Source organism: Equus przewalskii, chromosome 10, assembly GCF_037783145.1.
Source record: "Equus przewalskii isolate Varuska chromosome 10, EquPr2, whole genome shotgun sequence".
NCBI lineage: Eukaryota > Metazoa > Chordata > Mammalia > Perissodactyla > Equidae > Equus > Equus przewalskii.
The window spans coordinates 46,532,418-46,676,596 of record NC_091840.1 but is presented as its reverse complement, the minus strand read 5'-3'; the positions used below and the strand labels follow the sequence as shown (position 1 = coordinate 46,676,596).

The 144,179-nt window shown below is 39.2% G+C and overlaps 6 protein-coding genes across 12 annotated transcripts; 4 read left to right on the top strand and 2 right to left on the bottom strand.

Moving 5' to 3' along the window:
• Positions 1 to 42,103: 42,103 nt before the first annotated feature.
• Positions 42,104 to 43,107, bottom strand: LOC103566594 (olfactory receptor 3A2). The gene has a single exon (XM_008543041.2). It carries the CDS (start codon positions 43,094 to 43,096, stop codon positions 42,104 to 42,106), a length of 993 nt encoding a protein of 330 aa, XP_008541263.2. The 5' UTR covers positions 43,097 to 43,107.
• A 16,355-nt stretch (positions 43,108 to 59,462) lies between these two features.
• LOC103566593 (olfactory receptor 3A2) lies at positions 59,463 to 60,422 on the bottom strand. Its single transcript, XM_008543039.2, has one exon. It carries the CDS (start codon positions 60,408 to 60,410, stop codon positions 59,463 to 59,465), a length of 948 nt encoding a protein of 315 aa, XP_008541261.1. The 5' UTR covers positions 60,411 to 60,422.
• On the top strand, positions 59,927 to 129,943 carry LOC103566591 (olfactory receptor 1A1-like). 7 transcript variants are annotated; one of them, XM_070560871.1, is made up of 8 exons: positions 59,935 to 60,296; positions 60,398 to 60,510; positions 62,863 to 63,049; positions 107,837 to 108,028; positions 108,725 to 108,799; positions 122,211 to 122,503; positions 126,297 to 126,536; positions 127,954 to 128,895. In XM_070560871.1, exon 8 carries the CDS (start codon positions 127,966 to 127,968, stop codon positions 128,893 to 128,895), a length of 930 nt encoding a protein of 309 aa, XP_070416972.1. In that variant the 5' UTR covers positions 59,935 to 60,296; positions 60,398 to 60,510; positions 62,863 to 63,049; positions 107,837 to 108,028; positions 108,725 to 108,799; positions 122,211 to 122,503; positions 126,297 to 126,536; positions 127,954 to 127,965. The 7 variants fall into 7 exon arrangements, with proteins under 7 accessions (XP_070416974.1, XP_070416977.1, XP_070416972.1 ...); XM_070560876.1 differs by lacking the exon at positions 122,211 to 122,503 and having other exon boundaries at positions 59,932 to 60,009; XM_070560872.1 differs by lacking the exon at positions 126,297 to 126,536 and having other exon boundaries at positions 60,023 to 60,296; positions 127,954 to 129,943.
• LOC103566592 (olfactory receptor 1A1-like) lies at positions 85,352 to 86,287 on the top strand. The gene has a single exon (XM_008543038.2). It carries the CDS (start codon positions 85,352 to 85,354, stop codon positions 86,285 to 86,287), a length of 936 nt encoding a protein of 311 aa, XP_008541260.2.
• On the top strand, positions 107,853 to 108,797 carry LOC103566597 (olfactory receptor 1468-like). Its single transcript, XM_008543043.2, has one exon. The coding sequence runs from the start codon at positions 107,853 to 107,855 to the stop codon at positions 108,795 to 108,797; it is 945 nt and encodes a 314-aa protein (XP_008541265.2).
• A 12,126-nt stretch (positions 129,944 to 142,069) lies between the features above and the next one.
• Positions 142,070 to 142,999, top strand: LOC103566596 (olfactory receptor 1A1). Its single transcript, XM_008543042.2, has one exon. The coding sequence runs from the start codon at positions 142,070 to 142,072 to the stop codon at positions 142,997 to 142,999; it is 930 nt and encodes a 309-aa protein (XP_008541264.2).
• The last annotated feature ends 1,180 nt before the right edge of the window (positions 143,000 to 144,179 follow it).

The window sequence follows — 144,179 nt, the reverse complement described above, 5'->3', positions numbered from 1 at the left end:
CAAATTCACCCATCTCAGAGAGCAACATAAAATGACCATAAAGAAAGGTGCACAGTCCTTTGGTTAAAAGAGACTCACCTGGTAGGCTCTGGGTGCATCTTCATGAGAGGTGAAACCTCTCTGGAGACCGAGACATTGGTGGCAGCCATTGTTGTGACCTAGTATAGGCATGTTGACACAGATGCTGACAGACACCATTGGAGTTATTCTTCTGGCCTGTTAGCCCAAGGGTCTGCCACAACCACTAGAGTGCAGATTTAATCTAGTTCAGCCATGCCAGGGAGCTCACCCTGGGGACTGGCCCCACCAAACAGCAAGCCCTCAGGCAACTATTAAGCCTGCATAGACTGGGTGCTTGGATCCTCTAGGGGCAGGTGAGTGGGTCCACTTCTGTGGGGCAGGGCCTGTGTGAGGACCAGGTGAACTTTGAGGGGTGTTTGTGGAGAGGTGGGGGCCTCTGCAGTGGGGCAACTGGGTATGCTCCAGGGGATTGGGAAGTGTGCACAGGCCAGGACTATGTTGACTGGTGTCTGTGGACCTATGGTGGGTGGGGCTTATCAGTGGCAGAAGACCTGTGCTTTAAACAGTCACAAAGGGGATCAGCCCCAACTTCCAAAGCCTGAAACAACTGAGTGCTCCCATGCCTGGGGCCAGCCCCAATCAGCTGCAATCCTAAGAGAGCTGACAATAACCTTGCAGGCATGAGGCCTACAGCAACTGTAAGCCCCTGAGCCTAGTAACCAGCTACACTGGGTGCCTACTCATTTAACAGGAAAACTGCAATAGGATCATGCTATTAGACCTTGAAGCCAAGGGTTCTGGGGCTCTTCAAATCTGATGTACAAAGAAGTGGCCAGGGAGGGACAGCTAGACTCCCTGGGTACCTACAGTAAGAGCAACCCTGCTGCAGCAGAAGGACACAAGTAGCCCACACAGGGGTCACTCCTGGAACATTTGGACTGATGACAAGAGGGAAACACACTGTTGGGCTTCAAAAGGCATCTCTAACATAAGGCCAGTTCTCCAAGATCAGGAGACATAGCTGACTCACCTAATACATAGATACAAACACAGAGAAAAAAGGCACAATGAGGAGGCAAAGGAATATGTTCCAAGCAAGGGAACAGGACAAAATCCCCCCAAAAAGAACTAAATGAAACAGGAATAAGAAACCTACCTGAAAAAGAGTTCAAACAAAAACTCATAAGGATGCTCGCAGATATTGGGAGAAGACTGGATGAACACAGTGAGAATGTCAACAAAGAATCAGAAAATATAATAAAGAATCAATCAGAAATGAAGAATACAATAATGAAAATGAAAAATTCATTAGAGAGACTCAATAGCAGAGTAGATGATGCAGAGAAAAGACCAGAGAGCTGGATGAAAGACTGGGGGAAATCATCCAAACTGAACAGATAAAAGAAAAAAGAATTTAAAAGAATGAGAACAGTCTAAGGGAATGCTGGGACAATATCAAGTGCATCAACATTTGTATATAGGCGTCCCAGAAGGAGAAGAGAGAGACAAAGGGGCAGAGAATCTATTTGAAAAAATAGTAGCTGAAAACTTTCCTAACCTAAGGAAGGAAACAGACATCCAAGAACAGGAAGCACAGAGAGCATCAAACAAGAAAAACCCAAAGAGGTCCACACCAAGACACATTATAATTAAAATGTTCAAAATTAAAATAAAGAGAGAATCCTAAAAGCTGCAAGAGAAATACAAAGAAAAGTCCATAAGGCTATTGAGGGACTTCTCAGATGAATCCCTACAGGCTAGGAAAGAGTGGCATGACTTATTTAAAGTGCTGAAAGGAAAAAAGCTACAGACAAGAATACTCTATCCAGCAAGGTTATCATTCAGAATGGAAGCAGAGATAAAGAGTTTCCCAGACAAGCAAAAATTAAAGGAGTTTATCACCAGGAAACCACTTCTACAAGAAATGCTGAAGGGACATATTTAAGTGGGAAAGAGAAGACAACAAATAGGGATAATAAAATTATGGAAAAAAAAAAAACCCAGGCAATAAAATCACTAGTAAAGGCAAAAATACAGTAAAGGTGGCAGATAAACCACCTATGAAGATAATATGAAGGTTAAAAGAGGTTAAAAGTATTAAAATTAGCTATTTCAATGATAAGAGAATAATGGACAGACACATACAAAACAAGAGATTAGATGTGATTTCAAAAACATAAAATGTGTGAGGAGAGGAGTAAAAGAATAGAGCTTTTAGAAAATGTCAAACTAAAGAGACTATCAACTCAATATAGATTGCTATATACGTAGAATATTATATATGAAACTCATGGTAATCACAAACCAGAAACCTTTAATAAATAAACAAATAAGTAAGAGGAAAGAAATGAAACATATTGCTAAATAAAGCCAACAAACCCCAAGGGAAGAGAACAAGAGAAGAAGAAATGGACAGAGAAGAACTAGTAAAACACTCAGAAAAAAAGTGACAAAGTGGCAATAAGTAGCTACTTTAAATGTCAATGAACTAAATGCTCCAATCAAAAGGCATAGGGTGGCCAAAAGGATTTTTTAAAAGACCCATATATATGCTGCATACTAGAGACACATTTCAGACCTAAAGACACTCACAAACTGAAAGTGAAAGGATGGAAAAAGAAACTCCATGCAAATGTCAAAGAAAAGAAACCTGGGGCAGCAATACTTATATCAGACAAAATAGACTTTAAAACAAAAATTGTAACAAGAGACAAAGAAAGGAATTACATAATAATAAAGGGAACAATCCAACAAGAGGATATAATACTTGTAAATATCTATGCACCCAACATAGGAGCACCTAAATATATAAAGCAATTATTAACAGACATAAAAGGAGAAATAGACAGCAACACAATAATAGTAGGGGAATGTAACACTCCTTTTACACCAATAGATAGATCATCCAAGCAGAAGAACAATAAGGAAACATTGGCCTTAAACAACACATTAGTCCAGATGGACTTAGTAAATATATATAGAACATTCCATCCAAAAACCACAGAATACACACTCTTTTCAAATGCATATGGAACATTCTCCAGGATTGATCATATATTAGGCCACAAAACAAGTCTCAATAAATTTAAGGAGATCAAAATAATACCAAGCATCTTTTCTGACCACAAAGGATGAAACCAGAAATCAACTACAGCAAGAAAATCAGAAAAGCCACAAAAATGTGGAGATTAAACAAAGTTCCACTTGAACAACGAATGAGTCAATGAAGAAATCAAAGGAGAAATCAAAAAATACCTAGAGACAAATGAAAATGAAAATATGAATGCCAAAATCTATGAGATACAGCTAAAGCAGTTCTAAGAGGGAAGTTTATAGCAATTCAACCCTACTTCAACAAACAAGAAAAATCCCAAATAAAACTCTAACAGTGCACATAAAGGAATTGCAGAAAGAATAATAAACAAAGCCCAAAATCAGCAGAAAGAGGGAAATAATAAATGTCAGAGATAAAGGAAATAGAGACTAAAAAAAAAACAATAGAAAAAATCAATGAAACCAAGAGCTGGCTCATTGAAAAGATAAACAAAATTGACAAACTTTTAGCTAGACTCACCAAGAGAAAAAGAGAGAAGGCTCACATAAATAAAATCAGAATTGAAAAAGGAGAAATTACAACAGACATCTCAGAAATACAAAAGATTATAAGAGAATACTATGAAAAGCTACACTCCAACAAACTGGGTAATCTAGAAGAAATGCATAAATTCTTAGAAACATACAACCTTCCCAAACTGAATCAAGAAGAAGCAGAGAATTTGAATAGACCAATCACCAGATCAAATCAGTAATCAAAAACCTCACAAAAATACAAGTCCAGGACCAGATGGCTTCCCTGATGAATTCCACCAAACATTCAAAGAAGACTTAATACCTATCCTTCTCAAACTCTTCCAAAAAGTTTAAGAGGAGGGGAAGCTTCCTAACTCATTCTACAGAGCCAACCTTACCCTGATACTAAAACCAGACAAGGACAACACAAAAAAAGATTATTACAGGCAAATATCACTGATGAACATCAATATGAAAATCCTCAACAAAATACTAGCAAATCAAATACAACAATACATTAAAAAGAAAATACACCATGATCAAATGGGATTTATTCCAGGGATGCAGGGATGGTTCAATATCCACAAACCAATCAACGTGATACACCACATTAACCAAATGAAGGATAAAAATCACATGATCATCTCAATAGATGCAGAGAAAGCATTTGACAAGATACAGTATCCATTTATGATAAAGAACAAAACCCTCTAAATGAAATGGCTATAGAGGAAAATACCTCAATATGATAAAGGCCACATATGACAAACCCACAGCTAATATCATTCTCAATGGAGAAAAACTGAAAGCTATCCCTCTACGAACAGCAACCAGAGAAGGATGTCCACTTTCACCACTCTTATTTAACACAATATTGGAAGTCCTAGCCAGAGCAATCAGGCAAGAAAAAGAAATAAAAGGGATCCACATTGGAAAAGAGGTGAAACTGTCACTCTGCAGATGACATGATTTTATATCTAGAAAACCCTAAAGAATACACTAAAAAATTTTTAGAAATAAGTGAATACAGTCAAGTTGTAGGATACAAAATCAACATACAAAAATCAGTTGTGTTTCTACACACTAACAACAAAGTAGCAGAAAGAGAAAGTAAGAACGCAATCTTATTTACAATTGCAACAAAAATAATAAAATACCTAGGAATGAACTTAACCCAAAAGCTGAAAGATGTGTACACCGAAAACTATAAAACATTATTGAAAGGTATTGAAGAAGACACAAAGAACTGGAAAGATATTCTGTGCTCTTGGATTGGAAGAATTAACATAAATAAAATGTCCATACTTCCGAAAGCAATCTATAGATCCAACGCAATCCATATCAAAGTTCCAACAACATTTTTCACAGAAATAGAACAAAGAATCCTAAAATTTATATGGAACAACAAAAGACCCCGAATAGCCAAAGGATTCCTGAGAAAAAAGAACAAAGCTGGAGGTATCACACTCCCTGATTTGAAAATATACTACAAAGCCACAGTAACTAAAACAGCATGGTACTGGCACAAAAACAGACACACAGATCAATGGAACAGAATCAAGAGCCAAGAAATAAAACCACACATATAGGGACAGCTAATTTGTATCAAGAAAGCCAAGAACATACAATGAAGAAAGGAGAGTCTCTTCAATAAATGGTGTTGGGAAAACTGGACAGTCACATGCAAAAGAATGAAAGTAGACCACTATCTTACACCATGTACAAAAATCAACTCCAAATGGATTAAAGATTTGAATGCAAGACCTGAAACCATGAAACTTCTAGAAGAAAACATAGGCAGTACACTGTTTGACATTGGTCTTAGCAGCATTTTTTCAAATAACATGTCTGACCAGGCAAGGGAAACAGAAAAAAAAACAAACAAATGGGACTACATCAAACTAAAGCTTCTGCACAGCAATGGAAATCATCAACAAAACAACAAGGCAACCTAACAATTGGGAGAAGATATTTGCAAACCATATATCAGATAATGGGTTAATATCCAAAATATACAAAGAACTCATACATCTCAGCAACAAAAAAACCTACAAGCCAATTAAAAAATGGGCAAAAGATCTGAACAGAAATTTCTCCAAAGAAAATATACAGATGGCCAACAGGTACATGAAAACATGTTCAACATCATTAAATATCAGGCAAATGCAGATCAAAACTACAATGAGATATCGCCTCACTCCTGTCAGAATGGCTATAATTAACAAGACAGGAAACAATAAGTGTTGGAGAGGGTGTGGAGAGAAGGGACCCTTGTATTCTGCTGGTGGGAGTTCAAACTGGTGCAGCCACTATGGAAAAGAGTATAGAGTTTCCTCAGAAAATTAAGAATAGATCTACCATATGATCCAGCTAGTCCACTGCTGGGTATTTATCCAAAGAACTTGAAAACACAAATGCATAAAGATACATGCACCCCTATGTTCATTGCAGCATTATTCACAATAGCCAAGACATGGAAGCAACCTAGATGCCCATCAAGGGACGAATAGATAAAGAAGAATGGATATGTACACAATGGAATACTACTCAGCCATAAGAAATGATGAAATCTTGCCATTTGTGACAGCATGGATGGACCTTGAGGGTATTATGCTAAGTGAAATAAGTCAGAGGCAGAAAGTCAAATATTGTTTGATCTCACTCATAAGTAGAAGATAAAAACAATGACAAACAAACACATAGCAACAGAGACTGGATTAGTGGTTATGAGAGGGAAAAGGGGGAGAGAGGAGGGTGAAACAGGTAATTAAGCACATGTGTGTGGTGATGGACTGTAATTGGTCTTTGGATGGTGAACATGATGTAATCTACACAGAATTTGAAATATATTATGATATACACCTGAAAGTTATATAATGTTATAATCCAATGTTATTGCAATCAAATAAAAAGTGCCAACATCTAGAAAATAGGAGTCCTATAAAAGGACAGAGAAAGTAGAGGGAAGGAAATAGTTCAAGAAGTAACGGCCGTAGATTTTCCAGAAATATAGTTCATGAACAAGTTCAGAATCAAAGAGTCCATGAAGTTCCAAACTAAAGGAATAAGAAAAAAATCTCTAAATACATTATAGTGGAATTTAAGGACCCCACAGAAAAAGAGAAAATTTTAAAAGTTTCCAGAGAGAAAGAGAAGATCACATACAACCAAGCAATAATAAGACTAAAATCAGATTTCTCTACAACATACTAGATGTAAGAAGACAATTGAATAATATTTATAGGGTATTAAAGAATATAGCTTTAAATATAAAAATTAATGTCCAGCCAAATAGTCACTTAAATTTGAGGGCATAATGAAATTATTTTCAATTATGCAAGTTCTAAAAAGTTCTCCAGGTAAGATCTTCATTAAAAAGAATCTTGAAAAAAGTACTCAAATGAGAAGGAAAACATATTAAGGAAGATGATGCAAGAGTTACGAGAAACAGGGTGGGAAAATAATGAAGCAGAGCTTCTTCCTGATGAAAATAATACAAAAAAAGTCTGAAATGAAGTTCTAAAATGCTAGATAGTGTCAATGCTAAAAGTGGATGAGAGCAAGGGAATATAAAACACGAGAGCTTGTTAAAGAACTTGTCTTGCTTGGGGGAAAATATAGATATGCTTAAGAAATCCATGGGGATAAATTAGCCTGCAAAATAGCATGTGTAACTTTCAAATGGGCCTGAAGAAAAAAGACCTATTAAGTGGGAAGCAGTAAATGAGGAAAAAAATTTGAAGAAAATATAACAAATGCCAATTAGAGTTTATTATACCTATTATATCAGCACCTAAGCAAGAACACCCATCCTTTCAAGCAAAAATAAAACGTCAGCATGTACTATGCCACAAAGGAATTCTCACTAAATTCTAAAGAAGAATAATGTATTTGTTCTCCACTGATAAACTTTTTGAACGATAATGCATAGTACAAATATGTTCTCTAACAAAATGCATTGATTAGAAATTAATAGTAAAAGGATAGCTTTAAAATTGCCAAATATCTGGAAATTTAAGAAGGTATTACTAAATATGAAGTAAGGTGTACTAAATAAACCTCGGGCTCAAAAGGAAACGTGAGCAAAATTATAAGATACTTAGACCTAAAAAACAATACAGAAAAACTACAAATCAAAAGCAGTAATAAAAGAGAGTTTTAGTTTTAAATACACTTATCAGGAAAGAACTAGAGCTGAAAACAAAAATCTAAGTATCCAAATTAATAAATTGAAGACAGAGCAACAGAGTAATCTTAAAGAAACAAGTCAAGGGAATAAGGTAATGGCAGAAATCAGTCAAAGAATTGCAAAACAGCATTCAACAAACTGAAACACTGGTTCTCTGAAAAGACTGATAAAATAAACAGATATCTAGCCAGACTGATCAAGAATACTGTCACATAATTCCAACAAGTTAGATGAAATGGGCTAATTCCTTGAAAGAAAAAAACTACAAAACCTTACTCAAAAGAAAGATATAATCTGAATAGTTCTATTAAAGACATTGAATTTGCAATTAAACCATCCAATGAAGAACATCCTTGCCCAGACGGTTTTGTTGGAGAATTAAACAAAATATTTAAGTAATAAATAACACGGGTTCTATTCAATGTCTTCTGGAAATACAAGAGGAGAGAACATTTCACAGCTCAATTTATGAGGCTAGAATTACCTTGAAATCAAACCTGACAAAGATATTTGAAGAAAAGAATCCTGAAATCCAATATCCCTTATGGTCACGGACACAAAAATCCTCAGAAAAATACTATCAAATAGAATTTAGCAAATTTAGAATTTGTATAAAAACAATAATACATCATGACTAAGTAGAGGTTATCCTGAGGCTGTATGGAACATTCAACATTAAAAAGTCAATAACTTAATTCACCATATTATCAGATTCAAGAAGAAAAAACTCATATAATTCTCTCAACAGATGCAGAAAAAGCCTCCAACAAAATTCATCATTCATTCACAATAATAGTTCTGGGAATAGGAGGGAACTTCTTGAACTTGATGAAGGGCATCTTAAAAAGGGCATCTATAAAAACCTACAATTAATACCGTACTTCGTGGTAAAAGACCAAATGTTTTACCCCAAGGATAAGGAACAAGGCAAGGATGTCATCTCTCATCATTTCTGTCCAACATACTGGAAATCCTAGGCAGTGCAATAAGCCAAGAAAAAGAAATAAAAGGCATATAAATGGAAAGGAAAAATAAAACACTCTCTATTGGCAGGTAATGTGATTTTCTATGTAGAAAATTCCAAAGGAAACTATAAACAGTAGATCTTGAGACAATGATTAAAATGCTGACATTTTATTTAGTAGGTGCAAACCTTATTTAGGATGGTGAGGAAAAATGGAAGCAAGACAAGGCAGAATGTGAAGCAATGCAATGTGTGATACATTAATGTACTGGCTGTTGCTTCACAAAACAAGCTGCAAAGAGAAATAGTAAGTCATTCAACTTATTTGTGACCTTAGCACACAGGATTTGCTTCAGAAGATTTGCAAGGAGAAACTGCACCTCAGATTAATCCATAGAAGGGAGAAAGGAGACAGAATTTTTCTGTCCAGCTCCTTGTCTTCTATTTCCCATTGAAAGTTCACCCCACATGATGCTGTCTCCCTCAAACTTCAGATCATGTCATCTGGTCCCTTAGCAGCTGCTGAAAAAGTCAGATCCTGTGTCCCATGTGTGACATTTCATCCAGATCTTTAAGTTGAAGTCAACACAAAATAGTTTGGCTCAGTGCATATATATCTGCCTACAGCTGATGCCGATGTGGACTTCAACTGGGATTCCAGACACATTAAAGAATTTGACAAAGATGGTGGTGGAGAACATCCACACTTTCATTTCCTTGAGTCTAGTAGCCCTCCTCTGATGGGGGTGATGCAGTCAGTGGTAGTGACATGGTCCAGGATGCAAGTGATGTCTTCACGAAGGAGACATTCAAGAGAACCTGAAGACGTTTGTGTCTAATACAATCCATGCCTATGTCACTCAGGTCCATTCGTAGCTTCCTGTTTCATTCAGCTCCCATTCTTAATATGGGGCCTCCATTTGTTGCTGTTCTTAAAATGCATTCAGCCTCACTTATTCCCAAATAGGATAGGTATATATCCCATAATTTAGAATTTCCTTCAAAGTGGTGGCCAGTCATAAGCTGGAAAGTTTTATGCAAAAGGGTAGTGAAACAAGATACAGTCCCCATTACTGTAGGTTATCCCAAGCTTATAACTAAAGTTCATCATCTCTACTCTCCACTACTCATTCTAGATTGCCCTCACCTTGGCTATCACTTTGGCAGGCCTGTGTTGATGCCTGGTAGAGTGACTGAGACCGTCATGTCTGAAGGGTTTGAGTTCTTAGTTACTCTGCTTTTTTTGTGTTGTAGTGACTGAAATTGCTCATTAACATTTATTACTGTTCATGAAAGTACTAAGAGATAACCAAGTGAGTGCCCTAGGTTTAAGACATATAATTTCCTGTCCCCACTGTGTAGTAGAACCATAAGTCTTCAATCAATGTCAATTATCCTATTTAGAAAAGTGATGCCCATCTTTTCCTATTGGTCTACTGCATGAAGAACACAAAATGTCAGGAGGTAATCACTGCTTTTATTTTAGTGGATTCCTTAAAGGGAGTAAGGTTTCTATGCTTCACTTGAACTCTAAAGAACAAAGGACTAGTACCTAGAATGTGTAAAGATCTCTCAAAACTCAACAGCAAAAATAAAACAAAAAAATCAGGAAACAGGCAAAAGATATGAACAGAAATTTCACCAAAGGGGATATACAGATGACAAATGAGCACATGAAAAGATATTCAACGTCATAAGCCATTAAAAGGCTAAGTGAGCCACAGTGAGATATCACTATACATTTGTCAGAATAGCTAAAATAAAGAATAGTGACAACACTAAATGTTGGTGAGGATGTGGAGAAAGTGGATCACTCATACATTGCTGGTAGGAATATAAAATGTTACAGCCACTCTGAAAAGCAATTTGGCAGTTTCTTATAAAACTAAACATGCAATCACTACACAACCTAGCAGTTGTACTCCTGGGCATGTATCCCTGAGAAATGAAAACTTAGATTTACTCAAAAACCTGTGTACAAATGTCCATAGAAGCTTTGTCTTAAAACCAGCAAACTATATCTTAAAACCAACAGGGGATTAATATCTAGAATTTGTAAGAAATTTCTACCAAAGAAAGGTAGGAAGAAAATCCAGAAAGAAGATGGATAAAGTATATGAAAAGGGAATTTTGTAAAGGGAAACTCAAATTGTTAACAAGATATGAAGAGATATTAAACCTCACTTGTAATCAGAGAGGTAATGCGATGCTCTTTCTACCAATCAGAATGCCAAACTAGAGAGTCTGATGATACCGAGTGTTGGTGAGGATACGGGAAAAATGGAAACATCATCTGTTGTGATGGGAGTATAAACTAGTAGAGGCAACATACGGATGGATGGAGATATATATATATATATAACATAATTTTGCTAAGTACTGATAGATTACTCTCCTGACTGCCTATACTAGGAGATACACACACACACACACACACACACGCACACACACATACATCCATGCATCTATCTATCTATCTATATATCATCTATCTATCCATCATATTTATATCTCCTATTACCTAGCAATCCAATTCCTGGGGATATACTTGAAAGAACATGTCTTAAGGTCCATAGAGAGACATACTCAAGGCTGTTCATCACAGTGTTGTTTGTAGCAGTCTGGCATTAGGTGTCCATCACTAGGGGAAATGAATAAATAAAATCTGGTGGATACATACAATGGACTATAAGGTAAAAGAAGTATCACTCTAGGCATACATACAGCCACATGAATCTTGTGAATTTTTAAAAATGTGACTATTACAAAAACACAGACTAGTATATAGAATAAAAAATAATCACTTGTGTGTCTACCACTCAGTTTTAGTAAAATTTAAAATGCTACCATTGTATGTGTGTGTGTATTTACATAAAACACTAGAGTTACAGTTGAGAGATATTTTAACTCCTAATTCCATCCCAATTTCTCCTTCTCTAAAGGTAACAACTATCATCAACTTTGTGTTTGTCATTCTTATGTACATTTTTATAATTTTACTCAAAAATTGCCCACCCACAAAAATATTTAGCATTATTTTGCATATTTTAAAATTTTATTTCAATGGTATCATCTTTGTTTTTGTCATTATTATGTAAATTTTTATAATTTTACTTAAAAGTTGTGCATCTACAAAATATTTAGCATTGTTTTGCATATTTTAGAAGTTTATTTCAATGGTATCATCCAGTATGTATTCTGAGACTTGTTTTTTTCACTCAAAGTATGTTCTTGAGATTTGTCCATGTTCATACACATACTCAAGTTAATTGTTTTTACTGCTATAATAGATATGCCCTACAATTCATTTATCTATTCTCCTGATGAAAGACACTTACTTAGGTCATTTCTAGTTTTTCACCATTATAAATAATGCTGAAATTAACTTTCTTATATATTTCTCTTGGTCACATGAGGGAAGGTTCTCTAGAGAATATTGCTAAGAATGAATTGCTGGGAGGAAGGCCATGTACATCTCAAATTTTACTAGTAGATGCTATCAGTGCCTCTCACTGGCTGGTTCACTCATCCTCACCCGCTAGCTGCTGTGAATTTGGCTGCTAATGGCTTATAACTTCCCTTTATCTGGCTGGAGAGGTTGAGCTCTCCCCTTCCACTGCCCTAGGAGGTAGGAGGCCAGCCAATGGCCAAGGACTGATTGACACTGGGTAGACAAGGTTGGCTCCTTACCCTAGATGGGACTAATTCAATGGGTGCAATTCATATTCCAGAGCTCAAGACCAGGCTGAGGCTAATGTACTGGGTCCCTACTTACCTCCATCTTCTCCTGAGGGCACTCCTTCAATAAACCACATTGGCAATTCCCGCTAGTCACTCTGCTTCAGGGAACCTGACCCAAGATGAGTAATATTGCCAGTCTCTCCAAAATAGTTGTACCAATTTATGCAGTTAAGCCAAGACTTGAAGGCTGAGAAGGAGAAAGCCATTACAAGAGTTGAGGGAAGAGCTTCCACACAGGGGAAAAGCAAAGGCAAAAGCCATGAGATGAAAGAGTTCTATGAATTCAAAGCACTGGAAGAAAGCCAATATAGCTGAAGTTTGGGGAACAAATAAAGAGAATGATATTGGTTGAGGTTGTCAATACATGTAGGATGGAGGCCAGGTAGGACCCTGTAGGCTGTTTTTCATTTTTTTCTAGTTGTAATAGGAAGTTCTTGAAATGTCTTAAGCAAGGAAGTGATAGGGTTCAATTTAGGTTTAAAGAAAATTACTCTGGTGTGTGTAGAGAATGAATTGGTAAGAAATAAGAGAAGCGGGGAGTTGGGTATCCAGACAATGAGGAGAATAAAAATCGTAGTGTTAATGCAAAAAGTAAGAAACATAATGGGATCTATAGCACAATACCATTTATGTATATAAGACACGCAGACATACAAAGACAGGTATTCTTCAAGGATATATGCATACACTGAAGTAGCTGCCTATGTCTGGGGAGAGGAAAGGAATGGAGATTGAAACTAATAAAAGACAATAAAACCAGACTTGTAGGGAGTGGTGGTGATAATGTGTCATGAACTGAGGTATAGGATTTACTCAACTCTGTGCCCAAGAAAACAAAATCAAAACAACAGCAACCATCTACCACCCTATCCATTACTTTCAGTCTCCTCATGGAGACCGTTGTCTGCAATGGGGAAAAAAGCAGAGATGGGACCCCACTTTGCTTCAGAAAGTAACGATAACTGCTCTGAGGGCCTCCAGGACCAGGTTCCAAACTTTTACTCAGTAAGTGGGCTTAACTGGGTTGCAGAGACTTTCCCTAATGATTAATTCAGCATCTGAGTCAAGGAACCTGAGGCTGGAGGAAGTAGAATCTCCCTGGAGCCTCATTAGTGAGGAAACAGATGGGAGCACTGAGGCCATCTGATGACTGATTCTGGTGGGATACTCCTGACACAACACCTCAGCCTAATTCCCCATTTCCATTGGGGACTCCATGGAGCCAGGTCCTGTCTCTGGGCTCTGAGAATGAAGGCTGAGGATCCTGTTATTTCCCCTTTGAACAAGTTTATGTCCTGGTCCCAGTAGACCTGGAAACTGAGCTTCTACTATATCTGATATAGCTCTGTGCCCTTGGTGCCCAGGGCTGGTTAGACACCCATTAGTTTTCACTAAATATCTGCAGATTAGAATCAATTGCTTGAATGTTTGATTGAGGGCAAGAGCCTTGAGATTTTCCTTAATATTTTCCTTTAAGTGCTCTTGGAAGCGCATGGCATACCTCACAAATATATTGTCAACTAATGTAAAGAGTTTGTTAAGGTAGCTCCTTTGTTTCTGTGTGTAGCCTTGAGAGACTTAAAGTCATGGTGGCCAGAAAGTATGTTTCAGGAGTGTATATCAGCTTTATCCAATGACTTGCTGCTCTAAGGGGCTCCAGGGCCACCTTCTCAGAGACTGTTCAAGAAACTCTGAAGACCCAAATTTACTTACTGAGCAAGCTTCCTTGGATGGTAGTAGTTTTTTAGTGATTAACATCTGAGCCGAGGAGCATGGGGGAAGCAGAACCCTGCTGGAGCGTTAACCACATAATCTCCCAATAGGGAAACACTACTAATGTCATCTAAGCCCCAGGTCTTGGGCTGAGCCCTGAGGATACTGAGAGCAATGAGTGATTCTTACCCAGGAAAAGCCCCAGATCTCCATTCAGTGAGAAACAGACATAGGTAAAAATCAGCTCTAATCCCATCACCCAGAGACAATTGCATGCACGTATTGGTAGACTTACTTCTAATACTTTTCTGTGCATGTAGAAATAGTTTCCTTCTTGTTGCCATTATCTCATAAGAAATTTCCCGTGCCCATAAACGTACAGTGTAATATTTCACCTGTTATAGGTACCATCATATTCTTAAGCATTTCCTAATTGACGGACATTTAGGCTCTCCTAATTAAAAAAAAATTATAAATAATGCTGTGATGGATATATTTGTTTATAAAGCTGATTCCATTTTGAGTGATTTATTAGGACACACATCCCTAGGACTGGAATTATAGGGTCAAATTACATGAAGAGTAAGATTTTTTAATATTGTATTTTTTTAAATAACAAAATACCAGATTTTAATGGTTTGATACTATTGGAGAGGGGGAATTTTTCCTCTTTACTGCTCTTGAGTTCTTGTGACTGGAACAATAATAAAATTGACGCAAGGCAGATTAACAAGAGAAAAATCAGTATAATTTCGTGAACCTGAGAGATCACGAAAATGATGCTCAGAGAAATGACGAAAGCAGGCATATCTTTTTATGCAAAGAAACAATAAATGTGTGAGGATTTGACAGGATAAAGAAACTCAGATTTGGGTACTTAATTAGTAAAGAATTTAAAGAATTCTAAGCAGAATTTGGGCTTGGGGTAGTACATTAATAAAAAGTAACAAGGTTTGTTTACACAGGCTTCCCAGCGCTGAGCTCCCTGACTCTGGTGATAAGGATGTCTCTCTACCTCCTGGTACAGGGAGGTCACCTGTCACATGAGAGATTTATTTCCTGCTTTCAGAGGAAGAGAGAGGATTAAAGTGCCCTTTTTGCACCAGTTATTTCTCAGGCGATTTTTGTTCAAAATAATCAATATGCCATTATGACATATTTTGGGGTGGCCTGTCCTGGGCCCCAACAATAAATACACTTGCAAGTTTTTTCTTATAATATACAAACACACGTACAGGTACATCTCATTTTATTGTACTTCACAGACACTGCATTTTTCACAAGGCCCTCCACCAGCAAAAAGATTATGACTTGCTAAAGGTTCAGATGATGGTTAGTGCTGTTTAGCAATAAATTACTTTTTAATTAAGTGATGTACATTCTTATTTTAGACATAATGCTATTGCACACAACAGACTACCATACAGTGTAAACATAACTTTTATACGCACTAGGAAACCAAAAACTTCACGTGCTTGGTCTATTACAATATTTACTTCATTGAGGCGGTCTGCAACCAAACCTGCAAAATCTCCGAGGAACGCCTGCTTACGTACTTTAAAAAACAGGATCACACAAACTTGCGTTTTTATTTAAAATTTCATCATGGAAAAGTTGTTTATATCTGCCTTTAGATTACTTTGCTCTTTTTTAAAACTGAATGGTATTTCACTGTATGTATGTACCATAATTTATTTTACTCAATCGTCTATTGATAGATGTTTGGGTCATTCCAAATTTTTATGATTACAATGTTGTCATAAATTCACTAGTACTTATATCTTTTCATTCTTTTCTCTGTTGCTTGAATTCCTATAAAATAAGTTCAAAAAGTGGAATCATCCCAGAAAGAATGAACATTTTACTTTTTATAGATGCTCTAAATTGAACTTTCATAAACTTGTCCCAATAAAAATTTTACTAAAATTTTCGAGTGCCTATTTTTCACAGTCTTTCTAGTACTCAATCTTTTTCTATTGCTCATCTTTAAGTGAAATTATTTTTCCTGAACTTTTAGAAGGAAGATGCATTTCAGGATAGTTTCCCTAACTTGGCAGTTTAAGAGCCCATTACTCCGTTGTTTTGGTGAAGTGTTAAAAAATGTTGTCACATTTTCTGAGATCTCATGGCTCTGTTTCCCTTCCTCAATTTTACCCGGACAGTGTCTTTCCTTCGTCTCCTTTTTTCATGTGCTACTCGATTTTGATTCTGTTATCAGCAGTTTCCCTTCTTCCGTTTATACTGTCATCCAAGACCTCTTACATATCTAAATACTCTCTTGCCGTCTCCTCTGCTCACCTCTCAGGATCCCAGTTATGCACCCTCCCCTAGTTTCCCAAGTCAGAAATGGGAGATTATCCTTTCTTGTGTCTCTAGGATCCAGTCCACCACTGAAGCTGCATGATTTTACCTCCAAGTGTATCTAGTTAATCTCTTTCCTGGCTCTCCTGCTCTCATTCTAGTTCAGGCCACCCTCCCCACTTGCCTGGGCCACTGCTCTCTCTGGTTTTATTCCTGTCTGTCTCCAACCCCTTTGCTTCATGGCAACCAGAGTGATCCATACAAGCTAAATTGAAACATCCCTCTCCACCCGCTTAAAATACTTCAATGACTTCTCATTGTCATTAGAATAAAAAGCAGAATGACTCCTTGGCTTAATCTCCTCCTGCTTACCTCCAGACTCAACTTGTGTCACTCACAGCCTTGCTTGCAAAACACCAGCACTGACTTTCTTTCAGTCCTTGTGATGTGGATTAAGGCTGCCCCAGCTAGAGAAGCCCAAGGTGACCTGGCCTACATGCCAAACTATATGACCCAGTGGACTTTTTTAATGGTATGAATTAGGACTGCCCCAGGGAGTCCTCACCTGCATGCCGATCTATATGGCCAGATTCATATCTAAAGTTATATGACCACACAATAACCAGACCCCATCTGCTCTGAAATCATTTAATGACTTTTTACATCATCTTTTCTTTTTTCCAGTAAAAACAACTCACGTACCCATGCCTTATAAAATTAGCCCTAACCCTCAACTCAGGGCAGCAGAAGTTCTGACTGCCCATGGGTCCTGTCCCCATGCTATTCCACACTATTCTCTAAATAAAAGAGCACTACTGCCAGATCTTGAGAGTCTAAGAAATCTTTCTTTCGACTCCTCGGCTCACCGACCCCGCATCATTTCTGGTGGCCCGTACGGAGATCTCGCTTCATCGGCCTGTGAGCTCGAGTCCTGGTAAGTGCCCTTCTTTCCTTGTGCCTTTCTCTTTTTCAAGGATGGATCTAAATTCACTTCTCCATCGGGAACTTTCTTGGACGGTTGTATGATCCACGTTTGCTGCCCATGGCTACTCTATGGGGCAAACTGTGGCCTTCAGCTTGAAGAGAATCAGTACCTTAAGCCTCAGGGTGATGAAGAATGAATTAATCCATTCCTTCTTGACTCTATCTCTAATAGACGAATTTTACATGGGCACGGGTCGGCCACTTAAGTCATTAGGATGGTCGCCAATCTCCAAGACTCCCATGGAAGGTTTCTTTTCCTAAGGCTGGATTGGGATCCCTCCCTCTGGCACCTGAGCAAGCTCTGAACTGCGAGGAAAGTCCCAATCGGGACTCCAGTTCAAGGAAAGTACCAAACTCTAACCTTTGGTGGAGTATGGGAACCCCTTCTTGGGAGAATGGCTCCAGGATGCAATTGGGTAGAATGTCCCCCAGACTGGCGGAAAATTCCTCACTGTTTTTCTCTATCCTTTATCCTGGGGACCATTCACCAGGCACCTATTACTGCCAGGCATAATAGGGAAGATGTTCAAGGGATGCCCCCATCATCCCTTGCTACAGGAACCCCAATGGGGGGATTTTCAAGGTAATGGCTCCTTTTCTTTCTCCTTTTCTCTCGGGGACCATTCACCAGGCCTATGCTGCCAGGTAGAATAGGCACCAGGCACCTGTTACTGCCAGGCATAACAGGGAAGGTATACAAGGGATGCAATGCCGGGGGAAGTCCCCATCACCCCTTGCTATAGGAACCTGACAGTAGGAACGAAGGGTAGGATGCTGCCCTAGGTTCAGGGGGGATTTTTCAAGGTAATGGACCCATCTCTTTCATCTCTCTTCTTTTGTCTTTTTGCTTCTTAGGACCATGAGAGCCTCTAATTCCATACCTAAGGATTCACCTTTGGGTTGCCTTTTAAATAACTGGGCAAAATTTGACCTACAAGATCTAAAGAAAAAGAGACTTATCTTTTACTGTAATACTGTTTGGCCTCAATATAATCTGAATGAGGAAAAATGGCCCACGAACAGCACCCTAAGCTTTAATGCTATTCTTCAACCAGACTTATTTTGCCGCCGCCTGGGAAAATGGTCTGAAATCCCTTATATTCAAGCATTCATGGCCCTATATCAAGATCCTGAACTCAGAGCGGTTTGTCGCATGTGTCTAGCTTCCCCAACTAAAGTAGAGAAACCTACCCATGATATATTAGATGATGACTGCCTTGTTAGACCTATTCCTAAGGCTCCTGCAGCTCCTGCCGAATTAACCTCTCCTGAGGACTCAAAGACCAAAATGCCCCCTCCCTATGACAAGGAACCTAAAATTGAGTCCTCGATCCCCATAAGCCCTACAGGTCATATGAGGAGTGGGACCTCTTATAATACTGGACATTTCCCTCTCCGTGAGGTAGCAAATGGGGAAATGGGGACCATTCGAGTCCATGTGCCATTTTCAATGTCTGATATGGCTCAACTCAAGACACAACTGGGTAGATATTCAGAAAATCCTTCCCAGTTTATTGATGGCTTTCAACAGCTTGTCATGATGTTTGAGTTGACTTGGCAGGATATTTATATTATTCTTACTCATTTCTGTGCTACAGACGAAAGAAATCGTATTTGGGCTGGAGCACGTGAATTTGCAGATGAATTACATACTAGAGACAGACATAAATATCCAGTAGGAGGCACTGCGGTGCCAGATACAGACCCCAAATGGGATTATAGGGATGAAGAAGATCGAGGACAACGGAATCACATGATTACTTGTTTAATAGAGGGAATGAAGAAGGGATTTACAGAGCCAGTCAATTTTGACAAACTCTGGGAAATAACTCAGGGAACAGATGAAAACCCTGCCCTTTTTCAGGGTAGATTAGCCGAAGCTATTCGAAAATACACTAATCTAGACCCTACTTCTCCAGAAGGGATTACTATTCTAAACATGCACTTTATTAGTCAATCTGCCCCAGACATACGCTGAAAACTGACTAAACTGGCCTTAGGTCCTCAAACACCTGTACAGAGACTTTTGGAGGTTGCTACTCAGGTGTTTAATGATCGGGACTTGACTCTTAAACAGGATAACGACAGAAGGGCAAAGTTACAGGGTAAGGTACAGGCTCACATTTTAGCAGCCGCCATTGCGGATATGCCACAGAAACAGGCTAACCAGGGGCCCAAGTCTCAGACTACCATTGCCGGAGGCTCAAGTAAGTCCCCTTGTTACCGTTGCGGTCAGTTTGGACACTGGAGCAGACAGTGCCCAAGAAAGGATCTTCCTCCTGGGCCTTGTCCTCTCTGCAAGCGAGAGGGACATTGGAAGCGTGATTGTCCTTGCCTCCAGAGTGAGGAGGGGCCAAGAACACACTTCCCTGCCCGGAGATGTGATCCTGAGGACTCCGCCTGAAGGGGCCCAGAGGCCAGTCCGGCTCCCATCACCATCGAACAGACTGAGCCCCGGGTTACTCTGGATGTGGAAGGTAAGCAGATCAATTTTCTTATTGATACGGGAGCCACTTACTCTGTACTTGTTTGCCACTCTGGCCCAACTCGTAAGTCCCATCAAAAGATTGTTGGAATAGAGGGTGACTCTAAGTTTTGTTACCAAACTTTTCCTTTAAGTTGCCAATATCGGACTCAGGTGTTTTCCCATACTTTCCTAGTCCTACCTACTTGTCCTACTCCACTATTAGGGCGAGACTTAATGAAAAAATTAGGAAGCCAATTTATTCTAACACGTGAGGAGGATGGCTTGTTTGTCGCTCTGTCTCCAAGCTCTGTTGTTTCCCAGATACCCTCTAATATTCCACCCCATATATGGGAAGCAGTTGATCCCCAGGTTTGGGTCTGCTCTCTTCCAGGAAGAGCTATAACAGCACAGCCAGTCTCTATTACTCTGTGGGACTCTTCTCTTGTACCCCATAAGAGGCAATACCCTTTAAAGCCAGAGACAATTAAAGGATTACAACCCCTTATATTAAAATTCCTCAGTCATGGCCTCCTTAAACGATGTCAATCACCCTATAACACTCCTATCTTGCCTGTAAAGAAGCCAAATGGAGATTATCGTTTGGTCCAGGACCTCTGCATAATTAATGAGGCCACTGTTCTCAACCACCCCATCGTGCCTAACCCATATACTATACTTTCCCAGATCCCAGAAAACTCTAATTGGTTTACAGTCCTGGACTTAAAGGATGCTTTCTTTTGTATTCCTCTGGATGAAACTTCCCAACCTTTATTCGCCTTCGAATGGAAGTTTCCTAATGAAGCTCTTCCCATCCAGTTGACGTGGACAGTCCTCCCTCAAGGTTTTCGGGATAGCCCCCATTTGTTGGAAGTGCCCTAGGCAAGGATCTGCGGGATGTCCAACTCCCTGTTGGTGGTTTAATACAATATGTTGATGATATTCTTATTTGTAGTCCCACAAAGGAGAATTCTGACCACAATACTGTCCTTGTCCTTAATTTCTTAGCCCAAGGGGGATATCGAGTGTCCCCACAAAAGGCACAAATTTCACAACAGCAAGTGTCCTATCTGGGCTATGATTTAACCCCAGGACACCGGGCACTTTCTATAAATAGGAAAAAGGCTATCCTCGAACTTGGACCACCAAAGACAAAAAGACAACTTTGCACTTTCCTGGGTATGGCAGGATTCTGTCGTTTATGGCTTCCTCAGTTCAGGGTAATAGCAAAACCTTTATTTGAAGCAACCAGAGAACCTGATACAGAACCTCTGGAGTGGACACAAAAGGAAGACAAGGCCTTTCGGTCGATTCAACAGCAGCTGTCTTCCGCCCCAGCCCTGGCTCTGCCTAATGTCAACAAGTCTTTTACTCTTTATGTTACTGAAAAGCAGGGCCGGGCCCTCGGTACCCTCACCCAAAGACTAGGCCCAGAGACCCAAATTGTCGGATATTTCTCATAGACTCAGTGGCTTTGGGATGGCCAGCATGCTTAAGGGCTGTAGCAGCTACAGCTCTGTTAGTTGAGGAGGCCTCTAAATTAACTATGGGACAGCCTTTAACAGTCATGACTCCTCACCAGGTACAAGCCGTGTTACAAACTAAGGGACATCAATGGATGACTGGAGGACGTCTAACTAAATATCAGGCCATCCTCCTAGACACCCCTGATATCATCCTTAAGGTTTGTCAAACAATTAATCCAGCAGAACTTATGCCCGGTCCTGACTACCCGGTCCAGGATTCGGAGCATACATGCTCTGAAGTCATAGAACAAGTGTACTCTAGCAGGCCTGACCTGCTGGATTCCCCTATAGATAATGCAGAGGACACCCGGTTTATAGATGGCAGTAGCTTCATAGAGCAGGGCATACGCAAGGCAGACTATGCCATAGTAAATGCCTTGCATGTCATTGATGCACAAGCCCTTCCAGCCAATACGTCTGCCCAAAAGGCTGAACTCATCGCTCTTACCCGAGCCCTTCACCTGGCGAAGGATATGGTTATTAATATTTACACTGACTCAAAATATGCCTTCTTGGTCCTACATGCACATGGGATCATATGGAAGGGAAAGGGTTTACTCAATACAAAAGAACACAAAGAACTCCCCTATCAAACACGGAGCAGAGATTTTGGCTCTTTTAAACTCTGTGCTTCTTCCTAAGCAAGTGGCTGTGGTCCATTGCCGGGGACATCAGAAGGATTTATCCCTTGAGAGCAAGGGTAATAACTTTGCTGACCGGGAAGATAAACGGGCAGCTAAACAAAGTACCCTTTTAAGCTTACTTCCCACTCCCCCTGCTTTGGGCCTTATTAGTCCTACTTATACAACTCAAGAAATAACCCTGGCTCAAGAAAAGGGATATACCCAGGAAACAAAACAGTCTTGGCTAATTAATGACGAGGGAAAAATTTTCATACCTAAAAGCCTTCAATGGAAATTAGTTAATGGAATTCATCAGGCTACCCATTTTGGCAAACAATCATTGACTCAGCTACTTTTTAAATCCTTCGATGGCCTTACTTTCCATGCCACCATTAGACAGGTCTGCCGCTCTTGTGCCACTTGTGCTCAAGTCAATCCAGAGGGGGCGGCTAGACCACCTCCTCTGTTATGGCCTATACAACGACAGGGCACCTATCCCGGGTAAGATTGGCAACTAGATTTTACCCAAATGCCTCCATGCCATGGCTATAAATATCTTTTGGTATTTGTCGATACCTTTACAGGCTGGATTGAGGCCTTCCCTTGTCGAAGTGAACGGGCAGTCAAAGTAACAAAGGCCCTTTTAAGGGAGATTATCCCACGCTTTGGCTTGCCCAAGATAATGGTCCTTCTTTCATAGCTCAAATAACACAACAGGTCTCTTCAGCTTTGCAAATCAAATATTATTTGCATTCGGCTTGGCATCCACAATCCTCAGGGAAAGTGGAGAAGGCAAACCGTACTCTAAAACGACATCTCTCCAAGTTAAGTCTCGAGACTCAGGAAACTTGAATTACACTCTTACCTATTGGCCTCCTACGGATGAGAACGGCCCCTAAGAACAGTTCAGGGTTAAGCCCTTATGAAATCCTGTATGGAAGGCCCTTTCTATCCACCAATATAGTATTGGACTCTGATTACCACCAACTATGTCGATATTTCATTGAGGCTGGTCTGATGCGAAAGGAACTAAATGACTATGTTAATAATCATTTGCCTAAGCCGGAACCATTGTCTGCCCATATACCTTGCCAGTTAAATCCTGGAGATATGGTATATTTAAAAGATTGGAAAACACATTCCGATGGGTTAAGCCCAAAATGGAAAGGACCTTATCAACTCATTCTAAGTACCCCCACAGCTGTAAAATTAAAAGATCATACTTCTTGGACTCATATTTCCCGAGTAAAACTTATGACTTCTTTTCAGGACAAAGCTGATCCAGATCCTCCTGTTCAACCGGACTACTCTTGTGAACAAACCGGTGATTTAAAACTGCTTTTTAGAACAAAATGAACTCTATCTTGATTATTTTCATCTTATCACCTTTTGTAATGACAAACAATTTTTTTTTTTAAATGGGCTCAACATTATGCTGAGCTCCGTAACCAAACCACGTGTTGGGTTTGTGGACTCTTGCCTCTGTCTGGTACTTCTGGCCTCCCCTGGTGGGTCTCTTCCCTCCAGGGTACTGATTGGCATGCAATGCTTCTCTTCACTACACAATACATTTCTAGCTCTTCTCTTCTACAAGATTCATCTATTACTGATCATAATGTCTCCTTGTGGCCATCTGTCTCTGATACCTGGGAGCTCCCAGGCCACAATCAAACCTTTTCCTTCAATACTACTGCCCAAACACTAACTAGATTTGCCTTGTCACAAGTGGATCATGAACAACAAGTTCCAAAGGTAAAGTCCCCAACTTATCGATACACACAGGATTCACTATATCAAATTTGGGACGAATATATTTGGCTCACTCCTACTAGTGGTCAACTCAGTCAAAAGACCACTCTATGTTGGGAACAAACCAATCACACCTGTGATACATGGCCTAATAGCACCCGACCTATGGGACAAATTCCCCGTCATATGTGTTCCCATATCATAAGCTTAAAAAATACTGATTGGTTTGGGACTGACTGGGATAGACGGCCCAGCACACGTTGGTTAGCCCCTAATGGCACTCAGTAGCTATGTGGCTCCAACTTATGGCCTTGGCTGCCACCTGGATGGATTGGACGATGCACCCTAGGTTTCGTCTGGATGCAGAGTAGAACTACATTTAGTATATCTCCTCCTGCTAACCTACCCAACCTGCAACAGCGCTGGACTCGCTCTGTCTTCCACTGGTATGACCATCTTTCCTCAATTTTCCTTCCCCAATTAGGAATCAAAAGTGTCATCTTGCACATGGAAGTCCTAAACAAATTTACTATGAAGGCATTAAATGATACACAACATAGCCTTTAGCTGCTCGATTTAGAAGTGTCCCAAATGCGTAAGGCAGTCCTCCAAAACCGAATGGCACTGGATGTCTTGACAGCAGCGCAAGGGGGCACCTGTGCCATTATAAAAACTGAATATTGTGTCTATATTCCTGACTAGCATCAAAATATCTCCAGCTTCCTCTCTGATATGAGCCACCAAATTAAGTCCATGTCTGACCCTGCCCTATCTCTAAATGACTGGTTGAACTCCTGGTCAGGACCAGGTTTCTGGACTGCTATCAAAACCTTGTTCATTGGGTTAATCATGCTGCTTGTATTTCTTATTATAATTTGTTGTCTGTTTCATTGTTTGTCTTCCGCATGTCAACAAAGTTTCACCTCCTGGACCACCTCTCGTCAAATGATTCTCTCGTCCCCAGAGGCTCTGGATGCCTCGTCAGCCTTGGACTCCACGGGTGCAGTCTTCCAGTCCGCTGAACCTCCTACCTATACCTATGGCCCCATTAGGGACAGCTCTACAACCTTGTACAGCTGGAAGCAGTTACAGAAGACTGACCGTCGTCCATATCCCCAAAAGATTTTGGGGCCAAATGGGTTCAGGGGGGTTTATGATGTGGATTAAGGCTGCCCCAGCTAGAGAAGCCCAAGGTGACCTGGCCTACATGCCAAACTATATGACCCAGTGGACTTTTTTAATGGTATGAATTAGGACTGCCCCAGGGAGAGAAGCCCAGGGCATCCTCACCTGCATGCCGATCTATATGGCCAGATTCGTATCTAAAGTTATACAACCGCACAATAACCAGACCCCATCTGCTCTGAAATCATTTAATGACTTTTTACATCATCTTTTCTTTTTTCCAGTAAAAATAAGTCACATACCCATGCCTTATAAAATTAGCCCTAACCCTCAACTCAGGGCAGCAGAAAGAGCTCTGACTGCCCATGGGTCCTGTCCCCATGCTATTCCACACTATTCTCTAAATAAAAGAGCACTACTGCCAGATCTTGAGAGTCTAAGAAGTCTTTCTTTCGACTCCTCGGCTCACCGACCCCGCATCACTTGAATATACAACTTTGTGCCTTTGCAGATGCTGTTCCATCTCTCTGGAAAGCTCTTTTCCCAACCTTCTGAGTAGCTGACACCTCTCAGCCATCTGGTCTCAGCTTAAATATCTCTCAGAGACTTTTCCTGCCCAACCAATCCGAGAAATTGCCTGCTCCTCCCTCCAGTATCCTCTATTTCAGATTACTGTTTCCTGGGGGCACTCATCAGTTTGTGATTATTTTTTTCCTTGTCTGTTTGCTTTTAGATCTCTCCCTTACTGGTCTGCAAGCTCTGTGAGGGGAGGCCATCATGTCCATCTTGTTCATGGTGGTGTCCTCAGCACCTCGTGTGATAAGAAAACAGCCATTCTGAGGTGCTGCCTTCGTATTTTATGCTATGACAACTCTGATCACACCCTAAGTCTGGACATTTGGGTGAGGACCCAAGGTTAGAGTTCCCACCACATGTTCCCACCTTGCTTTTCCCAGGGCACATTTCAAGATGACTACTCAAGGTTAAGCCTCCCAAATTTAGTGCCTGCTAACCCAACCACCTACAAGTTATAGGTGCTTGCTGCACCACTCCCTCCTGCTGCTCGCTTCTGGCCTGGGATGGAGGACTGCCCTTCCCCTGCCTCATTTGCACTGCTTTGGGACTTGTAAGTAATAAACCTGTGACTTTACTTTCTTTGTGTGGGTGTATTGAAACTATCTTCAATCAAACAACCCTGGGATTTCCATTACCCCCAAAGTGGGAGCATGTCTGCTGGGGATGCCCCCTGGCGACCCTGTGTGGGTGGCTTTGTGCTACCTCATTCAGTAGGTCACAATCTGCATATTCTTATCATACTAGCTCTAGGCTTTCCAATACACTTAGCCCAATGCCTGCCATCAGTAAATAAGACAAGAAGGAAGAAAGGTAGGAAGGTGGACCCCCAGGCACCGATACAACTGAGGTTGTGTTTTGCTGAAAGGCATTGGGTGTCTGGGCTACTCCGAGAAGGGGGGTCAGGTTGTCAAGACTGAGTGCAGAAGGGATGCCAACTGTACAGATTGACTCGGTGGGATGGCTGGGTGGTGGCACCAAGACAACTGTGACCACTTCAAATTTGACCAGTGGAAGGTTTGTTATTGTTAGATTTGAAAAGCGAGGGAAACCGAGGCCTAGAACAATTCAATGAGTTAGTCATGGCCCATCTAGTATTGGAACCAAGAACAGCCTTGAAATCATACTTTCCTCCAGCAGTGTGCACGTGGCATTACTCTGCCCAAAGTGAGAACCTCCAAGCAGAGACATTGTTTTACAACTACAAACTACGAAACTGGAGGCACTTTCCTTGAAATCTGTTGAAAGGTAGTAAGTTCCCCAACAAAGAGGAGATATCAGGACATGTCATTTGGACAGGGATGCTAAAAATCCAGTTCCTCTATGAAGAGGATGTGGAGGGAGTAGATGGGCTTGTTCAAATCTGAAATCCTTTCAGCTCTGAGTCAGTGGTGCTAGGAGTTTGGTCAGAGAGAGGATGGGCTGAGGGATCAATGGTTTGGGAGATGCAAGCTCATTCTACCCATGTAAAATAGGGAGGGGGGAAGCTGGAGGAAGGAAGACAGGGAGGGACAAAGTGAGCAAAGAGAGAGAAGGAGAATCTGGCTTACTCCTTGTAAACAAGACTCGTTTCCCAAGATCCTTGCTCATTGGAGCAATTACCCATGTTCATCTGAAGAAGTTGCCTTGGGATTGCTTCCCTGGGACCTCCCCAAAACTGATAAATAGGACCAACACAGTCCTGACTTAGCCAATTCCTTCCTGAACCAGAGGCTCAGACATCAGCTTTCAGGTCCCCCAGCCTCATTGGAGCACCCCCAGCCTTATGTTCTGTCTCCTCTATTACGGCACCAAAGATCCAGGTAACGGTCCCTCTGCTTTTTACCTTTAACCTGTTCCAGCCCCAAGTCCCACAGCCTTACTTAGCATCCTTTATGTCTTCACTGTGAATTTTCATTGAATGGAGGAGAAAAGTTGGGGCAGAAGATCCAGAGACTTCTGAGAGCAGCACAGAGCAGTGGGTAAGGTCTGCACCTCTCAGCCTCATTCTCTCTCTTCCCCACCTTTCTTACCTTCTCTCTTCTCCATTTTCCCTCTATTACAAACATACAAACTTTGAAAGAGTGTTCATATACTGTAACATTATTTATGGATAATGTAACAATGCTTCCCATCTTTTTAGTGCTCTGCAGTTTTCAAAGTGCTGTCACACTCCCTGTTGTTGCACATGACTCTCAAACCTGCAAGAAAGGCTTCATGGTGAGATGAAGAGGCTCAGGGAGGTTTCCTGCTCTCCTCAAGGTACGGCAGCTAGGGAGCAACAGAGGAGGTATGAAAGGACAGTTTTCCAACACCAAATATGAAATACTTTTCCATACCTACCCCCCATCCCCGTCTCTCCACCCAACCCCGCTGCACAGGGGTTTGTGTCTCTAAGTGTTCCCAAGTATTCAGAACCCACTGACTCTTACAGGCTCAGAGCAGGGTTTCCCAAAGTGTATGATCAGAATCACTGGGTGATTGTTAAAAAGGACTTGGTTCTCAGAACAGAACCAGTATTTCAGGTAAGGGGGCCAGAAAATGGGCTTCTTGTTTGAAAGGTATCACGTGTGACTCTGACGTACACTAAAATGTGGGGGACGCTTGCCTTGTGGCCAAGAAAACAGATGGACGAATGCTCCTGAGTGTCCTCTGACTTTCCCCAGCCCTGTTACCTGCCTTCAACCCATGCTCCTGTCAGGGAGGAGTCCCAGAGGGCCCTGATCCAGGCACCAGGCTGTTAGGGATGCGGCACATCCAGTGCTGAGCACATTCCATGCATTTTCTTGTTCCTCCTCCTCACACTCACACACAAGGCAAGTGTCACTAGCATCAAGTATGGATAAACTGCAAGATTCATATTTTATTGTGTAAAAGCAAACTGGATTTTTAATATAACAATTATTTATAAACATCTTTCCATATGTAAATGAGAAAATGTTTAGCGTCATCATATAACTTCAGAGTGTTCCACTGACTTAATGGATTACATAGTTTTTTAAGCAGCTTTATTGAGATATAATTCAATACCATAAAAGTCACCCATTTAAAGTATACAATGCAATGGTTTTAATATATTCACAGAATTATGCAACTATCACCACAATCTAATTTTAGAACATTTTCAACAGTCCCAAAAGAAGTGCTGTATCCATTCGCTGTTACTCCCCATTTCTGCCTCCCCACAGCTCCTGACGACCGCTAGTCTGCTTCTCGTCTCATGGATTACTATTCTGTATTTTTTTTAAACAAAATCTCTAATGTTGAATGTTTGTTTTTCTACATTTTTCTATTATTAACAAGGCTGTGATAAACATGTAATATACACACTTTTTACATTTTGTCTGATTATATTCTTAAGATAAATTTCTGAACTAGAATTTGCCTTATCAAAAGCATGTTCTTTTTTTTTGGTTTCTTTCCAAAGTCACCAAACGACATTGTCAAGTATGCATTTTTCTCCTTTTTGGTGTGTGTGGAAAATTAGTGATATGGAGAAAATATTTTTTTAAGAATAACAGTGTATGTGTGTGTATGTGTGAAACCATACTGCTGTGATCTTCAAGAAATATAAAATTAAATTTACTAAAACCAGGAAGACCAGGTATGAGCAGTCTGGTATTTGCTTCAGTGTCCAGCATGATCATGATGATTTCCAGCATAAAAGCATGAAGTTCCAGGATCTCAAATATCTTCAGTAACTGCCAGTACAATTATGACTATTGTTCTTACTTCTTTGAGAGATACCTTTCTCAACATTTGTGATTTAGCTCCAAAAAGTCCATTTTGCTAGTTGTTTGAGGTACTGAGTTAATTTACTTTATTATTTTATTTTTTTGCTGACGAAGATTCACCCTTATCTAACATCCGTGCCAATCTTCCTCTATTTTTCAGTATATGGGCTGCCAGCAAACCATGGCTGCTAACAGAGTGGTATAGGTCCATGCCTGGGAACCGAACCTGGGCTGCCAAAGTGGAGCATGCCAAACTTAACTACTAGGCCACTGGGGCTTGCCTGGCGGTATTGAGTTAATTTAAAAACTTCTTTGTCTTTATCTTGATTTACCAGCAATGAAAGCTGTGGAAGTTAAAACATGTTTCATAGATCAGATTGTCAAGGATGAATGAGACTGATAGCTTCCATGACATTAATTTGGGGAGTGCAAGTTGAAACTATTTTCCTGAAGGACATTCTGGCAGTATGTGTATCCATTTGACTATAACTAGAAATATATGCAAAAATATATGTACAAAGATATTCACTGAGGTATTGTCTGTAATATGGAAAATACCAAAAAAAACTCAATATACATCATCAAAATATTGATTAAAAATATATGATACAATCATAAAATGCAGTAGTATGCAGTCATTAAAAATGAAAATATTGAGGGAGAAGGGGTGGAGCAAAATGGCCGGGTGAGCTGACCTGGGATTCTCTCCCCTCCAAAATATAATGCTTATATTATTTATGTAAACAAGAATTGGGCAGGACCTTCTAATTCTCCATTTCTCCATTTAATAATAAATGGATAGATTTGCTAATTTCCAGATAGAAAAATGAATTTTGCAAAGGTGCATATTCTCCTGAATTAATCTAAAATTTATTCAATCTATTTGAAGTCAAAATCATAATGGGAGTTTTGGGAAACAAAACTATTCAAAATTTCCTCTAAAAATAGATATGAAAATAAGCCAGGAAAATGTCGAAAAAGAGTTTAAGAACGGGCAGTTTCTTTGTCAAATATAAAGGACTCTAGAACAGTGTGGTACTGGCGCTGGAGTGAACAGATCAATAGAGCTGGACAGAACTTCAGAAACAGGGTCAAGTACAATGGGATTGAGTTATGGTCGTACTTTAAATTGACAGGTAAATGTGGCATTATTCAATAAATGACTTTGGGACAGCTGTCTAGGGAAAACATTCAATCAATATTTCATATCTTACTAAAAGCATTTTAAAATGCATTAAAGATTAAAATGGTTTACTGTGCCTTTTTTTCCTTTTGAAAATCAATGGAGGTAGGATGAAAAATTTAAAACTAAAAAATGAGAATACAAATGGAATAGATTTAATTCTACCATGTAGCTATAGATAACCACTTTCCACATTTTGATGTCTTTTTTGTTGAGATGTTCAGCACCCCAAAAAAGTCAGTGTTATGAAATCCTGAGCAAAAAGCCTTACAGACAGAGCGATGTATCTGCAAAAGCCCTGAAGTGAGAGAAGGCTTGCTGTTTTGAAGGAACTAAATACGGGCCAGCATGGCTGGAGTGAAGAGGACGTTGGTGAGATGTGAGCTTATGCAGGCAAGTGGGTCCAGATCATGCTGAGTCTTGTTAAGCTTTTAAAATTTTATTCTAAGTGCAATAAGGAGCCTTAAAGGATTTTAAGCCAAAGAGGGTGCGTATATGTAGCAACTATCTTTCTATCTGTATTTTACAATAGTATTTTAGTAATCAGATAAGGCTGCTGCACTTTTGATCAGAAGCTTTTTCAGTGCCTACCACTGCTAATAGCTTTCCTAATATTAAACGATACTTATGTTCTGGTATAAACTAATGAAATTGATTTGCTAATGTTTTATTTGGGCCTTTGTAGTTATAGTTATAAATAAGATTGGTCTAGCTTCTTTTTGTATGTGCCGATCTTATTTACTTTTTATTACAACATCTGCGTTAATTTCCATATAAAACCTGTATTCACTTATTGTCAATTTCTACCATTTAGAATTTGTTGAAATTTCTTCAATACCCCTAAATATAAAACTTTAAAGATATTTCATTTTTTTCAAATAAAAATAACTTTTTATTATATTTCAACCTATTTATTATAAACAAAAAAATTTGCTTATGGAAAATTCAAGCAACACAGAAAATTGTAAATAAAATTAAAACCACCCTAGATTCTGTTAACATTTTGGTGAACATTCTTGCAGTTTTGTTTTTTCATTAACTCATTTTTATTCACTCAACAATGTGTTGGAGAACATTCTTTAAGACAATATTTTCTTTTTTTTTTGCCATTTTAATTTTTTTTTATTGAGTTAATGATAGGTTACAATCTTGTGAAATTTCAGTTGTATATTAATGTTTGTCATTCGTGTTGTAGGTGCACCCCTTCACCCTTTGTGCCCACCTCCCACCCAACCTTTCCCCTGGTATCCACTAAACTGTTCTTAGTCCATATTTTTAAATTCCTCATATGAGTGGAGTCATACACAGATTATCCTTCTCTAGCTGGCTTATTTCACTTAACATAATTCCCTCAAGGTCCATCCATGTTATTGCAAATAGAATGATTTTGTTCTGTTTTGCAGCTGAGTAGTATTCCATTGTATATATGTACCACATCTTCTTTATCCATTCGTCTGTTGATGGACACTTAGGTTGCTTCCATGTCTTGGCTATTGTAAATAATGCTGCAATGAATATTGGGGTGCATAGGACTTTTGGGATTGCTGACTTCAAGCTCTTTGGATAAATACCCAGTAGTGGGATGGCTGGATCGTATGGTAGTTCTATTTTTAATTTTTTGAGGAATCTCCATACTGTTTTCCATACTGGTTGCACCAGTTTGCATTCCCACCAGCAGTGTATGAGGGTTCCTTTTTCTCCACAACCTCTCCAACATTTGTTACTATTAGTTTTAGATATTTTTGTCATTCTAATGGGTGTAAGGTAATATCTTAGTGTAGTTTTGATTTGCATTTCCCTGATGATCAGCGATGATGAGCATCTTTTCATGTGCCTATTGGCCATCCAGTATATCTTCTTTGGAGAAATGTCTGTTCATGTCTCCAGTCCATTTTTTGATTGGGTTGTTTGATTTTTTGTTGTTGAGTTGTGAGAGTTCTTTATATATTATGGATATTAAGCCTTTGTCAGATATATGACTTGCAAATATTTTTTCCCAGTTAGTGGGTTGTTTTTTTGTTTCAATCCTGTTTTCATTTGCCTTGAAGAAGCTCTTCAGTCTGATGAAGTCCCATTTGTTTTCTGGATTTGCCTATGGTTCACCATAGCATTCACATCCTGAATTGCAATTCTGTTGGAATTCCAGAAGAGACTCTTTTTGAGAGTAAAATAGCTGGCAAATCTGCTTTTTAAGTTGACACATAAGGTGTCAGAAAAGTGGGTTCTGAAGGAGGCAACCCCTGAGAGATGGCGACACCTGGAATTGAGCAAGGTACCTACACTGAGCTCCTTGTGCTCATCACTTCTGTGAGTTGCCACCTACTTTCGGTTTGGTAAGTCTCATCTCGGATTCCAAGCTCTGCTCTCCTTGCATTTGGAGTTCTCTGACTTTATTTGGGAGTGGCTTTGTCCTCTTGGGGGAGGAACTTGGTCTTTCCTGATTCAAGGTTCTGTCCTTGGATGCAAGGCATCATCCTTGGTGAGTACTCAGTTATTTTCTGAAGGTATCACAGTTCTTTTTGGGGCTACAGCTTGCCGAGAATCCAGGAGTTTTTCTTTGGTTTTCAGATTCCTTTTGGCATCAGGGCTGGGAATCTGGCAACTTTCTTTTGGTTTTAGATTCCTTCTGCAATCATGGCTAGGACTCTAGCAACTTTCTTGTGTTTTCTGGTGAAATTTCAGAAATGGGATCCCAGTCCTCTGAATGTTCTGAGGGAAGACCTCCTTCGGAGACCCCAACTGGGTTTATGTTTAAGAGCTTTGGGCCCTCTATGTGAGCATTTTTAACTAAGTGACTGAGACCAAAAGCAGTCCAGAATTACGATGGCTATTATGAGGAACTTTTGAGCTCTCAAACTCACTTTTCTTAAAAAGCAAATTGGCAGACCATGGCTCTAAAATTAAGAAAATTGAGTGGTATGTCTATTTTCACTGGTATCTGGTGACTTCTGGACATGCACGAAGCTCTAAAATCACCTCTCTACAACATACTGTGTGACAAATAGAAATGGCAAGCAATAGGATATATTGGAGTACATGAGGAAGCCATTTGGTGTAAACCTAATTCAGCCTGACCTTGTTTTTCCAAAAGGTCCTGACCGTGGCTGTTGAGCGTGCATTGTATACCTGCTTTAGACATTTCCTATGGCAAGAACAAAGGCCCTTGAGATAAAGGTGCAACTTCCCTCCCCCTCCCAATGCTGGCATTTCCTTAAGGATTAAGCATCTTTCCTTAGGCTAGGAACTGATTGCTGCGCTCACCTGTGACCACCCAGCACTAGACAACAGACTTGCTTCCTGCTGTACCCGCCGAGATAGCAGACCCACTACCTGCTGTGTCCATCAAGCGCTGTGCCGACGGGGCAATCTTGTGACTATTGTGGGAGGGGCATTTCAATCATGTGTAAAGCATCCTCTTTGGGGGTATAGAACCACTCTGTATACCTCACTTCTTTGGTGCCCTTTCTTCCTTCGGGAAGAAAGGCCCCAGGCCATGGTCCTCACATTTTAGCTCGGAATAAACTCTCTCAAATTTTCATTTATAGATTGGTTATAGATTATTTTTGTTGACATGTGTCTAAATTAATGGAAACAAGCAAAAAGCTGAGGGAAAATAAAATGGCTTCTGAAGCCCATGTTCCCCTCCCCCTTCTTCTTTGTCTCAGCTGCTATCTTGTTTGTCCTCGCAGACTCCTTTGTCTCAGACTCTGCCCCAGCAGCCATCTTGTGCTCAGGCTCTGCCCCCAACCCCATCTTCCTCTCTTCCCCTCTGCAAAAACCTCCCCCTTTAAAATCAGACTCTCTGAGGATTCAAATGCTAAACTCCTAATAACTATTTCTAAGTTAACTGGAGCAAAGAAATGACTAGAAGGAAAAATTTAAATAGCAATTACTCTAGACTTTTGATAATAGACAAATGACTCCAAAGACAGCTCTAAAAGGATTCTTACAGCATGCAAATAAAAATATTTAGTAAAAGACTTTAACCATCTGAATAAGTAACTTTAGCTTGGTCCATCTGCCAGAAGTACAATTTGGATCTAACTGTTCTTTTGAGTTTCATATTGTTGTACTTGAGACATAGCAAAAGTTTTAAAATGAAAGCTATGCGATCTCTGTTTATGTCTATGTGTCTATCTATGCATGTTATAGAAACATGATTTTTTTTTTTAACTTCTGGATGATGTGCTAAAACTAATTTGTAAAGAGGTCCATTTAATTGGCTTGAAATTAAGCATTATAAATTAAGTATTTTTAAATCTCAGAAATATGATAGAAGGTAACTCAAATGCTTTTCAAGTTTATGTGATCTAGGATTAATCTTTAATAAAAAGAAACACACCTAGCTTAAGGTTTTCTTTAATTGAAACGGGCATGTCTTTAGACGTGAATATAATAGAGACAACTTTCATTCTATCTGGGTTTATTAAGTTTATGTCATCTCTGCTACGAAAATTTGAAATGAAAAAAGGAACTTAAGATGATTGGCTATTTAATGTCTAATCTAAGCATGAGTGCTAAAAGCAAGTAACTAAAGTGTAAATAAGATCAGAGAAAATTCAAAGAAAAAACAAATGAGTGGGTTCCATTAACTCACCTCCCACCCCAACTGCAGTAGCACTGTATCAAACATCACACAGTCTGAGACTGACGTGGAGAAAGAAGGTGGAAATGAGGAAGGTCTTTTGGACTTCTTGTGTTCAACTATGGTTTTCTATAAGAAGATATTTAATACTTGCCTTTGGTTTTGAGTCCCACATTTTCAGCTTCAGGAGCCCCACTCTTATTTCTGTAACCAACTGAAGTCTATCTGGAGCAGGAACCATCTCCCCAAGTCCTAATTAGTTATAATACTATATGTTATCGTTTTCATACATTTTTCTTTATCCTGTGGGTACAAATTATATTCCATGATTGTTTTAATTTGAATTGCTCTGATGTATTAAGGTAGAACTTTTTCTTAGTATGTGTTAGTAATTTGCATTTTTGTTCATTATTCTTGTGCATTTTTTTGTTAATTGTATATTGTTCAATTTCTAAATTTCTGCCTGAGTGTTGGTCTTTTTCTCAGTGAAATATATATATATATTTACATCCTTGGTCCATTGTTACTCTTATACTTTTATCTAGTCATCATTTTCATTATTCTAGTTAAAAAATATGAAATATTTCATATACACAAGACTATATATAAAGTTTATAAGATAAAAAGAATGATGTAATCAACAACCATATGTTTACCAGGGAGTCTAATAAATGGAACATAACAAGTGCCACGGACCCCTTTATGTATTCTCTCCTTCAGGAAAAACCATAACCCTGAATTTTGTGTTTATCATTTTTTCCTTCCCTTCATAGTTTTATTACCTATATATATATCCTAAAACATGTATATTATTTATGTTTGCAAGTTTGCAGAATTTGATGTAAATGGGATCATATTGTACATATTCTCTTTTTAATCAATTTTATTGATATAATGTACATAAAATATAATTTACAGAACACAATTTGATGAGTTTTGGCAGATGTATATACTAGTGTACCTTCCACCACAATCAAAATGCAGAACATTTTCCTCACTGGTAAGTTTCCTGGTCCTTTGTTAATATCCTTCCTTCCACCTCAGGACCCAGGCAGCCACAGAGCTGTTTCTTTCACTGTAGGTTAGTTCACATTTTCTAGAATTTCAGACAGATGAAATCATTTGTGTCTGACTTCTTCCAAAGAGCACAATATTTTTTAAATTTATTCATGTTGTTGTGAATTTCAGTAGTTTGATCATTTCTACTTCTGATTCGTATTCCATTCATATCCATTCACCTGACGGGCTTGTAGATTGTGGGTGTGTCGGCTTCTAGAATGGATCTGGATGATTCCTACTCCTGGAGTTCATGTCCTTGTACAATCCCATCCCTTGAGTGTGAGCTCAATTTAGACACTTGCTCCTAAAAAAAATAGAATATTGTAAAAGTGGGGCTAAGTGGTGGGCAAAATGAGTGAAAGGGATCAAAAGGTGTAAACTTCCAGTTATTAAATAAATAAGTAATGGAGATGGAACATACAGCATGACGACTACAATTATTAATACTGTCTTGCACATTTGAAAGTTGCTAAGTGAGTAAATCTTAAAAATTCTCGTCACAAGAAAAAAAATTGTAACTACACATGGTAACAGATGTTAACCAGACTTATTGTGGTGATCAATTTGCAACATATACAAATATTAAATCATTGTGTTGTACATCTGAAACTAATATGATGTTATATGTTAATTATACCTCAAAAACAAAAAAGAATGCAATAGAGTGATGGGACATCACTTCTGAGATTAGGTATTATAAGAGTCTGATCTCTCTCTCCCTCTCTGTCTCTCATTCTTGCTTTTTTTTTCTTTTTGTCTCCAGAGCACTTTTTTCAAATATACAATACATTATTATTAATTATAGTCACCACACTTATTACTTATAACTGAAAGTTTGTACCCTTTGACCAACATCCCCCATTTTCCCCATCCCTCAGCCCTTGACAACCAACTTTCTACTCTCTGGTTCTGTGAGTTTGACTTTTTAGATTCCACATATAAATGAGATCATATATATAATACAAATAACTCTGCAGCCTGCAGCTGAGAGCGTCTAGACCTGAGTTATAGGGCCATTTCTGGATCTACAGTCATACTGAGGGCAGAGGGCCTGCCTCAGAGTCCAGACAGGTGTGTCTCTTGCTCAGTCCCTGGACAGGTAGGACTGGCAACTAAGAGTGGCTGGAGCCTGGCTATGGACTGCTTCAGGGTTCAGGGCAGAAACAAAGTCAGCAAACTTGTCACCTGGGGCACGGATTGATGTGACTCTTTCTAGGTCCCTTGTAAACATTGCTGGTCACAGGACCAACACCAGACAGGACTATAGCTGAGTCCACAGTGGGACAGGGCAGTTTCTGGGTCTGTAGCCAGGAACATGATCCATAAGTCTGCCACCTGGGTGCAGGCCTGCCTTCTCAAAACAGTCCCCCTTGATCTTGGGCTCCACCAGGGCTCCGCAGTCTCCTTATTACCTGGGTCCAAAAGCTCCACAAAGGAACTTTTGTCAGTGTCTGGTTGCCAAATTATTGCTGCTGAGCGGGGATGCAAGCAAGGGACCTCCTACTTTGCCATCTTTCTTTGTCCATCTTTCTCTCTGGTTCTTTTCCTGCTCTGAGGAAGGAGACCACCATGTTTTCAGAGGTCCTAGTATCAAGGAACTGAAGGCAGCCTCCAGCTACCAGCCCGTGAGGTCCTGAGGCCCTCAGTCCAACAACCTGCAAGGACTGAATCCTGCCCATGAGCATGTGAATGAGCGCGGAAGCTTATCCTTCCCAGTCAAGCCTCGAGACAGCTTGCTGACACCTTGATTGGAGCCTTGTGAGAAGACCCAGACAAGTGTTTTTGATGAAAATTTAGCATCCGTATTGAGCTGTGCTGTAAGTTTAAAATACACACCAGATTTTGAAGACAGTACGAAAAACAAGAATGCAAGATATCTCATTTATAATTTCTTAAGTTGATTACATATTGAAATGATATTTTAGATAAATAAAATTAAATAAAATATTAAACTTAATTTCATTTGTTTATTTTTACTTTTCTAAATATGGCTACTAGAAAATTTTAAATTATATATGTGGCTTATAACCTATAAGGTATCTGTTCTATGTAATGAATTAACTTCTGATCTGTGCGTCTAGAATGTTTCCAACTATGTAGTCTTGGGAGAATTGAGAAAACAGTCATTCAAATCATTCTGTGCATGGCTTATTTCTGCCATGGAAACTCAGTTGGGAAATGCTAGTATAAAGAATTTCAATAAACTACCTTAGGTCACATGCCCATGTAGGACCATCATTGTAGCCAGGCCAATTGGATATGCGGATACCTCCACTCTGGAGTCATGGGTGAAAACACCTGGATGCCAATGGAAATTGGCAGCTGTCAGAAAGACCATAAATGTACACCACAAGCAATTATCAAATAAAGTAAAATGTAAACTTTCCAGTTTCTACTCTCACACATAAAGAACTTGGAAATCCTTACTTTCTTTCTCACAATTAGAGAAAAGATGAGCAATCTAAAAGACAACAACTCTTCTTAGATCCATCAGATGAGTTCACATGAATGTGAAATTAACCTTCACTGTTGTAAACCACTGAGATTTTAGGGGCTGTTTGTTAGCACAACATGATCTGGCCTATCTTGCCTGATACAGATGGAAAAGTCTTTTCCACTCAAAGTGAGACACAAAATCAAAAAGCATTAGAAGAAAAGGCAAACAGATCTGACCACATAAAAATGGCACACATCTATTTGGCAAAACACATCAAATTGAAAGACAAAGGGCAAGTTAGAGAAAATATTTGCAGCCCGTATGACAAAAAGCTGACATCCAAAACAATTAAGAGTTCCTAACAAACCAACCATCTAATGGGAAAGAGGGCAAAAGCTGTCAAAGTGCAATTCCAAAAGAAGAAATACAATTGGCTAATAAATATGCAAAAAGATATCTAATTGCAGTGTTAACTAGAATTAAAAATTCAAATAAAAGCACTATCCTGTCTAATAGTAAAAATTAAAGGTTCTTTATAATAATCTTTGATGGCAGGATGTGGATAAACAGACACTATCATAACCTAGTGGACGTACAAGTTGGTGCAAAGGTTTTAGAAGGTAAGAGGACAATGTATATATGTGCATGTGTATCTCAAAATTTACATTTGCACTTCCATTAACTTGATAAAGTTATAGGGATTGATCTTAAGTAAATAACTAGAGAAATTTGGAAAGACATCTCTGTCAAGATATTCATCACAGCATTGTATGTTATTGCAAAACAATTGGAAACAATCCAAATTATATCAATAGGAGAGTGATTAAATAACTTATGGTTTATGTGTACAATAATATATCTGTGAAACCGTTAAAACAGATAAAACTCAACTTTAGTCATTGTCATGTAAAAGTTATATTGCATAATGTGTAGGAAAAGTAAAAATCAGATTTCAGAACAGTAATGCTTCTACTGATGTGAAATGTGCATATCACATACGTGTAAAAACTCTGGAGGAATAAATATATAGTTTTTAAGAGGAATTAACTCTGAATAATGCTATTTTGGTGAAGTAAAGGGACACTCGGATTTTTCCTTTCTACGTGACAAAATAATATTTTCTGAATGTTTCCACTATCAGATATGACATTTCTAAATAAGTTTCAAATAAAGATATTTACGTTTGGGGACAGAAAGAGAGAAATCCCAAAGAAAATGCAGCTTCCTCACATGTTATAAAAGCCCTTTGGTCTTGGAGGATTGAGAAGATACTTGGAACACATCCTTAAGAGTTTGGGATGAGTGTTAGGGAGGTAGCAATGCCAAGACCTGGAGATCATCTGGGGTAATAGATAAGATTAGCTGGATGGTGTCAAATGCTCTTGGGGTAGATGGAGTGGTAGAAATGGCAGTGGTAATGCTCTCAAAGTATTTTCTGTGTTCGGCTCTGAGAAAAAGTTCATACAGGTTATTGTGGTCAAGGTCATTAAATGTGAAGAACTGTGGAGAGATGATCTTGTCCCAGTTTCTTATGGTATAGGTGGAAAAAAGTCCAACCATAGAAAGGAACTTTCTAAGGTCACAGAGCAGCAATTAGAGTCCACATTCCTGATTTTCATTCACAAGAATTTTGCCTCTTGAGGGAAACTCATTCTCTTTAACCCTGAAGTGCCTGGAGACCCAAGAGTATCACTAAAGAGACACACTTCATCTCTGTTTTCTAGACTGTATTGGCAAGCTCTGTTCCCAAAAGCAGGGAGGCTGATAACTTTGATGTCCTAGTGAGATTGTGGAAGACGAACCCTCAGCATGCACATCCTCCCTCCCTCTCTCCCATCTGTTGGTCCTGTTTTCTGTCCCTCTAAGATCATCTCCTAGCCAAGGGGAGCAGAAGAGGAGTTCCCAGAATACTTTGCATCATTATACCTTCAACAAAACAAACTTTTTTTCCTAGTAGGAAAGGTGAGGCCCAACCATAACATCAAAGATACTAGTTATTACATGGCCACATGCAGATAAAAAGTGATTCTATAGTATGAATTTTATTCTCATCTCCCATCTCTATTCATTCTTCATTTTCTTCACATCCATCTTTGACATCATCAATATTCCTGAGGCATCTTGTTTGATACTCCTAATTTTCAATCCTTTCTTATCTCCCATTCCTTGTTTCTTTTCCCTAATTTCTATCCTTCTTTCTAATCCCTCTTGCTCACCATCCTATCCCATCCCTCCTTATATCCACATATTATATCTTCATTCTTCCACTCCTAATCCTGTCCTACCTCCCATTCTCATGTCTTTTCTTCCCGTCCTCATCTCAGCCCATCCTTCAAGTTCCTTGGCTTCAAGAAGAGGACACAGAGAAGCCAGGCTGTAGGTGTAGCCATGGGACAGTTTTAGAGGTGTTACAGGAAAGGGAGAGTAGAATTACCAGAACAGTGTAAGTACTCTTCCAAGGGAGGGTGGAGAAAAGATACAAATCAGAAATGGATGAGGTGAAAGCTGGATAAACATCAATATGAGGAAATTCTCTGGGTTGGAGCTGTACTGATGCACTAATAAAATGAAGTTGGGAAGAGGCGTCTTTCATTTATGGATACTTTCTGAGCTAGGAGGTTTGGAAGAGAAAAGTAATACTTTGGAGGAGAAGGTTATATTGGACATTCTACATTGAAAACTCTTAGGACCCAGTTGGAGTATAACTGCTTATTCTTTCAAAGGCTTGATTGTATATTTGAGGAAGGTGACTTATCCAATAAGAGAGAAAGACATGCAGGGGCTGGAGATGGAGCATTCCTTTTTTGACCTGAAGATAAATCACGCATACATTGATGTAGTTTTTATTTAGTGGGCTATTTCCCTCTATAGACCCTACCTGTCCCCTAAAAATCCTATGGGATTCTTTTGTGGTAGTAGAGAGAAGGAACTGATTTTCTTAGAGGTGAAAGGTGAACAGTAAGATAGAATAATCCTTGACACTGAGTCCATGATTTAAAACATCTTACTGCACTCTTACCTAGAGGGACTCTCATATCCCCTCCAGAAGAAAACTTCACAGTGATATTCTTGGTTACTTAGGCTGTGATTAATCAAATAGCCCTTCCCTCTAGGACATTGCTGCCCAGAACTATTGGGCTTCCAAGGCTTCAACTCTACCCAGAAGTTGAGGACAGTCAAAACAAGGTGGCAACCTGCCCGGTAGAACATAACTTCGTATCTCCCATCTTATTTGTTTTCCTCTGTAGCACTTACCACTATGTGATATTCCACGGAGGATGCTCATTTAATTCATTTATTTTGTCCCATTATTAGAATGTGAGTTGATATGTGGAAAGATTTTGTCTCTTTGTTTACCAATGTCCTGGAAGAGTGTCTGGATCATGAAACAATTCAATAAATACTTGTTGTATGAATAAATAAATGAATCATGAAGGGTTTCCTTATAGGACAAGTGTGTCACACAACTCTTCATACATCAAGAGACAGGAAAAATGGTCCATTACAATTTTTCCAGATTACTGCCTTCTTGGGAAATATTCCTCAATCCAGAAAGGGCAGGAAAGGAGGGATATATCACCCCTCAGGTCAGTGACTCCCTCCCCACAAGTACCCGCCACAAGGCACCCTGAACATCAGGGTTTCTAAGGCTATAGATTAATGGGTTCAGCATGGGATTGATAACTGTATTGAAAACACCAACCCCTTTATCCTTGTCTGAAGCTTCTACTGAACCCAAACGCATGTAGTTGAAGATACCTGTCCCGTAAAAGAGGCAAACCACAGTGAGGTGGGAGCCACACGTGGAGAAGGCCTTCTTCCTACCCTCCACTGAATGGATCTGAAGAACTACAGCTGCCACGTGGATGTAGGAGGTGATGATGAGAACCATAGCTACACCCGCCATTATGAAACATGCGGCAAAGAGCAGCAGCTCATTGAGTTGAGTGCTGGAGCAGGAGAGCTGGAAGAGCTGTGGGAGGTCACAATAGAAGTGATTGACCTCATTAGGACCACAGAATTTGAGAGTAGTTAGGGCAATAGTGTGGGTCAGTGCATTGATGAAGGCACAGGCCCAGGACACAGCCACCAATATCCACTGGACTGCCTGGTTCATGCGGGTGCTATAGGTGAGGGGCCGGCAGATGGCCAGGAATCGGTCATAGGCCATGGCTGTCAACAGGAAGCAGTCCATTCCAGCCAGGAGGTGGAAGAAGAAGAGCTGTGTGAGGCAGGCTCCATAGGAAACTGTACGCTTGTGGGACAAGAGACGACCCAACATTGAGGGAACAGTGACGGTGATGCACCCAACATCCAGCACTGATAGATTCCCCAGGAAGAAGTACATGGGGGTGTGGAGTTTGGGTTCCACCAAGGTGGCTGTCAGAATACTGAGGTTGCCCCCATCTGTGACCAGGTAGACAAAAAGGAAGAGCACAAAGACCACAGACTGCAGCTTTTCACTTTGTACCAAGCCCAATAGAATGAACTCAGCAACAGCTGTCTTGTTGTTCCCAGATTCTGGATCCATGAGTCCCTGTAAGGAAATGTCCCAGGAGGGGAGGTGTAAGTCCATTAAATTTATTTATTCCACATAAATGTTGTAAATCACCTATGTTAAAAGCGCCAGGGAAGTTCCCAACTGTCTCGGTGATGATTTTCCCATTCCCCAGGCCACACCTCACTCACTGACCTCGTCCATCACCTCAATGCCTTTACCTTGCTCTAGCTGAGCTGCCCTATGCCATCACCACCTTGAACATCCCATCCTCTCCTAGCTTAAAGGGCCAGAATGCTTGAGAAAATAAATTAAGATAAAAGCACCTGATAGCTCTCTGAATGTAGTGAGATTGAGATGGAATTTCCCCACTTTTCTCGAAGGAATCAGCCTAAACCAAGAAGCAGATTTCAAAATAGAACAATTAATGATACTTCCAGAGAAAGTAGAAAGCATTTGAGAACATAATGTAGGTTTTAAGCCTTCTAGAAATATTGAAGATCAAGCAAAGTTATAGCAAGAATCAGAGAAGATTCCCATGATTGTGGATATCAGATAGTCCAGCCAAGTACATTTCTCTAAGGTGGCAGACATACTCTGAAGTATAAATTCAAAATCCCTTGGTCATTAAATACTTGGTGTTCTTGTTAATTAAGCCCTTAAACTGGACTTTGAGTAACAGCTTAATTTAATATTATTTATTCCTTTTGTAGTATTTGCTATCTTCCCCTGAAATCAAAATTTCAAGCATACCGGTGGGGTGGTTTCTGCTAGGTGCCATTAGTTTTCTGCATCACACAGCCACTCCTTTCCCTTGTTTTTAACTCAGGGGTGGTAGGGTGAGCAATAGCTCTAAGGAGAGGTCCTCAAATGAAGCAGGCACATTTGAGCCAGATTGAGCTAAGTCTTTTAGATCTTATAATAAGGTCCTGATAAAACAATATCAATCTCTCTTTATTGCCCATTGAATAAGCTGAGCTACACCTTCGCTAAGAGTACTGTTATTCCCTTGCAAAGAATACACTGGAATCAGAGGTTGGGTGGAAAGCAGTTGGAGTCTGGGAACTCTAAGGGAGAGGAAAGAATGATGAGGGCCTGAGCTCACAAGGATGAAAAGTTGGATGTAGTGATCACTAAGATAGCCCTAAAATGCTAAGATCACATGATTGATGAGGTGGGAGGGATTATCCTCAGGCTGATCATCTCTGATGAAATTGCTAATTGATAAATATTTGCAAATTGATAAATCAATGAAGGGATAATGCTATGTTAAGCATTAAGTCACACTACTCTATAAAGTAGAGTTATATTAAAGAGCAATTAACTAATCTCCTTGTTCCCTTTTGGGTCCATTTTAACCCAAGCATTAGATTGTGACCCTGGGACTTTCTACCTCTTTGCTCATACTGTTTTCTCTACCTACAAGGGCTTCCCTCTAATGCCACATGTCTAATTATTTCAAGCTTTGGCTCAAATCCTGGCTGCTGGAGGAATCCTTTATGGAAACTTGCCCATCTCAAAAGGATCTCTATCTCTCTCCTAAACTCCCACTACACATAATTTCATGAAACTTATTACTGTTCACCTTCTAGTTAAGTCTTTTCTCTATAGAGTCTATCTCCCTTACTTGTCTGTAAGTGACTTGAGGACAGCATACATGTTTGATTCAGTTTTCCATAGCAATACTTACCATAATACTTCACACATAGTAGGTACTCAATGTTTCTTAAACAAATAAATGAATGGACAAATGTCCATAGGATTTGGGAGAAAGAGAGCTTCAAGATGAGCTAGAGTTGTCATGGAAGACTCTCTGGATGTATTGGAGTTTGGGCCAGACCTTTATAGAGTAGTGTGACTTAAGGGAGGAGTAGAGGCGTGTGCAGCGTGCAAGGTTGCTGCAAGGACTGCTCCTTTCCTTGGTTTTGATGTGAGAAGCAGGTAATATAGGAATCCACACACTGGCCTATTTATGTTCATGTAAACCACTCAAAAGAAGAAGACCCTTAGGAGGGGTATATCTTATTGATAAGTGAGTTAGAGCCAGGGAGAGAAGAACAACAAGACTGCTGCTGCCAACCCTCAGATGGCCAGAGACGCAGCTTGCTGAAAATCAGCAGGATTCTGGGATGACCTCTGATCGTCCAGAGACATCCAGAGTGTCTGATGCACGTCATGCCCATCATGAGATGCCCTCCTGCATTACTACTCTCAGGGCTTTGTAATGAGCCCCAGGTTCTCCTTACTGAGCTATGACAGCTCTCTATTCTGGAACTTGACCAATCCCTACCTGTTCCCAGGGATGAAAAGCCTCAACAAGGCCTCTGACTGGAGAGAAGGTTCTAGGCTGCCTGATGAAGTGGGTCCTTGGCAGTGAACTGGACTTGGTGAATCCCTTCATACTCTCTCCTAAGAGTAACAGAGAACATACTTCCTCCAGTAAAGGGAGGCGTGGGCAAGGGGCCCAGAAAAGGAGCCAAGACTTCTGGGTTATCACCTTGGATCTTCCCGTAAAACGTCTTCCCTCTTCAGGGACATCAGCTGCACCAGGTGTAAAGTCAGATTTCAGCTGATGGCAACACAGCCCTGTCTCTGTTTTATAAGAGCAGAGGAAGGACCCCTGAGCGTACTCACCTTGGCATGCGCATAGAAGCCAGTGAGGTTTCTTCAGGAAAGGAGACGAAGAGTTATACTGATGCAGTTTTCAACCCAGAAAGCAAGTAAGGGGATATATGTAAGAAAATGAGGAAAAACAAGCTGATATCTTCTCTGTCATAGGGCTATCTTCACTACTGTGTTATCCCTTGGGGGACTCAGAAATAAGTTCTCCCAGGAAAGGGAGATAGATGGGGAGAGAGACAAATTGTTTTGTAAACAATGCAAGCCCTTCACAAATGTGGCAGCAATGTCTTACATCATCTGGTATTTAGACTTTTTTTAAAAAGGCTTTATCTCTAGCCTTGACTTTATGGAAGGTAGTTAGAACAGGTGATAAAATTCCACTGAAGGGTGGGGTCGCTGAGGATGACAGGACTTGTCCATATCCTCAAAGTCACCCAGGAAGCCAGGGGTGTAATTGGGACTAGATGTAGTTTTCTTAAATGAGGTGTTTTCTTCCCCAGATGTCAGCCCCAAGCATGCCCTTGTGGCAGAAACAAGCTAATTTCTAGACTGTCTTTGGACCTGGGGATGAGGAGGAGGCACCAGAAGAGAGGCAAGAGGGAGAGGCTTTCTTCACACTCAGTTTCCTAACAATTCCTCAGAGATGTGGTGCTTTCCCCCTCAGGGTCTTGTTAGTGGGACCACTGGGACTGTGTCTTGGGGTTCCTGTAATGATTCTGAAAGTGGTGGTAGAAGAGCTTCATTGAGCTAGAAGGTCTCCTGGGAAGCTGCCTACCAGTACGATTGTCAAAGCCAGGCAGTTAGAAGATGAAAGCCCTGGTGAAGGTCACAGGTTCATAAACAGAAGATGTGGGAAGGTTTAGGAGTGTGTTCCTCTGACTCTCACACACACCAATGATTAAACACCCAACACTCCCTCCCCAGGAGAGACTGTTCTCTCTCCTCCCACCAGATAAGACTAGTGCAGTTGGAAAAGCACTGTAGACAGACCTGATCTTCTGTCTTCTATTAGTGGTTTGACTTTGGACAAACTGCTGTACCATTTTGGGCCTCAGTTTCCTCATCTGTGAAATGAACATCCCTTATCACAGAGCATTGCTGTGAAGATTATTGAGGAAGTAAGATGCATTAAGCTTCTAGTAGAAGTTTAACATTATATCAACATACAACTGATAACATTTAGGAGTGATTGTTACGTACATGGTAATGTGCTAAGAACTTTACAAGCTGGAATCCCTATTGGTCCTTGCAACAATCCTGTGTAGTAGATTGTAGCAGATGTGGCAGGTGTTCTAACTCATGTCTTGCTCAGCCTTTCTTCTGATTTCAGTCGTGGCTGGGTTGGACACTTCCCTGCAGGCTTCTGCTCATTTCAAGCTGGCAGTGTACCCACTTCCATGGAATCCTCTGATGTTGGAACAAAGTGGGGCTCAGTAGGTCTAAGCACATGTGGAGACAGTGTGTGGAGGGCAACTTGACAACAGGAGATAGGAGCCAATGGGTAAATGCACCACCACCTCTTCTTCCAACAATTCTTGGAGGCATTCTACACACCCTCACATAATCAAGTCTCTGCTGTCCATAGTGGGGACTTTGATAATGACCCCTCCTTAGGGATACTTCTTCCTTCTTTGTCTCACTCTCTTCGTAACCTCAGTCTTGCTCCCTGGGAGCACCTCCCAAATAAAGAATCTCTTGTTTCCTGAGATGACTTCTCAATTAAACCACACACACACACACACACACACACACACACACACACACACACACCCTGTCTCAGGCTCGGCTTTGGCAGGAACCCAAATGAAACATGTGGTACTGGAGGAAGGACATCCTCCAGATGAAATTCTGGAGGTGAACCATTCACCACTGATGGGGTACGTGGGGTTGGTGATAACCCCCAGCATAAATACTAAGACTCGTCTGTGGTGCATTGGGAGGAGGAACAGGTAGAAGGAGAAACACTTGGTTATGTGTTAGCATCAGGACATCGATATCATGAGAACCATGGTAATTATATGCATTGTGGAGTTTTAAGAATAAAGGATGGCTTTTGTTAACTTTCTTGAAAGCCTTGAAGAAACAGAATAATAAACCCAGGTCAGTCAGCTATCAACTCAGAGTATGTTGCGAAAATGAGAAAATTTCCACGGCAACATTTTATCAGACATTAATCTTCTGTAGCCACAAGGCAGACAGTGCTGAAAATCAGGCCTAGGATCTAATTGTAAGGGTGGCAGAGCTATAAGGAGGGCCACGTGTGTAGCTTAGTTGGTTCCCCTTTGCTAAATCCAGGGCCCTCATAGAGAAGGAGTGAGACCTTGAGTCCTAGAATGGGGGTGTTTGAGAGGCTGAACAAGAGAATTTTAAACCCCAGACTCTCTTGCACCCACTTGGATGGCAAAAGCAACCCTTCCCCTTTGTGGGAGGAGATCAACCTCCCTTTGCCTGAAGACCATGCAAAGACCTCCTAGAAAGTACATGCCTTATAAGATGATTCTTGTTCTCCTCAAGAACTTCTCCCTCTTATCCTCAGTACCTCCAGAATAACTTGGGTTAGGTCTCAGTACATTCTGAGAAAGGATATCCTATCTATAATTCAGGAGGAAATAATTTTCTCACTGAAAAGAATTCTCGTATGTGACTGTGGTAGGCTGAATGATGACCCCCAAAGATATCCAGGTCCTAATCTCTGAAATCAACTTTATCTGGTAAAAAGAACTTTGTGGATGTGGTTGTTCAGGGTCTTCAGTTTGGGAGACTATCTTGGATCATTCAAGCAGACCCTAAATGTAATCACAAGAATTTTCATAAGAGAGAGGTAGAGGGAGTTTTAATTACAGAAGAGAAGAAGGCAACGTGATGATGGAAGCAGAGATTGGATAAATGTAGCCACAACCCAAGGAATGCCAGCAGCCACTAGAAGCTGGAGGAGACAAGGAGTGAATTCCCCCCTGGAGCTTCCACAAGCAGCTTTCCCTGCTGACATCTTGAAGTTAGCCCTGGAGGACTCATTTTGGACTTTTGGCCTCCAGATCCATAAGAGAACAAATTTCTGTTGTTTCAAGTTACGATGTTTGTGGTAATTTGTTATAGCAGCAATAGGAAACTAATACACTGGCCAATATATGCTGGCAGGAACTGGAAGTTCCTCCAGTTTATAGGGGAACAACGTGGGAGTGGATCATGAGGAACAAAGGAGCAGGGTAGAATGGAAGATTGAATAGGGAGAATTAACTGACATGAGAGCACTTTTCATGGTTCAGGATTTAACATTCTTGCAAAGATGCCTGGAGCTGGTCCCAATAAACTGCTGAGATGTCTCTTTGAAGCCAAATATTGGTTGTATGGCCTCTCCAACATCTATAGTTAAACTAAGTTTGGCAGGTCTACCCCTGGGAGCGTCTTCCTTCAGGTCCCTGGATGGGCAGAGTAAAGGGGGTGAGACTGCACAGGCTCAGTCAGCAACGCCAGGGGAGAATTTGTGGACTATCTATATGGAAATGAGAAAGAGAGGCCAAGACCATCTCTCTTCTGAGACTTCTCCATCATTGTGCTATCCTCTTGGGACTTGAAATTAGCCCCAGAAAGGAGAGGAGGTGGAGAGACCTAAGGACAGGTCAAGAGTACAAGTCCTAATAAATACTGCAGTGGTGCCTCATCCCTCTGTGGTGACTTAAAATTTTTCCAGACATTTTATCTCCATCCCCCATACTATGGGTCTAAATTGGGCAGTTATCATAATAACTCCATTTAACAGATGGGGACACAAGGGAACTGTTTGCTTTCCCAAAGTCACCCAGGGCACCAGAGGTGGAGCCAGGACTGAATCTGGGTCCCCAGACTGAGGATTTTGCTCTCTCAGATGTCTGGCCGAAACAGGACCTGGGGCAGAGACAAGCTGACTCCTAAACCTGGGGATAAGGAGGAAATCAGCCTTGCACCCGGGCTGAGGAAGAAACCCAAGAAGGGAGGCAAAAGCTGGGGAAATCCTTTCCAAATTCAAATTCTTAATGAATCCTCAGGAACAAAGTACATTCCCACCCAGGGCCTTGTTAGTGAGGGCCACAGAGACTGTGTCCTCGGAGTCCCATAACGATCCTGAGAGAGGAGCAGAAGCCCTGTGCTGTGCTAGGAGGTACAAGGGGGCCCTGGGAAGTTGCCCCCTGACATGATTTTCTGGGCCAGGTCCTTAGAAGATGAGAGTCTAGTGACAGAGATGATGAGAGAGAGGAATTTGGAGAGGCTGTTACTCAACCTTCAGACTCATATCCTCCTCAGTTAATTACTCACCCCAGCCCATGATAGCATACTCTCTTTGGGAAGCTTGCTGGACTTAGTAGATGGACAGACCTGCTCTTCTGGTTGCTAGAAACTACTGAACCCCTGTGGACCCCAGGTTCCTCATCTGTGGAATGAGAGTAATATCCCCTCTTATGATTGCTGGGAGGATTAAATGAAGTAACACACATAAAGTTCCTAGTAGGAGACCACCAGTGTTGTTATTAACATTATAATAATTGATAACATTTATCATGTGCTTGTTATGTATATGACACTATACTGTGAGCTTCATATGCACTAAATCCCAATGGAGCCTTACAAAAATTCTGTGAGGTAGACACCTTTATTCTTCCAACTTTACACGTAAATAAATTGAGGTTCATAGTGATTCAGTAATTTGTCTCAGGCCACATAGTTAGGACTTTGAGGAGTTGGGGTTCAAACTTGCATTTGTCTGATTTCAAGGGACGTGATCTCAACAATTATGCTATGTGATTTATCTTCCATCCCCTTCCAATTAACCCATCTCCCCCAAACAGTATACTTTTAGATTCTGTTGTTTGTGATAAATATTTCTTCAAACGCACATTGGACTATGTTCCAGGGATGATCCTAAGGCATCCAACTCTCATAATAGCAGCCTCTGCTCCACCCCAACAGCCCCATCCCCAGCTCTGAGATCAACTTCCAGCTGCTACCTCCAGTGTAATTCTCTCACTATCCCATTACATTGCTACTTACTCTCACTGAAAAGAATTAAAACCTTGACTTGGTGGTCTTATGGGAGCTGACTCTCCAGTGTTAGGCTTTCATCGCTGGCTTAAGGATGTACTATGTGAATGTTAGGGCTTTTCATGATTCAGTAACATTTTTCTAAACATAAAACTATAGAAATACTATTCATAAAAATTTACAAATGATAACAGAAGCTTAAAAATCAGTAACATCCACAAGGAAATTAAATATACTTTCCTAAATAATTCTTGGATAAAAGATGAAAAGGACTACCCCAGTATTACACTAATGTAAAAATAGAGAGATCAATACAAACCAGACTTCATATGGATTTTCAGCCCAGGTTCACCCTACCTTGGTTGTCAGAGATCTTTAAGCCTTGAAGCCAGTTTGGAGAGGTTGTGTCACTGTTATGGACTGAATGTTTGTGTCCTCCCAAAATTCGTATGTTGAAATCCTAACCCCCAAAGAGATGGCATTAAGAGGTGGGGCCTTTACTAGGTGACAAGGTCATGAGGGTGGAGCCTTCACGAATGGGATTAGTGCCCTTAAAAGGGAGACACCAGAGAGCTCCCTCACTCCTTCTGCCATGTGAGGACACAGTGAGAAGATGGCCGTCCACGAAATGAACCAAGAAACAAGCCCTCACCAGACACTCCATCCACCAGGGTCTTTATCTTGGACTTCCTAGCCTCCAGAAGTGTGAGAAATAAATTTCTTTTGCTTGTAATCCACCCAGTCTATATCCTAGCAGTGAAAACAGACTAAGACAGCCATTACATCTGCAATGACCCTATTTACAAATAAGGTCACATTCTGAAGTACTGGGGGTTAGGATGTCAACATATCTTTTTGGGAGGACACAGTCTAACCCATATCAGCAGGCACACAAGGAAAGAAAGTATCATGATTCAGAACTAGTAGAAAAGAGAGACAACAAAACAGATCCATAAGGACTTTAGATATTGAAATACACAATCATAAACAGCTACACTCACTCTTTTAGTTTTTTACTTTTATTTATTTATTTATTTTTTGAGGAAGACTAGCCCTGAGCTAACACCTACCAATCCTCCTATTTTTGCTGAGGAAGACTGGCCCTGAGCTAACATCCGTGCCCATCTTCCTCTACTTTATATGTGGGACGCCTACCACAGCATGGCTTGCCAAGCAGTGCCATGTCTGCACCTGAGATTTGAACCGGTGACCCCCGGGCCACCAAAGCAGAACATGCACACTTAACCACTGCACCACTGGGACAGCCCCCTATGCTCACTCTTTTTAAAGCAATAAAAAAAACTTGCAAATATCTATAGAACAAAAACTATGAAAAGTGACTTGGAATAAGATTCTAAAAAAATTCATTTGAACTTCCATAAATAGAATAACTTTAAAAACTCAATGAACAGTTTTGGCAGCAGACTAGACAGAGCAGAAGAGAAAATTACTGGACAAGAATGTAGACTAGAAGAAGTGATCCAGAATGTCGCATGGAGATATTTGAAAAGATGGAAAATGAAGACTATAAGAAACATGAGGATGAGTCGATAAAGACAGAGGTAGGCTATATTTAATTGGACCTCTAGAAGTTCTTCTAAGATCATGGGGAAAGAATAATACTTAAAGAGTATTGCCCATGAGTTTATTAAAAAGAGTATGTTTGAAACATAAAAATATTGAACTTCCAATTGTTGAAAGACATCAAAGGCAGAGATGAAAGAAAATGGAACATTGGAGAACTGTGGAACTATTTGTAAAAGATGTGACCAAAGGATCATATCCACAATATATAATGAGTTTCTACCAATTAGTAAGATAATAATTTAGTAGAAAAAGAAGCAAAGGACATTAAAAAACAATTCCCAGAAAGTCATGAAATCAGCAAGATGGCAGGATTGGAAGTCCCAATACTCATCTCTTCCAAAAAAACAATAAATAACTAAAAACTGATGGAAAGAGCTCTGGGAAATCTCTGGACTATGAAGGAGAAGCAGCAGAAATCCTGTGGAACTCAAAAATTGAGGATGGCTGCATAGAAAAGTGTAGGGAGCATTTTGACCGCATGGTCCCGTTCCTCATCCAGTGTAGCTCGGTGCCAAGAGGGATCTCCTTGAGGGATTTTACCCCATGGGAAAAGGAGAGCAGGAGAACCCCAGCAAGCCTCATCACCACTGTGCACATTTTCAGACTTTGTTACCAAGCACCGCCACGGTCATCACCAATGGTGAATCCAGCTGATGGAGCCGCTAGGATTCCCTGACACTGCATCTCTTCTCCCTGGGGCTTGAGCTGTTGCTGCAGTGAGACCCGCCTCCAGGGGCCCCAGTCACTACTCTGCCTGCTGCCTGAGCATGCCACAGCACCTTCCCATTTACAGGAAGCGATCTGCTGCTGTTTTGCACCCTGCTCCCTAGGGCTCTGTCACAGCTTTTACCCACCATCGCCAAGCCAAGCAGCACTGCTCTGTGACTGCTTCCTGGGTCCTAAATAGAAGCATTAACCTGCCATCACCAGGGAGTGCTGCCAGTGTCCTGTACCCCAGCCCCTGATTCTGAGTCAGGGTTTTGATATTCCATCATAGGGGCCATGCTGCTGCTGCTGCTGCTGCTGCTCTGTGCCCCAGATCCTGAATCCTAAGACTTGCCATGGGCCCACCATCACCAGGCTGCACTGCTGCAGCTTATCTTCCCTGCAACCTGGGACTTGATTCAGGGCTTTCGTCCACCATCACCAGGGCCAAGCTCCTGCTGTTCTTCTCCCTGCCACCTTGGGCCAGAATTGGGACTTTGACCTGCCATCTCCAGGGTGTGCTGTTATTGCACCCTGATACCTGGGCCCAAGCCACTGCTGCATTTCCCTTTCTCCTCAGAGACTGAGTCACTGCAGTGAGCCCAAGAAAAGCAGACCCAAGGTCCACGGGAGATCTGCACAGGCCCACATCTCAGACACCAGCACCACCGGCACAGCAAGTGCACCTGATCCCAGGACCCCAGTTCTGCTGTCACTCTGAATGCAGTGCACCAGACCTGGTGCCAAGAGGGATCCCCTTGGATAGAGCTTTGCCCCAAGGGCAAAATAGAAGGACAGGAGAATGCCAGCGGCTTTCACATCAAGGACCCCAATAGCTCTAGCTGTCACTTCCACCTTCAGGGCCTCCACAGTTTTGGCCACCAAAGTCTTCTGAAGTCTTTGCTAATGTCGACCTCACCAAAGGAGCTACATCAAACTAAAAATTGTCTACAGAGCAAAGGAAGCAATCAATAAATTGAAAAAGCAACCCATGGAATAAAATAAAATATTTGTAAAGCTTATATCTGATGGGGGGTAATCTCCAAAATATATAAAGAATTCATACAACACAATACAAAATAGCAAATAATCCACTTTAAGAAATGGACAAAAAATCTGAATAAACATTTTTCCTAATAAGACATCTAAATGGCCAGCAGGGACATGAAAAGGTGATAATCATTTAATAATATATACAAATATTGAATCATTATGTTGTACACCTTGAAACTAATATAACATTATATGTTGACTGTACATCAAAAAAAGAATATAGTAAAAGTTATGGGACATCACTTCTGAGATTAGGTATTAAAAGACTATGATCTCTTTCTCTCTCACTCCCTCCTCCTCTGTCTCTCTCTCTATTGCTATTTTCTTTTGTCTCCAGAACATTTCTTTTCAAGTACACAATATATTATTATTAACTATAGTCACCATGCTATACATTAGATCCCCAGAACTCACTCCTTTTTTTTAAACTAGAGCAAGAGTCTTTATTTTTTATTTATTTATTTTTTGTTGAGGTGACATTGGTTTAGAACATTATATAAATTTCAGGTGTAATCATCATATTTCAATTTCTGTGTATGTTACACCATGTTCACCACCTAAAGACTAATTACTATCAATCACCATACACATGTGCCTAACTACCCCTTTTGCCCTCCTCCCTCCCCACTTCTCCTCTGGTAATCACCAATACAATTTCTATCTTACGTGTTTTTTGTTTTTTCTTCTATTTATTAGTGTGATCATACAGTATTTGACTTTCTCCCTCTGATTTATTTCGCTTAGCATGATCCCTTAAAGGTCCATCCGTGATCTTGCAAATGGGACGATTTCATCTGTTTTAATGGCTGAGTAGTATTCTGTTGTGTATATATGCCATATCTTCTTTATCTTCTTTATCCATTTATCCCTTGATGGGCACCTAGGTTGCTTCCAAGTCTTGGCTATTGTGAATAATGCTGTGATGAACATAAGGGTGCATATATCTTTACACATTCCTGTTTTCATATTCTTTGGATAAATACCCAGCAGTGGAATAGCTGGATTATACGGTAGTTCTGTTCTTAATGTTTTGAGGAATCTGCATACTGTTTTCCATAGTGGAAAGTTCTGTATATATCTACAAGTCCATCTGGTCTAATGTGTCTTTTAATGCCATTGTTTCCTTATTGATCTTTTGTTTCGATGATCTATCCATTGGTGTAAATAGAGTGTTAAAATCCCCTATTATTATTGTGTTGCTGTCTATTTCTCCTTTTATGTCTGCTAATAATTGCTTTATATATTTAGGTGTTCCTATGTTGGGTGCATAGATATTTACATGTGTTACATTCTCTTGTTGGATTGTTCCCTTTATTATTATGCAATGCCCTTCTTTATCTCTTGTTGCAATTTTTGTTTTAAAGTCTATTTTGTCTGATATAAGTATTGCTACTCCAGGTTTCTTTTCATTGCCATTTGCATGGGGTATCTTTTTCTTTCCCTCCACTTTCAGTTTGTAAGTGTCTTTAGGTCTGAAGTTTGTCTCTTCTATGCAGCATATATATGGGTCTTCTTTTTTTTTTTAATACAATCAGCCACCCTATGTCTTTTGATTGGAGCATTTAGTCCACTGACATTTAAAGTAGCTATTGATAAGTATGTACTTATTGCCATTTTCTTACTTTTTTTCTGGATGTTTCAGTAGTTCTTCTTTGGTACTTTCTTCTTCTCTTGTTTTCTTCCCTTGTGGTTTGATGGCTTTCATTAGTATTATGTTTGAGTTCCTTTCTCTTAATTTTGTGTGTGTTTATTATAGGTTTCTGGTTTGTAATTACCATGAGGTTCATATATAATGACCTATATATACAGCAATGTATATTAAGCTGCTGGTTTCTTAAGTTTAACCTTTTGCTGAAAGCCCTACTCTTTTACTTCCCTCCTCTTTATGTTTTTGATATATTTAACCTCTTTTTTGTGCATGTGTATCCATTACCCTCTTATCATGGAAACAGGTAATTTTAGTACTTCTGTCTTTTGACCTTCATATTAGCTTCATAGGTGGTTGACCTACTCTTACTGTATATTTGCCTTTACCAGTGATTCTATAGTTTTTTATTATAATTTTCTTACTCTTATTTGTGGTCTTTTCTTTTCCACCTAAATAAGTCCCTTTAGCATTTCTTGTAAGACTGGTTTGTTGGTGATATACTCCTTTAGTTTTTGCTTGTCTAGAAAACTCTTTATTTCTCCTTCCATTCTGAATGATAACCTTGCCAGGTAGAGTATTCTTGACTATAGGTTTTTTCCTTTCAGCACTTTAAATATATTGTGTTACTCCCTTCTAGCCTGTAAGGTTTTTGCTGAGAAGTCAGCTGATAGCCATATGGGGTTTCCTTTGTGTTACTTGTTGCCCTTCTCTTGTGGCTTTTAGGATTCTCTCTTTATCAGTAATTCTTGACATTTTAATTATAATTTGTCATGGTGTGGGCCTTTTTGGATTTATGTTGTTTGGTGCTCTCTGTGCTTCCTGTACTTGGATGTCTGTTTCCTTCCTTAGGTTAGGAAAATTTTCAACTCTTATTTTTTTAAATAGATTCTCTGCCCCTTTGTCTCTCTCTTCTCCTTCTGGGGCACCTATAATACAAAGTTTCTATAATACAAATGTTAGTGTGCTTGATATTGTTCCAGAGGTCCCTTAGACTGTTCTAAGTCTTTTTAATTCATTTTTCTTTTATTGTTCACCTTGTGTGATTTCCTCCAGCCTTTGTCCAGCTCGCTGATCCTTTCTTCTATATCATCTACTCTACTGTTGAGTCCTTCTAGTGAATTTTTCATTTCCATTATTGTAGTCTTCATTTCTGGTTGGTCCTTTTTTATATTTTCCAATTCTGTGTTGAAGTTCTCACTGAATTCATCCATTCTTCTTCAAAGATCAGTGAGCATCCTTATGATTATTAGTTTGTACTCTTTATCAGGTAGACTGTTTATCTATTTTTCATTTAGTTCTTTTTCTAAGGATTTGTCTTGTTCCCTTATTTGGAACATATTCCTTTGTCTCCTCAGTTTACCTCTTTCTCTGTGTTTATGTCTACGCGTATATCTATGATCTAGGTAGAACAGCTACATCTCCTGATCTTGGAGAGGTGGCCTTAAGTAAGAGATGTCTTATGAGGCTCAGTGGTGTGCTTCCCTCTTGTCAACAGTTCCAAATGTTCCAGGAGTGTCCCCTGTGTGGGTTATGTGTGTCCTCTGTTGTGGCAGGGCTGCTCTTGCTGTAGGTGCAGAGGAGGACTCTCATTCTTCTTATAACTGAAAGTTTCTACACGTTGAGAAAGATCCCCTATTTCCCCCACCCCTGAGCCCCCAGAAAACACCTTTCTACTCTCTTGTTCTATGAATTCAACTTTTTAGATTCCACATACAAATGAGATCGTATACATATTATACAAATATAATTTGTATATGCAGCTGAGAGGTCTGGAGCTGACTTACAGGGCCATTTCTAGATCTGCAGTTGGACTGAGGTTACAGGGCCTGTCTCAGGGTTGAGACAGATGTGTCTACTGCTCGGCCCTTGGACAGGCAGGACTGGTTATGAAGAGAGCCTAGAGCCTGGCTCGAGGGTCCACAACCAGGACCAAAGTCAGCAGGCCTGTATCTGAGTCACAGAGGGGTGTGACTCCTGCTATGTTCCTTGGTAAACAGTGCTGCTGGCAGGACCAACACCAAGCTGGACTATAGCCAAGTCCACAGAGGGGCAGGTCTGTAACAAGGACCATGATCCACTAGTCTGGCACCTGGATGCGGGCCTGCTTTCTCAGAACACTCCCCCTCTATCTTGGGCTCCACCAGCTTCCCCTAGTCTCCTTCCTCCCTGGATCCTAAAGCCCCACAAAGGCACTTTTATCTGTGTCTGGTTGCCAGATTATTGCTGCTGAGCAGGATGCAAGCAGAGGACCTCCTACTTTCCCATATTTTTTGTCCATCTTTCTCTCTGGCTTTTTTCCTGCTCTAAGGAAGGAGACCACCATGTTTTCAGAGGGCCTAGTATCAAGGAACTGAAGGCAGCCTCCAGCTACCAGCCAGTGAGGTCCTGAGGCCGTCAGTCCAACAACCTGCAAGGACTGAATCCTGCCCACGAGCATGTGAATGAGCATGGAAGCTTATCCTTCCCAGTCAAGACTTGAGAGAGCTATGCCACTGGTGACGCCTTGATTGCAGCCTCGTGAGAAGACCCGATAAGTGTTTTTGATGAAAATTTATCATCCATATTGAGCTGTGCTGTAAGTTGAAAATACACACCAGACTTTGAAAACAGTGTGAAAAACAAGAATGCAAGATATTTCATTTATAATTTCTTAATGATAATATTTTCGATATATTGAATAAAATAAAATAAATTATTAAAATTAATTGCACTTGGGTATTTTTAATTGTCTAATTGTGGCTATTAGAAAATTTTTAAATTACAGATGTGGTTTGGATTAAATTTCTGTTGGATAACATTGCTCCAGATGATAGCTTTATCCTCCCTAAATGATTTATTTTTGTTTCTGGCAGGCAGTAAGAATAGGAATACATTATTTTTATTCAATCTAGGAATCAGCTAATTCAAAGCTGAGTTTCCTCATAAGTGAGGGTAGGCTTAGTTCCTATTATGTGTTCCTTCTAGGAGGTAGCATGCTGGAAGTCCCAATTGAAAGCTTGGTGATCTCACTCTCCTTTCCCTTTGTCAGGAAGCTAGCTCCATTTTTGTCTCTCCAGCTCCATAAGCCTGCTAAAAACTCTGCTCACCTCCTAACCTCTCAGCTGTGCCTTCTGCTGTCAGACTCTCAGTCCTGACATTGGATTCAACAAATGCTGTGTGGGAAAAAGTAGTGCAATTGTCATTAGTGTGACTTTGGGATTCCTTTCTTTCCAGGTTTTGGCCCCTCAATTCCTCACTTCAGAGCTCTTTGATGCCACTCAGACTTCTTAGCACAAGGATGTTTCTTCACTTCTCTAGGAGCAAAAGTCTAGAGTGGTCCTTCTCAACCAGGGTTTCCTAAGGGAATTAAGTTCTTATAACCTAAGGTGTCCATTCTACGTAATGCATTAACTTCTGACCTGTGCATCTAGAATGTTTCCTTCTATGTAGCCTTAGGGGACTTGAGAAAACAGCCATTAAAATAATTTTGTGTATGGCTTAATTCTGTCATGGAAACCAAGTTGGGAAGTGCTATTAAAGTATTTTTATGCTAAAGCTAGTATTTACTTCTTCCCTTCATTATAATGTGAGTTACATGAGTGCAGGGACTTTTGTCTCTCTCATGCACCAGTGACCTACAAGAGTGTCTGGATCATGAAGCAATTCAATAAATATTTGTTGTATAGATAAGTGAATTATGTAGGGTTTCCTTATAGGATAACCATGTCTTCAGATATCAAGAGATAGGAAAAATGGTCCCTTTTCTGGCTACCGCCTTCATGGGAAATCTTCTCCAACTCAGAAAAGACAAGAAAGGAGGGGCTTTATCACCCCTCAGGTCAGTGACCACCTCCCCACAAGTACCCGCCACAGGGCGCCCTGAACATCAGGGTTTCTAAGGCTATAGATTAATGGGTTCAGCATGGGGTTGATAATTGCATTGAAAACACCAACCCCTTTATCCTTGTCTGAAACCGCTACTGAACCCAAACACATGTAGTTGAAGACACCAGTCCCATAAAAGAGGCAAACCACAGTGAGGTGGGAGCCACATGTGGAGAAGGCCTTCTTCTTACCCTCCACTGAACGGATTTGTAGAACTGCTGCTGCTACGTGGATGTAGGAGGTGATAATGAGAACCATAGGCACACCTGCCATTATGAAACACGCAGCAAAGAGCAACAGCTCATTGAGTTGGGTGCTGGAGCAGGAGAGCTGGAAGAGCTGTGGGAGGTCACAATAGAAGTGATTGACCTCATTGGGACCACAGAAGTTGAGGGTAGTTAAGGCAATAGTATGGGTCAGTGCATTGGTGAAGGCACAGGCCCAGGACACAGCCACCAATATCCACTGGACTGCCTGGTTCATGCGGGTGCTATAGGTGAGGGGCCGGCAGATGGCCAGGAATCGATCATAGGCCATGGCTGTCAACAGGAAGCAGTCCATTCCAGCCAGGAGGTGGAAGAAGAACAGCTGTGTGAGGCAGGCTTCATAAGAAATTGTATGCTTGTGGGACAAAATATGACCCAACATCGCAGGAACAGTGACAGTAATACATCCAACATCCAGAGCTGATAGGTTCCCCAGGAAGAAGTACATGGGGGTGTGGAGTTTGGGTTCCACCAAGGTGGCTGTCAGAATACTGAGGTTGCCCCCAACTGTGACCAGGTAGGCAAAGAGGAAGAGCACAAAGACCACAGATTGCAGCTTTTCACTTTGTACCAAGCCCAATAGAATGAACTCAGCAACAGCTGTCTTGTTGTTCCCAGATCCTGGATCCATGAGTCCCTGTGAGGAAATATCCCAGGAGGAGAACTATCAGGGCATTGAATTTAATTTACTCATCATAAATGTTGTAAACCACCTATGTTCAAAGCTCCAGGTAAGTTCCCAGCTGTCCAATGATGATTTTCCCACTCCCCAGGCCACACCTCACTCACTGACCTTCTCCATCACATCAATGCCTTTACCAGGCTCTAGCTGAGCTGCCCACCGCCTTGAACATCTCATCCTCTCCTAGCTTAAAGGGCCAGAATGCTTTAAGATAAAAGCAGACTTTCTCTTTGAATGCAATGGGATTAAGATGGAATTTCTTCATTTTACTCTGAGATATCAGCCTAAACCAAGAAGCAGATTTCAAAATAGAACAATTAATGATTCTTCCTGAGAAAGTAGAAAGCATTTAAAACATAACCTAGGTTTCATGCCTTCTAGAAATATTGAAGATCAAGCAAAGGTATGGCAAGAATCAGAGAGAAGATACCCATGATTGTGAATATCAGATAGTCCAGCCAAGGCCATTTCTGTAAGGTGATGGGCATACTCTGAAGTGTAAATTCAAAATCCTCTAGTCACTAAGTATTTGGTGTTCTTGTTAATTAAGCCCTTAAACTGGACTTTGAGTAACAGTTTAATTTAAAATTATTTATTCTTTTTATAATTTCTGCTACATGCCTCTGAAATCAACATTGTAAGCACACCTGTGGGTTGGTTTCTGCTGGGTGCTGGTAGTCTTCTGCATTGCACAGCCACTCTCCTTCCCCTTCATCTTAACTCAGGAGTGGTAGAGTGACCAATAGTTCTAAGGAGACATTCTCCAATGAAGCAGACAGTTAGATAGAGAACCTGATTGAGCTAAGTCTTTCGGATCTTATAATAAGTTTCTGATGAAAAAATATCAGTGTTTCTCTATTGCCCATGGAATAAGCTGACGTAGAGCTTCACTAAGAATACCGTTATTCCCTTGCAAAGAATGCACTGGAATCGGAGGTTGGATGAGAAACAGTCAGAGTCTGGTATCTTTAAGGGAAGGGAAAGAATGACGAGGGCCTGAGCTCACATGGATGAAAAGTTGGACGCAGTCATTGCTAAGATAGTCTTAAAAGGCTAATATCACATGATTCGTTAAGGGAAGGGGATCATCCTCAGGCCTGATCATCACTGATGAAATTGATAATTGATAAATTCTTTACAAATTGACAAATCAATGGGTGGATAATGCTCTTTGCATTTATTATATTAAAGAGCAATTAACTATTCTCTGTTTACACTTTGGGGTCCATTTTAACACGGGTATTAGACTGTGACCCTGGGATTTTCTACCTCTTTGCTCATGCTGTTTTCTCTACCTGCAACGTCTTCCCTCTAATGCAAAACATCCAAATATTTCAAGAGTTGAATCCAATGCTGGCTGCTGAAGTGAACCTTCCTGGAATCTTCCCGCTCTCAAAAAGATCTCTGTCTCTGTCTCTGCTAAACTCCCAGTACACATTATTCCATGGAACATATTGCTGTTTACCTTCTAGCTGAGTCATTTCTCTATACAGCATATCTCCCCTACTTCTCTGTAAGTGACTTGAGGACAGGATAAATGTTTGATTCAGTTTTCCATAGAAGTATTTAACATAATAGTTCACACATAGTAGGTACTCAATATTTCTTAAATAAATAAATGGATGGGGCAAAGGTCCATAGGATTTCAGATAAAGAGCTTCAGGGTGAGCTAGAGTTGTCATGGAAGACTCTGGACAATGTGTAATTTGAGCTAGGCATTTATGGAGTAGTATGACTTAGGGGAGGTAGAGGGGCAAGTGCAGGGTGGAAGGTTGCTGCAAGGTCAATTTCTTTCCTTAGTTTTGATTGGACAACTAGGTAACATAGCAATCCACATACTGACATGTGTATTTTCATGTAAACCACTCAAAACATAAGACCCTTAGGAGGGATACACCTTACAGTTAGAGCCAGGGACAGAATAACAACAAGACTGCTGCTGCCAACCCTCAGATGGCCAGACATGCAGCTTGCTGCAAGTCAGAAGGATTCTAGGATGACCTCCAATCATCCAGAGACATCCAGAGTGTCTGATGCACGTCATGCCCATCATGAGATGCCCTCCTGCATTACTACTCTCAGGGCTTTGTAATGAGCCCCAGGTTCTCCTTACTGAGCTATGACAGCTCTCTGCTCTGGAACTTGACCAATCCCTACCTGCTCCCAGGGATGAAAAGCCTCAACAAGGCCTCTGACCGGAGAGAAGGTTCTAGGCTGCCTGATGAAGTGGGTCCTTGGCAGTGAACTGGACTTGGTGAATCTCTTCATACTCTCTCCTAAGAGTAAGAGAGAACACACTTCCTCCAAGAAAAGGGGGCTTTGGAAAAGGGAGCCCAGAAAAGGAGCCAGGACCTCTGGATTATTGCCCAAGATCTTCCCCTAAAAGGTCTTCCCTTTTCAGGAGCAACAGCTGCACCATGTGTAAAGTCAGTTCGAGCTGATGGCACCTGAGCCCTGTCTCTGTTTTATAAGAGCAGAGGAAGGACCGCTGAGCATACTTACCTTGGCATGGGCATAGAAGTCAGTGAAATTTCTTCAGGAAAGGAGATGAGGATCTATGCAGACCCGGTTATCCACCTGGAAATCATGTAAGTGGCTATTATATAAGAAAACGAAGAAAAACAAACTATAGTCTCTGTTGTAGATCTATATTTACTAGCATGCTGTCCCCAGTGGGGTTCAGAAACTAGTCCTCCCAAGAAAGAAGTGACAGATGGGGAGAGAGACAAGTTGTTTTGTAAAAAACTCAAGCCCTTCAAAAATACGGCAGCAATGTCTTACATCATCTGGTATTTTCCCTTTCTGTTAAAAGGCTTTATCTCTAGCCCTGACTTTATGCCACATGGTTAGAACAGGTGATATAAATTCCACTGAATAGTGGGGTCACTGAAGCCTACAGTACTTGTCCACATCCTCAAACTCACCCACATCACAAAAGTTTCCACACGGAGGGATATTCTTTCCCAAGATGTCAGCCCCAAGCACAGCTTTTGAGCTGAGACAAGCTAGTTTCCAGACTTACCTTGGACTTGGGGATGAGGAGGAGGCACCAGAAGAGAGGCAAGAGGGAGAAGCTTTCTCCAAACCCAGTTTCTTAATGAGTCCTCAGGAATGCAGTGCTTTCTCCCTCAGGGCCTTGTTAGTGGGGCCACTGGGACTGTGTCTTGGGGTTCCTATAATGATTCTGGAAGTGGTGGTAGAAGACTTTATTGTTCTAGAAGAACTCCTGGGAAGCTGCCTACCAATATGATTGTCAAGGCCAGGACATTAGAAGATGAAAGCCCTGGTGAAGGTCACAGGTTCATTAACAGAAGATGCGGGAAGGTTGAGGAGTGTGTTTCTCTGACTCCTATAACCACCAATGATTAAACACCCAACACCCACATCCCAGCAGAGACTGTTCTCCCTTCTCTCACCAGGGAAGTCTGGTGTAGGAGGAAAAGCACTGTAGACAGACCTGATCTTCTGGTCATTCGGGTTTTTTTCTTTATTTTTTAATTTGTTTTCTTATTTACATTTAAAACTTGGTGACTTTTATTGTGTGAAAATTACATCTCAATAAAACTGTTAAAACAGCTGCTAAATATTGAAACTGCCATTTGACTGACATTTTACATATATCTCTAATCTTACAGCAACATTTCAGGGTAATTTTTTATTTTTTTTAACTGCTTTATTGAGGCCTTATTGGCTTTTAACATTGTGTACATTATTATATTTCAGTTTCTGCATAGAGTCCATTGTGTTCACCACCAATAGTCTAGTTTTTATCCATCACCATACACATGTGCCCTTTTACTCCTTTCACCCTCTTCCCACCCCCCTTTCCTCTGGTAACCACTAATCTGTTCACCTTGTCTATGTGTTTGTTTGTTTATCTTCCACATATGAGTGAAATCATATGGTATTTGTCTTTCTCTGTTTGACTTATTTTGCTTAGCATAATACCCTCAAGGTCCATCCATGTTGTCATGAATGGCATGATTTCATCTTTTTTATAGCTGAGTAGTATTCCATTGTGTATATATACCACATCTTCTTTATCCATTCATTCATTGATGTGCACTTGAGTTGCTTCCACATCTTGGCTATTGTGAATAATGCTGTGATGAACATAGGGGTGCATAAACTTTTTTGAATTGTTGATTTCACATTCTTTGGATAAATACCCAGAAATGAAGTAGCTGGATCATATGGTATTTCCATTTTTAGTTTTTTGAGAAGTTTCCATACTGTTTTTCCATAGTGTCTGCATCAGTTTGCATTCCCTTCAGCAGTGTATGAAGATTCCCTTTTCTCCACATCTTCTCCAACACTCGTAGTTTCTTGTCTTGCTAATTATATCCATTCTGACAGGTGTGAGGTGATATCTTATTGTAGTTTTGATTTGCATTTCCCTACTAATTAGTGGTGTTGCATATCTTTTCCTGTGCCTGTTGACCATCTGTATATCTTCTTTGGAAAAATGTCTGTTTGTATCTTCTGTCAATTTTTTGATTGAGCAATTAGGCAAGAAAAAGAAATAAAATGGATCCAAATTGGGAAGAAAAAAGTGAAACTCTCACTATTTGCCGATGACATGATCTTATACGTAGAAAACCCTGAAGAATCCACCAAAAAACCATTATAAATAATCAACAGATAAAGTACAGTTGCAGAATATGAAATCAACATACAAAAATCAGTTGCATTTCTATACACTAATAGCAAAGTAATGGAAAGAAAAGTCAAGAATACAATCCCATTTACAATTGCAACAAAAAGAATAAAATACCTAGGAATAAATTTAATCAAGGAGGTGAAAGACCCATATACTGAAAACTATTAGGCATTATTGAAAGAAATCAAAGAAGACATAAAGAAATGGAAAGATAGTCCATGCTTATGGATTGAGAGAATAAACGTAGTTAAAATGTCCATATTACCTAGAGCAATCTACAGATTCCATGCAATCCCAATCAGGATCCCAATGACCTTCTTCATGTAAATAGAATAAAGAATCCTAGGCCAGACCGAGTGGCCTAGTGGTTCAGTTTGGCATGTTCCACTTCAGCAGCCCAAGTTTGGCTTCCGGGCGAGACCTACACTATTCATCTGTCAGTGGCTGTGCTGTGGCAGCAGCTCACATACAAAAAGAGGGAGATTGGCAGCAGATGTTAGCTTAGGGTGAATCTTCCTCAGCTAAAACAAAAAAAAATCCTAAAATTTATATGGAATAAGCAAAGACTCCAATAGCGAAAACAATCCTGAGAAAAAGAGCAAAGATGAAAGTATCACACTCCCTGAATTCAAATTATACCTAAAAGCTATAGTAATGAAAACAGCATGGTACTGGCAGAAAAACAGATGCACGGATCAATGGAACAGAACCGAGAGCCCAGAAATAAAATTACACATCTATGGACAGCTGATCTTCAACCAAGGAGCTAAGAACATACAATAGAGAAAGGAAACTCTTTTCAACAAACGATATTGGGAAAACTAGACAGTCACATGCAAAAGAATGAAAGTAGACCATTATCTTACAGCATACACAAAAATTAACTCAAAATGAATTAAAAACTTGAAGGTAGGACCATAAAACTCCTAGAAGAAAATGTAGGCACTGTACATATTAACATCAGTCTTGACAGCATCTTTTCAAATGCCGTGTCTACTCAGGTAAGGGAAAATAAAAGACAAAATGAACATATGAGACTGCATCAATTAAAAAGCTTCTGCAAAGCAAAGGAAACCATCAACAAAACAAAAAGACAACCCACTAATGGGGAGAAAACATTTGCAAATTATATATCTGGCAAGAGGTTAATTTCCAAAATATATAAAGAACTCACACAACTCAACAACAAAAAAATGAGTGACCTGATAAAAAGGTAGTTATTAGTGGGACAGCTGGTGGCATAGTAGTTAAGTTCATGTGCTCCACTTCAGCGGCCCGGGGTTCACAGGTTCCGATCCCAGGCATGGACCAATACACCACTCATCAAAGACATGCTGTGGTTGCATCCTACATACAAAAAATAGAGGAAGATTGGCACAGATGTTAACTCAGGAGCAGTCTTCTTCACCAAAAAATAAAGTTATTAATGGTTTGACTTTGGACAAGCTGCTGTACCATTTTGGGCCTAAGTTTCCTCATCTGTGAAATGAGCATATCCTCTACCACAGAGCTTTGCTGTGAAGATGATGAATGAAGTGAGATTCAGTAAGCTGCTAGTAGAAGTTTGACACTATATCAACATACAACTGATAACATTTAGGAGGGCTTGTTACGTATATGGGAATATGCTAAGAACATTACAAGCCAGAATCCCTATCAGTCCTCGCAACAATCCTGTGAAGTAGATTGTAACAGACATAGCTGATGTTCTGACTCACATCTTGCTCAGCCTTTCTTCTGATTTCAGTTGTGGCTGGTCTTCTGCTCATTTCAGTGTACCCACTTCCTTGGAACCCTCTGAGGTTGTGAAAAATGGGGAGCTGACTAGGTCTAAGCACATGTGGAGCCAGAGTGTGGAGGGCAACTTGACAGCAGGAGATAGGAGCCAATGGGTAAATGTCCCACTGACTCTTCTTCAGAAAATTCTGGGAGGCATTCTATATGCCCTTGCATATAAGTCTCTGCTGTCCGTAGTGTGGACTTTGGTCATGCACCCCTCAGTCAGGGAACTTCTTCCTTCTTTGTCTCACTCTTTTCAGTCTTGTTACCTGGGAGCACCTCCAAAATAATTAACCTCTTGCTTCCTGAGATGACTTTCCAATTAAACCACATACACACAACCTGTCTCAAGCTCTGCTTTGACAGGAACCCAACTAAAACAGTTGGTCTTGGAATACTCCTGAGAAGCACATCCTCTAGATGGAATTCTGGAACTGAACATTCACTACTGATGGGGTTGCTGATAACCCCCAGTATAATTACTAAGACTTGTTAGTGGTAGATTGGGAGGACATACAGGTAGAAGGTGAAACACTGGGTTATGTGTTAGCTCTAACACATTAATATCATGAGAACCACAGTAACTATAAGAATTGTGGAGTTTTAATAATAAAGGAGAGCTTTTTTTAACCTTCTTGGAAGGGTTGAAGAAAGAGAAAGGTAAGCACAGGTCAACAAACTATCAATTCAGAGTATGTTGTGAAAGCCAGAAAACTTCCAAGGCAGAATTTCATGAGACATTAATTTTCTGCAGCCTCAAGGCAGGCAGTGCTGAAATCAGGCCTAGGATCTAATTGTAAGGGTGGCAGACTTACAAGGGAGGCTTAATGTATAGCTTAGTTGGTCCTCCTTTTCTAAATCCAGGGCACTGAGTGAAAGGAGTAAGACTTTGAGGCCTGGGATGGGGATGTTTAAGAGGTTGAGCATAAGAATGTTGAACCCCAGACTCTCCTGAATCCACTTGGTTGGCAAAAGCATCCTTTTTGCCTTGCTAGAGGAGATCAACCTCCTTTTGGCTGAAGACCATGCAATGTCCTCATAGGAAACAGACTCCTTACAAGATGATTCTTGTCCTCCTCAAGAACTTCTCCCTCCTCTCCTCGGTGCCTCCAGAATAACTAGGGTTGTGTCCCAGCACATTCTGAGAAAGGAAATCCCACCTCTGATCCAGGAGGAAATAGTTTTCTCACTGAAAAGAATTTCCATACTTGGCTGTGGTAGGCTGAATTATGGCCCCCAAAGATATCCAGGTCCTAATCCCTGAAGTCAACTTTACGTGGTAAAAAGGACTCTGTAGATGTGATTGTTAGGGGTCTTCAGTTTGGGATTCTATCCTAGATTATTCAAATGGGCCTTAAATGTAATCACAAGAGTATTTAGAAGAGAAGGGTAGAGGGATTTTTTTATTATAGAACAGAAGAAGGCACTATAATGATGGAAGGAGAGACTGAAGTGATGTGGCCATAAGCCAAGGAACGCCAGTAGCCACTAGATGCTGGAGGAGACAACAGATTCTCCCCTGGAGCCTCCAAAAAGAACTTTCTCTGCTGACGTTTGAAGTTAGCTTTTTAAGACTGATTTTGGACTTCTGGTCTCCAGAACCATGAGAATATAAATTTCTGTTTGTGGTATTTGTTACAGCAGCAATAGGAAACTAAGACACTGGACAATATATCCTGGCAGGAGCTGAAACTTCCTCCAGTTTACAGAGGAGCAAGGTGGGAGTGGATCATGAGGAACAAAGAAGAAGGGTAAAACGTAGATTGAATAGAAAGAATTAATTGACATGGGAGCACTTTTCACAGTTCAAGATTTGACATCCTGGCAAGGACACCCGGAGCCAGTCCCAATAAGCTCCTGAGATGTCTCTTTGAAGCTGGATATCAGTTATAAGGGCTTTTCAAGATCCACAGTCAGACTAAGGTTGGCAGGTCTACCTCTGGAGGCACAGAAGACTGTGTCTTCTGGTGGATTTCTGGACAAGCAGGTGTGTCCCTGACCCCTGACTGCAAGGTGCTGGAGCCAAGTTATAGGGCTGTTTGAGTGTGTGCAGTTGGACCAAGTTTGGAGGACCTGTCTCAGGAACATGGATGGGCATGTCTCCTGCCTTGTCCTAGGGCAGGCAGGACTGGTAGCTAAGAGGAGCTGAAGCTGGATCAATAGCCACTTCAGCATCTACAGCCAGGATCAATGTTGACAAGACTGCTAATTGGGGCACAGGTAGGCATGACCCCTGCTAGGTCCCTTGGAAGATGTTGCTTGTGACAGGACAAGGCAAAACAGGGCTTCAGCCATGTCCACAAGGGAAGAGAGCTGTGTCCAAGTCTATAACCGGGACCATTGTCAGCAAGTCTGACACCCGGGCACAAGCCTGCCTTCTCAAAGCAACCCTCCTTGGTCCTGGGTTCCATCAGCGTCTCACAATCTCTTAGCTAGATGCCAATATTCTCACAAAGGCATTTTATGTCCAAATTATTGTTACTGAGGGAGGAATATGGATGGGGGACATCATCTTCTGCCATCTTGCTGACTGTGATAATATTATACAGGTAATATCACATACACTATAAATGTATGATCAAGCTTATATTTTACAGTGTTAGGCCATATTTTGTCAACTAGGGAAAAAGTTACATGCACAAAAATAAATTCATTATATATTAACTATTTGACTTAAAGGAAATTTAAAAGTACTAGAAAAACATCACTGACAAATATTTATACAGCATTTAGATGAAAAACTCATTTTTTAAAGCAAGACACAAAATAAAGAAGGCAAACTTTATAAAAATGTCAAACTTAATTTGGCCAATAGGCACCCTAAACAAAGTTAAAGACAAATTAGAAATTAGAGAATATATTTGAAACATACATGGTAAATAGATATTATCCTGAAACATGAGGTTTCCATCAATCATTAAGATAAAGATAGAGATCTCATCAAGATGGTGGCATAGTCAGGCTCTGAACTAATCTCCTCCCATGAACACAACCAGGTTACAACTATTTTTGGATAAATTACCCTGGATAGAAAACTGAAAACTGTATAAAAAGAACCCCTGCAATAAGGGACAGTCCTGACTAAGGTGGAAGAGGCAGAAACTCCTTCTGGAGAGAAAAAAAAGCCACCTTCAGGAGGAGCAGAGTTTCTCAGCCTTCCAGGTGGGAGCCACCCTAAGGTATGCAGCCCTCCCTGGAGGAGTGAGGTCCTGAGCAGGGGCCTCATACTGCTTTAACCATCCTTCAGACTCAGCACAACTGAGACGAGGGTCTTACTATCTGGCTCAGCTGGCTATTAACTGCAGTGGGGAATACCCCTAGAAAAGCCATCAGATGAAAGACAGAAAGACTCAGGTCTTCAAGGGCCCACACACAAACTCACCCATCTCAGCAACCTAAAATCACCAGAAAGAAGGCTGACAGTCTTTTGGTGCAAAGAGACTCACCTGGTAGGCTCTGGGTGCATTTCGGTGAGAGGAGAGGCCTCTCTGGAGACTGAGACATTGGTCGTGGCCATTGTTGTCACCTAGTCCAGGTGTGCTGACACAGACCCTGGCTGATTCCATTGAAGTTCTTCCCCTGGCCTGTGAGCCCAGGGGTCTGCCACACCCATTAGATCACAGATCTAATCCAGTTCAGCCAGGGCAGGCAGCCTACCCTAGGGATTGGCCCCAGTGAACAGCAAGACCTCAGGATACTTGTTGGCCTGCATTGACTGGGTGCCTGGATCCTCTACACAAAAGTGAATGTGTCCACGTCTGTGGGGCAGGGCCTGTGTGAGGACCTGTGAACTGTGGGGGGCACTGGTGGAGAGGTGGGGGCCTCACAAGTGGGGGATTGGGGTATGCTCCAGGGGGTTGGGAAGTGTGCACGGACCAGGACTGTGTTGACAGTGTGTGTGGACCTGTGGGGGGTGAGGCTTATCAGCGGCAGAAGACCTGTGCTTCACAAATAGCTATAAAAAGGATCAGGCCCACCTTCCAAAGCCTGAAACAATTGAGTGCTCCTGTGCCTAGGGCCAGCCCCACTCAGCTGCACTCCTAAGAGAACTGACAACAGCCTTATAGGCCTGAGGCCATAGCAACTGTAAGGCCCTGAGCCTAGCAAACTTCTACACTGGGCACCTACCCAATTAACAGAAAAACTGCAGCAGGAGTGTGCTGTTAGATATTGTAGCCAATGTTGCTGAGGCTCCTCAAACCAGATTTACAAACAGCTGGCCAGGGAAGGAGAGACTAGACTCCCTGGGTACCTGCATTAAGAGCTATCCTGCCACAGCAGAAGGACACAAGAGGGCCACAAAGAGGTCACTCCTGGATCATTTGGACTAGTGATGAGAGGGAAGCACACTGCTGGACCTCAAAAGGCATCTATTACATAAGGCCACTTCTCCAAGATCAGGAGATGTAACCAACTCACCTAATACATAGACATAAGCACAGAGAAAGAGGCATAATGAGGAGACAAAGAAATTCATTCTAAGTAGGGGAACAGGACAAAACACCAGAAAAAGGACTAAATGAAATACAAATAAGCAACCTACCTAACAAAGAGTTTAAACAAAAACTCACAAGGATGCTCACAGATATTGGGAGAAGACTGGATGAACACAGTGAGCTCGTCAACAAAGTACTGAAAAATATTAAAAAGAACCAATCAGAAATGAAGAATACAATACTGGAAATGAAAAATTCACTATAGGGACTCAATAGCAGAATAGAGGACACAGAAGAATGAATCAGCAAGCTAGATGAAAGACTAGAGGAAATCACCCAAGCTGAACAAATAAAAGGAAAAGAAGAATTAAAAGGAACAAGGGTAATCTAAGGGAACTCTGGGACAACATCAAGTGCACTAACATTCATATTATAGGTGTTCCAGAAGAAGAAGAGAGAGACAAAGAAGCAGAGAATCTATTTGAAGAAATAATAGCTGAAATCTTTCCTAACCTAAGGAAGGAAACAGACATCCAGGTACAGGAAGCACTACACAAGATAAACCCAAAGAGGCTCACACCAAGACACATTATAATTAAAATGTCCAAAATTAAAGACAAAGAGAGAATCCTAAAAGCTGCAAGAGAAAGGCAACAAGTGACATACAAAGGAAACCCCAGGAGAAACAAAGGAGACTTCTCAGCAGAAATCTTACAGGCTAGAAGAGAGTAGCACAACATATTTAAAGTACTGAAAAGAAACAACCAACAGCCAAGAAAACTCTCCCTAGCAAGGTTAACATTCAGAATGGAAGGAGAGATAAAGAATTTCCCAGACAGCAAAAATTAAAGGAGTTTATCTCCAAGAAACCAGTTCTACAAGAAATGCTGAAGGTACTTATTTAAGTGGGAAAGCAATGACCACAAACAGGGATTTAAAAATTATCAGAAAAAAAAACAGGCAATAAAATCACTGGCAAAGGTAAAAATATTTCAAACGTAGCAGATCAACCACCTATGAAGATAATATGAAGGTTAAAAGACAAAAGTACTAAAATTACCTATTTTGATGAGAAGAGGATAATGAATAGACACACAAAATGAGAGATTAGATATGATTTTAAAAACATAGAATGTGGGAGGAGGGGAGTGAAAAAGTAGAGGTTTTAGAAAGAGGTCAAGCTAAAGAGTCTATCAACACAATATAGACAGCTATATATATGTATATGTGTGTGTGTATATATATACACACACATGCAAGGACCCTCATTGTAATCACAAACCGGAAACCTATAATAAGTAAGGAAATAAGTAAGAGAAAATAACATATTACTGAAGAAAACCATCAAACCACAAGGGAAGAGAGCAAGAGAAAAAGAGAGGAACAGAGAAGAACTACTAAAACACCCAGGAAAAAAGGAACAAAATGGCAATAAGTACACACTTATCAATAGCTACTTTAAATGTCAATGGACTAAATGCTCCAATCAAAATGTATAAGCTGGTCAACTGGATAAAGAAACAAGACTCATATATATGCTGCATACAAGAGACACTCTTCAGAGCTAAAGACAGTCACAAACTGAAAGTGAAAGGATGGAAAAAGATATTCCATGGAAATGGCAAAGAAAAGAAGGTGGGGTAGCAACAGTTATATCAGACAAAGTATACTTTAAAGCAAAACCTGTAACAAGAGACCAAGAAGGGCACTACATAATGATAAAGGGAACAATCCAAAAAGAAGATATAACACTTGTAAATTCTATGCACCCAGCATACGAGCACCTAAATATATAAATCAATTATGAACAGACATAAAATGAGAAATAGACAGTAACACAATAAAAGTAGGGGACTTTAACACTCCACTTACACCAATGGATAGATCATTGAAACAGAAGATCAATAAGGAAACACTGGCTTTAAATGACACATTTGACCAGATGGACTTAGTAGATATATACAGAACATTCCATCCAAAAACCGCAAAATACACATTCTTTTCAAATGCACATGGAATGTTCTCCAGGACTGATCACATATTAGGCCACAAAACAAGTCTCAATAAATTTAAGAAGATCAAAATAATACCATGCAGCTTTTCTGACCACAAAGGTATGAAATTGGAAATCAACTACAGGAAGAAAATCAGAAAAGCCACAAAAATGTGGAGATTCAACAAAATGCTACTGAACAACAATTGGGTCAATGAAGAAACCAAAGGAGAAATCAAAAAATTCCTGGAGACAAATGAAAATGAAAATACGACATGCCAAAATCTATGGGATATAGCAAAAAGAGGAAAGTTTACGGCAACTCAGGCCTAATTCAACAAAGAAGAAAAATTCCAAGTAAACAATCTAACAGCGCATCTAAAGGAACTGGAAGAAGATGAACAAACAAAGCCCCAAATCAGCAGAAGGAGGGAAATAATAAAAATCAGTGCATAAATAAATGAAATGGAGACGAAAAAAACAATAGAAAAAATTGATGAAACAAAGAGCTGGTTCTTCAAAAAAATAAACAAAATTGGCAAACCCTTAGCTAGACTAACCAAGAAAAAAAGAGAGAAGACTCAAATAAATGAAATTAGAAATGAAAGAGGAGAAATTACAACAGATACCTCTGAAATACAAAAGATAATAAGAAAATACTATGAAAAGCCATATGCCAACAAATTGGATAATCTAAAAGAAATGTATAGATTCTTAGAAACATACAACCTTCCAAAACTGGACCCAGAAGAAGTAGAAAATTTGAATAGACCAATCACCAGTAAGGAGATCGAAACAGCAATCAAAAACCTCCCAGAAAATAAAAGTCCAAGACCAGATGGCTTCCCTGGTGAATTCTACCAAACATTCAAACAAGACTTAATACGTATCCTTCTCAAACTCTTCCAAAAAATTGAAGAGGAGGGGAGGCTTCCTAACTCATTCTACGAAGCCAACATTATCCTGATACCAAAACCAGACAAGGACAACACAAAAAAAGAAAGTTACAGGCCAATTTCACTGATGAACATCGATGCAAAAATCCTCCACAAAATACTAGCAAATCGAATAGAACAATACATTAAACAGATCATACATCATGATCAAGTGGGTTTCATTCCAGGGATGCAGGGATGGTTCAACATCCACAAATCTATAAATGTGATACACCACATTAACAAAATGAAGAATAAAAATCACATGATCATCTCAATAGATGCAGAGAAAGCATTTGACAAGATATAACATCCATTTATGATAAAAACTCTCAACAAAATGGATATAGAAGGAAAGTGCCTCAACATAATAAAGACCATATATGACAAAACCACAGCCAACATCATACTCAACAGTGAAAACTGAAAGCCATCCCTCTGAGAAAAGGAGCAATACAAGGGTGTCCTCTCTTGCCACTCTTATTCAACAGAGTACTGGACGTTTTGGCCACAGCAATTAGGCAAGAAAAAGAAATAAAAAGTATCCAAATTGGCAAGGAAGAAGTGAAACTCTCACTGTTTGCAGACGACATGATTCTATATATAGAAAACCTAAAGAATCCATCAGAAAACTATTAGAAATAGTAAAAAACTACAGCAAAGTTTCTGGGTGCAAAATCAACTTAAAAAATCAGTTGCACTTCTATACCCTAATAATGAACTAATAGAAAGAGAACTCAGTAATACAATCCCATTTACAATCTCAACAAAAAGAATTAAATATCTTGGAATAAATTTAACCAAGGAGGTGAAAGACCTATGCAATGAAAACTATAAGACATTGTTGAAAGCAATCGATGATGACATAAAGAAATGAAAAGATATTCCATGCTCATGTATTAGAAGAATAAACCTAGTAAAATGTCCATACCACCTGAAGCAATCTACAGATTCAATGCAAGCCCCATCAAAATCTGAAAGATATTCTTCACAGAAATAGAACAAAGAATCCTAAAATTCACATAGAGCAACAAAAGACCCTGAAAACAACCTGAGAAAAAAGAACAAAGCTGGAGGCATCACAACTCCTGACTTCAAAATAGATCACAAAGCTAAGGTAATCAAAACCTCATGGTACTGGTACAAAAAAAGGACACACAGATCAATGGAAGACAATTGAAAGCCCAGAAATAAAACCACACATCTATGAACAGCTAATCTTCAACAAAAGAGCCAAGAACTAAATGGAGAAAGGAAGTCCTCTTCAATAAATTGTATGGGGAAAACTGGACAGCCTCACTCAAAAGAATGAAAGTAGACAATTATCTTGCACCATATACAAAAATTAACTCAAAATGGATTAAAGGCTTGAATGTAAGACCTGAAAACATAAAACTTCTGGAAGAAAATACTGCCAGTACACTATTTGACGTTTGTCTTAGCAGCATCTTTTCAAATACTATGTCTACTCAGGAAAGGGAAACAAAAGAAAAAAATGACAAACGGGACTACAACAGACTAAAAATCCTCTGCAAGGCAAAGGAAACCATGAACAAAACAAAAAGACAACCCACCAACTTGGAGGAAATATGTGTAAATCATATATCTGACAAGGGGTTAATTTCCAAAATATGTAAAGAACTCATACAACTCAACAGCTAAAAAACAACAAACCTGATCACAAAATGGGCAGAGTATATGAACAGACATTTTCCCAAAGAAGATATACAGATGGACAACAGGCAGATGAAAAGATGTTGAATATCACTAATTATTAGGGAAATTCAAATCAATACTACAGTGAGACATCACCTTACACTGGTCAGAATGGCTATAATTACCAAGACAAAAAAAACACAAATGTTGGAGAGGATGTGGAGAAAAGGGAACCTACGTGGAATGCTGGTGGGAATACAAACTGGTACAGTCATTATGGAAAACAGTATGGAGATTTCCCAAATTATTAAAAATAGAAATGCTGTATGATGCAGCTATCCTACCACTAGATATTTATCAAAAGAACTTGAAATCAATGATCCAAAGAGATTTATGCAACGCTATGTTCATTGCAACATTATTCACAATAGCCAAGAAGTGGAAGGTTTTTGATTACTGATTTAATTTCCTTGCTTGTTATTTGTCTATTCATATTTTCTATTACTTCGTGACTCAGTCTTGGTAAGTTGTATGTTTCTAGAAGTTTATCCATTTTTTCTAAGTCATCTAATTTGTTGGTGAATAATTGTTCATAGTACTCTCTTATGATCCTTTGTATTTCTGTGGTATCAGACATAATGTTTCCTGTTTGTTTATAATTTTGTTGGTTTTAGTTATCTCTCTTTTATGCTGCTAGCCTACTTAAAGACTTGTCAACTTTGTTAATCTTTTCAAAAAACCAACTCTTATTTCACTGACTTTTATTACTGGTTTTCTAGTCTCTATTTTTTTTCCTGGTTCATTAAGGTGCAGAGGTAGATTGTTTAAGAACTTTCTTTTTTTCTTAATATAGGCATTTATCATTATAAACTTTCCTCTTAGAACTGCTTTTGCTGCATCCTATTAGTTTTGGTATGTGTGTTTCCATTTTTGCTTGCTGAAGATATATTTTATTTCTCTTCTGATTGAATCTTTTGACCTGTTGGTTGTTCAGGAGTGTGTTGTTTAATCTCTACATATTTGTGAATTTTCCCACTTTCCTCCTGTTAATGATTTTTATTTTTATACCATCTTCTCAGAAAAGATTCTTCATATTATTTCAATCCTCTTAAATGCTAAAATTTGTATTGTGACCTACAGAATGTTCCAGGTTCACTTGAGAAGAATGTGTATGCTGCTGCTATTGGCTAGAACGTCCTGTGTATATAAATGTTAGGTCCATTTGGACAAAAATTAGTTCAAGTTTAATATGTCTTTATTGGTTTTCTGTCTGGATGATCTAACCATTTTAGATAATGAGGTACCAAAGGTCCCTACTGTTATTGTATTGCTGTCTATATCTCCCATTAGATCTGTTAATATTTACTTGATATATTTAGGTACTCCAATGTTGGGTGCATATATATTTACAATGGTTATATCTTCTTGATCAATTGACCCATTTATCATAATATAGTGACCTTCTTTGTCCTTTGTTATAGTTTTTTACTTAAAGTCTGTTTTGTCTGGTATAATTATAGCTCTCCTTGCTCTTTTGGTTTCCATTTGGATGCAATATCTTTTTCAATCCCTTCACTTTCAGTCTATATATGCCCTTAAATCTGAAGTGAGTCTCTTATAGGCAACATATAGTTGAGTCTTTTGTTAATTATTATCCATTCAGCCACTCTATGTCTTTTGGTAAGAAAATTTAATTCATTTATTTTTAAAGTAGTTATTGATAGGTAAGGGATGACTTTTGTCATTTTATTGTTTTCTGGCTGTTCTGTAGTTGCTTTGCTCCTTCTATTCTTACTGTCTTCCTTTGTGATTACGACTTTTTTGCAATGATATGCTTTGGCTCCTTTCTCTTTATTTTCTGTTTTGTGTTTTGCTATATAGTTCCATAAGGCTTACATAAAACATCTTATAGTTATAAGAGTCTATTTTAAACTAACAGTTTAACTTTGATTGCATACAGATATTCTACACTTTTTCCTTCACCCAACATTTTATATTTTTAATGTCACAACTTACATCTTTTTATGTTGCATATCCACTAAGAAATTAGTGCGGCTACAGTTATTTTTAATATGTTTGTATTTTAAACTTTACTAGAATTAAAATGATTTGCACACCACCATTACAGTATTAGAGTATTCTGAATTTGCCTATATACTTGCCTTTACCAGTGAGTTTTGTACTTTCATATATTTTCATGTTACTAATTAGTGTCCTTTCACTTCAACTTGAAGAACTTCCTACAGCATTTGTTATAAGGCAAGTATACTGCATTTTTCATTTCATTCTTTGTATACGTCAGCTCCAGAATTTCAATTTGGTTCTTTTTATGATTTCTGTCTCTTTGTTGAACTTCTTGTCAGTTCATGTATAGTGTTCCTGGTTTCATTGAGTTTTCTATCCGTGTTCTCTTGTAGCTTGCAAGGTTTCTAAAACAATTATTTTGAATTCTCTGTCAGAAAATTCATAGATCTCCGCTCCTTGTGGTCAGTCATTAGAAAATTTAACTTCCACCATAACCCTCCTCAAGACAAATCACAGACAAAAGGTGAAATATAATTCTTCCTTGCGCATTAAACATCAGAAAACCTTCATCACAGCCTAGAATAAACATCAGGAGCTCAATTGTAGCACAGTCCTTGTATCGCATGGAATAGTTCCAGTTTGTGCTGAGCAGCGGAAGACAGGGCCCCACATTACAACAAAGAGGCTAGAATAGGTCAGCCCAGGACTTGGGCCCTGGAGACATAGTCTCTTGGTAACCCTCTCGCCCATCCTACCTTCTGGAACTCTGGGAAAGATTACTCTTGAGAACCACTGTGTCCTCTCAGGGCACAACTGTAGGAGTGTGTAATGAGTCTCAACAATTACTCTGACTACAGCAAGATGAAGACCCGAGGGAGTCATGTTTCAAGAGACTTTATAATCTGGTGAATAATTCACAATTTTCTCTCTCCTGTGACTCATCCTGCTGCCTTCAGGAAGATACTAGGGTTTTGTCCTTCAGGTTCCATCCAAAACAACTCATTCCACCTCTTCTGCTTCACATTGTGAAACTCAGGGCTCCTCTTTCCAAATCATCCAAGTTCTGTCTCCTCTGCCTCAGGAACGGAGGACCAGAGACTCACTCTCCAGGACTATTCCTGGCACTTTCTTTGGCATGCCTGCCTCCAAAAAGGGAAGCTAGCAGGTGCTAGACAAGCTGGCTGGAAACTTCCCTTTTGTGGAAGAGGAGTGAGAGCCACAGGACCAAGACCCTTTCTGACAATGTCTGAGCTGATTCCCCAGGTAGGGGCTGTGGATGTTGGAGAAAAGAGTCTTTATGACAGTGACATCAAGGGATAGACAGCTAGAAACTACACTACCTGCATTATCTTCTTTGACCCTCACAACAACCCAAAGAGGTAAGTAGAATTATTTTGTCATTTTATCAGATGAAAAACTGATGAATTGAATTGCCTAAAGTCACACAGAGAGATAGTGGCAAAACTAGGACTCACGCCTTGGCCTGAATCCAGAACCTAAGGTCTCAAAATCAAGTAGAGAGAGACAGACAGACAGAAAGAGAGATAACCCTCCCCTTCTGACAAATGGCTATCATTGAGTTCTTGCCCATGAAAAGGGGATCAGGAAGGGCATGTTCTGATTTGGTTTTCTCTCCAACTTTTGAAGTTGAGTGTGTTGTGTTGTGTGTGTTTGCGTGCACTCCCACAAGCCCATTGTCAGAGAGGAGCTGAAAACCCACCTCTACTCGCACATTCAATGGGCATGCTAACAGGCCCCTTCAGAAAATTCTGCTATTTCATTGTCAGAGCACTGATGGCCTCAACTATCAGGGAGACTCAAAGCACTTAGAGGACAATGTTAGGCCTTGTCTGCTACCCCTGAAGCCAAGGGGAGGCATTTGGCCTCATGTGTCCCTGAAAACTTGTTCTCAGCATTGTCACACTCACATGTTAGAATTCTCAAGCACAAACACTTCCCAGGGAGAGTGTTTTAGCAGCCAGCATTGCCTGCACTGCTGGCGTCTTCCCAGTGAACTCAAGGCTCTCACTCTGCCTCCAGCCTTCATGATGATATGCCTCCTGCTCTTCTTCCTTGGAGTACAAGCTTCTTTCACCTCTTTCTCCAGAATTTCTGCAGAAATCCTCTCTCTCCATGATGACCCCTACATCTTGCAGTAGGGATCTCTATTCTCACGTCCCTGTGCTCAGAAACCTCCCTCCTCTGGTTCCCTGTTTCTTTAATTCCTGCAATGATTACACCAACCTCTTATCTTTCTAATGCTACTTTTCTTACATTCTTTGACTCTTTTATTTTATCGCCATATGGTTATGCATATACCAGATTGTCACTCTAAAATGTTGCCCTATTCATCAGTCATTTTATTTATATATCCAAATACGTCTATCTGCACTAAACAAAAGATTATATACGTCTATTACCAGAAGGAGTTAGTGTAACTCATGTCCACCATGCTGATTCTTATTTACTAACAAAGATAGAACAAAGTTCTTGCATTGCTTCCAAATCATCCATGATATTAACCAAAAATTTTTTTTTCCTGGTGCAGAAGATTGGCCCTGAGTTAACATCTGTTGCCAATCCTCCTCTTTTTGCTTGAGGAAGATTGTCGCTGAGCTAACATCTGTGCCAAGCTTCCTCTATTTTATGTGGGATGCCACCGCAGCATGGCTTGACAAATGGTGCTAGGTCCACGCCTGGTATCCGAACCTGTGAACCCCAGGCTGCTGAAGTGGAACATGCGAAGTTAACCACTACGCCACTAGGCTGGCCCCAACCCTAATTTTTTTTCAGACTGATTTCTTTCTGGTTTTATCCTTGGCTCCAAATAAAGATATATATATATAAGTATATATATCACTTTTGCCTGAAGTATTCATCAAATGTACAAATACTTTGTCTTTGAAATTTTCTCCATGGTAAGGAACTTGGACTTCATTTATTAGATGATGGTAGACTGAGTTATTTTGAAGAGTACACAAAATCAATTCTACTATAAATATAATTCTGGGTCCAGTAAACAGATGTAAAGAAGCCTGCCTGAGAAAGGAAGGACATAAATAAGAAATGATGTGGTAGGTTTAAGGCGTCCCAATATTGAGAAACATTCATTGATGACTAAAGATGCTAAAATACATTTACCAGTCAGTGGGAAAGTGTTGGTCTTGAGGTAGATCTTGGGGATAGACAATACTGCAGCTGGAAGAACAGTGGAGCAATACAGCTGAGGAAACAGAAAAGAACAAGGATGATGGAATATTGGATTCATGGACACTTTTCTTCTGAGTCTTTGGGGAAAAAGGATTGGATAGAATTATGTGTGTGGTATGATATACAGGAAAGAATATTGAGGAAATACTATCCATCTCACCCCAGAGATAACTGCTACTCTCGTATATACTCCCATGCATGATATATACTATTACTAAAAATGCATGCACTATTTTCTGTGTTAAAATATACATATATTGTGTGATACACCTTATATCTTACAGCAACTTGTGTTTTTTTCATCACATTAGGATTTTAAAAAATTATTCCATGTGAGTACATTCATTTTAACTATTTTGCAGAATTCATTCACAAGAATGTCACAAATAACCATTTCTAAGTTTTCTACATAACAGTATACCTCCTTTGAACGTCTTCTGGAACACGTGTTAGAGTTTCTCTAGGGTCCAAACAAGAAGTGGAACTGCTGAGTCAGCTAGAGGTGCAAGAATTTTCAGCTTCTTAGATATGGGTAATTGTTCTCCAAATGATCGTAGTAATTTTTCCATTTCTTCCCTACACTTGAAATTATCAGAATTTACGCTTGCTCCAAGACAGAGGATGTTAAATTGAATTTTGTTTTAATTAGGTTGCTCATCTTTTCTTTTGGTTATTGTCCACACCAGTTTCTTCTTCTGTGACTTGTCTATTCAAGCCTGCTGCCATTATTTCCTCCTGGGGTTTTGTCATTTTATTGTTAGCCTGTAGGACTGATTCTGTATTCTGAATACCAAACCTTTATTGATTATGTGCACAATACATACCTCATCCAGTCCATGGCTTATCTTTCTCCTTCCTTTATGGTGTCTGTTTCATATAAATGTTTTATTTTTCAAGTAGTCAAATACTACGACATTTTTTCTTGTGTGTTGTACATTTTGTACCTGGATTAAGAAATCACTTCCTACCCTAATATCATGAACATATTTTGTTCTAAAGTTTCTGAAGGTTTGCTGTTCACAATTAAGTCACTAGGAATTATTTTTCTGTATTGCTTTTTATGTATGGGTATCCAGTTGTCCAATACTCTTTACCAAAAGTCAGTCCAGCTGTTCACTGCCTCTTTCTAAACCAATCCAGGTCATATCCCAAGTTCTAATACATACTTATCTGTTTTTAGGCTCTGTAGTCTGTTACATAGATGTGTTTGTCAGTCTCCATACCAGCACTAAGCCATTCTATGTACAAAGTTCCAGAGTAAATCATTTTCATACTTGATGAGGCAATTCCTCCCTCCTTATCCTTTTCCACAAATTGTCTTAGCTCTTCTTGACTGTTTGGTCTCCCACTACATTTTTAGATAAGTTTACTAAGTTCCATGTGTAAAAGAAACCTGTGGTGTTTTGATCAGGATTACAATGAATTCATAGATAAATTGGAGAATAATTTACTTTTTTACAACATTGAGTCTTCATTACCATTGCTTCTCTCCACATTTTTTAGGTATTCTTTTTTGTTGTTCAGTAAAGTTTTGTAATTTTTTAAAACAGTCTTGGATCTTATTTATTAGAATTATTTCTAGATTTCTTAAATTTCTGTTGCTATTGGGAATAGAAATTGTTTCTAAAATTTTATTTTGCTATTTATTTTTACTTAAACGTAACAACAATATTGACTTTTTAAACAATGATTTATATCAAGCAAACCTGCTGAAACCTCTTACTTCATCTAGAGAGTCTGTTGGATTTCCTTTGGAAACAATCTTATTCTCTGCGAATTCTATGTACTTTGATTTTTCTTTTTAATTACTATATGGCAAAAAATTCTTCTAGAGTTCTTTTCACAGATAAGACTACATTTCAAGTACTTTATGCAGAAGGCTCAATATAAACTCCCTGCTTTATGTGGATCTGTGGCCACATCTCCCAGGGGCCACCATAGCATCAGCTTGGTCTTACAACACTTACTCTCAGTTTACTTTTTCTTTCTTGTACCTAGGTCCTTCTATTTCTTTCTTTTAGTTTTGGCTATCTGTTTTTTCTTTTTCTTTAATAATTTATAGGGAATTTATATGTGTTTTAATAGGAATGGGACCTGTCAACATGAGCTAAGTCTGCCATGTTGCCAAGAGCTCCACCTCTAAAATATACTTCTCTACCATATGAGCTAACTGTGGTCTGTGAGCCCTCCAGTTTTACTGACCGCTCTCACTCTGAGATATTGGAATTCAATGTATATATGATATGGGAAAGGGCATTTAAGAGAGAAAACCAAATTCATTTAGGTACAGAGATGAAAAATACGTCATATTTAGGGGAAAGATTATTTTACCTGCTTTCCCTGTCTTAGCATATAATTCCCAACTGCACTATAGGAGACACTGAGAATTGGTGGTTAAGTTAATTACAGATTAAATTAATTATTGAGTAGAGGTCTCTTTAGAATAATTAGTGAATTACTTAGGCTATCCTGGACTACAGTAATGAATACATGTAAAATATGTAATAGTTCAAACAGAATAAAGTTTATTTCTCTCTTATGTAACAGTTCTGGTGAGTGTCCTTGGTGATAGGTGGCCCTCATGGTTGTAAAGAACTAAGGACGCAGGCTTGTTTCACCATGTGAATCCATCACCCCTTTTAGCCTCCTGGCCATTTGCGTCTAGCTTGCCCAAGGGGAAAAAGAATTTGCAGGAAGCATAGAATTGGACCACATGGGTGAATTGGCTAGAAGTCAGTCAAATGACCAAACCTCAGTGCAAGGGAGCCTGGGAAATGTAGTCTACATGAGTTTCCAGGAAGAAGACAACAAAGTGGATTTGGGTGAGATGCTAGTAGTCTCTGCCACAATTAGTATGCCTCAGAATCAAGATGGATGAAAGGAGGGAATCGGTAGTGAAGCAGTTAAGGGAGCCTTGCAATATTTCAGGTAGAAAATGATGGTAGTCAAAGATAAAGCACTGAGACAATAAGTTCAAAATGTATGTATGAATTATTTAAAATGAAAAATCAACAAGATCAGATGTAGAGGTGATAGTGCCTGTTAGCATCTCACATGCAGGGAACCCATGTAATAAACATGGATGTATTCAAACTATTTAGTGCAAACTTATTGGTGCATAAAATGAACAATATTCCAAATAACCCAAGTAAGGGAGATAAAATCAGCAAGATACAAGTGTTTTTCTCAAAAGAGCTTGCTGTCTACTTAGGTTGGATGTGAAGAATATGAGGCCAGACATGTTGACAAGATGACCGAATGTGGAAATATGGGAAAGGAGATCAAGCCTATAGAAGTAGACCTGAGAGTCTACTAAGCAGCAGATGAAGGCATGATGGAGTTGGATGAGTCACCAAAGGAAATAATAAAGAGTGTTAAGATAAGGTGGAAGAGAAAAACATTACGATTACATATATTTAAGAGTTTTGAATAGGGATGAAACCTATCCAAGAAGGTGGTGAATATCTACTTTAAAATATAGGATACCTGGGAGTAGACACCAATCTTGTTTTGCTACAAACTAATCCCAGTAGTCTTGGTGATTTACAAACTTCTGATGCCAGTGTAGACACTTGTTAACTCCTGGGCTCTGGGCTTCTTCTGAGTTTGGTCAGTGGAACAATTTCTAACTATCCAGGGTGTTCCTTGTACTGACCATCCTTTGCATTGGAGTGTTTTTTCAAAGACCCCTAAATACTGTCCTTTCTTTTTCATGTGTAATAAAATTAGTGTGTGATTTAGACTTCTCCATTAAGTTGCAACGTGCTTGAGAGCAAAGACTATGACATATTTACATATGACATATGTAAATAAATGAATGAATAAACTGTATTTTTCCACATCACCTAACAAAGTTTCTACCATGTTGAATATGATCTTTAATTATTTGTTAAATGATTAAATTCTAAAAGTTAGGGTGATTGTGCTGGGATTGGAGAAGATGGACACCTGTGATTTAAGATTGCTCTCTTCTTAGACATGAGTGCCCAGGGCTGGTTGTCAACTAGTCCCACTGGCCAACAGGGATTTTTCCCCCAGTGTATCTCTGGATATTCAATGTATCTTGGGTATCTCTGGATTTAGTAAATCCAAGTATAGACACAGCCACCACAGGAGTCACAAGTGGTGGTTTAGGAAGATCATTACACACAGCACTTCACTAATAATTCTGGTTTCCTCTTTGCTTTTCAGCAGAAATGTCCATGAAAGAAGACAACCAGTCTTCTAACATGGATTTCATCCTCTTGGGAGTTAGTGGTCATCAAGAACAGGAAGATTTCTTCTTCATCCTCTTCCTGTTAATTTATCCCATCACATTGATTGGTAACTTGGTCATCATCTTGGCCATTCATTCTGACATTCGTCTTCACAATCCCATGTATTTTTTCCTTGCCAACCTCTCCTTTGTTGACATCTTCTTCTCCTCTGTAACACTCCCTAAGATGCTGGCCAACCATATTTTGGGCACCAAAGTCATCTCCTTTGGAGGATGCCTAACACAGATGTATTTTATGATTGCGTTGGGTAACACAGATAGCTATATCCTGGCAGCAATGGCATATGATCGTGCGGTGGCCATTAGCCGCCCGCTTCATTACACAACAATTATGAACCCATGGTGTTGTGCTCTACTAGTTGTTCGGTCTTGGGTGGTTGGAAATGCCAATGCCCTCCCCCAAACCCTGCTCACAGCTAAGCTATCCTTCTGTGGACACCAGGAAGTGGCCAACTTCTACTGTGACATGGCTTTTTTGCTCAAGCTATCCTGTACTGACATCTACTTCAATTTGAAGATGATGTATGTAGGGGTTGGTGTTTTCTCCATGCCATTACTATGCATCATCATCTCCTATGTTCGAGTCTTTTCCACAGTCTTACGGGTTCCATCCACCAAGGGTGTGCTGAAAGCCTTCTCTACCTGTGGTTCTCACCTCACAGTTGTTTCTTTGTATTACGGGACAGTCATGGGAATGTATTTCCGCCCTCTGACTAGTTACAGCCTAAAGGATGCACTGATAACTGTGATGTACATGGCAGTGACCCCAATGTTAAATCCTTTCATTTATAGTCTGAGAAATCGGGACATGAAGGCTGCCCTGGGAAAGCTCTTCCACAGGGGAATCTCCTCATAGCCTCATACTGTGTAGATTTCGGTCATCAATTAGAATGCATTTGAAAATCCAGCCCAAATGTCCTCCCTCTCCAATAAACAACCTTTGATCTCACAGGGTAAGACCACTCAGTTCTGCAGGCTTCCATTCATTCTTGTCAGATCCAAAAGCATAAGTGGTGTCAGCAATATATGGCTTCACCCTTTCAGGCATCTCGTATAATTGAGCAAAGAGGCAATATCATCTTTTGATGACATTTTGGAGAGGCCACAGCCACTTTCAAGGTGTTAATGTAATAGTGGATTTCCTTTACTTCATTTATTCATTCTGTTTCCCTCAGCCAATATTCCCCGTCTCCCTTAGACTCTAACTTTTCCACCTTTGGAAGGGACATTAGGTTAAGCCACTGTGCTAGTCGAGACTATAGGCAGCTATACTAGTCTAATATTCCCTTCCCTGATACCAACCCTGATATCAGTTTCCCTACATTAAACCCAGCATATATGGGGTTAAAACCAAAACACTCATTCCCTGCTTGCTCCCTGGCTTCCTGGCTCCAGAATCCACTATCATCCATGGAGACAGACACCGCCAAGGACAAGCACCTGGATCCATTATCTCCTCCCCGCAAAGAGATACCAGCTGGTGGGGAAGCTGCTGACCAGCAAGGTCACAGGCTCCCTCCTCTCTGCAAATAGTCTCAAGGCCAAAGATGGGCTGGTGGGAAAGCCCCTACCTAAAACCCCAAATAAAAACCATTCCTTTTAGCTTTTCAGGGAGTTTGAGATTTCAGCCTTAGCTGCCCTCTCTCCTTGCTCAGTGCTGTGCAATAATAAAATTCCTACTTTCTTTCACTACCCCCAGTGTCAGAGATTGGCTTGCTGTGCAATGGGTGAGCGAACTCACTTCAGGTTCAATATCACCCCCTCAGTCCACTTCTATTCAGGTAAGGTAAGGTTGCATAGGTACAGAACAAATGAGCTGTACTGACCACTAGGCAATTAACTTTGCCAGATGAGATCAAAGTACAATCCACCCTATCAGGCCTTAGGAATTCTGACTTAAGATTCAAAAGCATAGTTACAGTTTCTTGCATAGGAATTATCCCTGTCTCCAGGCCTTGTAGCTGCATCACTGGTCCTGTGACCACTGCATCAAGTAGGGGGAAAAATCAAGGCAATGTGGGAAAGAAAGAAAAGTAGAGTCATTATAACTGTACTCCTCCTTTGGCAAGAATTGCAGTCATAACAACATCCTTCCCCACCTCCTCTTCCCCAGAGCCACTGGAAAAACAGAAACCTATCCAGTGGGGACACTCCTTTAGCCTCATTCATCTTCATATTGGGTATGAGCACACACTCATGAGGGCCTGTACGCCATCTTTTTATGCCTTTATCTCCCTCCATTTTAGATGACCAATGTTTGAATTGCCCATTCCATTTCTCTCTCAAACTGGTACTCTGAGGAGGCGCTCTCTCTCTCCCCATTGTTGGACATTATGGGCTGCAAAGTCAGTTCCTTGTCTGAAGAAATAATTGTTAGCCATCCAAAATGGTGTAATAGCTTCTCTTCCAGTTCTTTTATAGCACTCAGCATTTGCGTCTACCACCAGATAAGCAAAGCCTAGTCTAGAGTCAGTGCCTATTCCTGTCAAGACCCATTTGTAGCCCCCAAGGGCTACCAGCATCAGTCCCACTTGCCAGGTATGATCAGGGTTTTCCCCCCAAGAGAATTTGCCACGTGGCCATATGTGGTCTCTGTCTCTTGCTTGCAGACAGAACAGTTCTTACTGGCATTTAGTGCTTTAGGAGGTGCAAGAGGAATAGGTCCAGATTCAGCCCATTTCTGCATTGCTGCAATACCACAAGTCCACTCATTTCATGGATCCAGGTGATTGTCTCAGGTGGGGACATGGGGATATCTGCTTGTAATTCCAATCACCTTTCAAACCTGGAAAGGAGTTCCAATGGACATCAACATGTCTTACTTTAATGTGCCCCTCAAATTCCTACAGTGATTTCCATAGTTCTGTGCCCCATATGGGCATTCATTTAGTAAGCCAGGTTTCCAACATCATACTGCCTGATCACATGGCTAGGCTAATGGCCACTGCCCATGAGTCATAAAAACCCAAATATAGGGGCTTTTGTCCTTGTTCAATCAGTGCCAGGATCTGAACCTATAGCTACTCCAAGTATGCCTTATGGTAACCACAAAGTAAAAGTTTCCATGTGTGGCTATAGAACTCTTGAAATGTGCTAGTCCAAGTTGAAATGTATTGTAAGTGTAAATTACACTCTGGATTTTAAATATTATAAAATATCTCAATACTCTCTTAAAATTCTGATTGCATGTTAAAATAATAGTAATTTGGAATATTGGGTTAAACTAACTATGCTATTAAAATAATTTTCATTTCTTTTTCCTTTTTGTCCCTAGCTTTATTGTTGATCTTTTCAAGAAGTGACTCTTACTTTCATTGTTCTTTTCTTTCTGTTTTTTTGTTTTAGTTTCTATTTACTTCTGCTCTGATCTTTGTTATTTCCTTCCTCTATTAACTTTGAGCTTAGTTTGTTGTCCTTTATCAGTTTCATGAGGAGTAAAGTTAGGTTATTATTTGATATCTTCATTTTTTTCTTAATGTAGGTGTTTATTGCTATAAATTTCTCACTTTGAACTGCTTTTGCAACATCCCTTAGGTTTTGATGTGTTACATTTTCATTTTTATTTGTTTCAAATATATTTTACACTTCTTTTTTATTTCTTATTGGATCCATCAGTTGTTCAGAAGTGTGTTATTTACTTTCCATGTATTTGTGAACTTTCCAGCTTTTCTCTTGGTATTCAATTCTAGTTTTATACCATTGTGGTCATAAAAGATACTTGGTATGATTTCAATCTTTTAAAATTTTCTAAGACTTGTTTTGTGACCAATCACATGATCTATCCTGGAGAATTTTCCATGTGCATTGAGAATAATGTGTATTCTGCTGCAGTTGGATGGAATGGTCTGTGTATTTCTATTATGTCTACTTGATTTAAAGTATGTTTCAAGTCCAAACCTTCTTTGGTGACTTTCTGGTTGATCCATCCATTGTTGAAAGTGGGGTATTGAAATTCCTTACTATTATTGCATTGTTGTCTATTCCTCCTTTCAGATCTATTGGTATTTGATTTATATATTTAGGTGCTCCAATGTTGAGTGTGTATTTATTTATGATTGTTATGTCTTCTTAATGAATTAACTTCCTTGTAATTATATAGTGACATTGGGTCTTGTTACCATTTTTGGTTTCAAGTCTATTCTTCTGTATAAGTATAGCTACCTCTACGCTCTTTTGCTTTCCACTCACATGGATTATCCTTTCTATCTCTTTACTTTGAACCTGTGCATGTCCTTAAACTAAAGTGAATCTCTGTAGGCAGCATATAGTTGGATCTTGTTTTTTTGCCCATTAAGCCACTGTATTTCTTTAGATTGGAGAATGCAACCCATTTACATTTAGAGTAATTTTGATAGGTAAGGACTTACTAATGCCGTCTTACTGATTGTTTCCTAGATGTTTTGTAGGTCTCTTGTTCCTTTCTTCCTCCTTGCTGCCTTCTTCTGTCAACTGATGATTTTCCATTCTGGTATGGTTTTATTCCCTTCTCTTTATCTTTTGTGAATCTACAGTAAACTTTTACTTTGTGGTTACCATAAAGCTTACACAAGACAGCTTATAAATGTAACTGTCTATTTTTTGTTGATAAAAAAAAACTTAAATCACATACAAAAATTTTACTCTTTTACTCCTCCCCTTTATGTTTTTGACGTCACAATTTACCTCTTTTTATATTATGTATCCACTAACCAATTGTTTTACCTATAGCTGTTCTTAATACTCTTGTTCTTTAACTATGTTAAGTGGTCACCATACCACCACATACAATTAGAGTTTTCTGAATCTAACAATATGCTTATCTTTACTAGTATGTTGTGTATTTTCATGTTTTTATGTTACTAATTAGTGACCTTTCATTTCAGCTTGAAGAACTTCTTTCAGCATTTCTTGCAAAGCAGGTCTAGTGGTGATAGACTCTCTCAGCTTCTGTTTGTTAGGGGAAGTCTTTATCTCACATTCCTTTCCAAAGGACAGCTTTACTGGGTAAGGTATTCTTGGTCGCCAGTTTCTTTCAGCACTTTGAATATATCATCCCCTTCTTTCCTGGCCTGCAAGTTCTTTGCTGAGATATCTGCTGATAGAATTTTTGGGCTTCTTTTCTATGAGATAATTTTTTTCCTCTTACTTTTCTTATGAATTTATTTTTCTGACGTCAATTCTATCTAAAATGTCAATTAAAATAGTTTCTGCTCTTTATGCATTTCTGTCTGGTATTTTAAAGTCAATTTCATTTTCATCTAAATTTGTTTTCATTTATACTGTCTCCTTTTTTTGATATCTTAGTAACACGAAAAAGTTAACATTTCTAAAAAATTTTTCTTAAATAGCTTTCAAGTATAAGTTTTTCTTCCAAGTACTTAAGGTGTTACTCCCTTTCTCTTACTCTGAAAATATATTTCGTAGACTTTTAAAAAATGTCTTTAACAGAGGTGGGATTTAACTAAGCCTAGAATTTGCCAAGAGACTATTAAACTTAGCCCCTTTCACCAACCAGAAGTTTTCCTCTTTGGGAGGGAGGAGAAGGTCAGAGACTCCTTTGATACATTAAGAAAGCTGTAGTCACTTTCCACAGAAAATATTTGCAAATGTTTGAATGTTAAGGCATCATTTTCTTCAAAGCTTTCTTATATATCATTGTAAAATTCCTTGTCTCTAATGGTATTCGGTAAATAAAACTTGGATATGATAAGAGATTGTGAGAACTACACCAAGAACAAAATGTGATTACTAAGCAAATATTATCAAGGGATGTCACCTTATCCGTGTCTGAGAGCCCATGTCCTGGACACTGGAGCATTATAAGATCACAGAGCAAGTAACAGAACAGATAGGATGTATAACCTGAAACGTGTATAAAGGATATTGTAATTAAACAAATGCTGTTTCAATATCTACCTTGTGTAGCCTCTGATAAGAGATTTGGGACAGTTGTCAAATGACTACATGAGTAGAATTTAATAAAATAACAATTAACATTTGCTAAGTGCTAATTGTGTTCTAGGCTCAGTTTTAAGGACTTTTTCCATATTAATTCATTCAATCCTCATAATAAGTTTATGAATGATGTTGTTATTATTATTATTACTCCTATTTTAGAGATAGGTAAGTCTGTTAAATAATTTTCTGAGGCAAGTTACAGCAGTAAGAGGTAGAGCCTGGATTGACACCCAGCCAGAGATCACAGTCTTCACCATGGTCCTCCACAGAAAGGAAGTGACCTCATTGCTACAGTCATAGGATAATGGCCATTAATCAGGGCTGTTACAAATGTGACACAAAGATGAAGTGGACTAGATAACATCAAGGCACTTTTCTTCTCTAAGAATCTGGAAAAGTACAAGACCTGCCATCAATGTGGTGGATAAAGAAAGTATAACTCCCATCATAAGTCAAATGCTGCCCAAGTCAAATGCTAGAGGAAAGACAAAATATAATTCTTTTCCTTTGTCACACTTAACACCAGAAAGGCTTTAGCATAGCCTGGAAGAATGAAGGAGCTGAGCTGTAGCACAGTCCTTGCAACCCAAGGAGTTGTTGCAAGTTTGTGCTGAACAGCAGAGTAGAGGGGTCCACATCCCAACAAAGAGACTAAAATGGACCATCCCAGGACTTGGGCCCCACAGACATACTCTCTCGGAAAACCTCTTGCCCATCCTTTCTTCCAAAAAAGAACTCTAGGGACTACTACTCTTGAGAATCACTCTGTCCCCTCAGGGCACAGCTATAGGAGTATGTCAACAGGTCTCAACAATAGCTCTGACTTTGACCTGAATTGGGTCAAGGGAGAGTCATGCTTCAGGACTTTAGAACCTGCTGAATAATTCACAGTTTTCTCTATAACAAGTTCTACTTCCTTGAGGAGGAAATTAGATTCCTCAACTTCATGCCCCACCCAGGACAGACACTTCTGCCTCTTCTGCTCCATGGTTGGGAAACTGAGGGCTTCTCTTTATAAACCATCCCAGTCCTGTCTCCTCTGCCTCAGAAACAGTGACAGGAGGGTCATTCTCCCGGACTTATTCCTGGAACTTTCTCCAGCATGCCTGCCCTGCAAAAGGAGCATTAACAGGTCTTGACCAGCTGGCTATAAACTTGACATTTGTGGAGGAGGAGTGAAGGCTACAGGACCAGGACCCTTTTTGAAAGCATCTTAGCTAACTCGCCAGGTAGGAATTGTGGATGCTGGAGAAAAGAGTCTTTATGACATTGACATCAAGGGATAAATAGCCAATAACTGTGCTACCTGCATTATTTCCTTTGACCTCCACAAAACTCCCAAGAGATAAGTAGAATTATTTCTCCATTTTGTTACCAAAAGTTTGGTCTCTGATTCCTACGCCAATCCAAATAATGAGAATGGAGTCTTGGGAGAAAAAGGAAAGGCTTTACTTTGCCAGGCAAAGGGAGCAAAGCAAAGGGCCAGTGCCCCAAAAGTTTCTTGCTCCCCATTAAGAAATTGGTAGGGGTTTTTATTCGGGGTTTCAGGTAGAGGAGAGGAACCATAGACTTCTTGGTCAGCATTTTCCCATCAGCCAATGTCTGGTTCTGTTTCCAGCAGAGGAGACAAAGGATTTCTCAGATAAGTGTCCTTGGCTGTTTATCTCCATGGTGGAAGGCAGACTCTGACGTCAGGAAGCCAAGGAGTTGGGCCTGGGAAGCTTCAGTTTCTTGATATTCTCTGGACAATAGGTTCTCAGTAAAAACATCAAGGTCCTGTGACTAGCCACAACTTTACTGGGAGCCCAGCATTAGGTCATCTGGACTTCAACAATCTGTAACTTCTATTTGGCTCTATAGCTCAGGGAGTCAGAGGTTAAAGAAACAAGCATTTACATATGAGTGTAACTAAAGAACCAGGGAGCTGGAAATGTGTGCTTTTAGTTTTAATCCATATACGCTGGGGTTACTGTAGGGGAACCAATATCAGGGCTGATATTAACTAAGAGCTGGTAACAATTTTATCAGATGAAAAAAATGGTTAATTGAATTGCCTAAAGTCACACAGAGAGATAGGGGCAAAACTAGAGCTCACACTTCAGCCTGAATCCAGAATCTGAGTTCTTAAAATCAAGTAGAGAGAGAGAGAGAAGGAACTCTCTCCTTCAGAAAAATGGTTATCCTTGGGTTCTTGTCCTTGAGAAGAGGATCAGGAAGGGGTAGTTCTGATTTGGTGTTTTCAAGCCAGAGTTCTCCCTAACTCTTGCAATTTAGTGTGTTATATGTTGTGTGTGTGTGTGTGTGTGTGTGTGTGTGTGCGCGTAGGCATTCACACAGCCCACTGCCTTAGAGAGGAGCTACAAATCCACTTTGTACTCTCACATTCAGTGGTTCATGCTAACAGGCCCTTTCAGAAAATGCTGTTATTTCATTGTCAGAGCACTGGTGGACTGAAGTATCAGGGAGACTCAAAGCACTTACAGGACATTTTTTTGGTATTGTCTGCTTTCCTTGATGCTAAGGGAAGGCATTTGGCCTCATTCATCCCTGAAAACTTGTCCTCCACACTGTCATTCTCATGTGCTGGAATTCTCAGAACACAAACACTTCCCAGGGAAAGTGTTTTAGTGGTCAGCATTGCCTGGACTCCTGGTGTCTTCCCAGTGAACTCAAGGCTCTCACTCTGCCTCTAGCATTCACCATGCTGCACCTCCTGCTCCTCTTACTGGGAGTGCAAGTTTCTTTCACCTCTTTCTCCAGGGTTTCTACAGAAATCCTCTCTCCCCATGATAACGCCACCCTCTCGTAGTATGGATCGCCATCCTCAAGTCCCTGTGCTCACAAACTGCCTTCCTGTGTTTCCTATTTCTTTAGTTCCTGTAGTGATTATACCAACCTCTTATCCTTTTCTGGTGCTACTTTTCTTACATTTTTTAACTCTTTTATTTTATTGCCATATGTTTGGGATGTACCAGATTGTTACTCCAAAATGTTGCCCTATTGATCAGTCACTTTATTTAAGTGTCCGTAAGGCCACAACCCCAGCTGGGCTAGGGCAGTGGGGTATCGTGCCGAGAGCCCAAAGAAACAACCTGGAGACTGAAAATGACACATATAGGTTTATTGGAGCTTACTTACAGGGAGAGCGTCCCATGGTAGCCAGCTGGACGTAGATTTTTATGCTGCTACTGCCCCCTGAGAGAAGTGTGCTTACGTAGGCAGAGGAACATAGACTGCATACTTGTCAAGGGGGGTCATCCCTGTATGACCTGCATTCCGAGGACCAGAGCCCCCCTCCCTCCTTGAGACCTTGAGGGCCTTGGTGCCAATTATCCTATGAGAAAGCAGCTGGGTCGGCCAAGCCCAGTACTGCTATCATGATGAGTGTTGGCGCATAGCCCAGATAAGAAGCTTCAAGGACACATGGCCATTAAAGGGGCATGCAAGCTAATGCCCCTAAAATGTCCAAATATTTATATTTACGTTAAACAAAAGATTACATATGTCTATTACTAGGATGAGTTAGTACAACCCACATCCACCATACTGATTCTTATTTACTAAGGAAGACAGAACAAAGTTCTTGCATTGCTTCACAATCCTCCACATATAAACCCAAACTTCTTTTCCAGACTGATCTTCCCTCTGTATCCTGTTCTCCTAAGACAGATATATAATACATTTATGCCTGACATTCTCCTCCATTTTTGAATTCTTTGTACTTGTGTTTTCTCCATGAAATGGATTTGGACTTCATCTGTTAGGTGATGGGTATACAGTGAGTGATTTAAAGAATACACACAAACACATTTCCATATTATAAATACACTTTGGGGTCCAGTAAGCAGACATATCTATAAAGAAGCCTGCCTGAGAAAGAAAGAACATTGATAAGAAATGGAGTGGTGGGTAAAAAGAATTACAGGATTGAGGATCATTCATTGAATGAGTAAAGAGACTACAGTATGTTTACCATTTAATGGGAAGGAGCTGGTGTTGAGGTAGGTATTGGAGAGAGAAAATACTGCAACTGAAAGAATGGTGGAGTTATATTGCTGAGGAAACAGAAGAGAATAAGGATGTGGACATATTGGATGCATGAGTGCTCTTTTTCCAAGTCTGGGTAAAAGAACAGGATGGAAGTAGATATATGGAAATGATACGCAGGGTCAAATATTGAGAGAATACTTCCTTATGGGTTTAAGGTTCTCAGTGAAGAGGGATGTGATAGGTTTCTGGGAGAGTGTTGATTAGGATGCATGGTGGGTTTGTGGAGAATGGCAAAGGTTCGGGTGGACTGCCGTGGATAATGGGGAAAGGGATGCTTGCTAAAACATACTGAGGGTCCAAATGGAATAGAGCATTATAAATTCTAGCCCCACATTTGTGTGACTTCTTCACTTCCTTGGCTACACAGGAAGAAGGAAATGAAAGCAGACATATTGTCTTAGGGTTGAGGTTTTATTGGAAGAATGCACAATCATGGGGTGCACCCTGGTGAGAGATGAAAGTGCTGGAAGTGGGCTAGCTATCTGAGATGCCATATAAAGCTTAAGAGGCTGGAGATCACCATTGGGTCAAAGAGCAGGTGTACACAAAATAAATGGGTTGGACAGGGTAGCAATGTACAATTAAATAACATTAGCAAAATAGTGCTAAAAACAAAACCTACTTGCGTCCACTCGGTATTGTGCTTCCACTACCCTGATTCTTTTTTCCATTGTACTTTTCTCTCTTAGCTTGATATACGGCCTAAGATTGCTCTTCCCAGTGTTAACTTCTGGTTTTTCCCACCTGTTCACAAACAATATTATCTCCTATCTTTAGTAAAAATGGACTTGTGGCTCATGGTCACACTCTGGAACCAGTGATCACCAAACCTGTGAAATCTTTATGTTAAATTTAACTTTTTATGATAATGTTGTTAAAAATTAGAAAGGCAAATATAATAACATAACAAAAAACTCTTCATCTAGATTTAACAAATGGAACATTAGGTCATAGTTGCTCCAAACTTCTTAAGGAAATAAATAAGACAGACACACTTGAAACTCTCTCTGATTCCATCCAAAATCTATTTTTCCCACTCTCATCTCAGAGAAAATTGCTGTTCTAGAATGGATAGTGTACTCCCATTCAGGATTCATACTTTTATACCCATGCATATATTATTTTGTATGTTAAAATTTTCATACATTTTGCAATACATCATATATCTTCCAGAAAATTGCTTTTCTCTGTTACACTATTATTTTTCAAAACCATTTCATGTGAATACATTCTTTTTAACTGTTTTGCATAATTAAACAATAAGAAAACATCACAAATCCCTTCTCCACTTTTAAGTTTTCTGTATGACAATGTACTTCCTTTGAGTGTTTTCTGGAACACATGTGTTAGAGTTTCTTTAGGGTTCAATCAAGAAGTGGAATTGCTGAGTCAGCTAAGGGTGTAAGAATTTTCACCTTTCCTAGATATGAGTAATTGTTCTCCAAATGATCATATTAATTTTTCCCTTTTTTCTCTACACTTGAAATTGTCAGACTTTACACTTGCTTGAAGACAAAGGATGTTAAACTGAATTTTGCTTTAATTTGATTGAGCGTCTTTTCTTTTGATTATTGGTCACACCAGTTTCTTCTCCTATGACTTGTCTATTCGAGCCTGATGCCTTTACTTTGTACTGAGTTTTTGGTCTTTTTATTATTAGAGTGCAGGACTTTTCTATATTCTGTATACTAAACCTTTATTGATTATGTGCACAGCACGTACATCTTCCAGTCCATGACTTGTCTTTCCCCTTTCCTTATGGTGTCTGTTTCATACAAATATTTTCTTTTTCAAGTAGTCAAATTTTATATTTTTTCTTTTGCATTGTGCATTTGTGCCTGGATTAAGAAATCACTTCCTACCCTAATATAGTAAACATATTTTGTTCTAAAGTTTTTGAAGTTTTGCTTTTCACAATTAAGTCATTAAGGATTGTTTTTCTGTGTTACTTTTTATGTATGGATATCCAATTGTCCCAGTACTTTATATCACCTTCCAAAGCTTGAAACACTTGTGTGTTGCCACGCCTGGGGCCAGCTCCACTCAGCTGCAATCCTGAGAGAGATACAATAGCCTTGCAGGCTAGAGGGCTATAGCAACTTTCAGCTCCTGAGCCTAGCAACCAACCAATGGGGGTCTACTCACTTAATGGAAAAACTGCAACAAGAATGTGCTATTATACCTTGAAGCCAACTGTGCTGGGGCTCCCCACACCTAATAAAATGACTGAAGGGACCATAGCAGCCACACACAGCTGAGCATTATAATCAGCAGGCCAGGGGGACAGCCTAGCCTCCCGAGACACCTGCAGCAAGAGCAGCCCTGCCACAACAGGAGGACACATGTAACCCACACAGGGGGCACTCCTGGAATATTTGGAACTGGGGGAAGAAGGAAAGCACTCTTCTAGGTCTAATAAGGCATCTCTTGCATAAAGCCACCTCTCCAAGATGGGGAGGTGTGGCTGACCCACTAGTACATATATATAAGCACAGATAAAGATGAAAAATGAGGAGACAAAGGAATACATTCCAACTCCCCCCAAAAAGAATGAAACAATCTACCTGAAAAAGAGTATAAACTACTAGTCATAAAGATGTTCACTGATATTTGAAGAAGAATGAATAAACTCACTGAGAACTTCAACAAATAATTGGAAAATACCAAAAAAGAACCAATCAGAAATGAAGAACACAAACTAGAAATGGAAAATTCACTAAAGGGACTCAATAGCAGAGAAGATGTTACAGAAGAACGGATCAACAAGCAGGATGAAAGACTAGAGGAAATCACCCAAGCTGAATGGATAAGAGAAAAAAGAATTGAAAAGAATGAGGACAGTTTAAGGGACCTCTGGGACAACATCAAGTGTACTAACACCCATACTACAGGTGTTCCAGAAGGAGAAGCAAGAGACAAATTGGCAGAGAATCTATTTGAAAAAATAATAGCTGAAAACTTTCCTAACCTAAGGAAAGAAACAAACTTCCAAGTACAGGAAGCACAGAGAGCACCAAACAAGATAAACCCAAAGAGGCCCAAACCAAGACACATTATAATTAAAATGTCCAAAGTTAAAGATAGAGAATCCTAAATGCCACAAGAGAAAGGCAACAAGTGACATGCAAAGGAAATCTCATAAGGCTATCAGCTGACTTCTCAGCAGAAACCTTACAGGCTAGAAGAGAGTGGAATGATATATTTAATGTGTTGAAAGGAAACAACCTGCAGCCAAGACTACTCTACCCAGCCAGGTTATCATTCACAATGGAAGGAGAGATAAAGAGTTTTCCAGACAGGTAAAAACTAGAGGAGTTTATCACCAAAAAACCAGCCCTCTCAGAAATGCTAAAGGGACTTCTTTAAGTGGAAAAGAAAGGACCAAAAATAGGAATAAGAAGACAAAAAAAAAAAAAACAAACAGAAAATCACTGGTAAAGACAAATATACAGTAAAGGTAGCAGACCAACCATCTATGAAGCTAATACGAAGACCAAAACAAAAGTACTAAAATTATCTATTTCCCTGATAAGAGGATAGTGGGTACACACGCACAGCAAAAGAGATTAGATATGATATCAAAAACATAAAATTTTGGAGGAGGGAAGTAAAAGATTAGAGCTTTTAGCAAGATGTCAAACTTAAGAGACCATCAACTTAAAATAGATTGCTATATACATAGGTTATTAAATATGAACCTCATGGTAATCACAAACAAGAAACCATAGGAAATACACAAAAAACGAAGAGAAAGGGACCAAAATATAATACTAAAGAAAGGTATCAAACCACAAGGGAAAAGAGCAAGAGAAGAAGAAAGGAACAGAGAAGAACTACCAAAACACCCGGAAAAAAAGTAACAAAATGGCAATAACTACATTCTAACTAATAGCTATTTTAAATGTCAAAGGGCTAAATGCTCCAATAAAAAGACATAGGATGGGGGCTGGCCTGGTGGTGTAGTGATTAGGTTCATGCACTCTGCTCCAGTGGCCCGGGGTTCACCAGTTTGGATTGTGGACACAGAACTACACATCACTCATAAAGCCATGCTGTGGCAGCATCCCACATACAAACATACAAAATAGAAGAAGATTGGCACAGATGTTAGCTTGGTGACAATCTTCCTCACCCCCCCTCCCCCAAAAAAAGGCAAGGCATAAGGTGGCTGATTGGACAAAAAAAAAAAAAAGACCCACATGTACAGCATACAAGAGATACACTTCAGACCCAAAGACACTCACAAACTGAAAGTGAAGGGATAGAAAAAGATACTTCTTGCAAATGGGAATGACAAGAAAGCTGGGGTAGCAATACTTATTTCAGACAAAATAGACTTTAAAACAAAATCTGTAGCAAGAGACTCAAAAGGGCACTACATAATGATAAAGGGAACAATCCAACAAGAGGATATAATACTTTTAATTATCTATGCACCCAACATAGGAGCACCTAAATATAAAAAGCAATTATTAACAGACACAAAAGGAGAAATAGGCAGCAACACAATAATAGTAGGGGAGTTTAATACTCTGCTTGCACCAATGGATAGATCATCCAAACAGACAATCAATAAGGAAACATTGGCCTTAAATGACACATTAGACCAGATGTTCTTAGTAGATGTATATAGAACATTACACACAAAAACACAGAATACACATTCTCTTTTAATTCACATGGAACATTCTCTAAGATAGATCACACACTGGGCCATGAAACCAGTCTCAATAAATTCAAGAAGATTGAAATAATAACAAGCATCTTTTCTGATCACAATGGCATAAAACTAGAAATCAATTACAGGAATAAAGCTAGAAAAGCCACAAATATGTGTACTTGAAGCAAAATGCTACTGAACAACTACTGGGCCAATGAAGAAATCAAAGAAGAAGTTAAAAAATACCTGAAGATGAAAGAAAATGAAAATATGACATGCCAAAACTTATGGGATACAGCAAAAGCAGTTCTAAGAGGGAAGTTTATAGCAATACAAGCCTACCTCAACCAACGAGAAAAATCTCAAATAAACAATCTAATAGTGCACCTAAAGAACCTGGGAAAAGAAGAACAAACAAAATCCAAAATCAGTAGAAGGAAAGAAATAAGAAAAATCAGAGCAGAAATAAATGAAATAGAGAAAAAATAGAAAAAAATCAATGAAACCAAGAGCTGGTTCTTTCCAAAGATAAAGAAAATTGACAAAACTTCAGCTAGACTCATAAGAAGATAAGAGAAAAGCCTCAATTAAATCAAATCAGAAATGAAAGAGGAGAAATTACAATGGAGACCTCAGAAATACAAAACATTATAAGAGAATACTGTGAAAAGCTGTACACCAACAAATTGGATAATCTAGAAGAAATGGATAAATTCTTAGATTCATCAAATGTTCCAAAGCTGAATCAAGAAGAAATAGAGAGGGGCCAACCCCATGGCTGAGTGGTTAAGTTCGCGTGCTCCCCTGCAGCAGCCCAGAGTTTCACCAGTTCAGATCCCAGGTGTAGACGTGGCACTGCTTATCAGGCCATGCTGAGGCAGCATCCCACATAGCACAATCAGAAGCACTCACAACTAGAATATACAACTATGTACTGGGGGGCTGTGGGGAGAAGAAAAAGAAGATTGGCAACAGTTGTTAGCTCAGGTGCCAACCCTTAAAAAAAAAAAAGAAGAAGAAATAGAGAATTTAATTAGAGCAAACATCAGTAAGGAGATCAAAATAGTCATCAAAAACCTCCCCAAAAAGAAAAGTCCACAATCAGATGGCTTTCCTAGTGAATTCTACCAAACTTTCAAAGAAGACTCAATACTTATCCTTCTCAAACTCTTCCAAGAAATTGAAGAGGAAGGGAAGCTCGCTCAGTCATTCTACGAGACCAACATCACTCTGATACCAAAGACATACAAGGACAAAACAAAAAAATAAAATTACAGGCCTATATCCCTGAAGAACATCAATGCAAAAATTCTCAACAAAATGTTGGCAAATCAAATACAAGAATTCAATAAAAAGATCATACACCATGACCAAGTGGAATTTTTTCTAGGGATGTGAGGATAGCTCAACATCCTCAAATAAATGTGACACATCACATTAACAAAATGAAGAATAAAAATCTCTTGATCATCTCAAGAGATGCAGAGAAAGCATTTGACAAGATACAGTATCCATTTATGATAAAAACTCTGAATAAAATGGGTATAGAAAGAAAGAACCTCAAAATAACAAACCCCATATGTGACAAACCCACAGCTAATATACTCAACAGAGAAAAATTGAAAGCTATTCCTCTAAGAATAGGAACCAGACAAGGATACCCACTTTCACCACTCTTACTTAACATAGTATTGGAATTCCTAGCCAAAGAAATCAGGCAAGAAAAAGAAAGAAAAGGGATCTAAGAAGTGGAACTGTCACTATTTGCAGATGACATGATTTTACATATAGAAAACCCTAAAGAATCCACCCAAAAACTTTTAGAAATAATAAATAAATACAGTGAAGTTACTGGATACAAAATCAAGAAATGAAAATCAGTTGTGTTTCTATACACTAACAATGTAGTAGCAGAAAGAGAAATTAAGAATAGAATCTCATTTACAATTACAAAAAGAAGAATGAAATACCTAGGAATCAAGTTAACCAAGAGGTGAAAGACCTGTACACTGAAAACTATAAAACATTTTTCAAAGTCATTAAAGAAGACCCAAAGAAATAGAAAGATATTCCATGCTCTTGGATTGGAAGAGTCAACATAGTAAAAATATCCGTACTTCCTAATGCAATCTCCAGATTCAATGCAATCCTTATCAAAGTTCCAATGACAATTTTCACAGAAATAGAACAAAGAGGGACAGACCCGGTGGTGCAGCAGTTAAGTTCTCACGTTCTGCTTCTCTGTGGCCCAGGGTTTGCCAGTTTGGATCCTGGGTGCGGATATGGCACCACTTGGCAAAAGCCATGCTGTGGTAGGCATCTCACGTGTAAAGTAGAAGAAGATGGGCATGGATGTTAGCTCAGGGCCAGTCTTCCTCGGCAAAAAAGGAGGATTGGCAGTGGTTAGCTCAGAGCTAATCTACCTCAAAAACAAAAAAAGAAATAGAACAAAGAATTCTAAAACATATATGGAACAACAAAAGACCCCAATTAGTGAAAACAATCCTGATAAAAAAGAACAAGGCTTGAGGTATCACACTCCCTGCTTTCAAAATATTCTACAAAACTGTACTAATCAAAAAAGCACAGTACTGGCACGAAAATAGACATACAGGGCCAGCCCCGTGTCTGAGTTGTTAAGTTTGTGCACTCTGCTCCATCAGCCCGGGATTTTGCTGGTTCAGATCCTGGGTGCAGACATGGCACTGCTCATCAGACCATGCTGAGGTGGCATCCCACATAACAGAACCAGAGGCCCTCAAAACTAGAATATACAACTATGCACTGGGGGAGGTTTGGGGAGAAGAAGAAGAAGAAAAAAATAATATTGGCAACAGATGTTATCTCAGGCGCCAATCTTTAAAAAAGAAGAGAGAGAGATGATCATCTCCCTTTAAAAAAAAAACAGACAATAGAACAGAATCGAGAAGCAAGAAATAAATCCACACATCTATGAACAGAAAATTTTCAACAAGGGAGCCAAGAACATACAATAGAGAATGGAAAGTCTCTTCAATAAATGGTGTTGGAAAAACTGGACAGCCAAATGGAAAAGAATGAAAGTAGACCATTATCTTACACCATACACAAAAATTAACTCCAAAGGGATTAAAGGCTTGAATGTAAGACCTGAAACCAGGAAATTTCTAGAAGAAAACATAGGCAGTACATTCTTTGACATTGAACTGAGCAGCATATTTTCAAGTACCGTGTCTGACTGGGTAATAGAAACAGTAGAAAAAATAACCAAATGGGATTACATCAAATTAAAAAGCTTCTGCACAGCAAAGGAAAGCATCAACAAGATGAAAAGACAACCTAACAACTGGGAGAAGATATTTGCAAACCATATGTCTGATAAGGGGTTAATATCCAAAATATATAAAGAACTCATGCATCTCAATAACAAAGAAAACTAACAACCCAATTAAAACATGGGGAAAGATCTGAACAGACACTTCTCAAAGAAGATAGACTGATGGCCAACAGGCACATGAAGACATGTTCAACATCACTAATTATTAGGGAATCAAAAATCAAAGCTACAATGAGATATAACCTCATGCAAGTCCGAATGGCTATAATTAACAAGACAAGAAATAACAAGTGTTTGAGAGGATATGGAGAAAAGGGAACTCTCATACACTGCTTGTGGAAGTGCAAACTGGTGCAGCCAGTATGGAAAACAGTATGGAGATTCCTCAAAAAGATAAGAATGGAAATTAATTCTATACAGTTCAGCTATTCCACTGCTGGGAATTTATCCAAAGAACATGAAAACATGAATGCATAAAGATATATGCACCCCTGTGTTCCTTGCAGCATTATTCACAATAGCCAAGACTTGGAAGCAACCTGGGTGCCCATCAAGGGACAAATAGAGAAGATGTGGTATACATATACAATGGAATACTACTCAGCGATAATAACTGAAATCTTGCCATTTGCGACAACACACATGGAACTTGAGGATGTTGTGCTAAGTGAAATAAGTCAGAGTGAGAAAGTCAAATACCATATGATCTCACTTAAAAATGTAAGATAAAAACAACGATGAGCAAAGTGAGACAGAGATTGGATTGGTGGTTACGAGAGGGGAAGGGAGGAGGGAGGTGGTGAAAGGGGTGATTAGGCACATGTGTATAGTGATGGATGGTAATTAGTCTTTGGGTGGTGAACATGATATAATCTACACAGAAAACTATATGTACGCCTGAAATTTATATAATATTATAAACCAATGTTTTCTCAATAAAAAATAATAAATAAAAACCTCATTAGGCTATGAGACCAAAATAAATAATAATAAAAATAAATAAATCAGAGAGAGCTAAAGAAGTGGATAGATATGACATGTTCATGGATTGGAAGACTAAATATTTTTAGGATGTTGACTCTTTTGAAACTGATGTATAGTTTAAATACAATTCCAATCAAAATTCCAACAGGATTCCTTTTGGTACAAATTGAGAATCTGATTGCAAAATATTTACGTAAAGGCAAAGAAACTAAAAAAGCAAATTTGACTGGAAACAAGGAACAAAGTAGAAGGACTCACATTGCCTGGTTTCCAGACTCACTATGAAGTTAAAATAATCAGGAAATTGCGGTATTAGAGAAGAGAGAGAAATACGGATCAGTATAGAGAGTCTAGAAATAGATCCACTCACATATTGTCCATTGATCACTGACAAAGGTGTAACAATTCAGTGGAAAATAGTCTTTTCAACAATCAGTGCTTGAAAATTGGATTTCCATATGCAAAAAAAATTAACGTCAATTCATACCTCATACTCTCTACAACAATTCAGTCAAAGTGGATCATAAACCTAAATATTTGTCTGCATATTAAGAAAATTCCTCATGCATCCTGTTTCCTGGAATCAGAGAAGTCCCATAGCAGGAAGCAAGGAGCATGTGGAGCAGAACTGAGGTGAGGTACTGTCAGGTTGCATCTACTACAGATAGTTGAAATCAGGGCAGAGCTGGTTACTGCAACTGTGGCTGGAATAAGACATGAGGCCGAGAGAATTGAAAATGATGCACAAGAAGTGTCTTATATATTTCTCAGGGGAGGCATAGTTCTACCAGGAGACGTAACAATGGTTTCATTGAATTGAAAGTTGAGCCTACCACCTGGACATTTTGTGGTTCTTATATGAACTGATATACAAAGAGCAGGGTTGCCATTCTGACTCAGGTGGTGATATTGATCACTCAAGGAAAACTAGGTTGCTTTACCCAAGTAGAGCAGAGAAGACCATGTCTGAAATTTTGGGGAATTCTTTGAGTGCCACTTAGTATTTTCATGTCCGATAATAAATGTTAGTGAAAACTATAACAACCCAATAAAGGCAACACCAAGGAGGATTCATATTTCTAGGAATGAAGGCTTGCATTACCACTGTATAAAAACCTTGATCCAGGTGAGATGATGGCCAAGGACAACATGGAATGTGTAATGAAAGTAGGAATTATAAATGTTAGCTATGGCCTTGTGACCAATTGCAGCACAAGGAAGAGGTGGAGATTAGGAGTTAATCTGACACATTTGCAGAGTAGTCAAGATGGTGACGGTGGTGGTGTGAGGGAGCTACAGAGGTAAGGAGGTAGAAGTACCTCGATGGGACTCAAACTGCATTTCTTTTCTATCTTGGCTTGAGGAATAATTGAACATGATCTGAGAGTGTTTATATTTTCTCTTACTCTTGTCTTTTCCATATATCTGCATATGGTTGGGTCATAGAGATTTAATCCTTGTCAGCTGCAGGTTTCTCTCTCCTCTGGGGTAGGTTTATAGGGAATTGGATTTTCATAATGGATTCTACCACCCTCAGAATCTTTCCAAAATATATGTCTTTCATAACACTCTGTCAAGGACCGCTAATGGAATCTTATTGCCCACAGGATAAAGCTTCCTACACTCTTAAGATATTTTAAGATATTCACAGTCTGGTCCTTCTTTATGGATTCTCCAACCATCTTCCTTCACCTTGCAAAATGTAGGATCCAACCCCACAGGACTACTCTCCATTCCCTAAAGAGACATCCATACATGAGATTCTCTCCATCCCCATCTTCGCCCAAAATATAGTCAGGTGTTATCAGTGATTGCAATCAGTCACTGCTCCAGAACTCAGAGAGCATTTTCTCTAGAGGGTTCCTGGGTAATTACTTTGTCTTTAATGAGTTCCTCTAGGATCTAGACTCATCTGGGATTCAGGGTCCCGTAGGCCCAGGGATGTGTAGCATGGGATTTTGAGAAGGGATGTTGCAGACACAGGTGAAAACTACAGAGGCTGTTATTTCACATGACTTAGTGAATAAAGGAGAGCAGAATCTCAGGCCAGGATCTTGGAGTCAGATACACTGTGTAAGTTGGGCAGAGGGTGAATGAGTTGGTTCCTTAGGGTCCTTCTAACCTGAGGGTCTTGTTTTCCCAGGTTGTATGATGTTCTATAGGATAGTTTTTCAGGTATGATAACCCTCTTCTCCACCTCTCAGCCTGCCAAGGCTTCCTCACATTCTATAAATATTTTGATTAATGTTCACCAGTTACTATCTTTTTATTAATGATAGTATTCATAAACATTACTTACTGTGTAATGTATGCCCTCAAGATTACGTAACTTCAACATGACAGCTCTTGAGGTAAGCAGTAATGCAATAGTTCTGTGTCTTGCTTTATTTCAGAATCACCCGAGAATTTTCAAAAGTTTTGCACAGGCCTCCTCTCGGAGACTGTGATTATGTTTATCTGAGGGGGCCCAATAATCTTTATTTTTAAAAGCATCATTTGTCCTTGCTAGTCACTGTGTCATCTATGGACCACAGCATGGCCATTATCTGAATGCTGAATAAAATGTAGAAGCTGGACTACTGAATCAGAATCAGTGTTTTACCGGAACTTCTGGGTGACTTGCATGGACATTAACAGGGAGATGAATTATGAGATTGTTCCAATAGTATAGACAATATATAATATCAGCCTAATCTAGGGTAGTGACAGTGGAGATAAAGAATGGAGGAATGAGAAAGAGAATGAAGTGACAGAATTTGCAGGACTTGTTGACAGATTGGTTGTTGATGATGAGAGAAAGGATGGAGAAAACATTCAGGTTTTTATTGTAGCACCTGGATCCCCTTTACTTAGATATGGGAAACTGTAGGAGGTGTGAATGAGACAGGGGCAGGGGGAGATCATGAATTTCTTTTGGGATCTGCTGAGCTGAAAATGCGTGTGATACATCCAAGGGAAGATAATAATGAGCAACTGGGTATAGAGTTTTACAGGTTAAAGAGTCATTTGCATCTAAAGTTTAAAAGGTAATCAAAGCCATTTAAATAGATGGGTTTTTCTTGGTGGTATACGTAGAATTATGAGAGAACAGTGTTTAGTAAAAAACCCTGAGGAGCATCAACATGTAAGATATTGACAAAGCAAGAGTCAATCACAGTTACTGAGGATGTCTGACCAGGCAAGTATGAGGAAAACTGATCCATTTTTTGTCTCAGAAGCTAATGGATGAGTGTCTTAGAAAGGATGGAATATTGTTTCCTGTTAAAGAAAAGTGAAGAAAATAAGTCATTTCCAATCATAGAAATTCCGATTGTAGAGATTTGGAGTATAGAGATCGTAATTATTGTGATGAGGGTGATCTAAAGTATTTTTGCAGGACATCTAACAGACTATGTCTCATAGAAATATGTTCATTTGTAAATTCATGTTTTAATGGACACTATTATTTCTTCCTAAAGATACTGGAGACAGAGCATGACAGGAAGGAATCAAACTGTCATCTCAGAGTTTCTCCTGCTGGGACTACCCATCGAGTCAGAGCAGCAAAACCTGTTCTATGCCTTGTTCCTGGCCATGTACCTTACCACCATCCTGGGAAATCTCATCATCATCGTCCTCATTCGCCTGGACTCCCACCTCCACACACCCATGTATTTATTTCTCAGCAACCTGTCTTTCTCTGACCTCTGTTTTTCCTCTGTCACAATGCCCAAGTTGCTGCAGAACATGCTGAGTCAAGTCCCATCTATCCCTTATGCTGGCTGCCTGACCCAAATGTACTTCTTCCTGTTTTTTGGAGACATGGAGATTTTCCTCCTTGTGGCCATGGCCTATGACCGCTATGTGGCCATCTGCTTCCCCCTGCGCTACAGCACCATCATGAGCTCCAAGCTCTGTGTCTCCCTGGTGGTGCTGTCCTGGGTGCTGACCACGTTCCACGCCCTGTTACACACCCTGCTCATGGCCAAATTGTGTTTTTGTGGGGACAACATGATCCCCCACTTTTTCTGTGATATGTCTGCTCTGCTGAAACTGTCTTGCTCTGATACTCGAGCTAATGAGTTAGTGATATTTATTATGGGAGGGCTCATTCTTGTCCTCCCATTCCTACTCATCATCCTGTCATATGCACAAATTGTCTCCTCCATTTTCAAGGTCCCTTCTGCTAGGAGTATCCACAAGGCTTTCTCTACCTGTGGCTCCCATCTCTCTGTGGTGTCACTGTGCTATGGGACAGTTATTGGTCTCTATTTATGCCCATCAATTAGCAATTCTACTGTTAAGGAGATTGCCATGGCTATGATGTACACTGTGGTAACCCCCATGTTGAACCCCTTCATCTACAGCCTGAGAAACAGAGAAATGAAGAGAGCACTGAGAAGAGTATTTTGCAGAAAGAAAATTCTCTTCTGTCTATGATGGTAAAGTGGAACTTTTACATAATATCATCCAGTAGATATATTGACATTAATATTAGGATATTGACCCAGACTTCTATTTTTTCCATTTCTTTGTGCCTTCTTCAATTTCTTTCAGCAATGTTTTATAGTTTTCAGTGTACAGATCTTTCATGTCTTTGGTTAAATTTATTCCTAGATATTTTATTCTTTTTCTTGCAATTGTAAATAGGATTGTATTCTTAATTTCTCTTTCTGCCACTTCCTTGTTAGTGTATAGAAATGCACATGATTTTTGTATGTTGATTTTGTATCCTGCCAATTGACCATATTCCTTTATTATTTCTAGAAGATTCTTAGTGGATTCTTTAGGGTTTTATATATATAAAATAATGTCATCTGTGATAGTTTCACTTCTTCCTTTCAAATTTGGATCTCCTTTATTTCTTTTTCTTGCTTGATTGCTCCAGCTAAGACTTCCAATAGTAAGTTAAATAAGAATGGTGAAAGTGGGCATCCTTGTCAGTTGCCTGTTCTTAGAGGGATAGCTTTCAATTTTTCTCCATTGAGAATGGTATTTGCTGTGGGTTTGTCATATATGGACTTTATTATATTGAGGTATTTTCTTTCTATACCCATTTTATTTAGAGTTTTTATCATAAATGGATCCTGTATCTTGTCAAATGCTTACTCTGCATCTATTGAGATGATCATGTGATTTTTATTCTTCATTTTGTTAATGTGGTGTATTACGTTGATTGATTTGAGGATGTTGAACCATCTCTGCATCCCTGGAATAAATCCCACTTGATCATGTTGTATGATCCTATTAGCATATTGCTGTATTTGATTTGCTAATATTTTGTTGAGGATTTTTGCATCTATGTTCATCAGTGATATTGGCCTCTAATTTTCCTTCCTTGTGTGCCCTTGTCTGATTTTGGTATCCGGGTAATGTTGGCCTTGAATGAATTAGGAAGGGTCCTGTCTTCCTCAGTTTTTTGGAATAGTTTGAGAAGGGTAGGCATTGAATCTTCTTTAATTGTTTGGTGGAATTCTCCAGAGAAGCCATCTGGTCCTGGACTTTTGTTTTTGGGACAATTTTTGATTGCCTTTTCAATCTCCTTACTTGAGATTGGTCTGTCCAGACTTTCTATTTCTTCTTATTCAGTTTGGCAGGTTGCATAGGTCTAAGAATTTATCCATTTCTTCCAGGTTACCCAATTTGTTGGCATGTTGTTTTTCACAGTATTGTCTTATAATCCTTCATATTTCTGCAGTATCTATTATAATTTCTCCTATTTCATGTCTAATTTTATTTATTTGAACCTTTTCTCTTTTTTGTTGATGAGTCTGGCTGAGGGTTTGTCAATTTTGTTTGTCTTCTCAAAACCAGCTCTTAGTTTCGTTAATCCTTTCTAGTATTTTTTTAGTCTCTATTTCATTTATTTCTGCTCTAATTTTTATTATTTCCCTCCTTCTGCTGAGTTTGAGGTTGTTTGTTCTTTTTCTAGTTCTTTTAGGTGCAATTTAAAATTAGTTATTTGAGGTTTTTCTTGTTTGTTGAGGTGGGCCTGTATTGCTACAAATTTCCCTCTTATAACAACTTTTGCTGCACCCAATAAGAGTTGGTATGTTGTATTTTCATTTTCATTTGTCTCCAGATTTTTTTTTATTTCTTCTTTGATTTATTCATTGATCCAATGATTGATTGTTCAGTAGCATGTTGTTTAGTCTCCACATATTTCTGACTTTCCCAGCTTTCTTCTTGTAGTTGATTTCTAGTTTCACAGCATTGTGTTCAGAAATGATACTTGAGATATTAATATTCCTAAACTTATTGAAGCTTGCCTTGTTTCCCAACTTATGGTCTCTCTTTGAGAATGATCCCTATTTATTTGAGAAGAATGTGTATTCTGCTGTTTTGGGATGGAATGCTCTCTATATATCTATTAAGTCCATCTGATCAAGTGTTTCATTTAAAACTATTTTCCTGTTGACTTTCTGTCTGGATGATCTGTACATTGATGTAAGTGGGGTGTTAAGACCCCCTACTATTATTGTGTTGCTGTTAATTTCTCCTTTTAGGTCTGTTAATAGTTGCTTTATATACTTTGGTGCCCCTGTGTTAGTTGCATATATATTAATGTGTTATGTCCTCTTGGTAGAACGTCCCTTTTATCATCAGGCACTGCCCCTCTTTGTCTCTCATTGTCTTTTTTTAACTTGAAGTCTGCCTTGTCCAATATAAGTATGGCAGCATATGCTTTCTTTTGTTTGCCATTATCTTGGAGTATTGTCTTCCATCCCTTCTTTCTGAGCCTATGTTTGTCTTTTGAGCTGAGATGTGTTTCTTGGAGGCAGCATATTGTTGGGTCTTACTTTGAATCCATTCAGTTACTCTGTCTTTTGATTTGAGAATTCATTCCATTTACATTTAGAGTGATTATTGATATATGAGGGCTTAATGCCACTATTTAATCTCTTGTTTTCTGGTTGTTCTATGTTTCCATTGTTTCTCTTCCTTTGTATTTCCGACTGCCATTTCATTTTGGTGGTTTTCTGTAGAGGTTTTCTTTTTTTATGAATTGTGGCTCTGCTCTGATTTTTTGTGTAGTGGTTACCATGAGGTTTGTATGAATGATCTCATAGATGAAATAGTCTATTTTCTCATAGCCTCTTCTCTCCATTAGCCTAAAGATTCCTTTCCTTTTCCCCTTATGAGTTATTGTGTCACAAATTATTATTTTTGTGTTGTGAGTTTTTGACTAAGTTGAAGTGTTTATAGTTACTTTTGTTGATTTCCTTCCCTTTATCTTTTAAGTTATAATTGAGTAGTTGCTTCCCTGAACTGATAGAGAGCTGTAGTTTTCTGATTTTGTCTGCCAATTTATCTCCTTGCTCAAAGCTTTGTAGATCTTTGCCTTTTTGTTTCCAGTATGAGGCCATCTTTAATCATTTGTTGTAGAGGAGGTCTAGTGGCAATGAACTCCCTCAGCTTTTGTCTTATCTTGGAAAGCTTTTATTTCTCCATTGTTTCTGAAGGAAAGTTTTGCTGGATAGAGTATTCATGGCTGAAATTTTTTGTCTTTCAGTATTTTGAATATATCATTCAATTCTCTCCTAACCTTTAAGATTTCTGCCAAGAAATCAACTGAAAGCATGATAGGGGTTCCTTTGTAGGTTATTTTCTTCTGCCTTGCTGCTCTTAATAATTTTTCTTTGTCATTGGCTTTTGCCAGTTTTACTATTATATGCCCTGGAAAAGATCTTTTAGCATTAATGTAATTTGGTGCCTATTAGTTTAATGTATTTTTAAATCTAGTTCCTTCCTCAGGTTTGAGAAGTTCTCAGCTATTATTTCTTTGAACAAGCTCTCTGCTCCTTTCTCTTTCACTTCTGGAATATCTATAATCCTTTGTTGCTCTTCCTAATTGAGTTGGATATTTCTTGAAGAATTTGTTCCTTTTTAAAAATCTTCTCTTTCCTCCCCTACCTGTAGCATTTCTATCTCTCTATCCTCTAACTCACTAATTCTTTCCTCCATAACATAAGCTCTATTTTTTAAGGATTCTAGATTATTTTTTAATTTCATTATTTGCATTCTTCTTATCCAGAATTTCTGCTTTCCTGAAAAATAGTTTCAATGTCTTTGGTGATGTATTCTTCTCATTAATTTTATTCCTGAGCTCAATGGACTGTGTTTCTGATTTTCCTTGTAATTTGTTGAGTTTCTTTATGACAGCTATTTTGAATTCTCTGTCATTTAGATTGTAATCTTCTTTGACTTCAGGATTGGTTTCTGGAGACTTGTCATTTTCCTTCTGGTGTGAATTGTTCCTCTAGTTTCTCATGTTGTTTGATGAACTAATCTTTTGTCATTGCATTTGTGGTAGTATTAGGTCGCTGATTCTACTTACTACCACTAGGGGGAAGCAGGAACTGAGTTTCTTTATTTTCATAGAAGATTAGCCTTGCGGTAACATTCACCACCAGTCCTCCTCTTTTTGCTGAGGAAGATTGGCGCTGAGCTAACATCTGTGCCCATCTTCCTCTACTTTATCTGTGGGACGTCTGACATGCATGGCTTGATAAGTGGAGTACAGGTCCATGCCTGGGTTCCAAACCAGCGAACCCTGGGTCACAAAAGTGTAGTGTGGAAAATTAACTGCTATGCCACTGGGTCAGCCCCCAAAGGAGCTGAATTTCTGACCCCACCCCCTCTTCTGGAAGTTGTGGGGGTACTATGGGCATGTCCACTGGCCTGGAGAGCATTTGGGTGCATGTGTAGACTGTGCTTAATGGGCAAGGCTTCCACACAGGGTCCAAGGGTGGGCCACTCCTTGGGGCTGCAGCAGCATAGTATGCTCTCCCACCACTGAAAAAGTGATCACAAGCTGTCAAATGCTGCTATCACATCTTCCTTTGCTCCCCCCAAGGCACATTCCCACTTTCGGGAACAGCAGTTCTATGGGTGCTTGCACAGGCCAGAAATGCACTTGTCCTGGTGTAAAGATCTGTCACCACCTCTTCCTGAAGTTGCACCAGCCACTATACTTGGTGGGTGGGGCTTCCTCCTGGGTACCAAGCCTGAGACCTTCCTTGGGACTGCAGCAGTATGGGAGGCTCCCCTATTGCCAGGAAGGTGATCACAAGTGGAATAAGGATTGCTGCCCCCTCTTCCTATAGTCACCCCAGGGTGCCTTCCCACTTTTGAGGTGTAGCAGTACTATGAGCATTCATGTAGACCAGGAATACAATCACCCCAGTGCATTGATCTCCTGCCACTTCTTCTTTCAATCTTGCCAGCCCCTGTGCTTGGTGGGTTGGGCTTCCTCGTGGGTACCGAACCAGGGCTACTTCTTGGGGCCACAGTGGCACAGTGGGCTCTCCCACCACCAGAAAAGCTATCATGAGCAGTCTAAGGGCTGCAACTACCTCTTCTTACAGTCACCCTGGGGTGTATACCCACTTTTGGGGCACAGTGGTACTGTGGCTGCTCACACCAGGCTGGAAAGTATTTCTGTGTGTGCACAGTGCTTCCAGGGAAGGGCAGGGAGTGATCACCTATCTCCACAACTTCCTGGAGGGCCAGTGAACCCACCTTCAGATGTATAGCTGCATCAATCTCTCAGGCATCCTTTTGTTTTGTGTGGGTTTCTTCTACTGGTCAATGAATGTCCATTTGGTTGTAATTCAAAGAGGGAGAGATAAAGGGAGCAGCTCGCTCCACCATGTTGCTGACATTCTGTAATATAGCTTTAATCAAATGGTTTCTTTGAAGTCTCACACCATGTTTTTCTTTTTTTATTGTATGTTTTTCCCTTTAGCTCTTGACATGATCATTTAAATATATTGGTTTTTGAATATTGAAACAGCTTCTCATTTCCATAATAAACTCCACTTGATAGTGATGTATTATCTTTTTCATATACTGTATTGTTAGATTTAATTTGTTTGTATTTTTTAGGAAGTATTTCTTCCTGTTCTTTATGCTGCAAGAGTTTGCATAGAATTAATGTTATTTCTTCCTAAAGTGGTTCATATAATTAACCATCAAAGCCATCTTGTCCTGAGGTTTTCTTTGTCAGAAAGATTTTACCTACAAATACAATATCTTCATGAAAATAACTATTCAGGTCATCTATTCTTTGTAAGTGAGCTTTGGAAGTTGTGTCTTTCAACAAATGTGTCAATTTCATCTAAGTTTAGCAATTATGGACAAAGAATTGTTGATAATATTCCATTATTATTCTTTTAATGTCTGTAGGGGTCTGCAGTGATATTTATATTTTGTGTTTTTTCTTTTTTCCTTCTCTTGCTCATTCTGACTAAAAGTTTATTTTATTTTTCAAACAGCCAAGTTTTAATTTCAATTATTTTTATTATTCATTTTTCTATTTTCAATTTCATTATTTTTTTCTCATTTTGTAATTTCCTGTCTTTCTCTTGCTTTAATTTGCTCTTCTTTTCCTATGTACTTAAGTTGGAAGCTTATTGATTTTAGGCCTTAGTTCTTTTGTAATATAAACATATAATGCTATAAAGTTTACTTTCAACACTGCTTTAGCTGCATCTTACTAATTTTGATACACTGTCTTTTCATTTTAATTAAAAATAGTTTCTAATTATCCTTGGGATTTCCTATTTGATACATGGGTTGTTTAGAAATGTGATGCTTACTTTCCACACATTTAGGATATGCCTTCTTCATACCAAATACAAAAATTATTTCCAGGCACATTGTACATCTAAATGTGAAAGATTTTAAATAGAATAAAATAGAACATAAAATTTGCTGGAAAATAAAAAAGATATTAAACCCTTGGAGAAAGGAAACATTTCACTTAAAAGTAATTTAAAACACTAGTTATAAAGAGAATGATTGATTAAAAGATCTACTTTTAAAATTTTGTCATCAAAAGATACCATTAAGAGAGAGAGGTGAAGATGGTGGTGTAGGTGAACTCTGAACTCACCTCCTCCCATGGACACACCAAATATACAACTACTCTTGGAATAATTACCTCTTAGACAGGACTGAAAACTGGATAAAAAGAACCCATGTGAAAAGGGGCAGTCATGCCTGAGGTGTAAGAGGCCAAAATTCCTTTCTGGAGAGAAAAAGAAAAGCCATCTTTGAAAGCCAAGGTGCTTCACAGCTGGCCAGGAGCAATCCTAAGGTATGCAGCCTTCCCTGGAGGAGTGGGGGACCTGAGAAGGGGTCTCAAATCTATCAACGTGATACACCACATTAATAAAAGGAAGAATAAAAATCACATGATTATCTCAATAGATACAGAGAAGATATTTGACAAGGTGCAACATCCATTTATGATAAAAACTCTCAATAAAATTAGTATAGAAGGAAAGTACTTTAACATAATAAAGGCCAGTTATGACAAACCCATAGACAACATCAGACTCAACGGTGAAAACTGAAAGCCATCCATCTGAGAAAAAGAACAAGACAAGAGTGCCCCCTCTCGCCACTCCTTTTCAAAATAGTACCGGAGGTTTTAGCCAAAGAAATTAGCAAAAACAAATAAAAGGAGTCCAAACTGGAAAGGAAGAAGTAAAACTTTCACTGTTTGCAGATGACATGATTCTGTTTATAGAAAACCCTAAAGAATCCATCAGAAAACTATTGGAAATCATCAACAACTACAGCACAGTTGCAGGGTACAAAATCAACCTACCAAAATCAGTTGTATTTCAATACACTAATAATGAGCTAGCAGAAAAAAAGTCAAAAATACAATCCCATTTACAACTGCAACAAAGAGAATAAAATATCCAGCAATAAGTTTAACCAAGGAGGTGAAAGACTTATATACTGAAACTATAAGACATTGCTGAAAGGAATTTAAAAAGACATAAAGTAATGGAAAGTTATTACATGCTCATGGATTGGAGGAATAAAAATTGTTAAAATGTTCATACTACCTAAAGCAATCTACAGATTCAATGTAATCCCTATCAAAGCTCCAGCGACATTTTTCACAGAAATAGAATAAAGAATCCTAAAACTTACATAGATCAACAATAAGTTTTGGCATGTGTGTAAACATTTTTGTTGGTTCAAGATATATTTTATTTCTCTTTTGATTTAATCTTTGACCCACTGGTTGTTCAGAAGTGTGTTGTTTAATTTCTTCATAGCTGTAAGTTTTTCAGCTTTCCTCCTGTTAATGATTTCTATTTTTGTATCATGTGGTCAGAAAAGATACTTGATATTATTTCAATTTTCTTAACTTTGTTAAAATTTGTATTGTGACCTAACATATATTCTTTCCTGAAGAATGTTCTAGGTGCACTTGAGAAGAATGTGTATTCTGCTGCTGTTGGGTAGAATGTTCTGTATATGTATGTTAGGTCCATTTGGTCAAGAATTAGTTCAAGTGCAATGTGTCTTTATTGATTTCCTGTCTGCATGATCTATTCATTGTAGACACTGAGATATTGAAGTTTTCTCCTATGGTTGTAATTGATGTCTGTTTTTCTTATCAGATCTGTTACTATTTATTTGATATATTTAGGTGCTTCAATGTTGGATGCATATATACTAACGATTGTTATATCTTCTTGATGAATCGACCCCTTTATCACTATGTAGTGACCTTCTTTGTCTTTTGTTATCATTTTTTACTTAAAATCCATTTTGTCTGATATAATTATAGCTACCCTTGTTCTTTTAGATTCCATTTGAATGAAATATCTTTTTCCTTCCTTTCACTTTCAGTCTACATATGTCCTTACAGCTGAAGTGATTCTCTTGTAGGCAGCATATAGTTGGGTCTTTGTTTTGTTGGGGGTTTTTTTATCCATTCATGTACTCTACGTCTTTTGATAAGATAATTTAATCCATTTAGATTTAGAGTAACTATTTATAGGTAAGAGCTGACTATTGTCATTTTGTTAATTGTTTTCTGGCTGTTTTGTAGTTCCTTTGTTCCTTTCTTCCTTTCTTACTGTCTTGTGATTTGATTTTATTGCAGTGCTATGCTTTCATTCCTTTCTCTTTATCTTTTGTGTTTTATGTTTTGCTCTATGGTTACCATGAGTCTTAAATAAAGCATCTTACAGTCATAACAATCTGTTTTAAGCTAACAGCTTGTTTGATTGCATTCCAAAAGCCTACAATTTTCCCCTACCCAATATTTTATGTTTTTGATGTCACAATTTACAACTTTTTGTGCTGTGTATCCATTTGCAAATTTTTGTAGCTATAGTTATTGTTAATACTTTTATCATTTAAACTTTATACTAAAATTAAAATTATTTACACAGCACCATTACAGTATTAGAGTACTCTGAATTTCTTATATACTTACCTTTACCAGTGAGTTTTATACTTTCATATATTTTCCTGTTACTAATTAGTGTCATTTTATTTCAACTTGAAGAACTCCCTATAGCGTTTATTATATGGCAAGTCTAGCGAATCTTTCATTTCATTCTTTGTATTCTTCAGCTCCAGAATTTCTGTTTGGTTTCTCTTCATAATTTTCATTTCTTTGTTCAACTTCTTGTTTGCTCATGTATTGTCTTCCTGATTTTGTTGTTTTCTATCTGTGTTCTCTTGTAGCTTCCTGAGTTTCTTAAAACAATTATTTTAAATTCTTCATGTGGAAATTCATAGATCTCCATTTCTCTGAGGTCAGTTACTAGAAAATTATTGTGTTTTGTTGATGACATGCTTTCTTTATTTTTTGTGTTCTTAAACTGCTATCTTCACATTTAACGAAGTAGTCACTTCTTCCAGACCTCACTGAGTGGCTTTGAGAGGAAAATATCTTCACTATTCAATCCACTAGCAAATCTGATGTTCTCTCAGAACTTTACTATGGATGTGTCCACTCCACACCTCTTGTTCCTTTGTGGGAACAAATTCCTAAGATTGTATGCCTTCTCCACATCCTGCAAAGCCAGGCCAGGTGCTGAGAGTCTCTCCTTTGTTTTCCCTAGGTGCCCTGAAATCTGTCCTTTCTCTCAATCCTGCAGAGACCAACTGGCTTTCTGCACATGCTCGCAAGCCATCTATAAAGGCTTACACTCACCATTCATAGGGTTGTATGCAGGGAGTTGCCCATGAGGGAGTAGGTGCCAGGGTCCCGCCCCGGCTGAGTCCAGGTTCCTGAGGGATGGACGTCGTCGGCGCAATGAGGGGAAAATAAAGAGGACGTGAGACTTGGGTTGGTGTTAGCAAGTCCGACTTTACTGTGCACAAGTGTTGTTTATATATTTTTCAGGATTAGTACAGAAATGGTTCTACAAATATTCTCAGAGAGATAAGGAAGTAAAAAAATAAGCACAAGAATATTTATTAGCATTCCATTCTATATAGCATAAGGTTAATGATCGTCTTCTCCGCAACTAACTAGTGTTTGTTGTCTCTAAGCTAAAAGAGATAGGTACCTAGACACCTGTTGTAATTCATGGTAAAGTTAAATCAAAGAGAGAAGGTCCAGGCCTCCAGACAGGACAGCTGTTTACATCCTGGGGGAGCCATCCCTGCCTCCCTCAATCATTTATGCCATTAGTGTAGATGGTTAATGGGAACAAAAGGCGACTCCAGGGTATCTTATCCCCAGGGCTATCTGCATTCTCAGCGGGCAGTTAAACATCTTTACATTTTCGCGCCCTTTAGGGGGTAAAAGCATTCCTTTGTCTTTTAGATTGTGGAGCTAACAGTCCCTTAAACACACTGCCAGAGAAAGTATCATTTTGTTAGTAAAGTAAAGGGCTGAAAAGCTAAGCTAAACTATATATCTTCAAGAATAAAAAACAGAAATAAGTATAGACATAACCTTGCTAGAAAGCATGCATATAATTCAGAAAATATCAGGAGTGTTGGCCGGCCATTCTTCACCGAGGGGCATCCCTGCACCTCTCGGCCCTTCTACTCATTAATTGTTTATTATTTATTGCTTTTAGGAGAAAACCTCTATAACATTTTAACAGAAAGCAGAAGGTCAAGAATAATATATAGACACTTCTTGATCATCCAATTAACCAGCAAACTTAGAAGGACGATGCATATATATATTTAGACAGAGAACTGGAGGGAGAAGGAAACATTAGCCAGATGGAGGCCATAAGCCTAATTCGACATCTTATCTGGACAGGATTCCTTTCTGCTTGTGTCAAATGGGACTGTGTGCTCCTCCGTTAATTAACTGAAAAATATCTTGAAAGTTACCTGCCGGTGGTCACCTTCTCTTACTATATCTAATTTTCCCGGGAGGTAGTGCCTCCCAAGCAGCCACCCAAAGGAGTGAAAACTGGAGGTAAAGAAAGGAAAAGGAATGAAGGGCAATTAGAAGCAGCACAGGTTTCAGAACTATGTGAGGGGCCGGCTGGTTATTCTTCACCAAGGGGCGACCCTGCACCCCTAGGCGTTAATCAGCTGGACCCTGTCAAACAGCCGATCAAATGATGTAGCCACGGCTCCCGGCAAGTAGGTGAGGCACAGACCTTTGGGGATGCCCCTGGATCAGCTGGGGGCTCCACAGGTGAGACATCCTAAGCCTCTCATAGGCAGGCTTCCTAATGGAGTCCACAAAGTGGTTAGTAACATTAGCGATCCTTTGATCTTTCTGAGCCCTGGTTCCTGTGCTCCAAGCCTCTCTCAACACCTTAGCCATGCCAATCACCTCAGTATTCTGGGTGGGGCAAGAGAGAGGTGACCCTCTTTGGCAGCATCCTACACAGTTGGGGAAGGTGCTCACTTACTACAGTCTCACTTTCCCCTATGGGGGAAATCATAGGCTGAGGGTGTGTCCCCTCTCTCTTGGCACTGAGTCATGCCGCCTTAGGGGAGAGATGGCACAGGTAAAGTGACACTGTTCTTCTTACCCTCTTCAGTGCATCTATTCTCCGATTTTTTGCTCCAAGTGTGCTGTACTCTCTCTGCTCGACTCCCAATCTCCCAAAAAAGACCTCTCATCCATAAGTGGTTATCAAAATCAATGTTCTGGAGAGGAGTTTATGGTAGAAAATTCTTATTCCACCATCTTGCTGATGTCACTCTCCAAATTCTGTCCTTTTAATCTTTCTTCTGGAAGGACTTCTGAAGCATGTCCTGCACATTACAAATTTATATCCAGAAATGGCAATTCTGCCTTAAATGCCAATTAAAATATTTTTCTCATCGTTATTCATTTCTGTTATTTATGTTTTAATTTATTTTTCATTCTGAATTTGTTTTCGTTTTATACTCTCTCTTATTTACAATGTCCTAAACATAGAAAAAAATAATTTCTAAAAAAATTTTTGTTCCTTTTCTGAAATTTCTTTCAAGTATTATTTTTTCTTCCAAGTATTTAAGGTGTTGCTCACTTTCTCTTAGTCTGAAAATACATCTCAAAAATCATTCCTTTTTAAAAAATGTCTTTAAATGAGAAGGGATTTAACCAAGTCTGAAATTTGTCGAGACAATTAAATTTAGTCTTTCTCGCCATTAAAAGGTCTTTATCTTGGAGGAGTAGAGTGTCAGATTCTTTTGATAAAGTAATAAAAGTCATAGTTACTATCCACAACAAATATTTGCAATGTTTGAAGCTTAAAGCACCATTTTCTACATAGCTCTCTTCTATACCATGGTACCCAAATTGGTAGCTAGTATATAAAAGATGGAAGTGGTGAGGGATTAAGATATGGACACCAACATCAAAATGTCTTTACTAGGAAGAAAATATTTATCATGGGATTTCATCTTATCCATGCCTGGGGAGCCCATGTCCTGGACACTGGAGCATAGTCTGAACACAGAGCAGGTAACAACACAGCAGATAGGATGGTGTAATCTAAAAAACATCTGGAGGGAAATGCAATTCAGAAAATGCTGTTACAACAGCTACCATGAGCAGAATATGATAAAAGATTTTGGAAAGTTGTATAACAACTACAGAAGTAAAGTAGGAATTAGTAAAATAACAGTTAGCTATATAGCAGGCTCTGTTTTAAGAACTTTCCAAATATTACTTCACTTAATCCTTATAAAAACTTTATGAGGACTTTTTATTAATATTCCCATTTTAAAGATGAGTAAGTATGTTAAATAACGGTTCACAATCAATCACAGCCAGTAAGTGGCAGAGCCAGGATTGAAAGCCAGCAAGAGCTCACAGTCTTCACCACAATCCTCTATAGAAAGGTAGTGATCTCTCTGCCGCAGGAGGTGCTATGTCATAGGATAACGACCATTAATCAGGACTTTCATAAAGATGACACATACATGAAGAGGACTAGATAACATCTAGGTCCATTCCATCTTTAAGAATCTAAAAAATCAAGAGAACTACCATCGGCATGCTAGATAAATAAAGTATAACTCCCATGCTAACCTTCCTCAGGTAGAATTCTGGAAAAAAATGAAATAGAATTCTTTTTCTTTGCCAAACTAACATTAAAAAGGCTTCAGTGTAGGCTGGAACTAAGACCATGAGCTTCATTGTTCCACAGTCCTTGTAGCTTTCAAGAAGTGGTTAGTTTGTGCTCAACAGCAGAGGACAGGGGCCCACATTCCAACAAAGAGGCTAGAATAGGTCAACCCAGAGTTTTGACCCTGGAGACACCTCTCTGGGAAACCCTCTTGCCCATCTTTCCTTCTAGGAAAGAACTCTGAGAACAATTCCTCTTGAGGACCACTGAGTCTCCTCAGGGCACAGCTGTAGGAGGGTGTAATGAGTCTCAACAATTACTCTGACTATGGCCAGAATGAAGACCCAAGGGAGTCATGTTTCAAAAGACCTTATAACCTAGCAAATAAATCTTCTCTGTGCTATGACCATCCCGCTTCCTTGAAGAGGAAACTGGAATCCTCGTCTTCAGGTTCCATCCAGGATAGATCTTTCTGCCTCTTCTGCTCCACAGTTGGGAAACTCAGGGTTCCTCTTTCCAAACCATCCCAGTCCTATCTCCTTTGCTGCAGGAACAGAGGACCCCCTCTCCAGACCTACTACTGACACTTTCTCCAGCATACCTGCCACCTGAGAGGAATATTAGCAGGTCTCGACCAGCTGACCGTAAACTTCCCTTTCGTGGAAGAGGAGTAAAGGCCACAGAACCAGGACACTTTTTGACAGCATCTGAGCTAACTCTCTAGGTATGGGCTGTGGACACTGGAGAACAATGGGGTCTTTATGACAGTGACATCAAGGGATAGAAAGCCAGCAAGTGCACTACCTGCATTATATCCTTTGACCTTCACAAAACCCCCAAGAGGTAAGCAGAATTATTTTGTCATTTTATCAGATGAAAAAAATGATGAACCGAATTGCCTAAAGTCAAACAGAGACAGAGTGGCAAAACTAGGACTCACATCTTGACTCCAGAACCCAAGTCCTCAAGCTCAGATGGATAAAGGTAGAGAGAAAGAGACAGACAGACAGACAGACAGAGAGTGGACCCTCCCCTTCTGATCGTGCTTCTCCTTGGTTTGTGTCCCAAAAAAGCAGGATGAGGAAGGGATAGTTCTGATTTGGTTATCTCAATACTGACTCTCTCCACCTCCTGAAGTAATATTGTTTGTGTGTGTGTGGGGGGGGGGGGGGTGCATGTGTGTACACTAGCATTCACACAAGTGCATTATCTTAGAGAGGAGCTAAGGACAACCCTCCTTCCACTCCCATATTCAATGGTGCATGCTAACAGGCTTCTTCAGGAAATTATGTTATTTCACTGTCAAAGCACTGAGTAGCTGAACTATTCAGAGTCTCACAGCTCTCAGAAGATGCCTCTTTGGTCTATTTGCTGCCCCCAAAGACAGGGGGAAGCACTTGGCCTCTTCTGTCCCTTCCAAACCTTCCTCTGCACCATCACACTCACGTGACGATATCTCAGAACATAAACATTTTCGAGGAAGGTGGATTTCAGTGACCCAGCATTGCCTGGGACTCTGGCTTACTTCTAGCAAACTGGAGGCTCTCTCTCTGCCTCTAGCATCCATGCTGAGGCATCCCCTGCTCCTCTCCCTGGGGGCATGTGGTTCTTTACCTCTTTCTCCAGGTTTTCTGCAGAACTCTTTTCTCCCCAGGATGACACGCTGACATCTGGCACTGAGGATCTCTGTCCTCAATCCCAGTACTCAGAAACTTCTCTGCTCTGATATCTTGTTTCTTTAGTTCCTGCATTGAGTATACCAACCACTTCTTTTCCATTGCTATTCTTACATTCTTTAATTATGTATCATTTTATTTCCTCGTGGCTGTCCTTGCACCAGAATATTATTCAAAATGTTGCCTTCTTGGTCAGTCATTTAATGTATAGGCCCAAATACCTATGTTTATATTAAACAAAAGGTTGTATATCTCTATTGCCAGAAAAGGTTAGTGCAACTCAAATCCACTAGACTATCTTCATACCTAATGAATAAAGTCCAAATTACTCGTGTTGGTCAAATCCCTCCACAGTATAAACCAAAACTTCTTTTTGTTATTGGATTCTTCCTGTTCCCTCACCTGTACCCTCAGCTCCTGATAAAGACATATAACACATTTCTCCCTGGAGTTGCCCTCCGTTGTCTGAATAATTTGCCTTGGAATTTTTCTCCATGATAAGGAAATTGAACTTCATCTGTTAGGTGATGGGCAGGCAATGAGTGGTTTTAAAGAGATGGACACAATCACATTTGTATTTTATAAATACAACTTTGAGTGCAGTAAACAGATGTCCCTATAAATAAGCCTGGGTAAGCATCATATGTGGCCTCTAGATTTCTCTTCCCAGTGGAAATAACTTCCATTTATTTTCAACCTCTTCACAAGGAACACAGAGAGTCTCCTACATTCACTGAAGAATGGACTTGAACCACCAGCTCCACGGCCACACTCTAGACTCGATTATCATTCAACATGTGAAATCTTTATTTTAAACTCTTTGTTTATTATAATATTATTAAAGTACCAGAATGACAAAGAGAAAAACATAATAAAAACTCATCATCCAGATTTAACAAATGTAACATTTGGTCATACTTGCCCCCAATTTTTTAAAGAAATAAATATTATAGATACATTTGAAACACCCTTTGTTCCCATTTAAATCTCATTTTTCTCCCTCTCACTCCAGCGATAACTAGAATTCTAGAGTTGATAGTATACTCCCAGGCAAGATTTATACTTTTACTACACACATGTGTATTATTTTATGTATTAAAATGTTCATATACTGTGTGATACAGAATATATCTTCCAGTAACTTGCTTTTTCCGTTATTTAAAAAAATTTATCCACATGAATTCGTTCACTTTCACTGTTGTGCAGCATTCATTAATAAGAAATTGGCGCAATTTACCTAACCATTCTTCTGTGGGTAGGCTACTTCCAAGTTTCCTCTATGATGGTATACATCCCCGTGAATGTCTTCATGAACAGAAGCTAGAGTTTCTCTAGGGTCTAATGTAGAAGCGGGACTGCTGGATCACAGGTGGATGAATTCCAGCTTTCCTAGAAATGGGCTAATTGCTCTTCAAATGGCAATACCAATTTTTCCACTTCTTCACAACATTTAAAATTGTCAGACCGCTATACTTTTACACGTTCCAAGATGGAGATTGTTCAATTTTGTTTTAATTTTGTGAAACATCTTTCTTTTCTTATTGGCCAGACCAGCTTTCCCTTCTATGACTTGCCTATTCTAGCCTGCTGCCCACTATTTCCTACTGGGTTTTTCATCTCTTTCCTACTAGTGTGAAGGACTTTTATGTATTCTGAATGCTAATCATTAATTGATACGTGTGTAGCAAATACCTCTTTCAATTCATGGCTCATCTTTTCCGTTCTTTTATGGTGTTTTCATACAAATGTTTCAATTTTAATGTAATTAAATTTTACAATATTTTCTCTTATGTTTTGTGTATTTTGTGCCTGGTGTAAGAAACTATTTCCTACCCTTATATCATAAACATATTTTCTCCTTTTTCTTCCAAAATTTTGTCATTTTGTTCCTTTCAATTAATCCTTTAGACGTTATTTTTCAGTATTATTTTTTATAAGTGAGTATCCAGTTATCCCATCACTCTTTACTAAAGACTCAGTCCATCCCTTTCCTGCCTGTAACTAAACCAACCTCTGTCATATACCAATTTCTGAAAAATGCTTGGTCTGTTCTGGGCTCTCTAGTCTGTTACATGGATCTATTTTTCAGTCCCTGTGCCAGTATAACTCCACTGTTCAAATTACCATAATAAATCATTTTGAGACGTGACAGGGTAATTCCTTTCTCCTTATTCTTTTTTTCTGAAATTGACTTAGTTCTTCTTGGCTCCTCATTCTTCTACATGAATTTTAGGATTAGTTTGGTAACCCTCGTGTTTAAAAGAAAACTGTGGTATTTTGATTGGCTTGCATCAAATTCTTAGATTAATTGGAGGAGAATTGACATTTTTACTGCATTGAGTACTTCCAATAACTGTGCTTATCTCCACATTATTTTATGTATTTTTTTCTTAAGAAAACTTCTGTAATATTTTATGCCAGTCTTAGAAGCTATTTGTTGGAATTATTTTAGATTATTTAAAATTTCTCTTGCTATGGTGAATGGGGAGTTTTTAAAAAGTAAATAATTTCTAATTTATTACTTTTATTTATGTATTAAGTACAGGAACAATACTGATTGTTTTTAATATTGATTTATATCCAATAAGCTTCCTAAAATTTATTAGTTTATCTATAGATTCCCTTGGATTTTCATTGTAGACGACCATAATTTCTGTGAATTTGCTCCATTTTGCTTCTTCTTTTCCAATTCTTATACAGAAGAATTTTTTTGTAGTGCTCTTTTCACAAAGAGGCTAACACTTCAATTAGATCTGCATCCCCAGTCCTAGCATATAATTCACATGTGTACACTGAGAATCGGTGATTGAATTAATTATAAATTGAATTTATTGTTGAATAGAAGTTCTTTAGAAAAATTAGTGAATTACGTAGGCTATCCTAGACTATAATAACAAATAGATCACAAAATATATAATTGTGTAAACAGAATAAAAGTTTATTTCTCTCCTATGTAACAGTCCCAGTGGGTGACCTCTTGGTGGATGATGGCTCTCCTGGATGTGGAGAACTAGGGACACAGGCAGTTTCCATTATATGACTCCTCCATTCCATTTAGTCTCCTGACCATTTGCATTCAGTTGGCCCAATGGGAAAGAGAGCATGGAGGAAGCCCAGAACTGGAACACATGGATGGGTTACCTAGATCTCAGTCACATAATAACACCTGAGTGCAAGGGAGCCTGGGAGATGTAGTCGAGGTGAGTGCCCACAAAGAGAACGATGTGGAAATTTGAGTGAGCAGCTAGTAGTCTCTGCCACAAGTAGTATGGTCACAAAGTGCAAGATGGACCAAAGAGAAGGGAACCAATGGTTAAGCAGTTAAGGGAATATTACAGTATTTCAGGTAGAAAATAATGATGGTCAAAACTAAAGCTCTGAGACAATAAGTAGAAAAGTTATGTAAGAATTATTTTAAATGACGAGTGAACAAGATCAGACATAGCAGTGAGCGATAAACTGGATGAGTGCGCCTATGAGCTCTCCATATATGGGGAACCCATAACATAAACCTGGATACAATTCAAGAAGTTTTGAGTGAAAACTTATTGGTGCATAAAATGAACAATATCCACAATAATCTCTCTGGAGGAGATAAAAATTAAAAAGATATGGTTTTCCTGTTCAAAAAAAAAGCTTGCAGACTACTTAGATTGGATATGCAGCATATGGGATTTGCTCAGACGTGTTACAGTATGACAAATGTGGAAATATAGGGAAGAGAGACAAAGCCTACAGATGCACACCTGAGAGTCTACTAAGAGGTAGTTGAAGCCACTATGGAGCTGCGTGAGTCACCAAAATAAATAATGAAACAGAGGAAGGGGAAAACAAGTATTGTGCTTATATATATTTAAAGGATTGGAAAAGAGATAAAATCTATCAAAGAGATAGTAAAAATATGGTTTGAAAATGGAACACCTGGGGAGGAATTTCATTGGACTTGCTTTGCAGGACCTATTCCCAGTTGTCTTTCTGATTTACAATCTTCTAAGACAAGTATAGTCACCTGATACCACCTGGGCTCTGGAATCACTCTGAGATTATTCAGTGGAACAATTTCTAATTGTCCAGGATGCTCCTTGTACAACACATTCTTTGTGCTGGAGTGCTTTCTTCAAATACTCCAAAATGCTGTCCTTTCCTTATCATATGTAATAAAAATAGTGTGCCAACCTGGTTTCTCCATTAAGTTGTAAGGTCCCTGAGAGCAGAGGCTGTCATATATGTTGAATAAATGGATAAATAAACTATATTTTTCACATGTTCATGATTGTTCCACGAGATCTGGCAGAGTATCTAGCACATGTCAATTGAAAGGCAATTATTTGATAAGTTATTAAATCCTTGGTGGTTGGGTAATGGTGCTGGGATCAGAAGGATGGGCACCTCTGACTCACATCGCTCACTTCTCAGACAAAAGTGTCAATGGCTATCTGACAATTAGTCCAACTGATGAACAGGGATTATTTCCCCCCAAATATTGGCTATCTTTGGGTTTATTACACCTAGGTATAAACACAAGTAATCAAATGTGCTAGATAAAGTTACACAGTAACTTCACTAATAATTCTTTTCTTCTTTCTTCTTTCTTTCTTCTTCCCTCTCCCCTTTTAGAACCTAACAGCCATGAGGGAAAGAAACCAATCCTCCACCCTGGAATTCATCCTCCTGGGAGTTACGAGTCAGCAGAAACAGGAAGATTTCTTCTTCATCCTCTTCTTATTCATTTACCCAACCACGTTGATTGGAAACCTGCTCATCATCTTGGCCATTCGCTCTGACATTCACCTTCACAACCCCATGTATTTTCTCCTTGCCAACCTCTCCTTTGTCGACATCTTCTTCTCCTCTGTAACACTCCCTAAGACGCTGATGAACTACCTCCTGAACACCAAAGCCATCTCCTTTGGGGGATGCCTAACACAGATGTATTTCATGATTGCCTTGGCTAACACAGATAGCTATATGTTGGCTGCGATGGCATATGATCGTGCTGTGGCCATCAGCCGCCCGCTTCATTACACAACAATTATGAGCCCACGATCTTGTGTCCTGCTAGTTGTTGGATCTTGGGTGGTTGGAAATGCCAATGCCCTCCCCCACACTCTGCTCACAGCTAAGTTGTCCTTCTGTGGAAACCAGAAAGTGGCCAATTTCTACTGTGACATTGTCCCTTTGCTCAAGCTATCCTGTTCTGACATCCAATTTAATGTGAAAATGATGTACTTAGGGGTTGGTGTTTTTTCTGTGCCATTACTATGCATTATCATCTCCTATCTTTGGGTCTTTTCCACAGTCTTACGGGTTCCATCCACCAAAGGTGTGCGTAAAGCCTTCTCCACCTGCGGTTCCCACCTCACAGTCGTTTCTTTGTATTATGGGACAGTCATGGGTATGTATTCCCGCCCTCTAATTAGTTACACTCTAAAGGATGCAGTGATAACTGTGATGTACATGACAGTGACCCCAATGTTAAATCCCTTCATCTATAGTCTGAGAAATCGGGACATGAAAGCTGCCCTGGGGAAACTCTTCAGCAAGAGAATCTCCTCATAACCAGTGTGAGATCATAATGGAGCCTGCAGTCTCCAATGACGATGTACTTGTAAATCCATCCCCAATGTCCTCCCCCTCCAAGAAGCCACCTTTGATCTTTACACTAGAAATTCTTCTTCTCAAAACGTTGTAACAATTTATGAGACACGTTATTGATATACATTTCTACTCCTTTTGGCAGAGTGGCAGCACAAAATATTGGGTTTATGTCCGGGCTTTACGTTGACTATCAGAGTAAAGTAGGGAAAGAATGAGGCTCAGCTTCTATATCTACATGTAGGAATAATAATATCTGCCCAGCCACTGTCATAAGGTGTGAGGATTGCAATAATTCATACTTCGAAGGCTATAAATCACTATTCACATGTCATTTTTATTGGATTACTATTTAATCACCCCTACTATGCTTACAAGCCTCTTAACATAGGAGCTGTCTTAACACATCACTGTACCTTTCAGTGATTTTCAAGACTGTACCAAACAGTCTTGGTCATATAAAGTGCACCCAAAGAATATTTGTGGAAAGTAGAATGAATGAATGAAAATATCAGTCTCTGAAATGTAATCTGATAATGATTATACATAATCATACCGGACACTACCCATCCATCATATACCTGGTATGTCAATTAGGATCCATTCTGGAAATATAAACCACAGCACGTATGTTTAAAGCAAGAAGATTTAATACAAGAAATTACATACATAGGTGTATCTTGAAAAAGAATAAAGGTAAAATTTAAAAAACAGACAAATGCTGAGGTAACCCAGAGACTATAAACTGCAGAAAGAAGCTACATCCTCCAGACCTGGAAGAAATGGCTATATTCCTAGAAATAAAGGATACCCACTCTTTCCACTTCTATTCAAAATAGTACTAGAAGTCCTAGCCAGAGACATTGGTCAAGAAAAATAAATAAAAGGCATCAAAATTGGAAAAGAAGAAACAAAAGAATCTCTGTTTGCAGATGATATGGTCTTATATATAAAACACCCTAAGGACTATATTTTTTTAAAAAACTGTTAGAACTAATAAACAAATTCAGTAAAGTTGCAGGATACAAAATTAACACACACAAATAAATCATGTTTCTGTAACTTACAATAAACTATCAGAAAGAGAATTTTTTAAAAAATGCATTTACAACAGCACCAAAAAGAATAAAATATTTAGGAATAAACTTAGCTATGACGGTGAAAGACATATACACTGAAAACTATAAAACATTAATGAAAGAAATTAAAGAAGACACAAATAAAGGGAAAGACATTCTGTATTCATGGCTTGAAAAGCTTAATTTGTGAAAATATCCATACTACTACAGATTCAATGCAATCCCTATCAAAATCCCAATGACATTTTCTATATGAATAGAAAAAAACAGTTCTGCAATGTATATGGAACCAAAAAAGACCACAAATACCCAAAACAATCTTGAGAAAGAACAAAGCTGGAAGCATCACATGTACTCATTTCAAACTATATTACAAAGCTATAATATTAAAAAAACAGTATGGTACTGGCATGAAGACAGATCTATAGACCAGTGGAAGAGAATAGAGGGCCTAAAAATAAATCCATGCATATACAGTCAACTGATCTTTGATAAAGTTGCCAAGAATATACAAAGTGGAAAGGATACTCTGTTCAACAAATGATATTGGGAAAACTGGAAATCCACATGCAAGAGAATGAAATTACACATGTATCTTACACTATACAGAAAAATCAACTCAATATGCATTAAAGACTTAAACGAAAGATATGAAAGTAAGACGCCTAGAAGGAAACACAGGGGAAAGCTTTATGACATTAACTTCGCAGTGATTTCTTGGATATGACACCAAAAGCATAGACCACAAAAGCAAAAATAGACAAATGGGACTACATCAAACTACAAAGCTTCTGCACAGCAAAGGAAACAATCAACAGACTGAAAAGTCAACTTATAGAATGGGAGAAAATATTTTCAAAGCATATATCTGATAAAGGGTTAATTTCAAAATATGTTAGGAAATCCCACAACACAGTAGCAAAAAAAAAGAACCTAATAACTCAATTTAAAAATGGGCTGAGGAGGGGCAGGCCCCGTGGCCAAGTGGTTAAGTTCACACACTCTGCTTCAGTGGCCCAGGGTTTCACTGGTTCGGATCCTGGGCACCGCTTGTCAGGCTACTCTGGGGCGGCATCCCACATGCCACAACCAGAAGGACCCATAACTTAAATATACAACTACATACTGGGGGAATTTGGGGAGAAGAAGCAGAGAAAAAGAAAAAGATTCGCAACAGTTGTTAGCTCAAGTGACAATCTTTAAAAAGAAAAAATGGGCTGAGGAATTGAATAGACATTTCTCCAAAGAAGATATACAAATTGTCAACATGTATATGAAAAGATGCTCAAAGATGCTCAACATCACTAATCAGAGAAATGCAAATCAAAACCACGATGAGATATCACCTCACATCAGTAAGGATGCAGAGATATTGAACCCCTGCACACTGTTGTTGGGAATGTAAAATGGGGCAGCCTCTATGAAAAATAGTATGGAGGATTCTCAAAAAATTAAAAATATAACTACCATATGATCCAGCAAACCCACTTCTAGGTATTTATCCAAAAGAATTGAAATCAGAATCTCAAGGAGACATTTACAGTCCCATGTTCATTGCAGCATTATTCACAAAAGCCAAGAGATGACAACAACATAATTGCCCATCAACAGATGAGTGGAAAAAGAAACTGGTGTATACATACAGCGAATTGTTATTAAGCCATTTAAAAAATATAGAAAATCCTGTTAAAAGATTCAAATATAACCATCCTACTGTGTTGTCAGTTAAACAAAAAAAAAGTCCCTGAAAAGAAGTTTCATCAAGATACTTGAATTTCGGAGATTATTTTTAGAGCCTAAGAAATATAATATTTAATCTCGTGTGGGTCTTTCTTTCACGTTAAACTAAATGGTCTCATTTATTAATTAATGATTTGCTTGAATAATGATTTCAAATTTGCACCTCTGATTTGTAGAGTTATCAGTAGTGTCCACTTTCTTTGATAAGTGTAAGAGCCCTGGAATTTAGATCTTTTGCCTTTCTATTTAAAGGTAAAATAGATATCTGACTCCAGTAGACTTCTTTTAAAATAAAAACATGAGGGTCTGTATCTCTTTTTATAACATGATGCAGACCACACTTGATTTGATTTGATACAATACAGTGACTTCTTTTTTAAAAAATTCTAGTAGCGAATATCTAGTTAAATAGTAGAATTGATATACTTAAACCTTTATTTCTATATTTATAAAGTCAAGAAAAAACCAACAATCTTAAGTCCCCTTTATGTGTCATAAGAGTTAGGATGTGTTTTGCTCCCTGCATTCCTTCCCATTCTTCAATTCATGGTCTCCATTACATTTTTCAGAAATTTAAAATATGGATTATTCACAATACTTAAATTTGTCACAACAAAATGTTATTTTTAAAGAAATATTTTGACAATTTTGCAATAGCATTTACAACAGAGATAACCTAGCTGAGTACAGATTGAGTTGTGAAATTGTCCCCTTAAAATTTTGATGCTTCTTCAACGTCTTCTGGCATTGGTGTTTATTGAGAAAAGCTTGAAGCTAATTTGAACATCTGTCTCTTTTTATGGAATCTGTTATTCTGTTACTGAAATTTTTATTCATAAAAATGTTATTCCTATAATAAAATACCAAAAATTGCTAAGATACAGCTGAGGTTATTTTCATTAATATCATCCAGAATATGGGGAGGCTTTTGACTGTGCTCTGGTTCTTGATCTTGTTTTGCAACTTTAATTGTTGCTTTGTTCTATTCATGTTTTTCATGGAACTACTAATATTCTTAAAGTTAGAGCACCATGTTCTCCTCAATACTCAACATTTCTCTTCTACTTTATTGTTTTAAATTTTTTGTCCTATTAATCTTCCTTAAGGAAGGACTTCTGCTATGGTCTGAATGTTTGTGTCCCCCCAAAATTCCTATATTGAAATCCTAATGCCCAAAGTGATGGTATTAGGAGGTGGGGTCTTTGGGAGGTGTTTAGTTCATGAGGGTGGAGCTCTCAGGAATGGGATTAGTGTTCTTATAAAAGAGACCTCACAGAGCTCCCTTGCCCCTTATGCCATGAGGACACAAGGAAAAGGCACCTTCTGTGAAGCAGGAAGACCTCACCAAACACCAAATTTGCCAGCACCACGATCCTAGACTTCTCAAGCATCCAGAACTGTGAAAAATAATTTTCTGTTGTTTATAAACTACCCAGTCTGTGGCATTTTGTTATAGCAGCTGGAACAGACTAAGACAACTTCTGAACTAATTTGCTAATTTATTTTCAGAAATGTCAATTTTGCCTAAAATGCCAATTAAAATCATTTTCCTGCTCATTATTCCATTCTGTCTGCTGTTTCTATGTCAATTTCATTGCCATCTAAACTTGTTTCTGTTTTATTTTCTCTTATTTTAATGTCTTAAGACTTATTTTAATGTCTTTATAATATGAAATAATAATAGGAAAATTAAAGAAGAAAAGAATATGAAAAAATAATTTTTAAAAAATTTTCTGTTCCCTTCCTTAAATTGCTTTCAAATATAAGTTTTTCTTCCAGGTGTCCTTCCTCTTCTCTTACTCTGCAAATATATTTCATAGATCACTCTTTTTTAAGTATCTTTAAACTAAAAGGGATTTAACAAAGACTGGAATTTTCTAAAGACAATTAAATTTAGCCTCTCTCACCATCCACAGGATTTTCTCTCTAGGATGTGGAAGGTCAGAAATTCCTTTCATAAACCAATACAAGCTGTTGCCACTATAAAGAGAAATATTTGCAGTGTTTGAGGTTAAAGCCTTATTTTATTTGTAGTTCTCTTCAGTGACATTGCACAATTCCTTTCCCTTAATGGATAACCAGAAAATAAAACATGGAAGTAGGAAGAGATTCTGAAAAGGACGTGAAGAGGAAAATGTTATTACTAGGAAGAAAATATTTATCATGAGATGTCATCTTATCAGTGTCTGGAGAGTCCACGTCCTGAACACTGGAGTGTGATCTGATGACAGGGCAGGTAACAACAGAGCAAACAGCATGGTGCAACATGAAACATGTCTAAAGGAAAATACAATTCAACAAATGTTTCAGCATCTACCGTGTGCAGCATCTGAAGAAGACTTTAGAGAGTTGTCCAACAAACACATGACTGGCAGTAAAATAAGTAGTTAGGAGGTAGTGTTAAAGGTGATAAAGGCAGTAGTATAGAGGTGGCAAAATAACAGTTAAAAATGGCCAAGTGCAAATTATGTGCCAGGCTTGGTTTAAGAACTTTCCAGATATTAGTTCACTTGATCCTCATAGTAACTTTATGAGGACGTTGTGATTGTTGCTGTTGTTATTCCAATTATAGAGATGAGTAGGTACATTGAATAACTGTCCAAGGTCAGTGACAGCCAATAAGAGGCAGAGCCTGGACCGAAACCCAGCCAGAGCTCACAGTCTCCACCATGGTCTTCTGCAGAAAGGTAATGACCTCTCTGCTACTGGTGGGGCTAAGCCATGGCATAATGAACATTAATCAGGGCTGTTACAAAGGTGACACGTACATGAAGTTGACTAGATCACATCTAGGCTCTTTCCTCCTCTAAGAATCTAAAAAGTTCAGAGACTTACTGCCAAAATGCTAGAAAAAAGAAAGTTTAACTTCCATCATAATCCACCTCAAGACAAATCATAGGCAAAAAGTGAAATATAACTCTTCCTTGCACATTTAACACCAGAAAGGCTTCATCGTAGCCTAGAATAAAGACGAGGAGCTCAATTGTAGCACAGGCCTTGTATCTCATGGAGTGATTCTAGTTTGTGCTGAACAGCAGAGGACAGGGGCCCACATTCCAACAAAGAGGCTAGAATAAGTCAGCCCAGGACTTGAACCCTGGAGACATATTCTCTTGGTAAGCCTTTCGCCCATCCTTCCTTCTAGAACTCTGAGAAAGATTACTCTTGAGAACCACTGTGCCCCCTCAGGGCACAGCTGTAGGAGTGTGTAATGAGTCTCAACAATTACTCTATGGTCAGAATGAAGAGAAGGTTGAGGGGCCTGTTTCAAGTGACTTTATAACCTGGTGAATAATGCACAGTTTTCTCTATCCTATGACCCATCATGCTTCCTTAAGGAGAAAACTAGAATCTTCATCTTCAGGTTCCATCAAGGATAGCTTCTTCTGCTCCTCAGCTAGAAAAATTAGGACTCCTCTTTCCAAACTATCCAGTCCTATCTCCTCTGCCTCAGGAACAGAGGACCAGAGACCCACTCTCCAGGACTACTCCTGCCACTTTCTGTAGCATGCCTGCCTCCAAAAAAGGAAGCCAACAAGTGCTAGACCAGCAGGCTGTAAACGTCCCATTTGTGGAAGAGGAGTGAAGGCCACAGGACCAGGACCCTTTTGACAGCATCTGAGCTGACTCCTCAGGCAGAGGCTATGGTGACACCAAAGGACAGATAGCCAGCAACTGCACTAACTGCATTATCTTCTTTGACCCTCACAACACCCCCGAGAGGTAAGTAGAATTAGTTTGTCATTTGATCAGATGAAAAAATTGGTGAATTGAATTCCCTAAAGTCACACAGAGAGTCAGTGGCAAAACTTGGACTCATACCTTGGCCTGAATCCAGCACCCAAGGTCTCAAGATTGGATAGACAAAACAGAGTAAGAGAGTAACCTCCCCTTCTGACAATGTTTATCTTTAGGCCCTTAACTGTGGAAACAGGATGAGGAAAAGATAGTCTTGGTTGGGGCTGGCCCCGTGGCCGAGTGGTTAAGTTCGCGCACTCCGCTGCAGGCGGCCCAGTGTTTCGTTGGTTCGAATCCTGGGCGCGGACATGACACTGCTCATCAAACCACGCTGAGGCAGCGTCCCACATGCCACAACTAGAAGGACCCACAACGAAGACTATACAACTATGTACCAGGGGGCTTTGGGGAGAAAAAGGAAAAAATAAAATCTTTAAAAAAAAAAAAAAAAGATAGTCTTGGTTATCTCAGTCCTGAGTTCTATACCTCCCTAAGTAATATTGTGCACATGTGTGTATGTGTGTGTGCACGTGCACTCACATAAGCCTATTGACTTAGATGCTACATGCTACCCATGTTGTACTCCCATGTTCCATGGTGCCTACAAACAGGCCCCTTCAAAAAATTAGGTTATTTCATTGTCAAAGCACTGATGGTTCAAAGCACTTGGAGGATATTTCTTTGGCCTTGTCTGCTACCCCTGATGCCAAGAGGAAGTATTTAGCCTTTTGTGTCCCTGAAAAACTGTCCTCATGACTGTCACACTTATGTGACAGATATCTCAGAGCACAAGCTCTTTAGAGGAGAATGGATTTCAGCAGTCCAGCATTGCCTGGAACTCTGGCTTAATCAGCCTCTAGCATCTATGCTGATGAATCTCCTGGCTCCTCTCCCTGAGGACATCTGGTTCTTTCAGCTGTCTCTTCAAGGTTTCAGTGGAAATCAACTCTCTCCATGATGACACCTTAACATCTAACACTGCGGATCCTAAAGCCTGTGTGCTCAGAAGCTTCTCTCCTCTGGTTCCCTGTGCCTTTATTTCTCACAATGATTATACCAATCATTCCTGCTTTTCAGGTGCAGCTTCTTCTTATACACATTTAACTCTTTTTTGTGTGTGTGCCAATTTGTGGTTGTCCTTGCAATAGACTGTCATTCAATATGTTGTCTTTTTCATCAGTCATTTTACATGCCCAAATACCTATGTTTGTATTAAATAAAAGGTTTCATATCCTTATTACCAGAAAGGGCAGTGCGATCCACATGCACTATATTAATTTTTGTTATGTAATGAATAAAGTATAAAGATCTTACGTTGCTTCAAAATTCTCCACAATATAACCCCAAACTTCTTTTTCAGGCTGATTCCCCACATTTGTGTGATTTCTCCACTATCCCTTCTCTACCCAGGAAGAGGGAAGTAAAAGTATAGACATGTTGTCTTGGGTTGAAGTCTTCTGAAAGGGTGCACGGCCATGGGGTGTATGCTGGTGAGAGATGAAAGTGCCAGAACTGGGCTGGCTACTATACAGGGGGTAAGAGGCTGGAGATCACCATTGGTTCAAAGAGCAGGTGTACACAAAATGAATGAGCAGGGAGGGGTAGCATCAGACAGTCAAATAACATAGCAAAATGGTGTCAAAATCCATCCCTACTTGCATCCACTTACTACTTTTCTTCCTATAACCTGAACATTTTTTCACAGTAACCGTCACTCTTAGCATGACACATGGCCCCTGGATCCCTCTTTCCAGTGTAAACTCCCATTTATTCTCATCCTGTTCACAAGCAACACTCTCTCTCTCTCCTACATTCAGTGAAAATGGACTTGAGCCACACAGTTCCATGGCCTCACTCTGGACCCAGCGATCACCAAACCTTTGAAATTTTTATTTTAAATAAAATTTGTTTATTATGAATTTGTTAAAGCATCAAAATTGCAAAGACATAGCAAAAACTCATCATCTAGATTTAACAAACATAACATTTGATCATATTTGCTCCAAATATTTTAAACAAAGAAATTTTACAAATATACTTGAAACTCTCTATTCCCATTCAAAATCTTATTTTCCCCCCCTCACTCCAGAAGCAACCAATTTTCTGGAGTTGGTAATATACTCCCAGGCAAGATTTATACTTTTACTACATAAATATGTATTATTTTATATATATTGTGTGATACAGAATACAGCTTCCTGTAACTTGCCTTTTTCCATCCTATTTTTTTTAATTTGTCCACATGAATTCATTCACTTTTACTGTTGTACAGCATTCCTTAATAAGAAATTGGCACAATTTACCTATCCATTCTTCCATGGGTAGGCCATTTCCAAGTTTCCTCTATGACAGTACACATCCCTGTGAATATCTTCATGTACACATAAGCCAGAGTTTCTCCAGGGTCTAATCTGGAAGTGGAATTGCTGGGTCACAGGTGGATGAATTTCAGCTTTCCTAGAGATGGGCTAATTGTTCGTCTAATGGCAATACTAATTTTTACATTTCTTCCCAACATTTGCAATTGTCAGACTTTTATACTTTTACATGTTCCAAGGTGAGGAATGTTAAATTAAATTTTGTGTTAATTTAGTTGAATGTCTTTTCTTTTGTTTATTGGCCATACCAGCTTCCCCTTCTACGTCTTACTTATTCAAACCTGCTGCCTATTGTTTTCTACAGGTTTTTGGTCTCTTTCTTACTAGTATGTAGGACTCTTATATTCTGAATACTAATCCTTTATTGATTGTGTATGTAGCAAATACTTCTTTCCAGTTCATGACTTGTCTTTCCCCTTTCTTTTTAGTGTCTTTTTCATACAAATGGTTTAAATTTAAAGTGGTCTAAGTTTAACACACTTTTCTTACGTCTGTGTGTTTTTTCCCTGGTTTAAGAAATTAATTCTTTCTCTGATATCAGAAACATTTTTCTCTAAATTTTTTCCAGCTTTATCGAGATGTAAGTGTCATTTAACATTGTATAAATTTAAGGAATACAATGTGTTGATTTGATATGCTTATATCTTCCTCTCAGTTTTTTGAAGTTTTGTTTTCCACAATTAATTCTTCAAGAATTATTTTTCTTTTTTTTTTTAAAGATTGGCACCTGAGCTAACAACTGTTGCCAATCTTTTTTTTTTCTGCTTTATCTCCCCAAACTGCGCCCCCCAGTACATAGTTGTATATCTTAGTTGTGGGTCCTTCTAGTTGTGGCATGTGGGATGCCGCCTCAGCATGGCTTAATGAGCAGTGCTAGGACCATGCCCAGGATCCGAACCCTGGGCCGCCACAGCAGAGCATGAACTTAACTGCTCGCCCATATTTTTCTATATTACTTTTACTATATGGATATCTCACTGATGAACAGTCTTTACAAAATTGGTCAGTCAAAATGGTCACCCTTTCCTTGTGCATTTCTAAACCAACGCATGTTATATACCAACTTCTAATAAATATTTGATCTGTGTCTGACTGTCTAGTCTGTTACATGGATCTATTTTTCACTCCCTACACCAGTACTACTCCATGGTTTGAATTACCATAGTAAATTATTTTGATAGCTGATGGAGGAATTCCTTCTTCCTTATTCTCTATCCTTCAGTTGTTTAGCTCTTCTTGGCTCCTTATTATTCTGCATGCAAAATTCCATGTTTAAAAAAATCTGTATTTTGATTGTGATTGCGTTGGATCCGTACATTAATTGGAGGAGAATTGACATTTTTACCACATTCTTGCCATTAATATTGCTTATCTCTGCATTTTTTCCAGATATTCCTTTTTTGTCCTTCAGCAAAATTTGGTAATTTTTGAAACCAGTTGGACCTCTTCTGTTAGACTTATTTCTAGATTCCTTAATATTTTCCATTGCTATTTTGAACTAAGAATATTTTTTAAATTATATTTTCTACTTTATTATTTTTTAAGTATAAGAACAGTATTGGTTGTTTTTAATATTGGGTTGTGTCAAACAACCTTACTGTTCTCTCTAGAGGTTTCCTTGGGAATCCTTGATTGATCTAGAGATTCGCTTGGATTTTCTCTGTAGAGAATCATATTTTCTGTGAATTTTATCCTTTTGTTCTTTCCTTTCAAGTTCTAATATGGCAAAAGAAAAATTTCTAGTGTTATTTCACAAATAGGGCAGCACTTCAAGTGTTTTTTGCAGAGATCTCAATTAGCTCTCTACTTCATGCAGATCTGTGCCACATCTCCTGTACCAAAGGGGAATTAACAAACCAGATTGTAGCCTTTAGGGCCATATTTTTGGGTGGAAATCTCAAGGGGGCACAACAGCACCAACTATGGCTTAGAGCTCTTGCTCTGAGTTTTCCTTTTGTTTCTAATTTCAATGTATTCCCATTTCTTTTAGGTCTAGCTATGTGTATTTTGTATTAATTTTTAAATTTATCTAAAATTTCTATGTATTTTTATTGGAATGGGACCTAGTGACATTAGCTTAGTCCACCATGTTGCTGAGAACCCCAACTCTAAAATGCTACACTTCCACAACATATGAACTAACCATAGTCTCTGAGTCCTTTAGCTTTATTGAACCCTCCCAACCATGAGATATTGTGATTCTGTGTGAAGATAGGGTAAGACATTTCAAGAAAGAAAACCAAATTTCTTTAGGTGCAGAGATGAAGAAGCACATCATATTTTGGGGAAATATAATTAAAACTGAATTGATGTGCCTAGCATATGTTTCACACATGTACTAGAGGAGACACTAAGAATTGGTGATTTAATTAATTATTGAGTACAATTCTCTTTAGAAATTTAGTGAATTACTCAGGATATCCTATACTAGCAACAAAGACATAACAAAATGTGTAATGGTTTAAAAAGAATAAAAGTTTATTTCAACAGTCCCAGTGAGTGTCTTCTTGGTGGATGGTGTCTCTCTTGGGTGTGGAGAACTATGGAGACAAACTCATTCCACCATGTGACTCCACCATCCAATTCAGCCTCCTGGCCATTTCCATCCAGCTGGCACAAGAGGGAAAAGAGTGTGGAGAAAGCCCAGAACTAGAACACGTAGGTGGATTGCTTAGAACTCAGTCACATGACCACACCTCAGTGCAGGGGGAGTTTGGGAAATGTAGTCTAATTGTATGTCCAGAAAGGAGAGAATGACATGGATTTGGATGAGCAGCTAGCAGTCCTAGCCATAAGTAGTATGCCTCAGAGTGCAAGTGGATCAAAGTGGAGGGAATCTGTAGTCGAGCACTTAACGGAGCATTACAATACTTCAGGGAGAAGATGACAAAGCTAAAATTCTGAAACAGCAAGTAGAAAAGTGGAGTTGTGTAAGAATTATTTTAAATGAAGAATCAACAAAATGAGATGTAGAAGTAAGGGATAAATTGGATGAGTGTGCTGTAAGGATCCCACATGTGGGGAATCCAAGAAATAAACCTTTATTTAACCCAAGAAATATTAAGTGCAAACTTACTGGTTCTTACAGTGGTCAATATTCCACAGTGATTTCCCTGGGGGGATACAATAAGTGAAGTATGGTTCATCCTCAAAAAAGCTTGCAAACTACCTAGGTTGGATATACAGAGTCTGGGGTTTGGACAGACATGTTGCAAAATGGCTGAATGTAGAAATATGGGAAAGAGAGACAAAGCCTACAGATACAGACCTGAGAGTTTACTAAGCAGCACTTAAAGTGACTATGGAGTTGGATGAGCCACCAAAAGAAATAAGAAAGAAAGGAAAGAGAAGACTGAAGAGAAAAGCTTTCTGATTATCTGTATTACAGAGTTTTCCAGAGACAAACACTATCATTTCTCAGCCTTTTGGCTAGTATCAAGTGAAGAGACAAAGCCTATCAAATGAGGTGGTGAAAGTCGTCTTTGACAATGGGACACTTGAGGAGGAAGTTCAATAGGTTTGTTTTTGCTAAGACCTAAAGTCAGTGGTCTTTGTGATTTACAACCTTCTAATGTCAGGGTGGACAGCTGTTAGTTACCTGGCTCTGGAATTACTATGAGTTGGATCATTGGAATAATTCCTAGTTTTCAGGTTGATTCTTGTTTTCACACACTCTTTGCATTGGAGCATTTTGTCAAAGACTCCAAAATGCTGTTGTTTCCTTATCATGTATAATAACATCAGCGTGTGATTCTGGCTTTTCCACTAAGTTGTAAAGTCCATGAGAGGAGAGACTATGTCTTACATGTTGAATAAGTGGATTAATAAATTGTATTTTCCACATATTTGTGATTTTTCCAGAAGCCTAACAAAGTATGTGGCACATGTAGGATGAGTATTAAGTATTTGTAAATTGATTAAATCCTGGGTGTTTGGGTGGTGGTGAAGGGATGGAGGAGGATGGACACCTCTGATTCATAGATTTCTCACTTCTTAGACATGAGTGTCCAGGGCTAATTGTTGATTAGTCACACTGACCAACAAGGAAATTTTCCCAAAATATTGGCTATCTCTTGATTTAATAAATTCAGTTGTAGAGATGGCTGATCATTTGAATGGAAACTGGCAGATAAGGAAGTTTTTTACACACAGTAACTTCACTAATAATTCTGGATTCCTCTCCCCTTTCTTAACAAAGCAGCCATGAGAGAAGAAAACCAATCCTCTACCCTGGATTTCATCCTCCTTGGAGTTACCGGTCAGCAGGAACAGGAATACTTCTTCTTCATCCTCTTCCTGTTCGTTTACCCCATCACATTGATTGGTAACCTAGTCATAATCTTGGCCATTTGCTCTGACATTTTCCTTCACAAACCCATGTACGTTTTCCTCGCCAACCTCTCCTTTGTTGACATCTTCTTCTCCTCTGTAACAATCCCTAAGATGCTGGCCAATCATCTCATGGGCACCAAAGCCATCTCCTTTGGGGGATGCCTAACGCAAATGTATTTCATGATTGCCTTGGGTAACACAGATAGCTATATCTTGGCAACAATGGCATATGATCGTGCTGTGGCCATCAGCCGCCCGCTTCATTACACAACAATTATGAGCCCACGGTCTTGTGTCCTGCTAATTGTTGGGTCTTGGGTGGTTGGAAATGCCAATGCCTTCCCACACACTCTGCTCACAGCTAGTCTGTCCTTCTGTGGCAACCAGGAAGTGGCTAACTTCTACTGCGACATTACTCCTTTGCTCAAGCTGTCCTGTTCTGACATCCACTTCAATGTGAAGATGATGTACCTAGGAGTTGGGGTTTTCTCTGTGCCATTACTATGCATCATCATTTCCTATGTTCGGGTCTTTTCCACAGTCTTACGGGTTCCATCCACCAAAGGTGTACATAAAGCCTTCTCCACCTGTGGGTCCCACCTCACAATTGTTTCTTTGTATTATGGGACAGTCATGGGAATGTATTTCCGCCCTCTGACTAGTTATAGCCTAAAGGATGCGGTGATAACTGTAATGTACATGGCACTGACCCCAATGCTAAATCCTTTCATCTATAGTCTGAGAAATCGAGACATGAAGGCTGCCCTGGGGAAACTGTTCAACAAGAGAATCTCCTCATAACCAATGTGAGGTCATACATTGAAGACTGCAGTTACCCTTTAGGATGCACTTGAAAATCCAGTCCCAGTGTCCTCCCGCTCCAAGAAGGCAACTTTGATCTTTCCAGTTAGAAATTCTTCTCAGAAGTTTCTAACAATACATGATATATCTTACTGAAATTCTCACTTTGTAAACTTTATTGTCCTTTTGGCAGAGTGGCAGCACAGGAACATTGAGTTCACTTCTCAGCTAAGCTACTGAATAGCAGAGTAAAGTTGAGAAGGTCTGAAGCTCAATTTCTACGTCTACTTTAGGAATACTAACATCTGCTCCACCACTGTCACAGGGTGTAAGGATCACACTAGTCCATGATTTGAAAGCTATAAATGACTATTCAAATGTCAATATTTATTGGACTATTATGCTGAATCACCCCTACTATGATTACAAGCCTCCTAGGGCACGTGTACACAACAATTCTTGGTGGAAAGTGGCATGAACAAATGCAAAGATCAGTCTTTGAATTGTAATCTGATAATGATCAGACATTAGCAGACCAGACATTATTTGCCCATCCATTAAAATCTTTAAAGGAACTGGCCTGGGGAGATATTTTTATTCTTCCTGTGTTCATGATTAAGCTAGACTGTTCCTAAAGAGCACAAGATTCTCCCTGAAATATAACTAAGAGGATAGTCATCAGTAGAGTTATTGCATTTTAAAGTAATAAACATTCTGGTTCAATTAAAACAATAAGTGCGATTTAATTAATTGTAACATGAAATGAAGTGACAAAAAATTGGGATGCCAAATAAATGAAGAAAAAGGAGCAGTATTGAAAATGATGTGGTCATTTTTCTCCAACATAGCCCAGGGAACACGAAGCTTTGATTCAGGATGACCAACCCTGATTATGTATGTGGTTTCCCCAAACAAAGATAGTTAATCCAGCAGGTCACTAAATACCCATTAAGGAACTCCACTACCTAATATTGGATTCTGTTCATGAGAAAATCATAAAACATTTTCAAAACATTAGTAATGTATGTGATTGTACTTAAATATCATATTTCCAAACAGGATCATTTTTTGAAAAGATGGGTTGAATGTATCTTGGAACAGTGTGCAAGTTGTTCTATCATCTACTACTTTTAACTGCCAGTAAAAATATGAAATTTCTGTCTTCTATAGAAAATTCACA

What these genes read in the sequence shown, in the direction of transcription:
- LOC103566591 (XM_070560873.1), top strand. Translation starts at nt 127,966, where the DNA reads ATGAGGGAAAGAAACCAATCCTCCACCCTGGAATTCATCCTCCTGGGA.
- LOC103566597 (XM_008543043.2), top strand. Translation starts at nt 107,853, where the DNA reads ATGACAGGAAGGAATCAAACTGTCATCTCAGAGTTTCTCCTGCTGGGA.
- LOC103566592 (XM_008543038.2), top strand. Translation starts at nt 85,352, where the DNA reads ATGTCCATGAAAGAAGACAACCAGTCTTCTAACATGGATTTCATCCTC.
- LOC103566594 (XM_008543041.2), bottom strand. Translation starts at nt 43,096, where the DNA reads ATGGACTTACACCTCCCCTCCTGGGACATTTCCTTACAGGGACTCATG.
- LOC103566593 (XM_008543039.2), bottom strand. Translation starts at nt 60,410, where the DNA reads ATGGATCCAGGATCTGGGAACAACAAGACAGCTGTTGCTGAGTTCATT.
- LOC103566596 (XM_008543042.2), top strand. Translation starts at nt 142,070, where the DNA reads ATGAGAGAAGAAAACCAATCCTCTACCCTGGATTTCATCCTCCTTGGA.